Genomic DNA, 126,149 nt, shown 5'->3' with positions numbered 1-126,149 from the left:
TCTACTACTACTACTACAACAACTACTAATACTGTTACTATTGCTACTGCTGCTACTACTACTGCAGCTGCTGCTACTGCTGCTACTACGCTGCTACTGCTGCTGCTACTGCTACTATTACTTCTACTACTACTACTATTACAAATACTACTACCACTACTACCAGTCCCACTACCACTACTACCAGTCTCACTACCACTACCACTACTACCAGTCTCACTACCACTACCGCTACTATTATCACTACTACTACTACTACTACTACTACTACTTCTGCTGCTGCTATCTACTAATACTGATACTACTACAACAACTACTACTACCGCTACTGCTGGTGGTGCTGGTACTGCTTCTACACTGCTACTGCTACTATTACTACTCCTGATTCTGCTACTACTACAACTACTACTACCACTACCACCAGTCCCACTACCACTACCACTACTACCAGTATCACTAACACTACCGCTACTACTTCTACTACTACTGCAGCTACTACTACTACTATTACTTCTACTACTACTACTTGTACTACTACTACTACTATTACTACTACTACTACTACTGCTACTACTACTACGGCTACTACTACTACTACTTCTACTACTGCTGCTACTTCTGCTACTACTACTACTACTGCTACTCCTGCTACTGCTGCTACTGCTGTTACTTCTTCTACTGGTGATTCTGCTACTACTACTGCTGCTACTGCTGCTACTGCTACTGCTGCTGCTACTACTACTACTACTACTACTAATAATAATAATAATGCTGCTAATGCCGCTACTGCTGCTACTGCTGCTGCTGCTGCTACTGCTTCTACTGCAGCTAATACTACTACTACAACAACTAGTATTACCGCTACTGCTGGTTGTGTTGGTACTGCTACCACCCTGCTACTGCTACTATTACTATTCCTGATTCTGTTACTACTACAACTACTACTACCACTACCACCAGTCTCACTACCACTACCGCTACTACTACTACTACTACTACTACTATTACTACTACTACTACTACTACTACTACTACTACTACTACTACTACTACTACTACTACTACTACAACTACTACTATTACTACTACTACTACTACTACTACTACTATTACTACTACTACTACTACTATTACTTCTACTACTACTACAACTACTACTACAACTACTTCTTCTACTACTACTGCTTCTTCTACTAACTACTACTGCTGCTTCTTCTGCTACTGCTACTAATGCTGCTACTCCTACTGCTACTACTGCTGCTACTGCTGTACTCTTGCTACTGCAGCCACTACTACTACTGCTGCTACTGCTGCTACTGCTGTTGCTGCTACTGCTGTTGCTACTGCTGCTGCTGCTACTGATGCTGCTGCTACTGATGCTGCTGCTACTGATGCTGCTGCTAATGCTTCTACTACAGCTACTTCTACTACTACAACAACTACTAATACTGTTACTACTGCTGTTGCTGCTACTGCTGCTACTACTGCTGCAGCTGCATCTACTGCTGCTACTACGCTGCTACTGCTGCTGCTGCTGTTGCTACAGCTGCTGCTACTGCTGCTGCTGCTACTGTTGCTGCTGCTGTTATTGCTGCTACTAGATGCCGCTATTTTTGCTTAAGCTAAAAGTCACTTTAACACCTTGCTTGCAGATGGAAAAATTACTCCCACACCGGTCGACAAACGACATTCAAGCGACATTCTCTCGACGGTCTCTGGACGCGCGACAAATCAGTCGACAGTCAAGATTGCGCGACAAATCAGTCGACAGTCAATCTTGCCTGTCGACTGATTTGTCGCGCGTCGTATTGAGCGTCGAGAGAATGTCGTGTGTCGACCTAGTGACATTTTCGCAATATATCATATTGACTGTCGGCTGATTTGTCGCGCGTCGAGAGAATGTCGCGAGAATGTCGAGTGTCGCGTTCGTAGGTCGACACACAACATGCTCGCGACATTCTCGCGACATTCTCTCGACGCTCAATACGACGCGCGACAAATCAGTCGACAGTCAAGATTTTCTGCGATATTTTTTTCTAAAACTCAGCGCGATATGCGACACTCAAATATTGACTGTGGACTGATTTGTCGCGCGTCGAAAGAGCGTCGAGAGAATGTCGTGTGTTGAACTATGGGTTTTAAGGTCGACAAGCGACAATTGCGCGATATTGGCTCGATATATCGTATTTAGCGTCGAGTGAATGTCGTGCGTCGAGAGAATGTCGTGTGATTTTTAGGTCGACAGGCGACATTCTCGCGATGTATCATATTGACTGTCGACTGATTTGTCGTGCGTCGAGAGAATGTCGCGAGAATGTCGAGTTTCGCGCTCGAAGGACGACACACGACATTCTCGCGACATTCTCTCGACGCTCAATACGACGCGCGACAATTCAGTCACCAGTCAAGATTTTCTTTGATTTTTTTTTCTAAAACCCAGCGCGATATGCGACACTCAAATATTGATTGTCGCATGATTGTCGCGCGTCGTTTTGAGCGTCGAGAAAATGTCGCGAGAATGTCGTGTGTCTACCTCGAAGGTCGACAGGCAACACTCAACTTGACCCTATCCGGATTTCGTTCTATCCGGATTCCGCATCTAGGTCAACATGCGACATTTGCTCGACGCACGATACGACACTCGACACTATATCGGGCAAATATCGAGAGAATATCGCGCAAGTGTCGCATGTCGACCGCTGTGGGAGTAATATTTTACACCGCAAGCACGGTGTTATAGTAAATTTTTCAGCTACAAGTAAAAAATGGCTGAAAACGTTACTATAACAACGTGCTTGCAGTTTAAAATCAAAGTACTGACAGTACTGGTGTGACGATGCTTTTGAAGAGGATGGATATAAAACATCAATTTAAGTCTATCTATATCACCACAATTGTGTATGTTGATACAAACATTTGGGTACGATAAAAAATTTGGGTACGAAAATTTTGGGTACGAAAAAAAATTTGGTACGAAAAAAATTTGCGTACGAAACATTTTTGGTACGAAAAAAAGTTTAGGGGTACGGGGAAGTAGTACCCGTGGGTAACTTGACCCATTGAGCGAAACTGGGAGGCGGGTGACATTCTTGTTCATTAAGTATTGCAATACCTTCATGATGATTCTCGAAAGTAGGTATGAGCACAAAGCCGGACCATGTGAGCTCAATCGTATGAGCACTTGACTATCCGAGTTCGCCCACGAACATATGGATAAGTTAACTAATAGCGAAATGACCTTATACATGTATATGCTGAAATCTAACAATCGAACGAAATATCAAACATGGTATGTACACTTAGGTGGTTGTGTAATTTCTGTTAGAATATCGTATTCAATATGTAAATTTTAAATGATTGTGCCCGCACTTGAGTTTGTTGCCTTGTTTGAGTCTATACGCGCCTAGGCTGCACCCAGTCTGTGTATTTGTGTTTTTCCAAGGTAATGAGTTACCTCCGCGCTGAGGCTGTATAATGTTGGGACCCGGAGTGTGTCCAGCACTCCTACCTAATAAGATTAGATTGACGACAGTTGGGACGAATTTTGAATGATAGCTGCAATTTCCAGCTATTTGTTTTGTACTGAAATTCTTTTTAATTTTTATATGGTCAAATGCTGCGGGGGGGATGAGATTATCCGGAAAAAAACACCTGTCCGGAATGGTGACCACAAAACAGACAAAATATAACATTGCGCCGGGAGCGGGAATCGAACCGGTGTCGTAAAGGTGAAAAAGCGAATGTCCTTACCACTGCGTTAGCGGGACGGACAATTACGTAAAACAATGTTGTTATATTTATATATATCATAGCAGTGCAGCGTTTACAATTTGCAGGTTCGAAATTGTTCGCATTCTTTAGTTTTGTGATCACGTAAAAAGTTAATATTACATGTTTTATTCGCAATTTATTTACTAAATCGAGAACAAATATCAAACAAAATAGAGAAAATATATAGTTGTTTCATTGGTCCATAAAAATAAAATGGATGTAAAATTACTAATTTTAAATTAACGTTCTGATACACTTATTGAATCTGTTTCCTTAGGATATTCTGTTCTATTAATATTTACCTTTATCAACACGAACGACAACTCTGCTAGGAGAATGTTATCAATGAAAATCAACGAGCAATCTCCTAGGTTACGCATGCGCAATTAATTTCCTTCTATATTACATATAAAATAGTTGAAGTTCGATATCAATTTTTACCATGATCAAGCAATGACCCACTATATCATCATGCATCATTGGAAAGATAAATGCATAATCTTTTGAAAAAATGGATGTCATTAAATTCTATACATTGACACTCAAAATATTCACCTTAGAAGAGGCAAACCGGTTTTGACAGCTGTGCAGGCGACCATTTTGGGCTCAAATAGTATGACCTACTTTCAAAGCCGGGCACCATCAACAGAAAAAGTAGAGCACAAAAATGGCTTTTTTTCTTATTGCTTACAAAAAAACCTTCAAGTTGATACCAAAACATTCCATTTGCAATGTATTTTACAAATCATATGCAGCATGCACTGAACAATGTGTGCTAAGTATCAAACTGACTGCATGTAACCCTAAAAACAGGAGTTCCGGTTTGGGGTTATGTGACCTCCTACGCTGTGGCGAATGCCAAGGGAAGTAACTGAAAAATCGAGTTATCTCAATCGGACTGGCTCGGTCTTTTACATAGGTTCCCATTGTGAAGATTTTTTTTACTGGTTATCAAACCTTAGACGACGCTGTTCCAGCATCGTCAACAATAACTCTCACACCGGTCGACATGCAACATTTCGCGATATTTGCTCGATATAGTGTCGAGTGGCATATCGCATGTCGCGCGTCGTATTGTGCGTCGCTCAAAGGTCGAGTGTCGCGCTTGAAGGTCGACACACGACAATTGAAGTCGACATGCGAAGCGACACGCGACATTCATCGCGACGCACGATATGACAGTCGACAATTCAGTCGACAGTAAAGTTTTTCTGCAATATTTTTTTCTTAAACCCAGCGATTTATGCGACATTTAAATCTTGATTGTCGCATGTAGAATTCAAATGTCGAGTGTCATATTATTATTATACCAGATTTATATAGCGCCCTTTTCATGCAAGATTGCACGTTCAAAGACGCTAAATATCACGTCGTTTGTCATATCGTGCGTCGCTTGAATGTCGTGCGTCGACCTCGAAGGTCGACACGCGACAATCAACTTGACCCTATCCGGATTCCGTACTAAACGAATATTTAGGCATCGACCCGTTTTATGACGCCTTTCATAACACCTTTTGAATATTTAACTTTAATTTGTATTGTAAGTCATTGCCCATATCGACACGTGGCAACAAACAAATTATACGGGACGAAACGTGACCATAATTTATTTACGTGCCAATAGTTCTTATTATTAACATAATGTTATTTTCGTGCCAATAGTTCTTATTATAAACATAACTAACAAAGATAGTGAAATTCATCACCGAGCCGGTTTAGTTACATATTGACATACTCGTTTATCTCTTTCTACATTATATTCCTATTTTAATAATCATGTTTATGATGTTAACATTTAAATTTATACAATTCATTTGCAAGTTCATTTTTACGGCCGGGTTAAATTGAAGAACCAATGACAAAACATTTGATGGTCTTAAGCGTGCAGCATGCTTTTGCTGATGATATTTTGCGTAGAAGTACAAAGTCCAAGCATGACAACAATCTTCTAGCTTTGCTGGATAATGCACGAGATAACATATAGGTTTCAATCTTGCTATAATTAAAATTGACGTGAACAAATGGCGATTCTTCAACGCGTCATACAGACAAATTGTTGTACAGTTGCCAGTGAAAATGTCGAAGCCATTAATAACTTCTTTTCCATTACTTCTTTGCAGTACACGAACTCGAAGGAAGAACTATCTAGTAGCAGTTTTAACCGTATTTACGTACTTTCCTAAGGAAAGGCGTGGAATTCATATCCGCTCAGCTACAATTTAATAAAGGGCGTAGTGATGAAAAGCGTGCTTTCACAATAACAAACAGGTTACGCTTGAAAGCGAGCAAACATGTTGTTGACGAAACCATTTTGTTAGACGGCAAACCATTTGCTATTACAAGCAAGACATTCACATCTACAAAAAGCTCATAAGCAAGCACCGCATGTGAGATGGTTGAAATAGATTCTGGCTGTCAATGTCAATGTTTTAATATCTTGAGTTTTACGGCGTCGCCGACATTAAATTAGGACATATTGTAATAAAAATAAATGTTTCTTTCAGAAATGTTTTTATGTTTTAATCCGCCGGTTTAAAAAAAGCTATAATTTTAAATAATGCTTGTGATATAGTACGTGTTGTTGTTAACAGTGGACTCTTGTGGTGGTTCTTGTTGTGACCTACTGTGACATAATGATTCTGAAGTTTTTTTCTGAAATCAAGAAGACGTAGTCTTTTCGTAATATTTGATTTTAAGAACCATGTTAAATGCATACAAGTACATGGTGATAAAAGACTAGTGATGGTAACACATATTCTTATTTCGAACATAAATACTCGAATATCATTTTGCTGTTTGAATACTTCAGGTATTTCTTATTTTAGTTTTTAATAACCGTATCAATAAGTATAGTTTGTACCACTATTATCCCCTTAAAATCAACATTTGATATCAATGGTCATCGATCAAACAGTAAAGATGTTGAAAACGACCTTTTACCGTATTGATTTGTTGACAACAGCTGCTAATTTTTTATCCCAAAGTCTCAAACACTGTCCATTACAAAGCGTTTAATACACGGCGGAATTTTAATGATCAAACGGCGAAGCAGAAATAGATTTCGGCTGTCAATGTCAACGTTTGTCAATGGCAACCGTGTTGCCTGGTTGATCAGATTATATAAATGATAGAGAACACAGTTGCGGTTTCAATCGATTGCAGGGTAAAATAGTTATGCTTTTGATCAGGAAAACATCAGACTCTAAAATTATACTAAATCAGTTACTGACTATTAAAGATGCATTTAATACAACATTATAGTCAATAAATTTATTCAAATCTTTATCGGCAATTGTGTTATTTTTAACTTTCATTCCTACAGTCATTTCACAAAATTATGATACAATAAACCCTTTGAACTTTTATTTTCAATCATATTTTTTCACCAGAGTATTTACTTATTAAAACGATTCAATTACGCCTTTTTATCACAATTTGTCAAAACCACTTGTTTCTTACAAGTCGGTTATTAAATAATTCGAACAGCTTGTTTAGAATTTGGTAAGCTTTACTACTTAGTTCAATGGCTGATAAAATGTCCTTTGACCTGTTCAAACTTAATTATTTGTTAAGGACAAATCTTCATTGACATGTTGCAGATTTGTAAGACCTCCAAAACACAAACCATGTTAGTTCAGTGTAACCTTTATAGTATGCTCTTTAAAATGGAGGCTATTATGAGTTGGCAGAGGAATTGATAACTTTATTCTTCACCGTCTGATTGGATTAACACAACTGAAAGGTTGAAGTTTAAATTTGCGTTTCAATTATATTTTTTCTATGCCATTGTTCAGATGTGAACATTTTTGGTCGTTTCCAACGACACCCGGAAACAAATTGAGGTTTATTTCGGACAACGCATTTCGGATAAAATTTCTTCTTTTCAGAAATATGACTATTAAATTGACATTTTCTCACATTTTGCTTTACAGAATTGATTTATCAACACTAGTTCGGAAAGTTATAAGCCATGTTCAAGATTGAGTCCTACATAACCCCATTGTTGATGGGATATCTCGACAAGTATGTTAAACTGCGGCCGGAAGACTTCCAGCTATCCTTGTGGGGTGGTGATGCAGTGCTTTACAATCTAGACCTTCGACTTGACATAATTGAAAAGGCCATTGAGCTGCCAATTGTCTTCCAGAGCGGTCACATTCATGAACTTAGGCTGCATGTACCATGGACAAAACTGGGCTCCGATCCTGTGATTATAACCATCAATACAATAGAATGTGTTTTAAAGGTATACTTGGTATATAATTATCTGATATTATTTTTTATGAAAGCCTTGTTTGAGAAACAAAAATTTTTTTTGGGACAAATATCAAGAAATCAGAATTATCTCAGTGTGCCACATTTCATAGAAACAATATGGTCTGAAATTAAATGTCTAATAGTAATAACCCTTCAAACCAGCTGAACAGTCGAAATATTGTGTGATATATTACCATGCATTGCACAAATTTAAAACAAACACAATTTGCTTAAATCATGTGGCATTTGATGAATAATATTTTCTGATAATCTGTAATTGCAGGTTCGTGACACAGCCTACAGGGAAAGATCAGAAACACCAGGAAAGAGCAGCCAGAAGCAGAGAGTGAGAAAACAGGATCAAGACCTGCCTCCAGGTAGATTAAATATGAAACAATTATAGATATCAAAATACATGGCTCAAAATGCTATGTATTCCCATGGTATGGTGGCATATAGCAGTGTGACTTTCAGTCCGTCTGTCTGTCGGGCATTCCATTTTCCTTATTGTTTTCCTTAACGCTTTCAGATTATCATTTGCAGCTGATTTTTGGTGTGTGTATCTACTTACATGACTTACAGATCAAGTGTGATTTTCGTTGTAGTCCATTGATGTTTTGTGAAGTTATGGGCATTGGACTTTGGACATAGAAATTTTCTCTATAATAACCATTTTTTGGATTTTTTTAATGAAAGGCTTTCAGATATTCAGCTGATTTTTTAGATGTGATTCTACCAACATCCCTTACAGATGAAATGTGAGTTTCGTTCTGGTCCATTGATTTTTAGTAAAGTAAAGGGCCTTGGATAAAGGAATTTTCTCTTTAATAAACTTTTTTCAGAGGTTTTTTACAACACTCTTTCAGATATATAGCTGATTTTTGGTATGTGAGTCTACCAACATGACTTACAGATGAAGTGTTAGTTTCGTTCTGGTCCATTCATTTTTGGCAAAATTATGTTTTTTTGACATAAAATATTTCTCTAAAATGGCTGCTGTGCGGCTTCCAAGCCAAGTAGGGTTCATTGTGTTTCACAAACACATTAGTCTTAATTGTTCATTGTGTGAGTTAACCCATTAAAAAAAAAAAAAAAATCTGTAATAAGCTGGGTTTTTTAAACAGATCACTGATAACATTATTTATAAACCTGTAAGCATTTTACTATTTTATTTCATGTATCTTTAAACACATTCTTATTTCAGATCAATGAAATAATGCTCTTAGTTAACAGAAACTGCAGTGAAGCAATATTTTGAATTTCAGGATATCTGCAGAGTCTAATGAACAAGATAGTTAATAATGCAAACATCATCATCAATAACCTTATTGTGAAATTTGTGGAAGATGACATTGTATTATCACTGAATGTAAAATCTGCTGAAATCTACAGTGTTGACAAGAACTGGGATAGAGCATTTGTTGAAATACTGGCTCCAGACTTTGTGCTCCGACGAGCGATTAACTTTATTGACCTGACAGTGTGCCTTGACAAACGTGATGCAAGCGGGAAGATAGAAAACTACCAGGATCCAATTGCATACAGGTTCAGCATTTCCTGCAGATTGTTCACCCAGTTTGAGAACATGCATGCCAAATATTCCCTGGAGACCAAGCTTAACATCTATTGTGAACGAGCCGACCTGTCATTGACAGACACCCAGCTGCCAATGTTGATACGGTTGATAGAGCTTGCATTGGCCCTTTATTATGGAACTATGCAATTCAAGATGGAGACAGCGGAGTCTGAGCCTTCAGAGCAACAAGTGCCTAGAGAATCAAAGAGTGGTAAGAACATAAATAGAACACTAAAAATATAATAGATAATGTGATCCACATGACTTCTGTAAAATGCTTCATTTTGTCAACTAAAAGTCTGTATTATAATAATTGACTTAGAATTAGAATTTAAACCAGTTTAACACAAAAGAGCATACATGTAGACAACCTGTGATGGGATTGTTTTATTTGATGCCAATTGGTATTACATGTATTCACCATGTAAAAATACATTTAACATTAAGCTATGGTTTTTACATTCTGAACACTCGACTTTAAAGATTGTAAAAAAAGCAACCTGACACTTTAAGTAGGTCTGGATTTTGCATTTTTTAATAAGCTAATTATTGTAAAATTAAAGTATTTTTAGCGAGGCTGTTTTCGGAGAAAACCCGAGCTATTGTCATAGCCAGCTCATCCGCCGTCTGACGTCCGCTGTCTGCCGTAGGCGTCGTGCTAAAACCTTAACATAGGCTCTAAAATCAAAGTGCTTGCACCTACAACTTTGAAACTTCATATGTAGTTGCACCTTGATGAGTTCTACATGCCACACCCATTTTTGGGTCACTAGGTCAAAGGTCAAGATCACTGTGACCTCTAATATAAAACTTTAACAAAAACCTTAACATTGCCTCTAAAATCAAAGTACTTCCACCTACATCTTTGAAACTTCATATGTAGATGCACCTTGATGAGTTCTACACGCCATACTCATTTTGGGTCACTAGGTCAAAGGTCAAGGTCACTGTGACCTCTAAAAAATATAATCTGACAAGCTTTCGCAGCTGAGCGTGGCACCCGTTTTGCGGTGCTCTTGTTTAATCTTTGTCTCCTTTTCTTTAAATTAGAAAGCTTGTTAGGTGAGCCTCCACCAGATGGAAGTGAGGAGAGCATGGCATCCCAGGGTTGGGCCAGCTGGGCTTGGTCATACGTCCCTCAGATACTGCCCACTGAGGGGGAGGGGGAGGAGGAGGCACCAGTACGCCGCAGCAAACCACCACCCTCTGTGTTCTCATTTGGAATGTTTGCAAACAAATTAACCATTAAATTTAAGGTATTTATTTCAGTTACTTGTAAAACACACATTTTTATTGGTTGTTATATTGGAGTTCATGTATTGCAGGAGGATGTCTATTGTATTTTGATTTGCTGACAGTTAACAGAGTACATGAAAGAGAAGGCCCACTATGGACCCAGGAAGATTGTGTTCCGGCCATTCCTGTACCTGGAATCTGAGGGCTTGTCCTTTGAGATGTTGATGCAAGGGCTAGCTTTCTTCAATGCTCAAGTGGGCATTACCAACCTGTCCCTGTCTTCACAGGGTGTGTGCATATGTGGGGCAGAGGGAGAGGAAAATACAAGGGTAGGTCCATCCTCTGAAATGTGCTTGGTTGCTAGAAAAATGGATATCAGTAGATCTTTAAAGCCAATTTTGAAACATTTTAAATTGTCAAAGCAAAAAGTTCATAAGTTTTGTATTAAAATCATAGTGTTTTACTATTGATTTTAAAGTTTTCAAATGAAAATATGTTGATAGTTTGTTTACACAATATTCGCTAATGTACACAATTTATTTTTAAAATTAAATTTATACATTATAAATAACATCAGACCTTAAAAAGTATTGATATTGTATCCTTATGGAAAGTCTAACAAAGATGGAATCAGTTTAATGCAGGTGTTAAAGTCATTTTACATTTTCATTGTCCATGAAAAGTGTCATTCACATTCTTGTATCAGAACCATGTGCTGCTGTCAGGGGGGGACAACTTAGTCAACAAGATGAACAGCAACTACCTTTGTCAGTCACTGTTTGACCCTCAGAGTCCCGAGAACCTGGGCATTCCAATCTCAAAGATTCTTGACTTTGATGAACATAAGCAGGTACTGGGTTCTTCATCATTCTAAGACTGTTAACAGATCGCTCTATGCAATTTTATTTTAGTCATTACACTTGAGTTTGTATCATTAAATATATGGCTCGAGTTGTGAGAAAACTGGGCTTAGTGTGTGTGCGTAAAGTGTCCTCCCAGATAAGCCTGTTCAGTCTGCACAGGCTAATCAGGGACGACACTTTCCGCTTTTATAACATTTTTTGTTTAAATAAAGTCTCTTCTTAGCAAAAATTCAATTTATGCAGTAAGTGTTGTCCCAGATTAGCCTATGCGGACTGTACAGGCTAATCTGGGATGACACTTTACGCACATGCATTATGCCCAGTTTTCCTACAACACGACTCATATTGTTTGCATCCTTCAGGTGTTCACTGAGCAGTATGGCATGCAGAAGTTTGGGATTTTCTGGATGGACTATGTGTATGGCCTTGACCGCCCTGTGAACAGCCATTCTGGTGACACTAGTAAGTACTTAGAAAGCTCAGAACTTTTTATTGTAAACTGTTATTGGTAAAAGTTGAGAATGATTGAATGCCTTCTGGAGTAATAATTTGAATGCAATTGTAACATGGGATCAAAATAGAATCATGTCAAATGTAACTATAACCTTTTTAAAGGTTCACTTTTTTTAGTGCACACAAAACCCAGTGTAAAAATCTTGTGAATTACAGATTAAAGACGCGTACATTAATTAAAAGTGTGCAAAAGTTTTTCATACTGTAAATATCACAAATCTATTTTAAGGCTATGAATGAGGTATACTAAATAAAAAGTGCACTTTCCAAAGTGAGCATTAACCCTTTCAGTGCTGGAACCGAATTTTGAAGGCCTTTGTAAACAGTTTCGATCCAGATGAGATGCCACAGAACTTGGCATCTCATCAGGATCCTAATAGTTTGCTATTCTGATTGTATTCTTTGAAAAAAATCGAAGAAAATGCTAATTTTAGAAATTCAGCAGACGACATTTTAGCAGACAAAAAATTTCCCAGCATGCCAAGGGTTAAGGATTGCACAAGTCCAATCCTGCATATTTCCCTATGTCCTGACACTTCTATTTTCAACGCCTCTTTAAATCTCATTCAAACTTTCAAAGTTGAATGATCTTTATGCGTTAATTATCGTAAAGAGATGAAGTTTTGCTCTTACAAGTTTGGGCTGAATAATGGTCATTTGTCTGTATTTTGTTTGATATAGATTATGTAGTCCCACAATGTAGTGTTTTCAAATCTTCTTTAATTACTGGGTTGATGTTGCTCAAACTTCCAATGTTCTTTGTCTTTTTGTCCACTGTTTAATATTAAGTGGATTTGTTTTTGTCTAAACCAGTTTTGTAGGGGCATCAGTGTCTGTGACAGATCTCTAGTCACTAAATAAACACCATAAAACTTGCTTGTATATCCACAGTTTTGAATAAATAAACTACCACAGTATAATGATGTCTTAATTTGCTTATTTTTGTGATATCAATGTTTAAATTTGTTAAGCTTGGCTAAAAAACAACAACCTGTATGCTACATTAATCTGGAACATGTTTTCTGTATGAATAGGTAAAAACTCTTTCAACTATAGGTAGCAAGTCATCAGTGTCGAGTGTTGATGACTCACAGGTGTTTGTAAAGGAAAGCAGTCTCAACAGGTTCATAATTGGTCCCTGTCACATCAATGTCTCCAGCACCACGGTCCATCGCATACAGAAAGTTCTCGATGCAGCATACAAGTACGAATATGAGCCCTATACAAAACAGGAAGAAGGTTTGTTGATTTTCTTAATTTTTATGCCCCCGAAGGAAGGCATATAGTGATTGGACTGTCCGCCCGTCTTTCCGTCACACTTTGCGTTAAGGTTTCGAAAAATGCTCATAGCTTCTATGTCCCTTGAGATGTAACCTTAATATTTGGTATGCATGTGTATATGGACGAGGCTTTTCCATAAGCACACAAATTTGACCCCTGTGACCTTGACGTTGAACTTAGGGTCCGGGTTTAGGTTTCAAAAATGCTCATAACTTCTGTGTCCCTTAAGATATAGCCTTCATATTTGGTATGTATGTGTATATGGACAAGGCCTTGCCATACGCACACAAATTTTGACCCCTGTGACCTTGATCTTGAACTTAGGGTCTGCGTTTAGGTTTCGAAATCTGCGTTTATGTTTCGAAAAATGCTCATAACTTCTATATCCCTTGAGATATAACCTTCATATTTGGTATGCATGTGTATATGGACAAGGCTTTTCCATACGCACACAAATTTTGACCCCTGTGACCTTGACCTTTAACTAAGGGTCCGCGTTTAAGTTTCGAAATCTGCGTTAATGTTTCGATAAATGCTCATAACTTCTATGTCCTTTGAGATATAACCTTCATATTTGTCCATACGCACACAAATTTTGACCCCTGTGACCTTGAACTTAGGGTCCGCGTTTAGGTTTTGAAATCTGTGTTTAGGTTTCGAAAAATGCTCATAACTTCTATCAAAGCGTTTATAGGGGGCATATGTCATCCTATGGTGACAGCTCTTGTTTTTATACATTTTAAGTGGTGAAAGGTCAAGGTCATCCTTCAAGGTCAAAAGTCAAAAAATACAATCCAAGGGAAATAATAAGCTTTAAAGGGGAGATAATTTCTAAACCTGCCAAATGATATATTGAAATTTTATTTCAAAACGGCGCAATAGGTGGCACTGTGTTTCTGACAAACACATCTCTTGTTCTTTCATTTTTTTAATGGTGTAAACATTATTTTAATACTCTGCGACAATGACCAATATTTTTTTTAATTGCTAAAATATAGTCACAATCATGATTGTCTTTTTGCTGACACAGGTTGCAATAAATAGCTTAAAATAAGAAAACAACAGATACTTAATCCTGTGACAGTTGTGCTGGCTCTAGGTCAAGGTCACAAATAATCCTCAAAAGTTTAAGTCTTCACTTTTATGATTTTCTTTTAAATTCCCAGATGTGATGGTCATTGAGACCATGTGCACAAGGCATTGGTCAGAACCGCTGATATGAGGTCAAGGGCATACTAAGAGATTCAAATTTTGAGCTTTCATTTTTAGCTCGACTATTATATATGAAATATATATAGTGGAGCTATCCTACTCACCCCGGCGTTGGCGTAAGCGTGAGCGTGCAAATGTTAAAGTTTGCGTACCATCCCAAATATTTCCTATGTCCCTTGACATATTGCTTTCATATTTTGCATACTTCTTTACCAACATGACCCCAACCTATAAACAAGAGCAGACAACTGTATCAAGCATTTTGTAAGAATTATGGCCCTTTTCCACTTAGAATATGCATATTATTGATAACTCTATGTTTGCGTATCACCCCAAATATTTCCTATGTCCCTTGACATATTGCTTTCATATCTTGCAAACTTCTTTACCAACATGACCCCAATCTATAAACAAGAGCAGACAATTGTATCAAGCATTTTGTAAGGATTATTGCCCTTTTTTCACTTAGAATATGCATGTTATTGATAAATCTATGTCAAAGTTTGCGTACCACATCAAATATTTCCTATGTCCTTTGACATATTGCTTTTATATTTTGCATACTACTTTACCAATATGACCCCAATCTATAAACAAGAGCAGACAACTGTATCAAGCATTTTGACAGAATTATGGCCCCTTTTATACTTAGATAATTGAACATTTGGTTATGTTTTGTGTTTTGGTCCATTTTACTCCCAAAGTAACATAGCTATTGCTTTTCAGACTTGGAAAACTCGCTAACTATCATTTTTTGTCTTTGTAACTTTGAATATTTTCGTTAAATTTTGTGTTTAGATCCACTTTACTTCTAAAGAATCAATGCTATTGCTTTCAAACTTCAAATACTTTCTTATTACCATGATGTTACTGTACCTGGCAAGTTGAATTTGACATTGACCTTTGAATGACCTTGACTCTCAAGGCCGAATGAATAAATTTTGCTTAAATTACAATAACTTCTTTATTTTTGATGACATTTGATTCATACTTTGACAAAACAACACTTACCTGACATACCACAATGGACTCTACCCAAACTATCCCCCACGCCCCACCCCAGAACCCCCCCCCCCCCCAAAAAAAAATTCTTTTTTTTTTAAATATCTATTAAATGACCACACACCCACATTATACCCCCTCTCCATGATGGCTTACGTTATATTGTCAAGCACTCGAATAGTCAAGCGCGCTGTCCTCTGATAGCTCTTGTTATAGAAGGAGTTTCATTGAAAGTTAATAACATTGAGAAGATGCCTAGAAGTCATAAATACATTATGCTAGCTCAAGGTCACGACTTCAAGGTCGAAGAATCTCAGCAGGGGACAGGGCTGTTCTTGACCTCTATGTTAACCATGGCTATTTATGTAGTTCTTCTTGAATGCTCTGAGCTTTTATGAGTACATACGTACAGCTCAGACCCGGAGGGTCAATATGTGGGAGTTGGATTATTGCAACTAACTATTTATGATGGAAATAAAAGTTTCAGTATATTTTAAAGCCTTACGGATTAAGTATGTAAAATGCTGCAACAATCTGAAAAATGCTTAATAATAATCCTTACAGGTGATGAGGTATAGATCACGGAATGTCAGACCCCTCCACAGTGTAAAACAGCAGTGTATTGAACCACCATAAAATATAGATCGTTTTCTATCATCTTTTTTCTGAGCTTACTGAAAAATGGCTGACTGCACTCTTTTCTCTTCCTCGTTATTGATCACGGCTGATAAGTGTCTCCCCTCCTAAACCACAGTCTGTGCCCAAGGATATAATTCATAGCATTTGATAGGCGTAAGCTGGTAGGCTTTAACTCTGCCTTTAGACAGTAATATACTAATTTAGATATGTATTGGTGTAATACAGTTTCTTGCCCCTCTTCATAGAGCGTGTGGATGAGGGTCGACCCCACCCCACGGAGGGTCAGCTGGCCTCCTTGGAGGAGTTCATACCCATCCGCACCACCCACCTGACACTGCTCAACCCCGTGGTGACACTCATGAGTGCTGAGCATCCTTACTGTGATGTGGCCAATAGGACGTACAGAACACCCACACAGAAGGTGGGACTGTTTTTTCAAAATCTGTCTTTTTTCAGGGAAATTTGGATTAACATGTGTTGTTTTTTTAGGTCAAGTGTTTTATTCCTGAGATGTCAATAAATGAGTGATCCTAATATTTGAATGAAAATAAAGAGTGCATGTACACTCACTTAACAATTTCTGTGGTAAATAATAAATACACATAAAATGAACATCAGATGTGTGCTGGTAGATTTAAACAAACATTACATATCAATATCAGCAGAGAACCAGAATAGTACAAAAATAATCCAGTCATTTGAACACTAAACAAGATTTCATGGAAGGCTATTGGACTTTCAATCTTTATTAACATGGTCAAAACATTATTAATAACTACTAAATGCTTAAATGTACATTAATAAGAATACATGCAGTTGTTTTTTTAAGAAAGCTTAAAATTAAAACCTAATTTGATTCATAATTTCAGTATTTTATCTAGATTTGTTTCTAGGTAACTTTTTTATGCCCCCCTTCAAAGAAGAGGGGGTATATTGTTTTGCACATGTTGGTCGGTCCGTCCGTTTGGCCGTCCACCAGATGGTTTCCGGATGATAACTCAAGAATGCTTAAGGCCTAGGATCATGAAACATGAATCATAGGTACATTGATCACGACTGGCAGATGACCCCTATTGATTTTCAGGTCATTAGGTCAAAGGTCAAGGTCACAGTGACTTGAAATAGTAAAATGGTTTCCGGATGATAACTCAAGAATGCTTAGGCCTAGGATCATAAAACTTCATTGATACATTGATAATGACTGGTAGATGACCCCTATTGATTTTCAGGTCACTAGGTCAAAGGTCAAGATCACAGTGACTCGAGATAATAAAATGGTTTCCGGATGATGACTCAAGAATGCTTACGCCTAGGATCATGAAACTTCATAGGAACATTGATCATGACTGGCAGATGACCCCTATTGATTTTCAGATCACTAGGTCAAAGGTCAAGGTCACAGTGACAAAAAAGTATTCACACAATGGCTGCTACTACAACTGACAGTCCATATGGGGGCATGCATGTTTAACAAACAGCCCTTGTTACAGTTTTTAGCTCACCTGAGCAGAACGTGCTCATTGTGAGCTTTTGTGATCGCCTTTTGTCCTTCATCTGTTGTGCATTGTGCGACGTCAACATTTGCCTTGTTAACTCTCTAGAGGCCACATTTATTGTCCAATCTTCATGAAATTTTGTCAGAAGATTGGTTTCAATTATATCTTGGATGAGTTCGAAAATGGTTACGTTTGCTTGCAGATTATGGCTGCCAAGGGTGAGGGCATTTTTCCTTATATGGCTATAGTAAAATCTTGTAAACACTCTAGAGTCCACATTTATTGTCTGATCTTCATGAAACTTGCTCAGAAGATTTGTCCCAATGATATCTTGGATGAGTTCGAAAATGGTAACTTTTGCTTGAAAAACATGGCTGCCAAGGGGTGGGGCATTTTTCCTTAAATGGCTATATATGGCTATAGTAAAATCTTGTGAACACTCAAGAGGCCACATTTATTGTCCAATCTTCATGAAATTTGGTCCGAAGATTCATCCCAATAATATCTTGGACAAATTCGAAAATGATGCTGGTTGGTTGAAAAACATGGCAGCCATGGGGCGGGGCATTTTTCCTTATATGGCTATTATAAAACCTTGTTAGCACTCTAGAGGCCACATTTATTGTCCAATCTTCATGAAATTTGGTCAGAAGATTTGTCTTATTGATATCTTGGATAAGTTTAAAAATGGTTACGTTTGCTTGAAAAACATGGCTGCCATGGGTCGGGGCATTTTTCCTTATATGGCTTTATATGGCTTTAGTAAAGTCTTGTTAACACTCTAGAGGCCGCATTTATTGTCCAATCTTCATAAAACTTGGTCAGAAGAACCATCCCAATAATATCTTGGAAGAGTTAAAAAATGATGCCGGTTGGTTGAAAAACATGGCCACCACGGGGGAGGGGCATTTTTCCTTATATGGCTATAGTAAAACCTTGTTAACACTCTAGAGGTCACATTTATTTTCCGATCTTCATGAAACTTGGTCAGAAGATTCATCCTGATAATATATTGGACAAGTTCAAAAAGATGGCGGTTGGTTGAAAAACATGGCTGCCACAGCCGGGGCATTTTTCCTTATATGGCTATCGTAAAACCTTGTTAACAATCTAGAGGCCACATTTATTTTCCGATCTTCATGAAACTTGGTCAGAAGATTTGTCCCAATAATATCTTGTTATCTCAGGTGAGCGACTTTGGGCCTTTCAGGTCCTCTTGTATTCAACTAATTTTAAACAATTTGCATCAAATGAATTCATTGTGGATCATTGCAGCCAAGGCCAGGTCAGCCTGCGCCGACCCTTTACCCACTGTTTGCACTTCAACTGGGCAGTCAGAGGTTTGACCTTCAGACAACCTCGCCCATGTACCCGCGCAGGCTGGTGCAGCTTGTGAGCAAGATAGCAGGCCCACCCAGCAACCTTCTGCATCACTGCCACTCACACACACAACTCAAGGTGGGTAGTTAGTAGAATTTTACAGTTCAGTTGTTATTATGTGGATTCAGAACTGTGAGCCATCTTCCATTGAGCTGATTCCTTCTTTTTATGCCCCCGGTAGGGTGGCATATAGCAGTTGAACTGTCAGTTAGTCTGTCTGTCCGTGCGTCCGTCCGTCCGTCTGAAACCTTCAACATTGGCCATAACTTTTGCAATATTGAAGATAGCATCTTGATATTTGGCATGCATGTGTATCTCATTAAGCTGCACATTTTGAGTGGTGAAAGGTCACGGTCAAGGTCATCCTTCAATGTCAAATGTCAAACAAAAAAATCCTAGGGGAGTAACAAGCTTTAAAAGGAGATAATTTCTATTTATCATTTTGCAGGTACAGATCTTTTTTACAAGGAAGTACTATTTTTTAAAGGGATATAATAAAAAACAATAATAAATAAATCAAAGCGGCACAGTAGGGGGCATTGTGTTTCTAACAAACACATCTCTTGTTACTGCCAAGATTGCTGTATGTAATTAGTTCTAAACAGTACTTGATCTTTTGAACATGTACAGTTTTAAAGAGTAAGGGGGCAGTGTTGTTGCCTCTTCTGAAGTTACACTCCGTAAATTGGAATATAACATAATGACTGAGTACTTAGCATGAGTCTTGCAGTACCAGCTGGATGAGTTGCATATCCCCATCCCATCAAAGAGGAGTGGTATATTGGTTAACTTAAATCCTGTCTTTCTTTATCTCTTCGGTGGCTCTTATATAAATTTGGCATTTTTGTAGCTGTGATTGTACCACATGTTTTATCTGATGATAATGTCTATGATACTGTGTGTGGTCTTATAAATGTCAGGGCAAAGTTTAATCCTCAGCTTTGTCCAGTTGTTAAGTTCAGTGTAAGGTTGTAACACTTTTAACAATAATTATTGTGATGTGCTGCATACAACTAGAGTTCATTTTTCATTTAGTTATTTTTGCTTGCATATATTTTGTACCAACATTGTACATAAAAAATACATTATGGTTTGAATTCAATGATTTATTTACAGTTAATGCTTTAATATTATTTATCGGATTTATTGGGTTTTATGTTTAAAAAGTTTTAGCCAAATAAAATTGTCCTCAAGCCAAATTTAATATTTTGTAGCCATTGGCTAAATTGAAAAATGGAAGAGTAAGCCTTAGATAGCCACGTAGTGCATTATTTATTGTTTAATATTTCAGCTGTTTGGTCTTGAAGCAGGTCTCGTAAAGGTGGAAGTGACAGGAGTTCGCTCACCTGCCCTTACAGTGCTGCCCCCTACCAGTGGGGCCATGTACACGCGCAGACTACTTCTCAACATGTACTGGTATGTTTCAACAAACTGTTTAGTCTTTCCTATTGGGGTCTGGATAAAATTGTATGCCATGTACAACATTAATAAAAAACAATCAAATAGACATTATTTCTCTGTGAAATTTATTAACTTAAAGAAATTTAGTATGCCCTGAAGGAGAGTTTTAAAGTAACATTGAAGCATAACTTACAATGGGGCAAAGTACTTCAGTTCACATGTGTTTTCTCTAATTGTCATGTAAACAGTGATAATTTATAATTATTTTGCTTTTATCACTGGAAGCAATGTTTGGTTGGTACCATATTGCCTGAATTCAATGAAGTCATGAAATTGTTGTGATGCGATGTCTCTCCCTAGATACAAACTTGTCCATAGGCACTCTACACTATAATTACAAAAGTTATGCCTCTTTTCAACTAAGAAATATATAATTATTAAAACACTATCAATAATTTTGTTTAAAAATAATGTTTACAGTTCTTTAAGAACAAGGTCCATTTGGTATGTAACATTGTGTAGTGGTCTTCTGCTAAATTTCATTACTTCAGGGTTTGCGCACCACAGTGTCAGACAGTTTATATAAACTTGTATAGCAAAATACATTTTACAATCTAACCCTCTGACTCACCAATACCTTAAGATTTAGAATGATGACCCATGTCAATTTTTTGTTGTTACTGCTTAAAACATATAGCATGCAGGGTTTGGGGGTGGGTGGGTTAATCCCTAAAAAACAAGTTCTATATTTTCTACGAACATGTAATACCCCCAACCTGTAATTCATGTAGAGCAACTTGCAGTTACTGGCAGTTAACCAGCTAACACAAGAACAGTTTGAGTTGTTTATGAGGTTAGATGACTATAATGTTATGACTGAAATACTGCATTTCTTGAAATGTCTCTGTATTGTTTAAAATTGAAGGCTTATGTCAATGAATGTTGAATGTCATTTCAGGAACAATATCTACCTTCCAAAGTATGAAAGGATGTATGAACTACCACAGTTGACCATGACCTTGTCCAAGCCTGCCATTCATGTTGCCATGGCAATAGTGTCATCATGGAAACAGAACACCCCAAAACCAGCTGATATCCTCGCCAACTCTTTACTAGATGATATGTTTCCTTCCACAGGTTAGTGATTTCTCATCAGAATGCATCCAAATTATGATACCGTTTTATGTAAAATTAGTTATTTAATAGGTGCTCATTTGACTTGCATTTGTTTGTGCTGCAAAACTGTTTATTTGAAAAAGTAAACTCGTAATAAAAAATGACTTTTAAATAGAAACCTCAAAATTCAGGCAGTAACACACAACTTAGGTGATACTTGCTGGTATTTAAATCAGATAAATTGGATGTAAAGTCTTAATTCAGAACATCTTTATTTCGCTGTCTTCAGAAATAGACTCCAGGAGACATTCCCATTACCCGAGTCTGGAACTGCGAATAAGTGGATTGGAGATGAAACTATGCAGGACTGATGTTGTCACGTCTTGTTCTGGAACTCTCTCATCTGTGCACATACTTCTGTACAAAAACGGTAAACAGAATTTTGTTTAATCTATTTCAAACATGTTTTGTCCAGATAATAACAATAGAGAATTATAGTTACTTGGTTATTTGTTGTAAAGGGAGGTTTGTATGTTTGAAGGCAGGATTTTAAATATATGTATCAGTCAGTGTAATATCTGCTTTTGTTTATGTCATACTTTACTTTTGTATTTAATCATGCATGTTTGTGCTATGGGTATGTGGTCTAATCAATAGCATATCTTATATGAAAAGGTAACTTAAAGGTAACTTGCATTTGTAGAAAACGATTCAAAACTGAAAAAATAACTGTGCTTTGAAAAAAGATAATTGAAAATCATCTAAAAAACTGAGCGACACAGCTCTTGTTGTATTGAATGTGACATGCATACTTTACATGCTATCCTGCTCTGTTGCCAGGCCGAGGTGAGGGTAGGAGCTACATTCCTGTGTTTTCCTGCCCATGTGATACAGAAGGGTTGCACAATTCTGATTGGCTGATGAGTCCTGATTCCTCTCCAATCAGAGAGATCAAGAACGACTGCCTCACTTTCACATACCAGCTGCCAAAGGCATATGACAAGGTTCAAGGTAGGATGTAGACATGTATATATATGATCAGCATTAATGTCATAGAAAAAAGAAAACTATAATTATAAACATGTGATTACATTTGAAATTGTAAACTATTTGAAACACAAGTTTGACCTGTTTGAAAGAAGTTATATTCTTGTTAAATTGTAATTATTTATCACATATCTCCATTTAAGTAACTGATTCAAGTAGAAAGAATTATTAACATTAGCATTTTTACATTTTTTAAATTTTTCACTTGAGAAATTCCTTTTGGGTTGCCGATATATTTTCATATAATATTTATTATACCCCCGTTACCATTGGTAATGGGGGCTATATAGGAGTCACTTTGGCGGTCTGTCTGTCCCAAAAATTTCATCCGATCTTCACCAAACTGGGTCAGAAGTTGTATCTAGACGATGTCAAGATCAAGTTTGAATATGGGTCATGCTGGGTCAAAAACTAGGTCAGGGGGTATTTTAGTGCGTTTAAAACTGAAAGTTTGTCCGGACCATAACTATGTCATTTATCGTTAGATTTTAAAATGACATTTGTTCACCATCATGGGACGGTGTGTCATGTGAAAGAATCTCCAAGGTCAAGGTCACACTTGCAGTTCAAAGGTCAAATGCTTGTCCCGGCCATAACTTTGTCATTTATTGTGAGACTTTAAAATCATTTGGCACGGTGTATCACGCATTATATAATTACGTCGATATCTCCAAGGTCACACTTTGAGTTTAAAGGTTAAAAATGGCCATAAATGAGCTTGTCAGAGCCATAACTATGTCGTTCTTTGTAAGATTTTAAAATCATTTGGCACATTTGTTCACCATCAATGGAAGGTGTGTCATGCGAAAGAATTACGTCGATATCTCCAAGGTCAAGGTCACACTTTGAGTTTAAAGGCATAAATGAGCTTTTCCAGGCCATAACTATGTCATGCATTGTGAGATTTGAAAATTACTTGGTACATTTGTTCACAATCATTAGACGGTGTGTCATGTTAACGAATTACGTAGATATCTCCAAAGTCAATTTCACACTTTGAGTTCAAAGGTCAAAAATGGCCATAAATGATCTTGTCCGGGCCATAACTATGTCATTCATTGTAAGATTTTAAAATTACTCGATACATTTGTTCACAATCATTGGACAGTGTGTAATGCGAAAGAATTAGGTCATTATCTACAAGTTCAAAGTCACACTTGGAGTTCAAAAGTCAAAAATGGCCATAAATGAGCTTGTCTTGGCCATAACTATATCATTTATTGTGAGATTTTAAAATGACTCTGTACATTAATTTTTCTCACAGTCATTGGACAGTGTGTCATGCCAAAGAATCCAAGAGTTCAAAGGTCAAACTGGCCATAAATGATAATGCCATAATAATTCTTAAAAATCGCCATAAATTAGCTTCTCTTGTTTTGTGAAGACAGCATGCAAAATATTCTGTGTCAATGCAGCATGTGGGGGTATACGTCAAGTCTGTGACAAAGCTCTAGTTTGAAATGCTTTTGTTAAATCATTTTAGACAATCTACCTACATCTAGTTTGGGTATATTTTCAGCACAGAAAAACACATTTTTTATGATTTTGTAAGCTAAATGTCGTGATAACAATGGTTTGAAAATATTAAAGTCTAAATGAGAAATATTTTAAATACTGTAGAAAGCAGAGTTTTATTTTGGAATGTGTGAACAAAACAAATTTGGCTAAATTTAAGGCGAAATATATCAATACCACAATAACGATTATAGGAGAAGCATTTATAATTGCTTTAGATATTGACTTATGGAAAACATCTGCATCAAAACAATACCTGGCAAATTATTTTTTATTATTGTTTAAAAATAAGAGAAAAGTAATTTGCTTCCATAAATAAAAACAGGATTCTGATTAAAACAAACTACAATTACTTTTTTCAAATCTTATTCCTTATACCCCAGCTCCCGCAATTGTGCTGTTAAGCATAGGGGGTGCTTCATGCAGCTTGGAACCGGCTCTTGAAGACTGGTTCTCCTACACACCCACCTCTCGAGTCGTAAAATCGCGGGAACCAAGGGTGGAGTTAAACATGGAATTGGCAAAGGCTGCCTCACCCCTGCAGACAAACATGTCACAGGGTAGGACTTAGATTTATATAGACTCTATGAGTTTTGTGTTTTTGTGGATTTTTTTTAGAATTCTCCATTAAATAAAGAGCTAACCCAGGGTTAAAATGTCACATGGGGGACACTGTATCTGATACCATTGTTGCTCTTTATTTGCAGTTGTTGTAGTGTTATTTTACAAGTTATTATCACTTGATTGTTGTATATCAGATCCATGGATCTCGAACTTTTAATGTAAGGGTTGCATAGTTTCATTTTTTTTTGGTCTCAACATGAAAACTCTGAGCCATGTATTGTTTTCATATGGTATGTAAATCTACCTGTATTTGATAAACCATTCTGTTTCGCTATAAAAATGTATTTGAAAAAAATATTGAGTTTCAGGAAAAAAAAGCAGTTAATTTTATCTTTGTATGTGCATCTTCTTTTGATTACAACGTAATACAGTTGAAATAAATATTCCAAAAAAAAATGCAAAAAGGCAAGCCCAGTGATATTGACAGAAATACGGATTTTCAATATGGTTGACCTTTACAGTATCTCAGGCCTCTAGTGGGTCCAAGCGCCAGACCAGCATCAGTCTTACCCGCAGCCCCACTACGGGCGCCCAGTCTACTGTTCCCGCATCAGGGGTAGATAACCAACGGGCCAGCCAGAAGAAAGCGGGAGGGATTGGAGAGAAGCTGGCACAGTTACTGCCTTTGATCAGAGTTTTACAAGTGCAGGTTTGGGAGATATTGTTTCCCTTTTGCGTACAAAAAGAAATATTTTAAGTCCCTACCCTGTGTGATTGGAGGATAGTTTTTAACCTGTCCCAGACATGTCAAAAGACCGTCAATATTGACAGGCCAGACTGGCCTACAAATATAAAAATTGTACAGGCCAGTTGTTAATTTCACAGGCCTCAACTATAAATGTTCTACCAAGGAGGGCATAGAGACACGGCGAAGTATATTCCCAAAGGTAATTAAGGCATTGTTGATTTAAGAGAGGGCAAAAAATATCGTGAAAATCCAAATTTGGGGAAATAGATTAAGTGTCAGTTTGGGGAATATATTTTCACCTATAAACATATAAACTTGAGTTTTATTGATGTATTTAACTAAGAATAATTTATATACTATATGTTTACCCTTCAGTATCATCCATTTTACTAAAATGCCATTACTTTACACTTTATAAAGTGACAAACATAATAAAGCAGAATAAGCACATGAATCTGATTACATTCGAAACTGACCTAACGGCAACCTGAGAATAACGGTCACCTGCAGACAACGGTCAGTCTGGAATTCCCCTGACGAAAATCACTCTATATCACACTTGAGAATAATGGTCCCCTGTCCATAACGGCCAACAGCCACTATATTCCACTCCTAAATTCATGTTTGAGCTGAAAACAACAGTCACAAGTCAGTTGTTTCGAGTCGCGAAAATTAAGAACAACGCACATCATTAGTCCGTCGATTTTGCGGTTAAAGCGTCTGACAGCGGTAATTGCCTTTGATATTATTAAAGAGGCCCACTGCGAGTAAACAAATAATAGGGTGTTGATAAACGGTCAAAACAATGATCACGATCGCTGTTTGTGCATCCATCAATGGTAAGTAAAATTGTCTCGCCATTATTATTTAATTTGCATTTTGATTGTATGAAACAGGTGAAATTAACAATAACAATGTGTATTAATATCAATTATTGTCTGCGTCTTTTTCTTGGAATGAGAACGGTACAGTTACACCGTACTATCGGCTTATGACAGCGAATCCGCTTTAAGACTTGTTTGGACTTGATGTCAATGTCACTTGATAAGCTTTAATTACTGAATGAGCGAGATGCATGAGTAAACAGTTATACTAGCGACGTCTAGCGTTGATAAAGTCATCGATTTAGTTTAGCAATATTAAATTAAATCAATCTATAAGAAATTATTCTGTATTATTCAATGTAAGTTATTTCTGTTATAATGCTTAGCTATTGGGAATGAGCTTTTGTTTCACACTGTATGCAAACGACTGGGTGGGGTAACCAGGTAGTAATACTACCAACTGACCAACCATCTTAAAATTGTGATCCGAAAACAAGGGTCACCTGTGGACAACGGTCACTTTGGTCATTTCCCTTGACTGACCGCTGTTCTCAGGTTTGATTGTATACACAGATCCACTGACATAATTATAAATCAAACTATGTTTATATTTAACCATTTTCAAACAATTATCTTTGAAGATGTATTTTATTCGCAATTTGGAAAAAGTCAGTAAACTAAACTCAAATTTTCAATTACTTGTTCTGTGACATATTTAGAATGTGTTATTTTTATCTAAAACGTATTCTTAATTGTTGAATGACACTTGCTTTTCATTAATCAATACTAATTAAATGATGTTTGTCGTTAATTTGATTGTTATTTGTCATTTTCGCTGAGCATCGTTATTTCTTTTTATTGTCTGCCATCTTGTTCAACATTTGTGCAATGCAACATAAAATTGTATATGTTAAACTAGTTCCGCGAACCAATAGCTAATTACAGAAGTATTCAATTTACTTAATAAATTCTATTTTTGTAGGTTGATATGAAGAAAATCTGCGTGTTTCTACCCAGACACCATGTTGACCTTCATGATCCAAGTTTGAGCATAGTGTCAAATTACCAGCAGCTGGCAAGGTCAAGGTCACTTCCAGATACAGTGGTTGTAAGCCTGCCCAGGGTGCTAATGCAGAGTGCAGGTCTCAAGGCTTTGCCATATGTACAGGACCTGCCTATTACCACCGTGGAAGGATCACTAGTGGGTATGTCATACAGAGTGGATTCAGTTCATATCGATGATGTGAATTTTCATGGTTTGAAAACATTGGGTATAGTCATTGGATCTTTTGGATCTGAAATTTAAGGATGTTTTATTATGTCTGATATAATCGTTTCGACTTATATGGTTGTTAAACATTTGATGAAGTGATTATGAGGACCAATGAAAATCCACATAAAACATGACTCAAGTGTTAAAGGCCATTTTTTGAACACCTTAACACAAATGACCAGTACAGTTTTTATACGCCCGTTTTTTCAAAACGGGACGTAATATAGTTTCACCATTGGCGGGCGGCGTCCACAGCAGTGTCCGTTCTCTAATTCAAATAGTTTTCATCCGATCCTCACCAAACTTGGTCAGAAGTTGTATCTAAACAATATCTAGGTCAAGTTCCAATATTGGTCATGCCGGGTCGAAAACTAGGTTACGGGGTCACTTAGTGCATTTCAAGGATTTAGAATGGTGTCCGGTCTCTAATTATACCCCCACAAACGAAGTTTAGGGGGGTATATAGGAGTGAGCTTGTCTGTCGGTCGGTTGGTCTTCGTTTAGGGGGGTATATAGGAGTGAGCTTGTCTGTCGGTCTGTTGGTCGGTCCGTATTAAGTGTCCGCTCTCTTATTCAAGTTGTTTTCATGCGATCTTCACCAAACTTGGTCAGATGTTGTATCTAGATGATGTTTAGGTCAAGTTCGAATATGAGTCATGCCGGGTCAAAAATGAGGTCACAGGGTCACTTAGTGCGTTTTAAACATTGAGCATGGTGTCTGCTCTCTAATTCAAGTAGTTTTCATCAGAGCTTCACCAAACTTGGTCAGAAGTTGCATCTAGATGATGTGTAGGTCAAGTTCGAACATAAGCCATGCCGGGTCAAAAACTAGGTCACGGGGTCACTGCGTTTTAAACATTGAGCATGGTGTCCGCTCTCTAATTCAAGTAGTTTTCATCAGAGCTTCACCAAACTTGATCAGAAGTTGTATCTAGGTGATGTGTGGGTCAAGTTCGAACATGGGCCATGCCGGGTCAAAAACTAGGTCACGGGGTCACTTAGTGCGTTTTAAACATTAATCGTGGGGTCCGTTGTTTTTTGTGTAGACAACATGCAAAATATTCTGTGTCAATGTGGAATGTGGGGGTATTCGTCACGTCTGTGACAAAGCTCAAGTTGATGAAGTTTTCATCCGATCTTCACCAAATTTGGTCAGAAGTTGTGTCTAAATGATATCTAGGTCGAGATTAAATATGGGTCATGCTGGGTCAAAAACTAGGTCACATGGTCACTTAGTGCATTTCAAGGATTTAGCATAGTGTCCGCTCTCTAATTGAAGTAGTATTTATCGGATCTTCACCAAATTTGCTCAGAAGTTGTGTCTTAATGATATCTAGGTCGAGTTCAAATATGGGTCATGCCGGGTCAAAAACTAGGTCACAAGGTCACTTAGTGCATTTCAAGCATTTAGCATGGTTTCCAAAACCTTCAAACAGGCGTATCTTGTGACAGTTTGGCACTCTTGTTTAACGATTGTTATTACTTCAGGTGATAAAATACCATGGAATGTGAGCCTGCAGAACTGTGCTATTTATAGCTTGCATCAAAACAGCTCTGAGATTGACCTGCCCCTGAGAGTTCTTCATTTTCTGAAACCAGCAACAGTGTCTAGTACTGTAGGGGTTAGTTACAAGTTTATGCCCCCTACATCAGATGATGTGACTGCCCTTGGGTTGTGTCTGCACACAGACATGAGAACTGTTACCATGGCATCATCTGTTGAACAGGTAAACTATTGGAATTCAGATGTGTATTTATACCCCCCACACACGCACACACACGCACAAACATGATTATCATTGAAGGGTTAAGATTTAATAGTTCCAAATAAAAGTCCTGGTATTGGAGACATACATATAGTGCTTGCTCTGTCTGATTTTCCATCTTGATTTCAATGCAATTTTCATTTGACACTTAACCCTTTATCACTTAGGTACGTATTTTGATGCATATGTAGTCCCATAGAAAGTTAAATTTAATTAAAGACCTTTTTTACTAGATTCAAGTTCTAAAGGCTTCATTTCCAACCCTTTGATACTGATGAGCAGCAAACCGCATAAAATCTAAACAGACTGCGAGTTTCTTGCAGACAGTTCTGGTTTCATGCTGTTTGCACATAGCTATTTTCACTTTGCTTTTGAGTGGGAAAGGGTAAACTGTTTTGTACAGAACCAACTCTTGGATTATCAAACATTATATGAAAATTCCTGTTAGATCACACATAATAACCACTTTTTCGTATTTTTTTGTCAAAGTGATAGAGGACCTCCAATTTATTCTAAGTTTGTGTAGTATGTTTCTTGTGGTGAGCATTAAAGTGCAAAATGTATTCAAATGGCCTTCATTATAATGATGTATGGCTTAAAGAGAAAATACCTAGTACAAGCACTTTAACTCTCTCTTTCTCTCATCAGTATTTACAGAGTTATTGCTCTTTATTTAATTATAATGTTGGAGCATATATTCATAAGTATTTAAAGAAGTGAAATCAAACTTAAGATATTGGTAGAGGACATTGAGAGAAAAGACAGGGAATAAGAACAATAACTGTTTCTTTTAAATTTTTACAATTAATGCCCTGTGTATTTTTTTATTGGGTGGACCATATCTACTTACTGTTATTTTCTAATGTGAATCGTTACTCAAATTATTGTTATATATTCGTTATGTTCTTCAATAAATCAAGGTCCCTTTAAATTATTCCTCTTTTTCATCTTAGAAATTTATAACATGATTATTTTACAATTTTCTACATATTGGGGAGTCTTGTCTATTTGTCAATAATAATTTATTACAGGGTATTGTGTATTGTAAAAATATTCAAATAACTGACTAGTATTTAATTGTACAATGTTCACACTAAAGGTCAGATTGCTGATTAAGACAGCCTCAGCTTCACAGAAGACAATTCTATCGGGAATCAAGTTTCTTGGGGAAGTTACAAAATCATTGAAAGCAGAAGAAAGTTCAGAAAAGACTCAAAACTTGGAAGAACCCCGACAAAATGGTGGTGGGATTGCACAAATGCTCGGTGTTGCCTCAATTGCTGAAGAGAATGACCTTCCGTGCACTATGACCTCAGGTGACATTGCATCCATGGATACGACATTCAGCCGTGACACTGACCTTCAGGAGTATCCCACTGATGGCGTCAAATTGTCACTATGGTTACAATGGACACTGCCAAAATGCCAGCTTAAGATGTACCTGGCAGGCAAACAAGGTATTTTAATTTGAATGTATAATTTTATAATATTGTTAGCTGTTTTCGGAGAAAACCTGAGGTATTGTCATAGCCAGCTCGTCGTCCAGTGTCCACCGTCCGGCGTCTGCCATAATAAAACCTTTACATTGGCTCTCAAATCAAAGTGCTAGCACCTACAACTTTGAAACTTCATATATAGATTCTCCTTGATGAGTTCTTCACGCCACACCCATTTTTGGGTCACTAGGTCAAAGGTCAAGGTCACTGTGACCTCAAAAAAAATAAATCTGACAAGCTTTCATTTATTCAAAACTGCATCCGCAGCTGAGCGTTGGCACCGGTTATGCGGTGCTCTTGTATTAAAATTAGGAAGGGCCCTCAGCCATAAATTGAGCAATTAGTTGAAAGCAGTCATTTTAAAGCTACTTAAAATGATAAAATGTCACCTTAATGTGTACAATATATCAAGGGGAATATTTCTGACTTGTAAAATATGAACTTAATGAATGAGATATTTGGTTTCATAAATAACTTATCATGATATTATTCTATCTTTATGTATTCCCTGTCAAGCTTCTAAGGTGGTTGCGCTGGTAGAGGACATCACATTCTCGCTGGATGTACAAAACGTCTACTCCAAGGTCAAACTCAATGTGGGATCTACCAGCGTCACTCATTTCATGAAAACCAGGTAGCTTTTTGATCATTTATCTTACCAAATCCACTCCGGCTTTTTTAATTCCCCATGGTTGACTTGATATTTATTTGACCTGTAAACTATGTTATTTGTTACTTAATGCTTTTTTTTTATTATTAAAAGTATGAAAAAAACAATGGTGACTTTGTCCTAGAGCATATTCACTCTGTTTCCAAAAGTTAAAATCGCATCCATGAAACTTTGAGATGATATTTGTGAGAATAGTATCTTGGCCAAGTTCAATAACCAGCCAGACCTCTGACGCTCTTCTAAATTATAATGTTATTAATTAGTTGAATTCATATCGGCCTTGTTATTGAGCTGAAGACAGCCGTATTGGCCTGAGGCTGTAGAATAACTAATAAGTTATTAATTAACTTTGTAATATTATTCAGCAAGAAAAGCTTGAATTTCACTTTCAAATTACAGGTTTTTGTTAGTAAATGAAGTATGAAGTTTTGAAAAATAGCAACATTTATGTTCTATACAACTTTTTCCCTGTTTATATTCCCATGCAAAATGCTTTGAAAATGTTATGTACACCAAAATACCTTTTAAGAGATATCTTGTTAATATAAAATGAAAATTGAATATTGTTTCAAGAGGAACAATTTCACTCCAATTTCATAGTTGATATTTGTTGGATTCGGTGGATTATCGATTTTAATTCACGAGTGATCATAGAAAATAATATTTTCACGAGTGGCACAGCCACGAGTGAAAAAATATATTTTCTATGATCACGAGTGAATTAAAATCGATATTACACCGAATCCAACAAATTTTCTTTTTATTTTATGCCTTTTTTTCACAGTTAATATATATTGTTAAAGAGTTTAACTAAAGAATTTCGCTGGGATAATGACGTCATTTCGTCAAAAAATGACGTCATTTTACAGTAAACAGTGAAAATTATCAATAATTTTCACTTATAATGTTCATTGTTCGAAACTGTGAAATAATCAGTTTTAATTCACTGATATTTCTCTATAAACCACCGGAAAGTATAAAATAAAGAAAAATAATTATTATTTCATTAATATTATAATATGAAGGCAATATTACTGATAAAGCATAAGAACCATAGCATTTAAACTTATTATATGAGGAAAGATGTTTTCAAGACATTACATGATGCAGGAACACAATTTGACAGGTTGTAAAATTATGCAAAATCTACCTGAATAATTTTCCAGCCACACTGGATCCACTTCCGTTGTTTTAAATACAACTCAGAAAGACAATGAGGATTGCAAACTTACTTATTGCAATTAGGAATTGCATTTGTAATGTGTAAATTCTCCATGATTTCGAATAAGTATTGCTTTCGGCGCTCATTGTAGCTTGAAAATATTCAAAGTTGTTATTTATGTACATATACTCAAATATTGTACCTTACTGTTTGGTTACACTGCACTATTGTTATTGTCGAAATAGGGACCTGAATATATTAGGAGCTGAGTGCTTTAAGTAAACTGCAATATTATATTTTTAAAGATTTAAACGTTTGCACCAAAACTATGCATACAATTTCAAAATGGCGTCCAAAATTGTCGAAATTTTGTATTCTCATATAAGGCCGAGTTTTTCCTGGCTTCTGATTGGCTGAATCTGGTATTAGCTGACCTTTTTCAGTATTGGCCGTTTTTTTCCATATTGGCCGCCTTTTTCTCGTATAAGGCGAGTTTCGAGCTTTATTGGCGAGGCTCAACTAGTATGGGGCGAACGAATTGAACACATTCTCGTCGTATATTATAAAGTTAATTAATAATATATCAAATTGACCAAATTAACCGTGTCTGCTCTCTCTTACTCAAATACTTTTAATTGTATCATCATCAAACTTGGTAACATGTTTTTGGGCATAGTACATATCTTGACAAAGTTTTATATACAGTCAGATCTGAAGCACTCCTGAATTATGGACTTTGTCCACCTTCTTAATGAAATAGTTTTTATTGTATCAATATCAAACTTGATGATTATGTTTGTGGGAAAATTATCTGGAACAAGTTCCATGAATATGAAAACCCAGACCTTTTAACTGACGTGTTTTGTGACATGTTGGTACTCTTGTTGCACTATTTCTGATTAAATTAGAGTTGATTTTTATTTTTGTCCACCACAAAAATTGGTTCACAATTTTTCTAATTGATTATGCTTGATCAAGATATCTTTAACAAACATGTATTATTCACATAATTTACCTTGCCATTTATATGTGATTGTAAAATTATGCAGCGTGTAAAAATGACAGGGCAAAACATAAAACCAAAGAAGGTATGTGTTTTATTATTTTGTTAATGTGCTGATCTTAACTTTTGCCAATGTGTAGATGAGTTTCTGTATTTATCTTAATTGTTTCATTTATTTTTATTTCAGCCCATATGATGCCTGGCAAAGTGGGAGACACCAAGGAATACTGATGTGTTGCCGCGGAAACCTGTCCCATGATACTCACATATTGACATCCCATGCCTGGGTGACTGACCGTCTGCATTCCAGGTCCAATCTTTCAGGATCAGCGATAAATTCTAGCAACCCTGCTAGTCGAGAGATAGGTCACGGGTTTCTGAGCCTCACATTCACTAGAGCTCTCAGGAGGAATCTGAAAAAACGTCTGCAAAAGTTGAACATTGAAACACCCCCATGCGAACCTAATTCCTTGGGTGACACTTTTGGGAAGTTTTTTTATCACAAATATGTCAGTGAACTTTGTTTGACGATGGTTCCCTGTGATTTTATTTTCAACCTGGATCCTGTATCTAGTCTTCTGCAGAATATTTACACCTTAGAGTCTGAGAAATCCAAGCCGAAACACTTGAAATCCATACCTACTGTCTCTGACGAGAGTACAGCCATGCCATGGTTTACATCAAGCAACCTTCCGTTGATATACGCCGACATGGAATGCATTCGTTTATTTTTGCCAGGACCAGATAGGAGCAAAGTTGGACTGACAGGACAACAGGGCACTCTCTGGACAACTGCTGACCATGACATGCTACTATTCCAGGTATGGACACTGTCATTTTTGTTTGAAATATACACATTTTGCAGTGAATTGATTTGGGACAAGACCAAAATCTGTTTTAAAAAACGCATCTGGTTTTTAGTTTAGTGTCAAGTTGATTTCCCACATTGTGTTAACACTATGCAAACATTAATTTTTATTTATACTTATGTATGACTTGTATTGTTTGTAAAAAACATCTAATCTTTTTTTCAATATCAAGGCGATTTTCATCAACTAAAACAATAATTTAGAGATTACAATAAGCCACTAAGACATTCACAATTTAGTGGAAACATTTAGCCACTGAGACATGCAAAATTTAGAGTTTATGTAAAGCAACTAAGACATTCATAATTTAGAGGCAACATTAAGTCAAGAAATTCATAATTTAGGGGCAACATTCCCCCACTTAGACATTCACAATTTAAAGGCAACATTCAGCCACTAAGACATTCACAATTTAGAGGCAACATAAAGCCACAAGGACATGCAGCATTTAGACACTGAGACATGCACAGTTTAGAGGCAACTTTTAGCTACTAAAACATGCACAATATAAAGCCAACATTCACCCACTAAGTCATGAACAATTTAGAGGCAACATTAAGACACTAAGACATGCACCATTAACCCTTTCCAACATAAGAAGCAAAGTGAAAATGGCTTTTGCAACCAGCATAAAACCAGAACAGCCTGCGAGACACTTGCAGTCTGTTCAGGTTTTATGCTGTTTGCTGCTCACCAGTATCAAAGTGTTGGAAATAAAGCCTTTAAAACTTAAATTTAGTAAGAAAGGGGTTTAATGAAATTTAACTTTATATGGGACTACAAATGCATCAAAATACGTATCTAAGTGGTAAAGAGTCAAGAGGAAACATTAAGTCATTAAGACATACACAATTTAGTGTAAACATTCAGCAACTAAGACATGAACAATTAAGAGGCAACATTGAGGCACTAAGACATGTACAATTAAGAGGCAACATTCAGGCTCTAAGACATACCTTGTGTACCTTTACACATGGCTGGTTCTTGCAGCCCATTATTAAAGTGTGATTTAACATTTTCCCTGTTATTTTTAGCTCACCTGATTGCTCAGGTGAGCTTTTGTGACCGGTCTTTTTCCGTTGTATGTCCGTCCGTCCGTTAACATTTGCTCGTAAACACTCTAGAGGCCACATTTCTTGTCCCATCTTCATGAAACTTGGTCAAAAGCTTTGTCCCATTGAAATCTCGGCTGAGTTTGAAACTGGGTTGTGCCAGGTCAAAAACTAGGTCACTAGGTCAAAAAAAGAAAAACCTTGTAAACACTGTAGAAGTCACATTTCATGCCCAATCTTCATGTAACTTTGTCAAAATGTTTGTCTTAATGATATCTTGGTTGAGTTCAAAAGTGGTTCCGATCCGTTGAAAAACATGGCCGCCAGTGGGCGGGGCAGTTTTCCTTATTTGGCTATAGAGAAACCTTGTAAACACTCTAGAATTCACAATTTTTGTCTAATCATCATGAAAATTGGTCAAAACATTGGTTCAATTGATGTCTCGGACGAGTTTGAAAATGGTCGAGATCAGTGAAAAAACATGGCCGCCAGTGGGCGGGGCATTTTTCTCCATATGTACATGTATAAAGTGGCAGTTTTCCCTATTTGGCTATTGAGAAACCTTGTAAACACTCTAGAAGTGACAATTTTTGCCCAATCATCATGAAAGTTGGTCAAAACATTGGTTCAATTGATGTCTCGGACGAGTTCGAAAATGGTCGAGATCGGTGAAAAAACATGGCCGCCAGTGGGCGGGGCATTTTTCTCTATATGTATAAAGTGGCAGTTTTCCCTATTTGGCTATAGAGAAACCTTGTAAACACTCTAGAAGTGACAATTTTTGCCCAATCATCATGAAAGTTGGTCAAAACATTGGTTTTATTGATATCTCAGACGAGTTTGAAAATGGTGGGGATCGGTGAAAAAACATGGCTGCCAGTGGGCGGGGCATTTTTCTCTATATGTATATAGTGAAAACATGTGAACACAGTAGAAGTCACATTTTGGGCCCAATTTTCATGAAAATTGCTCAGAACATTTGTTTCCTTGATACGAGAGTTGAGTTCAAAAATGGTTCCGGTCAGTTGAATAACATGGCTGCTGGGAGGGGGGCAGTTTTCTCATTATGCCACCCCCCCCCCCTTCGAAGAAGAGGGGTATATTGTTTTGCTCATGTCGGTCCATCCGTCCACCAGATGGTTTCTGGATGATAACTCAAGAGCGCTTATGCCAAGGATCATGAAACTTTATAGGTACATTGATCATGACTCACAGATGACCCCTATTGATTTTCAGGTCACTAGGTTAAAGGTCAAGGTCACGGTGACCCAAAGCAGTAAAATGGTTTCCGGATGATAACTCAAGAACGCTTATGCCTAGGATCATGAAACTTCATAGATACATTGATCATGACTCGCAGATAACCCCTATCGATTTTCAGGTAACTAGGTCAAAGGTCAAGGTCACGATGACCCGAAATAGTAAAATGGTTTCCGGATGATGACTCAAGAACACTAAGGCCTAGGATCATGAAACTTCATATGTACATTGATCATAACTCACAGATGACCCCTATTGATTTTCAGGTCACTAGGTCAAAGGTCAAGGTCACGATGACCCGAAATAGTAAAATGGTTTCCGGATGATAATTCAAGAATGCTTAGGCCTAGGATCATGAAACTTCATAGGTACATTGATAATGACTCGCAGATGACCCCTATTGATTTTCAGGTCACTAGGTCAAAGGTCAAGGTCACGGTGACCTGAAATAGTAAAATGGTTTCTGGATGATAACTCAAGAACACTTATGCCTAGGATCATGAAACTTCATAGGTACAATGATCATGACTCGCAGATGACCCCTTTTGATTTTCAGGTCAGTAGGTCAAAGGTCAAGGTCACGGTGACCTGAAATAGTAAAATGGTTTCCGGATGATGACTCAAGAACGCTTATGCCTAGGTTCATGAAACTTCATAGGTATATTGATCATGACTCGCAGATGACCCCTATTGATTATCAGGTCACTAGGTCAAAGGTCAAGGTCACAGTGCCAAAAAACGTTTTCACACAATGGCTGTCAAGGTCACGGTGACTCAACTTAGAAAAATGGTTTCCGGATGATAACTCAAGAATGCTTACGCCTAGGATCATGAAACTTCATAGGTACATTAATCATGACTCGCAGATGAAATAATCAGGGTTTTACATTCATGTCAAATTTTAGGGGTCTCTAGGACTCTAGTTAATAATTTTCAGGGGTCCTGTCACTAAAAATGGGTGTCCAAATAAATATGCTGGCTGTGTCAAAGTCAATTAGTTAAAAGTATAGTAATCCATTATTTTTCTTAACAATAGTCGAGATTTATCACACACCTATACAATTAAAGATTGTATTTATTTTTATAGTTTGATATTGCTTGCCAGATAATAAGCTTTTGTAACCTTACTAAGCTTTTCTTTCATAGCGACATAAATAGCTCACATTTACGCAATGTAATCTCAATTCGGGACTTTGCAACTACCAACAGCAGGTGCACGATAACACTATTGGTCGATAAATCAACAAGCGAAACAACTCGTACATCCTTCTAGAAAATTACGTACTGCAGTTGACTTTCAGAGTTTCTTGTTGATATAACGTGAACCAATACTTCAAAATGATTGTGCGTCCCATGGAACGCAAATTAACAAATATGACGGGTGTTGACTGACTTTTTATGCGTATTTGACGCAGAATATCACGTCCCGTAAAACCATGAATAATGATGAAACTTGACCAGGATGTTTGTCTGGACAATATCTAGGTGAAGTTTGACATTTGGTAAAGATTGATTGAACCGACTCCTCTCAGGTGAGCTAACTAGGGCCATCTTGGCCCTCTTTTTTCAGATTCATAGTCTGACCGTTACCCCAAATGCTGACAACCCTCTGCCTCGCTACACCATAGACAAGGAGCTGTACCAAGAGGCTGTGCAGTTAGGAGTCACATCAGACTCAGGGGCTGCCCTTACTGACCGACAATACCAACTCGACTTCAAGGGGCTCAGTCTGTCCTCAGGTGAAGACTTAGCATTGATGCAGTTGGTTAATAATAATACAATAATACAAAGTGTTCAAAACAATACTAAATAGAAAATATTAAAGTGGCATCAACAGGACATGCACATGAGATTGGAAAACATGACTCTGTATTTTCTCTGCGTAAGTGCCAATATCTGTACATCATTTTTGGATGTATGCTTCTTTTCTGGGTCTGTGATTTGAACACCAAACTTGTCAAAAGTTTTTTTTGCCTTGAGTTTGTGTTTAGTGCCTCAAGAAAACCTGCCTGTAAGGTTATCTTCCTGTAGTTGCAATATACATGTATGTGACTATCACAGTTGATTGTTATGCCCCCTGTAGTTGCAATAAACATGTATGTGACTATCACAATTGATTGTTATGCTCCATGTAGTTGCAATATACATATTTGTAACTATCACAATTGGTTGTTATGCTCCCTGTAGTTGCAATATACATGTATGTGACTATCACAATTGATTGTTATGCTCCCTGTAGTTGCAATATGCATGTTTGTAACTATCACAATTGGTTGTAATGCCCCCTGTAGTTGCAATATATATGTATGTGACTATCACAATTGATTGTAATGCCCCCTGTAATTGCAATATACATGTTTGTGACTATCACAATTGATTGTTGTGCCCCTCTAGGTGCAATAAACATGTATGTGACTATCACAATTGATTGTTATGCCCCCTGTAGTTGCAATATATATGTTTGTGACTATCACAATTGATTGTTATGCCCCCTTCGAAGAAGATGGGTTATATTGTTTTGCTGGATGTTGGTAAACCAGTCGGTTTACGATCAATAACTCGTCAACAAAATGACTGATGGGCTTGATACTTCACATGTGCATTGGCCTTGGACAGTAGATGATCCCCATTGAAATTTGGGTCACTAAGTCAAAGGTTAAGGTCACAATAAGTTTTAAAGTCGTTTCCGATCAATAACTTGTCAACAAACTGACAGATTGGCTTGATTCTTCACATGTGCTTTGGCCTTGAGCAGTAGATGACCCCTGTTGAAATTGGGGTCACTAGTTCTAAGCCCTGTTTGGTATCATATGTCGCCGAACGCGGAACTCTTGTTTTTACATGTTCTGTTAAATAGCTATGTATGCTTGTCTTTATGTTTATTTGGTATTCTTAGATATCAAACACTGTTACATAACAGGTATGAAAATATATTTGTTATACTATTTATTACAAATAGATCATGACAGATCTGTTTAACAGAGAAATAATAAAGATGGTGCCTGATTTACCATATTTTAATAACTGTGGATAATAAAATATTTGGATGTGACAAATGGGCTATACATTTATAGAGGGAAATCTGCTGATTTTCAGGCTGTTGGTGGGACTTTGAGAGGCATATTCAGGTTGCAGGTGCCTGCTCTGTACGCACTCCAGCAAGCCAGGTACCAGCAGTGGAGTGGAACTCGCTGCCCATTAGGTGAACATTCTAGGATATGTTATTGAATGTTATTTACAGGATTTAATGATCTTTTTTTTTAAACTATAATTTTAAATTTTGTGCCTTTGATTATGAAGTTATGCTAAGATTTTTTGGAAGTTTCCAAGTGTTGTTCAACATAAACATGAATATTTAAGAAATTATATTTTTCTATCATGGTTTGTTGTCGAAAAACCCACAGTAAGGAGTATAGATGCGTAGGAATTAAATCACGAGTGCGAAGCACGAGTGATTTGATAACACGCATCAATACAACTTACTGTGGGTTATTCGACAACAAACCATCATATAAAAATATTATTTCGATTCTAACACGATTCTGATTGATTTGGTTCAAGCTTTAGGACGTGAACTATATTTTTCAATATCCCGCCCTTCTTAGTACTAAGTTCACTATTTAGTGACGTCATTGAATTGTACAAACATATGACGTCATTTTCATTCATAAATATTTTGCAAATGACGTCACTTTCATTGAAAACAACAATCGTAGAAACTTAATGACGTCACGTGTATTGATGCTACTGAAAAGCTGACATGCTATAAAAGTTTTCTGAATTACGTTTTTCTAACAAATCACATTCTTTGTAGACGTGGTTATGCCACTTATCACCAAATACACAATTTGTTGTTTTATTAGCTCATCTATTTTTTGAAAAAAAATTATGAGCTATTGTCATCACCTTGGCGTCTGCGTTGGCGTCTGCGTCGGCGTTGGCGTTGGCGTCCGGTTAAGTTTTGCGTTTAGGTCCACTTTTCTAAGAAAGTATCAATGCTATTGCATTCAAACTTGGTACACTTACTTACTATCATGAGGGGACTGGGCAGGCAAAGTAAGATAACTCTGGCGTGCAATTTGACAGAATTATGTGCCCTTTTTATACTTAGAAAATTGAAAATTTTGGTTAAGTTTTGCGTTTAGGTCCACTTTTCTCAGAAAGTATCAATGCTATTGCATTCAAACTTGGTACACTTACTTACTATCATGAGGGGACTGGGCAGGCAAAGTTAGATAACTCTGGCGTGCATTTTTACAGAATTATGTGCCCTTTTTATACTTAGAAAATAGAAAATTTTGGTTAAGTTTTGTGTTTAGGTCCATTTTATTCCGTAAGTATCAAAGCTATTGCTTTCATACTTGCAACACTTACTAACTATCATAAGGGGACTGTGCAGGCAAAGTAATGTAACTCTGACTGGCATTTTGACAGAATTATGGGCCCTTTTTATACTTAGAAAATTGAAAATTTGGTTAAGTTTTGTGTTTAGGTCCACTTTATTCCTACAGTATCAAAGCTATTGCTTTCATGCTTGCAACACTTATTAACTATCATAAGGGGACTGTGCAGGCAAAGTTATGTAACTCTGACTCGCATTTGGACGGAATTATGGGCCCTTTATACTTAGAAAATTGAAAATTTGGTTAAGTTTTGTGTTTTGGTCAACTTTACCCCTAAAGTATCATAGATATTGCTTTCATACTTGGAACACTCGCAAACTATCATAAGGGTACAGTAAAAGGACAAGTTGCATAACTCTGGTTGTCATTTTTACGGAATTATGGCCCTTTTTTGACTTAGTAACTTTGAATATATGGTTAAATTTTGTGTTTCGATCCACTTTACTTCTTAACTATCAAGGCTATTGCTTTCAAACTTCAAATACTTTCATGCTATCATGAGGTTACTGTACCTGGCAAGTTGAATTTTACCTTGACCTTTGAATGACCTTGACTCTCAAGGTCAAATTATTAAATTTTGCTAAAATTGCCATAACTTCTTTATTTATGATTAGATTTGATTGACAAAACTACTCTTACCTGACATACCACAATAGACTCCACCCAAACCATCCCCCGTGCCCTCCCCCCGAATCCCCCCCCCCCCCCCCCCCCCCACGAATCCCCCTCCTATTTTTTTTTTTTTTTTTTTTTTTTTTTTAAGATCATCTCACAAATGACCACCACACCCTCACACTATACCCCCCCCCACCCACCCCCCCCCCCCCCAAATGATTTTTTTTTGAAACGGTTAAAAAAACACAAATATTTATTTTTATTATTTATGTTTGAAATACCGTCATCCTTCGCACCCAAGAATTCCAACCCCCCCCCCTGCCCCCCACCCGAATCCCCCCCCCCCCCCCCCCCCTAATTTTTTTTTTTTTTTTTTTTTTTTTTTTAAGATCATCTCACAAATGACCACCACACCCTCACACTATACCCCCCCCCCCAAATTTCATTTTTTTTAAACGGTTAAAAAACACAAATATTTATTTTTATTATTTTATGTTTGAAATACCGTCCAACCATCGCACCCAAGAATCCCCCCCACCCCCATGTTTTTTTGTGTTTTTTTTGCATTTTTTTTCCGCATTTTTGGAAAATAATGTAATAAATGTCCACACCCCCACACTATACACCCCTCTTCACTCCACCCCTCCCTCCTTTGTGATTGAAAATGAGAGTCCCTTCACCTTTAAAAAGAAAATAGATGAGCGGTCTTCACCCGCAAGGCGGTGCTCTTGTTATTTTTATATACATGCTACATTTATTACATTTCTTTTAGAGCGGTTTTTAGCACGTGCATTTTACTGCAATATTTTCTTTATTTATTCGGAACTATTTTCGAAACATTAAGCTCCGCCCATAAGTTATTGCAGAATAACCCACACTTGATTTCCTTCTTTGTCTATAGAAAACAAGTCGCGTTCCATGTTAGAATAAAAGTTTCACAGCAGTAATAAATACATGCTGTATAGCTATATGTACAGTCCGCCGCTGTTTTTCTGCCCACAGTAGGTGAGCATTTATCAGTCACACTGTCCTTCCATCTGTCCATCCTTCCAGTATTTCGTTAAGTACTTTTTTCCTAGATGCTTTCAGATATTCATCTGATATTTGGTGTGTGAGTTTACCTGGATGACTGACAGATCAAGGTCGAGCTTCATTCTGGTTCATTGATGTAAATTTGTTTCTAGAATATCAGTTTTGTAGACTTTTACGTATACACTTGCAGATTTTGACCTGATTTTGGTGTGCGAGTCTACCTCCATAACTTACAGACCGTTTGAGTTTGGTTTTGGTTAAATTATATTTGGCAAAGTTACACTCCTTAGACTTTTTATGTTATATAAACACAGCTCTTGCTAAACTATTGTTCTCTTTTCCAAACCTACAGTTAACTTTTGAATACTTATAACTTCAAATGGGCAAGCATATTTAGAAAAAAAGTTTGGAAGCTTTTACTTCCAAGAATTTGATATTCAAAGTCTCAAGATTGTTAAAAACATAAACATACTTGTATTACTTCAATTTTATGTTGACAATAGTGAGAGTTAATTACTATTTAAGTATATGCAAGCCCTGTAGTTTTTGTTGTAAATATGTAAAAATGGACAGAAAATAAATTCCTTAAAACTAAACACTTAAATTTCTGCCTTTATTTTGAAAAAAATAATGCAATACTGAATTACAACATTGAACATAAAATTACCTGATGAAAATTATTCAGTTGCAGGTGTTGGCAATATTCGTCAGTATGTTATATATGAATTGTATCCCAGTTTATCTCAGGTCATGAACTTAAATAGAGCATTGTTTATAAAAAAAACTAACAACATCATCATGTTCAATTGTTATTATTTATCATTATTTAAGCCTTGTTCTGTAAAAATGGAGCCTAATGTAGTGTGTATAAAGTGTCGTTCCACATTAGCCAATGGTAGACTGCACAGGCTAATCTGGGACGACACTTACTGCACATGCATTAAGCCCAGTATTGCCCGAATGCCGCCTACATATGAATTTCCAGGAACGAACACTCTGAGATCCAGCTGTTTCCAGTTATCTCTCCTTGTGATATGAGGCTGGTTGTGGCCCCTGCAATAGTCAACTACATGCCCTCAGTATATGGACAATATCTGGTGAGTTGTAATAGTTGTTTTTATGCCCCCGGTAGGGTGGCATATAGCATTTGAACTGTCCGTCTGTCCGTCAGTCCGTTCAAAAACTTTAACATTGGCCATAACTTTTGCATTATTGAAGATAGCAACTTGATATTTGGCATACATGTGTATCTCATAGAGCTGCACATTTTGAGTGGTGAAAGGTCAAGGTCATTCTTCAAGGTCAAAAGTCAAAAAATACAATCCAAGGGAAGTAATTAGCTTAAAAAGGGTAATAATTTCTAAACCTGCCAAATGATATATTGAAATTTTATTTCAAAGCTTCGCAATAGGGGGCATTGTGTTTCTGACAAACACATCTCTTGTTAAATCAGGTTTTCACCTTACATTTAATTATTATTGGCACACTGTAGTTCGGTACTATTAAGAAGTTTGTAATTTTGAACACTTTTGTTTGTCAGGACATTTTGTTTGTTAGTATTCGCAGAGGATTTTATGTTTGGTTTGTTAGAAGAAATATTACATGTGGTTAATACATGTTATTATTAATGGAAGATACTACTACCTTTACTACATGTACGTATACAAGGAGCCTTTAACAATTATTGTAGACCAACCTTGTCTGTGGATATGGAATGGAGTTGAACATTGTGAGTGACCTTGACCTCACTGTGAGTACCAATCAGATTCAGTTAATCCAACACAAGGTCAAGGACATTTTGGGGTCAATGAACCCAAACAAAGGCAAATGTGATACTAGCACGGATGAGACAGAGTATGTACATGACAGTGGAGTTGGAAGTGAAATATCCAATTTGACAGTGACTAAACCACACTTGGAGAAGAAAACAGCAGACATATATAGTTACTGTGATACCATGACACCAGTTGACCTACTTTTGACTGCTGGTCGAATTTCATGCACACTTTACTCCCACAAAACTGTGGAAAAGGCAATTAAAGTAAATGCTCAGACATCAGCCTCATCCAGAAAGAAAAACAAGCCGAAGAAACAAGACTTAGAATGGAGGATTGATACAGATTCCACTGATAACCTTCAAATTAACGATGCATCACCGACTGTCCTTGACCCATACATGCTGCACATGTACACAACGGATTCTGCAGCTCAGGAGAGGATCATAGGGCAGGGGACAGTGTGCATTCGGCCCTTTTTGTTCGTCTACATCTCCCAGCCTCACACAGTGTTATCCTTACATCGAGAACAACAGAAGTTTGAGACATCCAGTTATGATGTGCTTGTAAAAGGGGCGACAGAGGACCTGCTTATTCCAGGTAGGAGAAAGGCGTGAATTAGGTGGTGAACCACAAACAATTTATAAGAAATTGCAGTTTCTTTAAACCTTGTTTATATAAGTTGACATATAAGAACATAAAACTATTCTCTATTTCACTGGGTTTCCCTTATGCGATAGTTTGGGGCTAAGTTGGCTGTTAAAAGCATTGATTTATAAGAGAAAGTGTAACTTTAATCTGTCAGTGACAGATGCAAGTATATATGTATTAAAGTTACTCATTGTGAAAAACAGGTTAATGCCTGATCTTTTTGTAATATATCAGAAAGGCTTTGAATAAAAGAACGGCAAGGTGGTACGAGCTGTTATTATGTTCATGCTGAGCGTGATATATTACAAATGATCAAGGAAAAGCGTGATATATTACAAATGATCAAGGCAAACTGGTTTTTCTGTCTATCATACCTCTACCACCCTATTTTTAAATAAAAAAATATCTACAGTGATGCATCATTAGTGGCAAAGGATATGATTTTTTAAATTAAATGATCTAATAATGATGTCATGGGCACTTAAGCTTTATACACTTAAATATAATTTTGCTGTTTTTGTTGCTTTTTAGCTCACCTGATTGCTCAGGTGAGCTTTTGTGACCGGTCTTTGTCCGGCGTATGTCCGTCCGTTAACATTTGCTCGTAAACACTCTTAGAGGCCACATTTCTTGTCCCATCTTCATGAAACTTGGTCAGAAGCTTTGTCCCAATGAAATCTCTGCCGAGTTCGAAACTGGGTTGTGCCGGGTCAAAAACTAGGTCACTAGGTCAAAAAAAAGAAAAACCTTGTAAACACTGTAGAAGTCGCATTTCATGCCCAATCTTCATGTAACTTTGTCAAAATGTTTGTCTTAATGATATCTTGGTTGAGTTCAAAAGTGGTTCCGATCCGTTGAAAAACATGGCCACCAGTGGGCGGGTCAGTTTTCCTTATTTGGCTTTAGAGAAACCTTGTAAACACTCTAGAAGTCACAATTTTTGTCCAATCATCATGAAAGTTGGTCAAAACATTGGTTCAATTGATGTCTCGGACGAGTTCGAAAATGGTCGAGATCGGTGAAAAAATATGGCCGCCAAAGGGCGAGGCATTTTTCTGTATATGTATATAGCGGCAGTTTTCCCTATTTGGCTATAGAGAAACCTTGTAAACACTCTAGAAGTGACAATTTTTGCCCAATTATCATGAAATTTTATTGATATCTCGTACGAGTTTGAAAATGGCTGGGATCGGTGAAAAAACATGGCCGCCAGTGGGCGGGTCATTTTTCTCTATATGTATATAGTGAAAACATGTGAACACAGTAGAAGTCACATTTTTGGCCCAATTTTCATGAAATTTGCTCAGAACATTTGTTTCCTTGATACGAGAGTTGAGTACAAAAATGGTTCCGGTCAGTTGAATAACATGGCTGCTGGGAGGGGGGCAGTTTTCTCATTATGCTCCCCCCCCCCCTTTCGAAGAAGAGGGGGTATAATATTTTGCTCATGTTGGTCCGTCCGTCCACCAGATGGTTTCCGGATGATAACTCAAGAGCGCTTATGCCAAGGATCATGAAACTTCATAGGTACATTGATCATGACTCGCAGATGACTCCTATTGATTTTCAGGTCACTAGGTCAAAGGTCAAGGTCACGATGACCCAAAATAGTAAAATAGTTTCCGGATGATAACCCAAAGAAAACTTATGCCTAGGATCAGGAAACTTCATAGATACATTGATCATGACTCGCAGATGACCCCTATTTATTTTCAGGTCACTAGGTCAAATGTCAAGGTCACGGTGACCAGAAATAGTAAAATGGTTTCCAGATGATAACTCAAGAACACTTATGCCTAGGATCATGAAACTTCATAGGTACATTGATCATGACTCAAAGATGAACCCTATAGATTTTCAGGTCACTAGGTCAAAGATCAAGGTCACGGTGACCTGAAATAGTAAAATGGTTTCTGAATGATAACTCAAAAACGCTTATGCCTAGGATCATGAAACTTCATAGGTACAATGATCATGACTCGCAGATGACCCCTATTGATTTTCAGGTCACTAGGTCAACAGTCAAGGTCACGGTGACCTGAAATAGTAAAATGGTTTCTGGATGATAACTCAAGAACGCTTATGCCTAGGTTCATGAAACTTAATAGGTATATTGATCATGACTCGCAGATGACCACTTTTGATTAACAGGTCACTAGGTCAAAGGTCAAGGTCACAGTGCCAAAAAAGGTATTCACACAATGGCTGTCAAGGTCACGGTGACTCAACTTAGAAAAATGGTTTCCGGATGATAACTCAAGAATGCTTACGCCTAGGATCATGAAACTTCATATGTACATTGATCATGACTCGCAGATGAAATAATGATGAAACTTGACCAGGATATTTGTCTGGACAATATCTAGGTCAAGTTTGACATTTGGTAAAGATTGAATGAACCGACTCCTCTCAGGTGAGCGAACTAGGGCCATCTTGGCCCTCTTGTGTAGAAAAACGTGATATCAAATTATATGTTTTGTTGAATCTGACTCAATTTTTCCAAAAATGATGACTATGTACTGTATTTTTTTGACTGATGCGACTGTGTGTACTGTATTTCAGTGTAATATGTAACTGTATGTACTGTATATCAGTGACAGATGCAACTGTTTATACTCTTTCTAGTGACAGATGCAACTGTATGTACTGTATACCAGTGACAAATGCAACTGTTTGTACTGTATTCCAGTGACAGATGCAACTTTTTGTACTGTATACCAGTGACTGATGCAACTGTTTGTACTGTATACCAGTGACTGATGCAACTGTTTATACTGTATACCAGTGACTGATGCAACTGTTTGTGCTTTAATCCAGTGACTGATGCAACTGTTTGTACTGTATACCAGTGACTGATGCAACTGCTTGTGCTTTAATCCAGTGACAGATGCAAGGTTGCTGCCAGACTGTTCTGACTTCTCTGTGTACTGGCTGGAGAGCAGGGCAGGGCGCCCCCACCCCCAGACTGGTATTCCACCCAGCCTTTATACTCTTGGGCTCTCTGACTTCATGACTGGGCAAGGTATGCTATCAAGACAAATTGATTTATCTATGTTTTAATTCACTGTCTTTTTTTATTTATGTGTATAAGCATTTTAATGTCATAAATACTGACCTGTTATCGTATGCTTATACTTTCCAAGGGGAAATAACTCATCTGGAATTTTAACTGGGAATCCGCCACCGCAATACCGTAATACAGGCCAGGTTAAACATAGTGCAATGCAACCTAGCCAAAAATCGGTAACCAACCCTCAATATTCTTTCCGGATCAACCAGGTGTATACGTGTCTTTTACGGCTCTGAATTAAAATATTGTTTTTTCACTTGGTTGATTGGGGTTTTGAATAGATAAATTGTGTTATTTATCTTTTTATTTCTCATTCGGATTAATTTGTGTGGATTTAATGGATTTTTTTTCGTTTGTAAAAGGTAAGCCATGCTTGTTTTTATATGGATTCCACCATTTTTCGGTCTTTAACTGATAACGTCACCGGTCATATAATGACTGGTCCGTTCACCTGGCTACAGTTACCGGTCATTGACCGGTCCGGTTCCGTCACCAGTTACCAATTACCGGTATTCCACTGTGTTTTCATCGGTCAATTTTTAATATCACGGGTATCGTCTACATTACCTAGTTGTATACCCCTGGCTATGATTGTATTGAATTCTATATTTTATGGATTCAACAATCTACATGACTTTTTGTGTTTTTCAATACTGATGTTCTACTGGCGACGGTTACCAAATCATGCTATATCTGTTATTTGTACTTCTATCTCAACCGACTACATGCAGACTACTGGTCTTGCAGATAGATCGGCTGAAGTGGGCCCGGAGACTAGCATTGAGGTCGAACATTACTATTTGACCTCTATTAATTTATGTTCGAGACCCGAAGGATGAATTGTTTTAACCGCCTTTACCTATCGGCTACAGACTTTGCAGTCAGTGTCACGGAACAGTTGGGACACATTAATGACGCTAGCAGGATTAGCAAGACGACATTTTGTATCGACTTCTGCTTTTCTACTGCTCCTACGACAGTGCATATTTTCAAGCTACTGGAATCAACAAGAGTTCTGATACATAGGATTGCCTATCAGATTGACCGCATAGCGGCTACAGTCTTGTAGATGGCTTAGGACCTATTTAACTCAGATCTTATATCCTAGGAATTGGAGGGACCTCATCTTAAAGTTATTCTTCTATTACACTTCTGGCCATAACAGGCCGTCTTCCTATAACTGGTTGTATTCCTTTTAGGAATTCGTCCCGGTTAGAAGTCTTGAAGTAAATGGATTAATCAAGTCAGAATTTAAGACTTCCATGCATTCTACCGGCAAGCGTGGACCCGCTTAAGGTTACTCCTAGGGTTTTCACCTTTTTCTGCCATCACACCTCCGATTCCGGAGGTACCACTGTCAATCATATTTCCGTACTTCGCAAATCGATGACTTCGCGACCTGTATTATCCAGGATTTTAAAGGTGCCTGTTATTGGTTCAAGAAGAGGCTATATTCTGTAGATAGGTCATAAACTTATAAGTGTTAAACACTGTCCTATTCTACCAATTTTAGTGTTAAACACTGTCCTATTCTACCAATTTTCAAGTGTGTTTGGAGTGGGAAAGTTCGGCTTGCCGTGGTTTCTTTGCCCACCCATCCTTGACAAATGGTTCCGGTCACCGGTCGGTATTTACCGGTCCGGTCACCGGTCCTTCTGCTGAGACGTCTTTTCTTACGTCCGTTTCAGCTTATTTTTAAGATAATTGTATTAATCTCGGGATTATTCAATGACACAGATTTCCATCTTTTTGTCATTATTTACCACTATTCAGTGGTGTCTAGACTAGAAGATTATCTTGGCAAGAATATAGTTTATTCTACCACAACCTTCCTTACATCTTATACAGATGTGAGCAGAGAAGGTTATGGATGATCACATAGAACAACGTATCTTGATTTTCTCAATTATGTGGTATCCTAATGAATATCACCTGCACATTACATCTTGAAAAGCGAAAATTCTTTTTAGCTGTTTTTCATTTACAACACATTTTCACGATTCCTTTGTGATGGTTTCAACTATCACATATCGGTCGTGGTTTACTTACAGACACTGTAACTGGAAATCAGGAACTTATTCGTTCTTTGCAAGAACAACAAATTTTCTCTATCGTCTTACTCATACCAGGTCGTCTCAACGCCCTGTTGGACGTTTTGTCCTGCAGTTCTTTCTTTCGAATTATTTTTCCGTTGGGTTCAAATAATGTATTTGCGCATGCGCGGCAGTTAAGTTGCATGGTGTACATAGTATATCAAAGAATGTTGTTTATTATCAAACGCTAGTAATTAGCGTTATGCGATCGTATATCGCAGTGTTTACCGGTATGCTGAACAACGTCAATAATGCAGTTTACAGAAATCGATCCAGCAGGGTGTGCGATTGTTATACATTCGTCCATTGACATAAACTGGAATAATCTTGCCTTCTTGGTGAGTTTTTGCAATAACTGAGTTTTTGCCATAATTTCATGCAATATACTTGATGAACCATGGGATTATGGTTCTACGACCTTTTAAGTCTCCTGTACAATTATTTTCAGGAAACTTCTTCACAGGTCAAATATCATATCTCAGAGAGAAATATTTTTACTGATCCAAACATGTGCCACTACATGTCTGGCCATTATTAACTTTTAGTTATCTCTACAGAAGAACGTTTTTCTGTTAGAGTTTCAATCCTTGTTACTTGTGCAAGGATAATTCCATCAGAACTGTATAAAGGTTCTATGGAAATTCATTTTTTACTGGGTATTTCGAGAGCATAGTTATTACCTTAATCACTCTGCTAGATACATAGAGGTTTTTCTCATCTTTTTCTTGATGATAAGAAATTTGTTCTTTTCTTCATCAAAGGATAGAGATTATGCTTTCGTATACCTTGTTTTGTGTAAGTCATCGCAACTCTGTGCTGTCTTACCTGTTTTGGAACTGATCCAAACTATGGAACGTCAACACTATGTTTTTCGTTCCTTTACCTTCTTAAGCGGTTTTGACTTGTGTTACATGTTGGGATGCTTAATGAGCTCCCTATGAACCTTTTTCATCAGGCTTATTAACAGTTCCAATATAATTTTAAGACGGTTTTCCTTCTTATTATGGCTTTTACCATACGGAGAAGTGAAATTCACGCTTTTTCTGTTGAATGCGACCAATTCCAGTTGGATCTATTGTCGTTTTCACTTTGTTGTGTCAGCCAGGATTCCTTGCTTAATATCAAGTCCTCTATATGGCTTCTACCTTCAAGTTTCCAAGTTTTTCTTAAACTGGTAGTCATGAAGATGAGGATAAACTTCTTTGGGCAATCAGGGCTTTGAAGTTCTATCTCAGCAGTGTTAGTCGGAAGTCCATTCGAGGTTCTCAAAAGACACTCTTCATTTCCCCAAAAAAGGGGGGGAGATGTGTCTGCGGCTTCTATTTCTTGGGGTTAGACCTCGACTAAGGAAAGTTACTCTTATCCTATCTAAGGATTCATTCCTTTTTAGGATCTGACCGCATGAATTTAGAGCTCTGTCTGTTTTGTGGGCATATATTAATCACACCCCACTTTTTGACGTGCTCTAAGCTGTTTACTGGTGGAATCCGACCACCTTTGTTATCTTTTTATCTTCGTTTTCTGAAGTGCCAACAATACAATTTGTATATGTTTGGGCTTGTTGTGGTTTCACTAACGGTAGTGTCTTCTTTACGACATAGACATATTACTCTGTCCGAGAAGTCATAATTAATACCGTTTTAACGAAGATTACTTGATATCATTAGCTGATAACCCTGTTTATGGGTTCTACTGTGTTGGGAAAATATATACGAACCTTCCCACCGCAGCTGCAAGATCAGCATACGATAACAGGTCAGTATTTATGACATTAAAACAAATTTTTTAAATAAAATTCATTTTAATTATTAAATACTTACCTGTTATCGGTAAGTCCCACCTCCCACCCCGCTATTCGATTAATATTTTTGTATATATATTGAAAGAATATTGAGGGTTGGTTACCGATTTTTGGCTAGGTTGCATTGCACTATGTTTAACCTGGCCTGTATTACGGTATTGAGGTGGCAGATTCCCAGTTAAAATTCCGGATGAGTTATTTCCCCTTGGAAAGTATAAGCATACGATAACAGGTAAGTATTTAATAATTAAAATGAATTTTATTTAAAAAATTTGTGTTTATATTGCTAAGGTTATTTATTTATGAAATAATTATAAAGATTTACATCCTGATGTAATCTCATAAATTCTCGTTCAAAAATCTTTTTTTAGCAATTACAGTTCCTATGTACAAATGTTATTCTTCTGAGAATACAAAATATGAAAGATTCTCTTCTTATATCATGTTGTTGTTTGTTATGTTTTAAAAGTTGTTTTCACACTCGTGGTTTTCAGATATTATCTTGTGCAGACCGTCTTATATCAATGCCACATGACTGATGCCTTATGAACCACCTTTCTCATCACTATTTGTTTATGTGAAATTTTGCAAATAAAGAACAGGTAAATGTGTTGTTTTTTCAGCAAATGTTTATTTACAACTTGAGCGACCCCTTCGTACAAAGCTGTCTTTTCCCAAAGTGAAACAAGTGATGCAGTTCATGGATGAGGTTTTGCCAAGGTCAAAGGTCGACACAGGAGAAAGGTCATCAACAAAGCCACACACAGAAGACTCAGAAATGGCTAAAGTAAAGCAACTTGGTAAGAAATTAGTCTTTATTAGGAATTAATCCACAAGCTTATTGACTATTTTCAATATTTTTAATACATGTGTGTATGTATGTATGTGTATTTTAATTTGTAGTTAGTGAGGTCCTTCTGTACCAAAGGAGGCATTATTTGAGGACCCTGACTCATAACGTTTTGGGACGAATTTTTGTATAAAGCTGAAATTTTAGGCTTTTTTAATTTGTGCTAAAAGGCATTCATTTTGTGTTGGTTTTGTGCTTTAAGTATGTCAGCAATGTGTATGGAACAGGTTATAATTGTTAGCTCACCTGTCACGAAGTGACATGGTGAGCTTATGTGACCGTGTGATGTCCGGCATCCGTTGTGTGTGCGTGTGTGGTTGCGTCCGTCAACAATTTGTTTGTGTAGACAGTAGAGGTCACAGTTTTCATCCAATCTGTATGAAATTTGGTCAGAATGTTTATCTTGATGAAATCTGGGTTGGGATTGTATTTGGGTCATCTGGGGTCAAAAACTAGGTCACTAGGTCAAAAAATAGTTCACATAATAGGTCAAATAATAGAAAAACCTTGTGTAGACAATAGAGATCGCAGTTTTCATCCAATCTTTATGAAATTTGGTTAGAATGTTAATCTTGATGAAATCTGGGTTGGGATTGTATTTGGGTCATCTTGGGTCAAAAACTAGGTCACAAGGTCAAAAACTAGGCCAAATAATTGAAAAACCTTGTGTAGACAATAGAGGTCGCAGTTTTCATCCAATCTTTATGAAATTTGGTACGAATGTTTATCTTGATGAAATCTGGCTTGGGAATGTATTTGGGTCATCTGGGGTCACAAAATAGGTCACTAGGTCAAAAACTAGGCGAAATAATAAAAAAAAACTTGTGTAGACAAAAGAGGTCGCAGTTTTCATCCAATCTTTATGAACTTTGGTCAGAATGTTTATCTTGATAAAATCTGGCTTGGGATTGTTTTTGGGTCATCTGAGGTAAAAAACTAGGTCACTAGGTCAAATAATAGAAAAACCGTCAACAATTTGTTTGTGTAGACAGTAGAGGTCACAGTTTTTATCCAATCTGTATGAAATTTGGTCAGAATGTTAATCTTGATGAAATCTGAGTTGGGATGGAATTTGGGTCATCTGGGGTCAAAAACTAGGTCACTAGGTCAAAAACTAGGTCACTAGGTGAAATAATAGAAAAACCTTGTATAGACAATAGAGGTCGCAGTTTTCATCCAATCTTTATGAAATTTGGTCAGAATGTTTATCTTGATGAACTCTCGGTTGGGATTGTATTTGGGTCATCTTGGGTCAAAAACTAGGTCACTAGGTCAAATAATAGAAAAACCTTGTGTAGATAATAGAGGTCACAGTTTTCATCCAATCTTCATGAAATTTGGTCAGAATGTTTGTCTTGATGAAATCTGGGTTGGGATTGTATTTGGGTCACCTGGGGTCAAAAACTAGGTCAATAGGTCAAATATTAGAAAAACCTTGTGTAGACAACAGAGGTCACAGTTTTCATCCAATCTTTATGAAATTTGGTCAGAATGTTTATCTTGATGAAAACTGGGTTGGGATTGTATTTGGTTAGTCAGGTGATCGATTCAGGGCCATCATGGCCCTCTTGTTTTTAATTTGTGTTGCCCCTAAGCAAACACATTTTAAGAGGAGGGTTAATTGGAGTAACTCCGTCAGTTTCTAAAATGAATAGTCTTTTGATTAGATTGTCCTCATTGATTTGTATATGTGTGTTGAGTAAACTACTTCCACTTTTCTCAAGTTATTTAATTGAAACTTTAAAGATGTAATCTGATTGTGACAATATATAGTGAACATTTGCAAGACAATCAAAATGACCCACTCATTCCTGAGTTGTATTCCCTTAATTTCGAAATTGTCATGTCAGTAGCATAAATTGTTATAAGCTTGTGAAGCAATCTGCTTCTAAATTTTTCATCAAATTAAAAATTGTATAAGTCATCAGCATGAAGTAAAGGATAAAAGTATTAAGACATTTTTTCACACCATGCATTCAGTAAATTCCTGAGATATTTGCTCTTGAACAAACCTGGCAGTAGTCGCTTAAATTACAAAGCTGTAGTTTCAAAAGATAGCTTTTGTTAGTCCCCTACCGGTTTCACTGGATGGGACTTATGGTTTGCGCTCTGTGTGTCTGTCAGTCTGTCTGTCACACTTTTCTGGATCCTGCGATAACTTTAAAAGTTCTTAATATTTTTTCATGAAACTTGAAACATGGATAGATGGCAATAAGGACATTATGCACGTCATTTCATTTTGTTCCTACGTCAAAAATTCTGGTTTCTATGGCAACAACAACAAAAAATAAAAAATTTCTGACAATGGTGGAGCCGGTAGGGGACTTATATTGCTTGGCAATAGTCTTGTTTTCAATATTTTGTATTAAGACACATTTTAATGATGATGCTGAAGAATCTTAGAAATAAAGTATGAAATAATTTCTTGCCAAAGATCACCTGTTAGGGTATAATTTTATTTTAAAATGCCCTATTTATTCACATGTTAAATAATGTTGCGTTGTTACATTTGCAGACATTCTTAGACATGTGAGCTCAGTTGTATTGCAAACTGAACAGATTGTTGTTTCCATGGAAACCAAGCCATGTGATGAGCAGCCAGAAGTGAGCTCATCATTCAGCAATCTTCAGATGCAGATTGGTTTTACCCATGGAGTGACAGGTATGTGCAGATTGGTTTTACCCATGGAGTGACATGTATGTGCAGATTTTGTTTGATCCTGCGATTACTTTAAAAGTTCTTCATATTTTTTCATGAAACTTAAAACATGGCTAGATGGCAATATGGACATTATGCACGTCATTTCGTTTTGTTCCTACGTAAAAAATTATGGTTGCTATGGAAACAAATGATTTTTTTTTTAATTATGACAGTCATTGTTGGAATTTCTGACAATCGTGATGCCAGTAGGGGACATATATTGCTTGGCAATAGTCTTGTTTTAATTACAAATTTAAAATGAAAACATTGTTTGGAATTTGGATATATAATTTGTGAGCTTAAGTTAATCATGATAGTGAGACAGACTTAAAAACGTTCAAGAAATCTGAGCCAGGTCAACTTAATTGTAGCCAATAAATTCAAAAAATATTATTACCGGTAAACTTGGTGCTGATTAAGATAAAGCAGTAAGCTATTGCTTGTATTGTTTATTTTGTTTTTATGCCCCTGGTAGGGTGGTGTATAGCAGTTGAACTGTCTGTCTGTCCGAAAACTTTAACATTGGCCATAACTTTTGCAATATTGAAGATAGCAACTTGATATTTGGCATGCATGTATATCTTATGAAGCTGCACATTTTGAGTGGTGAAAGGTCAAGGTCATCCTTCAAGGTCAAAAGTTAAAAAAAAATACAATTCAAGGGAAGTAATAAGCTTTAAAAGGGAGACAATTTCTAACCTGCCATATGATATATTGAAATTTTATTTCAAAGCGGCGCAAAAGGGGGTTTCTGACAAACACATCTCTTGTTCTGTGGATGTTTTAAATTATATAAACCATTTCTTCATTTGATTTAAGTCTTATTTATAAAGAATTTTTCAAAAAATGTTAACTTTTATTTGAATCCCACGCAGCATTTTGCCCATATTACAACAATTATGAAGAAGTGTCTCAATGTATGCCAGGCAACTATACCCTTAGCTATGTATAGGTGAAGTCACTGGCATAGCAATGAATGCCTACATGCGTGACTGCATGTTGAAGACAACTCTCAACAATCGGCAGCTGCCTTTGCTGGGTCCGTGCTCCCTTAAAGCAGATGCCACATTCACCATAATTTCTCATGGCAACACCAACTTCCTGTCCCAGACAATTGTTACCATAGCAACTGGCATGGTGACGGTGAATCTAGGACAGGAGCATGTGCTGTGCTTGCAGATGGTGTTAGATCACATCACAGAATTCTCAAAGGTAATAGACTAGATCAAATAATCTGCATGGTATACCAGGGGTTCTATATGCGATCTCAAGGTCATTCGTTTACTAGGTCTTGAATAGGATTTATTTATTAAACATTGTTCGATTGTGCTCTTATTTACCTCTTTGTATTTCTTCTGTTCTGTTTATAAACAAAATAGTTTTATACTCTATATAATCCTTTAAACAAATTGCATTTTTAATTATAACATTATTATGAACCATATGATAAATATTTTGAATTAAACTACATTAACACATCAGTGTTGTTGTTTATTACATAGGTGATATTCAAGTCAAAGGATGACCTATCGAAATCAAAGGCAGGAAGTAACAATAAAGTGCCACCTATTTCAACTGGGTCACTGCAGTTTGTGGTTCACAGTTCATCTGATGACCTTCGAAGTGGGCAGTACCAGTACAGAATGAGTGACGGTAAAATATTACCTAAAGCTTGTAATCTTATTGTTCATATATATTAAAAAGGAGTAAACTTGTATAGTTTTGCTTTAGTGTACACATATCATACTTTCATAAAATAATATTGCATATCATCAACATTTTCTCATTTGTATGGTTGACTGTTTTCATTCTGGGGACACGCAATAAAAGAGAAAGCATATAACATTTATGTTAAAACAAAAAAAAATATTGTCAACCTAAGGAGTAATTTAATTTTACATGTCTATAACCTGAGCTGTTTCACTTTTTGCCTACAAGTTCATGAGCAATCTCTGGGCTTTATTTATGAGTGTACAATATGCAATCTGCTGGACTTTATTTATGAGTGTACAATATGCAATCTGCTGGGCTTTATTTATGAGTGTAAAATATGCAATCTGCACTGGCTAAGCTGAGGCAACACTTTCCATCAAACATGTTTTTGATTTGTAAGAGACTTCCTTAGTCTGGGCAGGCTAATCTGGATATTTACTTTACACAATGAATTAAGCCTGGTTTTCCCAGAATATGGTTTAATAATGTTAATTACAATGTGTATCAGTTACCTGTATGCTTATATGTTGGGATAACTTTTTATCTGCAGATGATACTGACCTGGTACCTAATCTTGGAGAAATAGTGTTTTGTAACCAGGATAGGAGTGGTAACTCAACCATGACCTGGGGTTACAGCACACCAAGAGTTATATCTAGCCTCACTTCTACACCAGTTCCCTTTAACACACAAAATATCATAGAACCACCAATCACTGTGAGTACTTTGCTATACTTTGTCCCCTTCACATATTGATTCTGATTACTAGTATTTTTAAAACATTTGTATTACTTACATCTCTTGTATTTGTATACAGTTGTTACTTTGTAGCATTCATTATTCAGTCTTTCCCCGCAGCATATCTATGACCTTGACTTAATCTGAATATAATCATGCAAGTGTGCTTTTTAGCACTTTTTGGGTGACTTTTGTGCTCATCATAGGACTTCTTTATGATTCTATAATTATTTATACAACTCTGAAGATTAGATTATCATGTCCTTAAGACAAAGTTTATAACAACAAAAGTTTCTCAGAAACATATTAAGCAATTCATGTTTGAAGTAACATTTGTGTATATGTGTTACATAAAAGACCAAATAAATATAAGGATCTTTCATTGTATATATTATGTTATCACTTTGAAAGGTATGAATGACATCTTAACTAGACGTTTAGTGAAATCTTAGTCTTCAATGTTGCAGGTTGCATGTCGTCTGCAATACTGGGAGGGTCTCATTCAGCAGTTTGTTGACTATGCTGAAATGAGCCTGTCAGAGAATGATGTCTCAGAAATGGTTCTTCCCGAGGTGCGCCATGCAGACTCTCGAGACCTTGCCGCAGCCCAAATATGGAGGCTGAACATTCCAAACCCAGAGGGGTGAGGTCACAGCAGAAGCAAAAATAGGAATCTTACCAACAAAATTGTTTGATTAATACATCATAAGTTTAACCAAATGACTTTTGAGTTAAAATTTGTAAGTTTGATAACATTTTAAGTGTTAGGCTTACACAGATAGTTCTTTTAGAGTCTGTTTTCATTGTAGAGCTAGGACTGGATACTGTTTTCATTGTAGAGCTAGGACTGGATACTGTTTTCATTGTAGAGCTAGGACTGGATACTGTTTTCATTGTAGAGCTAGGACTGGATACTGTTTTCATTGTAGAGCTAGGACTGGATACTGTTTTCATTGTAGAGCTCGGACCTGATACTGTTTTCATTGTAGAGCTAGTACTGGATACTGTTTTCATTGTAGAGCTAGGGCTGGATACTGTTTTCATTGTAGAGCTAGGACTGGATACTGTTTTCACTGTAGAGCTAGGACTAGATACTGTTTTCATTGTAGAGCTAGGACTGGATAATTTGTGGCATTATGGCACTGCAAATAGTAGAATAAGATTCTTTTTGCTATTGTAAATATAAACAATTTCACATATTCAATCATCCAAAAAGAATCTCTCCTAAATTATTAAATGATTGCTACTTTCAAAACTGGGCCTTCTTGATCAGTTTTCAGTGCGGTCTCAGTCACATAACTTCTGAGGGTATTGGTCATACAATTATTTCTACGGCTTTTCTCACCCTGCCTCTGATTCAGATGTCAGTTATTGGCATAACTATGTTCAAAAACCAGCTGGAGTTGGAGAAGTGTGGGAAGGGTACCTCTTTATCATGATACGCTTCTGATTAAAAAAAAAGGAAAACAACTACAAACAGACAAACAGCTGCTTAAATACATGCATTTGGCTTTAGTTGTGTTAGTAATTTTATTATTAAAACCTAATAATTATCAGTTAAACTATGCAAGGAGATGTGGCTTTTAAGTAGCTTTATGTATTGCTGTTATGTTTTTTTAAATTTCATACATAAACCCAAGTTTTCACAACATGATTTGTTTGCATCAATGCTTATACAATAATGAATATGTATCAGTTACCTTGATTGACATTGAGTCAAGTCAGCATGACCTGCACTGGTACAATTTGAACTGGGATTGCTCAGACAAATTTTTGTTTTTTTGTCCCCTACCGGTTTCACCGGAGGGGACTTATGGTTTGCGCTCCCTCTGTCAGTCCGTCTGTCAGTCCATCCATCCGTCACACTTTTCTGGATCATGCGATAACTTTCAAAGTTCTTAACATTTTTTCATGAAACTTCAAACATGGATAGATGGCAATATTGTCATTATGCACGTCATTTCATTTTGTGCCTACGTCAAAAATTCTGGTTGCTATGGCAACAAATAGACTAGAAATACTGCTGAAAATGGTGGTTTTCTGGATCCTGCAATAACTTTAAAAGTTCTTAATATTTTTTCATGAAACTTGCAACATGGATAGATGGCAATATGGACATTATGCACGTCATTTCATTTCGTTCCTACGTCAAAAATTGTGGTTGCTATGGCAACCAAAAAATAATAATTCTGAAAATGGTGGAATTTCTGACAATGGTGGAGCCGGTAGGGGACAATATTGCTTGACAATAGCCTTGTTATTCATGGGCTTGAACAAAAATTTGTTGGTCCTAACTCTTAAACAAGTTTATAGGATTTGAATCTTGAGATCGATTGTACTGCTATTTGAAAGACTGTACAATGTATTTTGTTGGTTTCACAGATCAGAAGTATTGGTCCCGCCAGCCTCCCTTGCTGCCTCTGTGAAGGTTGACTCGTGTTTTGTGCCATGCCTGATCCCTGGACTGCAGCTGGGAGTCACATTGGAGAGCCTGGAATTACACCTGACCAATCACCTGCACTGTCTTGGAAGAGGTGGATATTACTTTAAACTTGACTAATGATATGTTATTTTATGGAGTTGAATTAAATAGGCATTCATTTATACACTAATGATTTCCGTATTTTCTAAGTTCTGTTCTTACCTCCATGCATTTAATGCATTGTATGCCCCAAAAAAGCCAAGATTTGACACGTAATGAGCAATTGTGGACGGTAATTACATTCTTAATTACTAAAAACTGTGCGTTGTTGCAATATTATTATTATTGTTTTGGCGTTGTCCATCCCTCTTTCCGTCTCTCCATTCTTCTGTTCGTCCGGCACTTTTGTGTCCAAAACCATATCTTGGAAGTGCTTTTGCAGATTTCATTGAAACTTGGTATGAGTATATATACCAATAAGAGGATGATGCACGCCAAATGGCATTGTACACCATGTGTTAAGAACGGAGTTATGGCCCTGTGTATCTTGGAAAAATGCTTTTTTGTGTGCGGAGCCATATCTTGGAAGTGCTTTGGCGGATTTCATTGAAACTTGGTATGAGTATATATATATTGATAAAAGCATGATGCACGCCAAACAGCATTGCACACCATCGGATAATAACAGAGTTATGGCCGTTTGTATTTTGAAAAAATGCTTTTTTGTGTGTCCGAGGGCATATGTTGGAAGTGCTTTGAAAGATTTTATTGAAACTTGGTATGAGTATATATATATGTATATATATATATATATATATATATATATATATATATATATATATATATATATATATATATATATATATATATGGATAAGAGGATGATGCATATTGGCGTTGTTCATCCCTCCAGAAAACTTTTGTTTCCAGAAGTATATTGGCGGGGGATATCCATATTTGTTTTACGGGAAATTTTTCAAAAAAATTGAGTCGGGGGGGGGGGGATAAATAAAAATAAAAATAAAATCATGAAAAGTGAGCAGTCTACCAAAAATATAAAAATAAAACTGTCTAAACTGATTTTTATTTTTTATTTTTTTAAATTTAAAACTAAGTCAATTTAACCTTATGTATACTTGCATTAACCTTTAAGTGTTTTATATATCTTATTACACTGTTGTAGAAGCTTTTTATAATAATAGTAAACATATTTTTATATATATTTATATGTAAAAGCACCTTTCGCATGTATTATACTATATTTTTCAATAGAGACCATTAACCACGCCAGGTGTGTAGTGTATTATAGTGATCGTTAAACTTTTGTTGAGTGTTAATCATATGGATGTTTATAACAAATATAGCATGCATTTGACTTAAATAAAAAAGAATTGAAAACTTTTAAAATTGTTTAATAGCTTTAAATAACAACCAACTTTGTAACTTTCATCCATGGGTGGAATATGCACACTAAAAAATACTATTTAATATACAACATACTTGCTTTATATCATGATAATTTGTATCAATCATGAGAAAAAATGAGCCACATAACAGGAAATTGGACCTTAAGGCGATTGCGACCATTTTGGCTCTAAAAGAGCCGTCTGATCAGGATCCAAACTGTTCAACATTATTGTCATTCAGTCAGTACTTCTTAAGATGTTAAGCAAACGCTTTGGATCCTGATCAGACTGCGCTTGAATTGATCTTGATCCAAACTTTGTGTAGTGAAAGTTCTAGTACATAAAATGTGAATATTTTATTTAAGAAACCGTGAGTTATAGACTTTTAAAAACATGTGCTGCATTTCATTTTATATTCAGAGAGAGTTATAGTGTTTATATATGTAAAGTGAACACAAGAGGCATGACTACAATATTTGGCGTGTAACATCGTTATGAGGTTCTCTTTGAAGTTTGTTCAAATCATGCAGAGAATTTGCCCTCCCTAGGGGTAACTGTTTTGCTTATAAATATAAATAATACAGTATAATCATTCTCTGAAACCGCAAGGCCCTTTGGTTTGTTGCGTTGCATGCCAACCATATAGTGGTTCTTTGTTAAGTTTCCTCAAAGCATGTCTCCGTGGTCAAAACTGTTTGCGCTTCAGGGGTTAACTGATTTATATAGATTAATGTCTTTGATAATTCCTATCAACACAGACACCGCAAGGGTCAGGGGTTCAATATTTGGTGTGTAACATGTAAGTGTTTTCTTCTTCTAGGTGTGATCAAATCATACATTTGGAGTTAAAAATAACCAGTCCTTGTTTCACATGCTTAATATTTACTTATATAATAAAGAGTTAAACAATATTATTCTCTCAAAACACATGGATTAGGTGATAATTATTTTGTATGTGACATTGTATGGCGGTAATCTTCGTAGGTTTTGTATCATGTCCATTGGCTTCACATTAGCCCCAACAAAATATTGATGTTAAAGACACAGAAAGCCGTATAAAGAATTAAATAGCACATGTAGCAAGGATTTAAATTGTTCTAGTAGAATTACTCTGCTGACTGTATATAACTTACTCGCAAGATTAATTATATATAGAACACAACTTTTGAACTATGTAATTGTATATTTTAAAATAGTATTTTATTTTAAAAATTTCGTAAAAGAGTCACAGTATGGTCAAAATAAAATGGTGTAAACTTTTGCACATATTATTTTGTTCCTCTCTTATTCACAGTTTAAGTTCAAATGAAAATTTCTATGGAATGTGTTGTCTGTATTATTTTTATGAGAAACAGCAATAACATGTTTTAGATATATAATAAACAGAGAGAGCTATATAAATGTGAAGATAATAATAACCCTTGGAACAAATACATAGAGCCGATTGAGCACAAGGGCCCTTGCTACACTTTGGGGGATTGGGGCCGGGGCCCTTAGAGGGGGGAATTTCACGTCCTTTTTGGCGGAAAGGGGAATTTTACAAGATCTTTTCACCAATGATTCAACACTTAATATTGCTCTAGTTTAATGTAATTTACATAAATATACATTTAATCAAAGGTTTATAGCAAGATTCCAGCTGGCAACATAGGTATAAAAGTAAAAAATAAATATTTTTTTTGGTTTTGGAGGGGGGAATTTTTAGGTGAAATAGGGGAAAAAAGTATACTATTTTAAGGTGGGAAAATGGGGCCGAATTTCGGCCCCAAAAATGGCCAAAAGAGGGCCCTGAGCACATTTATCAACAGAGCCTGAGGTGTGATATTTATTTGCATTCCTTGCAGTACAAATCTTGCAGTATGAAAACATTATTTACAGTTGATAGAACATCATATTTTGGCTAAATAATAACTCATTTTTGAAAAATAATGTCAAGAAAAATAAATAAAACTTTCTTGTGACTTTGACAGACATACGAACATCGGGACCCAATGTTATTTTCTTCAGAAGCTGTGTTGCATACTTTTTTTTCTAAATAAAGAATATATATATGGGTGGGTGGGGAATGGGATTATTGATGCAAGTACCTGTGGTTCAGTCCTCATGTTTATTATTAAGAAACGTAAAGTAGTACTTCTTGGACATTTTCGGGATGTTGATTTTTATCTATAAAAATATTACAGGATATGCATTTTAATAAATACGCATATTTATTAAACCTACCCAAAACTTTTTAACACACCGAAAGTTATTGATAGTGACACCTCTGCATCATCTGCAAAAACTCATTATTATTTTGAATTTCGTATCACATAATTTGGGCATGATGTCAACAATGGTGTTCTGAAGATTATCTTTTCTAATTGAAATTGTTTCTGCTCCATTTTTAATTAATTTGATTTTAAAATATGCTACATTTGTCTCGTTGATGTTAATGTCCGCCATTTCGGAAATGCAATATTAAAATCATTTGTTAAATACTCACCAATTGGCTAATAGCGTGTGGTATTGGCTGCAATAGCCAATGAAAATCGCTGACGCTTTACAAGTCAAATTGGCACAACGAAACAACCCGTATTATAAACAAATTTTGAACAACACTTTTGGCAATCTGCGCAATTTTTTTTTCTAGTTTTGGATAAAATACTATGTCGGCGGGTGAAATGTAAATTAAAAAAAAGAAAGTGACTTTCGTTTTTATTTGTATTTGTCGAAAAATAGGGTCGGTCGCTCCCGTAAAACAGATAATAAAAAAATGCTGGCCTTAATGCCTAAAAGCAAACCATCATTGGCATATGAATTTTCTGATTTTTCTACTTTGCATATTCTTTTAACAGAATGAAAACAGAATGTGTAATACTATACTATATAATGCTGCTTCAACTAATTACAGTGGTACCCACGAAGCTGCAGCCTTTCTATCTTTGCCCAAGTTTCCAGCCTGCAGGGGAGTTTGCAGTGGTAACCCTTGACAACCTGCTGCTAGCTGCCTCTCACTGGGCAGGCAGCCTAAATAAGTCAAACATTCAGGTCTGTATGAGCTTTAAGAAAAGATATTTTTTAAATTACCTGTAAATATGGCTTGTTTATGTGAACATGTTGATAACAATTAATTGTTAAACCCAAATACCTTCAAACAGAGAACGTTTAGCATCCAGTTTCTGTAGGGATTGCTCTTGTTTATTCATAATTATGAGTATAGAAATAGTTTTGTTAGGCCCTTTTCTTGTTACTTGTCTATTAAGGGGTGTGATATCTCTTCCTACTTAGTTCATTTGAATCTTTTTCTCAAGATTTCTTCACATACATGGTTCATTACTTGACAGGATCTATTTCAATTGAAGAGTTTTGGTGAAACCAGTAAGCAGGATATTTATTTTCCAAATTATAGGTTTCAAAATTCACATCACTTTATATCACACATCTGACCTAGCATCACTGTTCATGCTTTAATTGAAGGGCTCCACAAGTCTGGGTGTTGACATTCTGGAGTATAAGACGTTGACAATGGACCGAGTAGTCTCTACTTTGGAGATATCGGGCACTGTGTCCTTACAGACACACTCTCAGGTATGTCCTTACAGACAGGCTGTCGGGTATGTCCTTACAGACAGGCTTTCGGGTATGTCCTTACAGACACACTCTCAGGAATGCTCTTACAGACAGGCTGTCGGGTTGAGTGATGTATACTGTAATAGTACTTAACCCACTTACTAAAAACAAGTATAGTAGTTTTTGTAGAGTTTTGCTGTTAATAGTGCAGCTTTGCTTTGGTTTAAAACATAATAGATTGTCTTCTTGATTTATGTATGTTAATGAGCTGATTTCTTGACATGTAAAATGAACAGTTGTCATTTGCTTTGCTGATAACTGCCTGTGAATTATATGCAATTAATTGCCATGAATATGACAACCTGTAGTCAGGTCCAACATGTTATCTCTTACACCCTCTTCCTAGACCACACCAGTCCGGACTGTAGATGTTGACATAGCCTGTGACCCGGTGACCTTGACCTTTGGTCAGGGGGTTGTACACAGTCTAACATGTGCTGCTCAGGCCTGGACACAGATTGGCACAGGTAACCTTATAATGTCTCTTTTGATACCCCAAACCAGTTGAATGTTGGGCATTTCTTGAAACATTGTTGTCTTTTACTTTGATTGTTGCATTATTCTTCTGTAAAAATACTTAGTTACTATAAGTACTAAGTAAATGCCATTCTATTTGAAAAACACACACATACAAACAGCTTCAGCCTAATTTTATTTTAGGCAGATATTTGTTTAGTTTGCTTCATTCATGTACACCTGATGTTAGCCAAGCAGACTGCATAATTTTTGCACACTACTTTAAATGTATGCTATTTAACAGCTGCTCTGAGACAAGCAGTATGGTATTTGCAAATTTTGTTTTCATTTAATTAGAACAAGTGATACATAATTATTGTTTTTACTATCCCAAAGAACAGTGATATTTCCTCAATATGTGATATGTGTGGTACAGCTGATCCAAGTCAAGAGGAAAGTGAGATATTTGCTCACTATGTATTATGTTACTTTACAGATGATTTAAGGCTAGACAACAGTGTGATATGAGCTAGCTGTGTGATATGTCACTTAACAGCTGATCCAGGCCAAGAGAACAACATGGTATTTGCTGACTACGTGATATTTTACTTTACAGCTGATCCAAGCCAAGAGGACAGTGTGATATTTGCTCACTATGTGATATTTTACTTTACAGCTGATCCAAGCCAAGAGGACAGTGTGATATTTGCTCACTATGTGATATGTTTCTTTACAGCTGATCCAAGCCAAGAGGACAGTGATATATTCACTCACTGTGTGATATGTTTTTTAACAGCTGATCCAAGCCAAGAGGACAGTGTGATATTTGCTCACTATGTGATATGTAACAACACCCAGCAGACCCTGCGCCTTGGTCAGGTGGGCACAGACGAGAATCTTGTGCTGCAGCCCCGAGAAATGCACCAGTATTCCTGGCGGTCTCACACCATGAAACAGGTAAAGCAAATATTTGGAGCAGTTTTTTTTCCAGACAGACAGATAGACAGATGAGATGACACGAGACTATACAGAGAGATTGTGATTGTCACCTGTTAATAAGATATTTTTTGGCAAACTATTCGTGTTTTTTAATATTTTAATTATATTTTTTTAATCTTACTTATAATTCCAACATTCTCTCTTTAGAACAGTTTGCGAATTACATAGGCATCAATCTTATTTTGTCCAATATCTTATTCTGAAGTATGTCTTCTAAGATCTTACTCTGCTCTTTACTTCCAAATCTAAGACTTGGTTGGTGAATAGCGGCAAATGACTTGCGGGCTTGTTCTCATTTTGATCACTGTTTAAAAGAATACCATTTCTTAATGATTAGTTTTTCATTGCTAGGAGCTGCACATCTGTTTGGATGGTGCCATATGGAAGTGGTGCGATGCTGTCAAACTGGGCACACCAGGGGCGGCAGTGAGGAAGGTGTCTTGTCATGAACAGCAATACACATTGGTCATTAACACCAGGCAGATCTCCAATGTCCAGTGTCAGGTATGTATGCATCTAGTAGATGTTTATAGAGTGGACTGAGATTGGTCCCATTTAGTCATGCCCTTCAGAGAACTTGTGAGGTGAGTAACAGGGAATAGTGCAAGATAAAGGGAACAACCCAGTTATAGGGATACTTTAGTTTTATTTATCCCCCACCAGGATGAACTGATATCGGGATGCATATACCAATTGTCTAGTCTGTTACTTTCTTTGTTAATTTTCTTCTGTCTTAAGTATTTTAAACCAAACTGACACATTTCCTATCACATCATTAAGACTTCCTCCATAGCTTTGATGCTTGATTGAATGTTTCTATGACCACATAAATACGTTACCTGTTATCTCTAGCTTACCCCTTTCCAAGGGAGTTATTTCATCCGGAAAATATTCAAGCGCTGGGAATCGTCCACCTCTATAAGAATCCAAATCAGGTTAAACATAGTACAATGCAACCTAACAGGAAATCAAGAACCACAACTCATCTTTCCTTTCCGGATAAAACCATGTGCACGCCTATTTTAGGCTCAGGACTTATGTGTTCTTTTCACTATGTTTTTGTCGGACTTTAAAAGGATAAAGTTTATTTATCTTTTATTTGTATCATTCGGTTTATATTTCTATACTTTTTGTTGCAGTAATTGTCATATTTCTGCTTTTGCTGGGTTTCTTTGTTTGTATCGTCGCTCATGTACATGACGTCATGAGCACGTGAACCACGAGGAATTCGTGCCTATTCCCCAATAAGTAATTGAGGTCAATTGGACAGCGTTCTTTGTGTTTACTTTTTGTGGTTTAACTTTTTATTTGAATTTATAATCATTAATTTGTCTTTTGTAGGTTCTTTCTGTTTCTTTTATTTCAGAATGAACTTACAGGATAGAGGTTCTTGTGGTCATATCAAGGCAAGGTGGGATTCCCACGATACTTGCCTGGCATGTACCGGTTGCACATTTAATAACAAATGTGCGGTTTGCGATTTGTGGGCTTACGACGTATGGACAAAAGCAGGTCGCCGGCCGACGTCGATTAGCCGCAAACGCAACGAACCTCCATCCGACGTTGATTACCCGGTGACTCCACTGGTCAAGGATGACCAGCGGTTTTGTCAGTCACTGGGTACCGGGCAAGATGGTGTTGTTGTCAGTCGATCGTCATCAGATCTTATGACTCACACCATGCATACCGGCGACATTGATCATGGAAAGACTGGATCAATGTCAGACCACATGGCAGCCGCCATTCTACGGTCTTTGTCCGGTGACGTAACTGGTCATAATATGACCGGCCGGTCACCGGTCCGGTCCGGTTACCGGTCATGTCACCGGTCCGGTCCGGTCACCGGTCCGGTCCGGTCATTGATCACCGGTCCGGTCACCGGTCCGGTCCGGTCACCGGTCAACAGTCATCAGTTAGGCCTGCCACCGATAACATCAATCGCCGGTCAAGAAGAACTCGGTCTTCATCATCGGCTTATTCTTCTACATCCGATTCGTCGTCGAATACATCGTCTTCATCAAGGAGTGGACATCGGACACGCTCTTCTTCGTCGAGCAGTTATCATCGTCGTGGCGCTCATAAGCGATCACGTCGTCACTCACGGAGACGGTATTCCAAAAAATCTCGATCTCATCGCAGCCGATCCACATCTCGACAGCGCAGCCGATCCAGATCTCGACATTGCAGGAAACGAGGACGTCGGCAACGTTCACATAGACAGCATCGGACCTACCATTCGTAGACAGCATCGGACCTACCATTCGTATAGTCGTTCACCATCGTATTCCGTTATGGAATCGCATGTTTCCATGCCAAATGTGTCGGTTCCAACGTTGACTGCCACACGTATTGCATCATCAGGAGCTCATCTCACCACTACGGCGTCAGTGTCAACACCACGGGTATCATCTACCGTATCTAGTCGTGTACCCCCTACAGCTACCCTGTCAAATCCTGATACACTATGGATACAGAATTCGGCGGGACATTTTGTACCGGTCAATTCTGATAATTTACCATCTTCCGGTTTACATTATCAGTTTACAGAAGTCGGGGATGATCACTCGCTGTTACCAGACAATTACAATCCGGTACAAGATATTCTCACTTCTGTTCCTGCTGATTCTATATAAACCGCTGGTGTTGTAGAGAGTGAGGCTGATTCAGATGCAGAATCTTATGTTGAGACGGATCAATATTTAGCTCCGATTGGTCAGATCTATGAACTGATGTTTCGTACTCTTGGTGAAGATTACTGTCCAAGACCTGCTGAACTGTCTTCAAATGCGACGATTTCTGTGACAGAACAACTTTTTTGTACATTTGATCCCAACAGGGTTATTAAGTCGATGGCTCGTCCTGACCTGCGACTTCCCATTGGTTCTACTGTTCTATCTGTTCTTCAATCATTGGAATCAGCTAATAAGACTATTCCAAAACGAGGAGAAACATGGAAAATTCCTAAGGAACTAGCTGATCCAAAACACCAGGAAGGTAGTAAAAGTTACAAACCTCCTGTACCACATGCAACATCTGGGTTGGATTTGTCAAAACTTCCGGTTCCAGATCCGGACATTAGCAAGCTATCTCTTGTAATGCCAAGTGGTTCCAATTCAGTTTCTGTTCCGTTTTCAATGTTGGAAACTTGGGAAATGAGGGAACGTAGATCATTAGGTTTGACTTACCAAATTGACTTTATGCTAGCGACAATTTTACAAATAGTGTGTGATTGGTCGGAATCTGTTCCGGAGGAACTCCGTGATTTGTTAATTCATCTCTCACGGACCACACTGGCCTTCTCTCACACTTCTGCTTCTTCAATGTCCGAGATGCTAAGGATTCGTAGAGATCTTATCCTTACTTCTTTACCTAAAGATTTTCTGTTGGAACCTGATATGAACTCGCTCAGAACAGCTCCTCTCACATCAGGGTTCCTTTTTGGTGGAAGGATACAAGAAGCAATCACAGCTGACAAGGATGACCAACTTCATGCTTCTTTAGCTAGAAACAACTCTGGACAACGCCAAGGGGTCTTTAAACATCCTGCTTCTAGGCCACCAGCAGTTCCAGCATTCAAGACGGCTAAGAGAAATAACCTTTTCTCTAAAAAGCCTTCTTTTAATCCACGGTCAGGTCCTAATAGGCAGTCTTCCTATAACAGACCTTCTATGTCACACAAGTCTTCTAATAAAGATTCTGGGAAAAAGGGGAAAAACCCAAGCCGGGACAGAGGAATTTCAAACCTTCTACCGGCAGGGGCGCACCTCCTGCTTATCAGCCCTAGGTCCCTTCCCTTTCTACCGCCACAACCTCCGATGCCGGAAATACCAGTCGGGGCCAGACTTTTCCAATTCTCAAATCGATTGCTTCAAATTACTTCAGACGCATGGGTTCATTCTCTTGTGACAAAAGGCCTGACTTTTCAATTCGAAAAAGGCCTTCACTTTCTCGCGTCCCTATAGAGCTGGTATCTCGGCATCCACATATTCCAGAGTCCATTCTCGGGCTCTTGGAAAAACAGGCGGTAGAAAGGGTTCAAGATCCTTATTCTCCAGGATTTTACAGTCGTCTTTTTCTTGTTCAAAAGGAAAATGGTTCCTGGAGACCAGTAATAGATTTAAAAGTGTTCAACATGTATCTCATCAAACCAACTTTCAAAATGGAGACTCCTTTCATACGGGAATCCATCAAACCCCTGCACTGGGGGGTGTCTTTGGATCTGGAAGATGCTTACTTCCATGTTCCTATACATCCCAACTACGGGACGTACTTGCGATTCGCCTTTCAAGGCCAAGTCTACCAGTTCCGGTCTATGCCTTTCGGGTTGGCGACAGCCCCACGAGTTTTTACCAAACTAATGTCGGCAGTCGGATCGCACCTCAGAGTTCACGGGATTATTCTTCTTCAGTATTTCGACGACTGGCTCTTACACCAGCTCGATCGTCAATTGCTTCTGTTCAACCTAGAATTCTCTTGGAAGGAACTCCTCTCGTTAGGGCTCCTTCTCAATGCAGACAAATCAGACCTCATTCCTTCACAGGACTTTACGTTTGTGGGAATGAATTTCTTGACCCACATCAATCGGGTCAGAGTGTCTATTCAACGTATATCAGACCTTCTGATGAAGGTCAACTGGGTTTTGTCCCAATCTCATATAACAGCTCAAGAATTCCTTTCTCTCAACGGTATCCTGAGCTCAGTAGCAGACTTTGTGCAGTTGGGACGTCTCTTCCTACGTCCTCTTCAGCACTATCTCTCAGCTTGTTGGAAATGGTCTCCAGGCAATCTATTAACACAGATTCCAATCCTTCCCTCCTTAAGGTCTCATCTTCAGTGGTGGCTAGACGAGGAGACTCTGTTGGCAGGAGTACCTCTTCTTCCTCCGCAACCGTCATTATATCTAATAACGGATGCGAGCAAGGAAGGGTGGGGTGCTCACCTGGAACCTCTCAGTCTGATAATTTCAGGGTTGTGGTCTGTCTCATCAGGAATCTCACCTAAATATCAACAATCTTGAAATGCGAGCAGTATTTCTAGCTGTATCTCATTTCCAATCACATGTTCGAGACTCTTGTGTGATGGTGTCAACAGACAACACATCGGTGGTGGCTTACATCCAGGCACAGGGGGGAACACATTCTCAATCCCTGTATCTGGAAACCAGAAAATTACTTGTTCTTTGCAAAACACTCAACATTCATCTGCTGGCAAAATATATACCAGGTCGCCTCAACGCCCTGGCGGATGGTTTGTCACGCAAACACCAGTTACTTCCATCGGAGTGGACACTTCATCAAGAAGTGACCAACCAGATCTTTTTCAAGTTCGGTTATCCCCTGGTCGATCTATATGCGACCAGACACAATCACAGACTTCCTCTGTATGTGAGTCCAGTTTACGATCCAGCAGCGTGGGCAATCGACGCGCTTTCGTTCGCGTGGGACCAACTGGACGCTTACGCCTATCCCCCACCCATTCTAATTCCCCAAATATTGGGGAAAATCAGGATGAGCTCTTGCAGGATACTCCTGATTGCCCCTTGGTGGCCCAGAAGATCTTGGTTCAACGATCTTCTCAGTCTCCTGTACGATTATCCCAGGATTCTTCCTCACAGGTCAGATCTTCTGTCTCAAAGCGGCAGACTACATGCGGACCCAAAAATGTTCCACTTACACGTCTGGCCGTTATCAGGCAATCTTTGCAGAAGAAATGTTTTTCTGTCAGGGCTTCAACCCTTGTTGCGTCGGCAAGGAGAAAATCCACCAGAGCAGTCTATGATGCTCGTTAGAAACTCTTCTCCAATTGGTGTTTTCGAGGGAAAATTTATCCCCTCAATCCCTCTGCTAGACGAATAGCGGATTTTCTCATTTATCTTTATGATGATTAGAAAATTTCTCTTAGTTCCATCAAAGGATACAGATCTATGATTTCGCATACATTGGCTTTCACTAAGTCTTCACAAGTCTGTGCTGATCCAGCTATTTCAGAACCTGTTCGAGCTATGGAACTTAGTCGTCCTGTATCTCGTACACTTGCTCCTTAATGGGATTTAGCTTGTGTGCTAGGTTCGCTTATTAAGGCTCCCTATGAACCTCTTGATCAGGCTTCATTACAATTCCTAACATGGAAGACCGTTTTCCTTCTTACTATGGCTTCAGCCAAACGGAGAAGTGAAATTCATGCTCTTTCTATCGAGGATAGTCATCTTCGTTTTGACTCTTCTTGGTTCCGTTACATTGTTATGTCAGTCAGGATTCCTTTCTAAAAATCAACTCCCCTCTATGGCTTCCAAACCCTTCAAAGTTCCAAGTCTATCTAGAACTTGTGGACATGAAGATGATGATAGACTCCTTTGCCCGGTCAGGGCTTTGAAGTTCTACCTTAAAAAGGTAAAGTCTATTCGAGGTTCTCGCAAGAGACTTTTCATTCCATTAAAAGGGGGGGGGGGGGGCGATGTGTCTGCGGCTTCTATTTCTCATTGGATAGCCTCGACTATAAGGAAAGCTTATTCTTCTCTTTCTACGAGGGATTTATCCCTGTTTAAGATAAGACCGCATTAATTAAGAGCTCTTTCGGCTTCGTGGGCTTATATTAATCAGACCCCACTATCTGAAGTGCTTCAAGCTGCTTTCTGGAGGAATCCGACCACCTTCTCCTCTTTTTATCTTCGTTCTCTTGAGTGCCAACAAGACAATTTGTATAAGTTGGGTCCTCTTGTAGTGGCTCAAACTGTAGTTTCTTCTATGGCGTAAGTACACTGGTGCCATCCGAGAATTAAGTACTATACTGTACTAACAAAGATTATAAGAGGACGTGATTCTACTATCTCTGGCTGTAAACCCTCTATATGGGTTCTGCTGTGATGGGAAAAAATATGCGAACCTTCCCGCCGCAGCTGCAAAATCAGCTAGAGATAACAGGTAACGTATTTATGATATTAAAACAAATTTTCTTAAGTAAAATTCATTTTATTGTAGAGGCCAAGAACTAAACCCAAACTGCCACCTAGCATTACATGGGCAAGCCTATATGAAAACTCCGATGAATAACCCTTTTCACACAGTAAATATAAACTCAACTAAATTTTTACTTTTTATTAAAGGACCTTATAACATAAAAACATAAAAAATGGTTCTGGCATATAATGTCTCGACTCCAAGCAGCAAGGGCCACCTGCGAACATGGCAAGCCCAAACTAACTGCAAATAACTAACTGCACAAATAAATTGTATATGAGTGCTGACTCCGGGTGACGGCCATCAGCACTCCCAACAAAATCATATATATTTTCCCCAAAAAATGTGCCAGGTAAAAAGCGTCCATCCGGCACTGATTGCCAAGGAACTGTTAACTTCAAGCGACTGTCGACGAACCCGAGGTGTCCGAACTGCCCCATCGGAAGTGGAGTCGTGACCGACCTGTATCCGACGTTTGGTACTCTGCGTCTACACGGCAAACTGAAAAACGCAACTCAAACCAGCAGAATATGTAATATACTAAAACCAAATCTAGTACGGAAAACAATCAGTTTCCCCTTATGTTATTAAGATTAATGTGGACAGGCAAATAAAACTTAAAATAAATCTATATTTACCCTAAGCCTGACCAAATTTTTAAATATATAACGGACGCAGTAAAGTGTGACAGAACAACCCTGTGTAAAAAAAAAACTACATGGGTTGGGTGGGAGGGGAGAAAATTTACAACCTTTAGTTTGTGTAGATAACAATGAGAAAGAAATTTTAAATCTGTAAAATTCGCTACTTCGGTTAAAAAACACCAACAATAAGAAAACTGAAAAACCAGCCCAGCTGTGGCCCAACAATAAACAGGTCTATTATTTAGTAATAGACCATATTATTGTAGAGGCCAAGAACTAAACCCAAACTGCCACCTAGCATTACATGGGCAAGCCTATATGAAAACTCCGATGAATAACCCTTTTCACACAGTAAATATAAACTCAACTAAATTTTTACTTTTTATTAAAGGACCTTATAACATAAAAACATAAAAAATGGTTCTGGCATATAATGTCTCGACTCCAAGCAGCAAGGGCCACCTGCGAACATGGCAAGCCCAAACTAACTGCAAATAACTAACTGCACAAATAAATTGTATATGAGTGCTGACTCCGGGTGACGGCCATCAGCACTCCCAACAAAATCATATATATTTTCCCCAAAAAATGTGCCAGGTAAAAAGCGTCCATCCGGCACTGATTGCCATATGGCCACCCAACAACGCTGACCCAGCGGTCCAAATGCCCCAACCTCGAAACCAGCTGGGCCAGAGATGACGGGTGGCCACTGCCAAAGAACTTTGGCTGCAGGGCGGATGGACGCATGCTTGGAGTCGGAAGCAGTAAACTGTAAACACAAGGCAAAGATATGAATAAAAACTAGCAGCAAAAATGCATAAAACCCAGCAGAAAAAAAAATGCATAAAAACTAGCAGCAAAAAATTGCATAAAAATTAGCAGCAAAAAACTTTCTTTTTTCTTTTTTCATACATATGAGTAAGAAAAATATGCATACAAACTAACTGCAAATATCTATTTTTGGACTCAATAGCAACACCAACATACATAATGTTTGGGATTTAAAATTGTAAGAACCCCCAAATTTGTGCATCTAGAACTTCAGTAATGGATTGGTGTATTATGCTTTATAAATTTTTCAAGCCCTGCAGACATATTAGAAAGAAAAATATCTGTACCCAGAGTTGACAAGTGGACTCCGTCCTTCTCAAACAAATGTTCCTCAAATTTTCCAAAGTCAGAGTTGGCCAAGTAATGCCCTCCACATGCCAAAGCCCTAGATGAACCTTGACTATTAAGGCGCTTTCTTGCTTTGTCCATAGCAACTTTATTATCAGAATATCTCCAATTTGACCTTGGAAGCACTGCAGACCATACAATCTTAACACTTGGAAATATAGACAGTATAGTCCTGAATAGCTCGACAATCAATTTTCGAAGGTCCACCAGTGACCGACGACCAAGATCATTACCACCTAAATGTAACACAATATAGTCTGGAGAATTACCCACATTGGCAAGCGAAAGAAATTTTTTCTTTGATTCTGCAAGTGTTAACCCACTGTACCCTTGCCACCAGATGATGTTGGGTTCAAGGCAGAGGTTGGCCCCTTCAGGTCGTAATCTTGCTGCTATGAAGGCTTGCTTGATTATTGATGAACCCAGTATCCAGATGGTTTTCCCTAAATACAACTTGGTTTTTGTTAGTCACATGAATCTAACTATATGAACCATACCTTTTTAATGGGGGTTGTTTATTAGGCTGGGCATGACAACAGGAACAGGACGAACATATGTTTGGTAGGCATTGGAAGCCCATCTGCCTGCCTGTTTAATGATCTCCACTGAATAGCCTAGTTGGGAAGCTGCAGTTGCTGCTCCAATTCTGAAGGAGTGGGATTTGTAAGACCCATAATTTAGACCCAAAAGAGAAACCGTTTTCTTAAGAATAGCAGAAAATTGGTAACGAGTAATTGGTTGTTTGTTAAAGTGCAAAAACAAGGGACCAGGCCCTTGAGGACGAACATGAAGATACTGGTTAAGACACACAACTGGGCAAAATTCACTGTTTGACCTAGTAATTTTGAGCGCTACCCCTTTGCCCAACTGATCAGTTTTTGAATGCCGGATTGAAATGATTACCCCATTGTGATCAAATTGTAAATCTTCTATTGCCAACACCGCTGCCTGTAAAATACTATCACCTTTTTTAGGAACAGCTATTTCGCCCACTCTTAGAAAACCGAAAAACACTAGCATAAAAGCTGCAGTGAACAGTTTTGCTTCGTAGACACTGGAACACACAATATTAAGTTTGCTTACTATCCCTTGCAGTAACGAGAGGGTAATTGGAAGCCTATAATCGTGTGTTTTCTTATCTTTTTGCATTCCTTGCACCATTTTTGAAACAATGAACTTTTTGGTAGGGTCAACAACATCAAGCAGCTTGCAATGAAAAGCTATAGAGCTTAAGTATGATTTTGCTGTTTTGTGGGATAGTTTCTGTAGGGATAGCCATGCTACAAATCGAACCACCTGTTCAACTGTAGGCGGCCAGGCATCTGACAAGCCGTATTGCCTTTTAAACTCAGAGAATCTCTCTAACCCAACGATGTATGCCTTTTTTGTATTAGCAGCAAGGGAATTGTCTAGCAATCTATTAGCCTCTTGTTGCAGATCATCAGTAAAAACTCCGGCGGGACTGATTCTGGACTCGCTTGTGCCTCTGGTGCTAACTGTTGTAACCTGTGAAACTGTTTACGAGAAATTGCATCAGCAATGTAATTGGACTTTGATGAAATATGTACTGCTTTAAACACCACCGAGTATTTCATAACTAACAACACAAATGTTCTAACCAGAAACATCAAACGTTTCGACTTTGAAGACTGTTTGTTGATCACTTCTACCAAACCTAAATTATCAATATGAAACTTAATCTTCCTGTCCCTCAAAAAGACCCCCCAGAGCCATATTGCCAACAAAACAGGGACCATCTCTAAAAATGTTATATCTGATAAAATAGGTTGGCCTTGCCATTGAACAGGCCATGGGCAATAGGCCCAACTACCTCCAAAATAACAACCACAGCCAAGAGTAGCACCACCTGCACTATCAGTGTAAAGATGAATGACAGAGTTATCCAACCATACTTTATTTGGAATATGTACAACGCCATTAAAATCTTCAATAAATTGAATCCACATCAGGATGTCTTCTCTCATTTCACCATTAACTCTTATCTTATAATAGGACTTTTTTAAGCCACACATAGCATCATAAAATCGGCGCAAGAATGCCCTACTTGCTCTTACTGCTTGACTACAAAAACTCAACTTCCCAGTCAAAGACTGCAATTCTTTTAACGTAAGTCTCTTTTTTACTAGACAATTTTGCAAAAGCTTCAAAAGTTCTTCCACTTTTTTAGCAGGTACTCTAACAGTCATTTGCACAGTATCTAATTCCAGGCCTAAAAATGTCAGTACTGTTGTTGGGCCGACCGACTTTTCCACCGCAACTGGGACTCCCATTTCGGTGCATACTTCCTCGAAAGTAGAAACTAGCATGTTACAATTATTTGACCCAGCTGCACTTCCAAAAATAAAGTCGTCCAAATAATGATCTAAAGTTTGAATCCCAGTTTTGAAACTTACTAGCCAATGTATAAAAGTGGAGAATGATTCGAATAAAGCCGGAGCAATAGATAAACCCATTGGTAAGCATTTGTCAACATAATGCAGCTGGACAGGCTGTTGGTTGGGAGGCAGCTGGACAGGCTGTTGGTTGGGAGGCAGCTGATCGGGCATTTGGGTGGAAGGCAGCTGACGGGGTTGTTGGCTGGTGCCAGGTAGGTTTTGGCTGGGATGCTGGTGTAGTTTGACCGACGGACGGCGCCTTTTCCGGTTTCGCGTTTCCATGTGTGCAATAAAATAAACAATAAAGATAATAAGTAAATACCGAAAAAAAGCCATATTTGGCTTATAGCTAACCCACTATAATAATTAACAAACCATTTAGAGATTTATTGCATATGAACTAAAACGTGACTCAACAAACTGTCTTGGTAATTATAAATAAATGCGCCATAAGACCACCTCTTAACTGCAGTAAGTACCGACTATTGCCGCATTGCCACAATTAAGTTCCTTTTACTATTGCTACATAAAAACCAACAGTCATTTAAAGTGTTTATGATAAACCTGAACATAGTGCCCGCCCTAATTGAATCTGAAGCAACCCACTCTCCAGAAATTGAATAATAACGCTAAATATATTTTGACATTTTTGTGCTGACCAAAAGTAATATGTTTGTTTAACACGCCACGGGAATTCCTTTATTTTCAGAAAATAAGTATAACATGGTTATTTCACTGAATACACGAATGCATATCAACTACGTTTTCCCATAAAGCTTGAAATTGTTTTTGCTCTTACTACAATTGCTTAGATCAGACGCCATGTGACCGATCCACTTTTTCCCCACCACTGTACAGAAATCCGTAAACTACAGCCCGTAAACTCAGCATCCATCATAAATATCACAAGAATTGCTAAGAAACACCTTTTAACTACCGGCTTCTAACTTTATTTTACATATTTAATAAACGTTTACTAGAATAGATTAGAAATAATTAAAGGAGAAAATTTACAACCTTTAGTTTGTGTAGATAACAATGAGAAAGAAATTTTAAATCTGTAAAATTCGCTACTTCGGTTAAAAAACACCAACAATAAGAAAACTGAAAAACCAGCCCAGCTGTGGCCCAACAATAAACAGGTCTATTATTTAGTAATAGACCATATTAATTATTAAATACTTACCTGTTATCGGTAAGTCCCACCTCCCACCCCGCTCATCGCCTTTTTATGTTTGCGTAAAGGAAGGATGAGTTGTGGTTCTTGATTTCCTGTTAGGTTGCATTGTACTATGTTTAACCTGATATGGATTCTTATAGTGGTGGACGATTCCCAGCGCTTGAATATTTTCCGGATGAAATAACTCCCTTGGAAAGGGGTAAGCTAGAGATAACAGGTAAGTATTTAATAATTAAAATGAATTTTACTTAAGAAAATTTGTTTTGAAACACCTACACCTAACCTGAGCTCACTTTGACACGACATTGACCTAATTTTTCACTGAGACTCATTCAAATGGGCCAATTAATTATCGACAGGGCTTTTACCAGGGGCCTCATCATTTCTTGAATGCAGTGTCTTGTTGTACCTGGTGTGAAGAATCTATTAAACTGCACCTTTTCCTTATTGTGTAAAAGACTTGTTGAAAATTACAGCCATATGAAAGGTTTGGTCTGGATGGAGCAGGTCATTAAACATTAGATCACTCAGTTTTGGTGACAGTGTGTTATCACTAGACTATGGTATGCTGGTACAAGTATTTCTTTATCTTGAATGCACAGGTCCAATTAGTTCAGAATATATTGGGAAAACTTTATTGCTGGTAGAACCATGGTGAATTTTGTTTTATAAAGTAATTAATTTTAATGTTGATAATAGGTTTAAGCACGGCAGTTAATCACGCGCGCCACCTCTTTTGTGCGATGCATTAATAAATGAGCCAATGCTACTTCCGAGGTGGCGCTTATGACCGGATTCTTTCAAATTTTATGGATAATTGTACAAGGTGAGTAGGATTTATATGTTTTGTCAACATATTTTGCATTATTTTAAAAATCAGACAATGTAGTGCGATTCAGCGAAGATTTATTCATCCACAAATGTTCAGAAACATACAATCACAACCCATTTGAAAACTTGAGGACCTTTATAAGTTGATGCATGGTGACGTTTTAAAAAAAAGAAGATGTATTTTGCATGTGTAACGAGCAAAATGTGTATCCAAAGATATCTCTAATGTCATTAAACAATTGCTGTGAACATGTACAATTTGTTGCATGCACAAACACACTGACTTCTTGCCGATCTATTACATAATTTTGCAATATTTAAAAAGAGATGGATCCAATGCCAAGGAGGTTGCGCTCAGTACAGGAGGTGCCGCCAATGCACATTTTTAGCCATTTTAAAATGACCTATTTTATGCAACAGTTTTTGTGTCTAGGACTGAAAGTGAATGTTCGTAAAATAAAAGCAACTAACAGGCGATTTTTAATGAGTACGGTAAATATGTTCGTGTTCTTATTTGATGTTTTTCATTCACTGTTGTTATTGTATTATTTCTAATTTCACGAATGGTTTTAATAAAGAAACGTGTTTTTGATCAATATTAAAAACTACTTACCTTATGTTCCAGCTTCATTAGTAAATAACGCTAAGCTATAATGTTCGATATATAATTTATTGTGTCACTGGTGATTAATATTTTCCTCTTTTTACAGATGGGAGTTTTTAAGAGAAGGAAACGGAAAGGCTTGGTCCTTGCTTCACGGAAAAGATACAGTCTTGGTTAAAAGAGAAAGCTGCCTGAATTTCAACAAAGAACATCTGAAAGAAAGCCGGGTATGAAACGCGTTTTCACGAGTGCTCCATGTAAGACAACACATAATAGAAGTATTACCATTTTCAACTCTCAGCTAAATTAAAGAGCCAGATTGATGTCACCAATTGTACGACAACGCGGTTCCTTTTTTTCCAAACATAAAGCCGTCAAGAAAATTAGACTTTATGTCAGAAAGATATGACAGTTTTGGAAGAGAAAATACTAATTCTTCATTAGATGAGACGTACCTTTACTCAAAAAACAGCTTTGGAAACTCGCATTTAATGACGTCTTTTGCGGAAGGTGATGCAACCTCTGAAACGGGTGGCATATCGGTCATTGAAAGGGATAATACTTGTGAGGAATTCACGGCAGATTACACTACGTACATATTATTTAATGACGCCATGAAGATCCTCCTTGAAGAAAGTGTCGATGGGTAAATGGTGTCGTTTTTAAATTTAGTATCAAGTGGACGATTTCCGTTAGACAATTTTGCAGTTCAACTGTTTTAGATGTTGTCAAATGGTTTGACTGCGAAGTGGTAAGAACAAACCATGCGCTATATTGACACAACAATGCAGTTTTTTCTGGTTGGGAAAGCGCTTGTTTGGGGGACTGCATCCTAGTTCGTCAACAATAAACTTTGCATATCCAAGTACATGTAAAAGTGTGTTGTCACAGTTTAATCCACTTGGCTTTGAATTAAATTGCGACATGAGCACCGGCTTATACAAAACTCATTTAGGTACAAATCTCAGGAAAGCTTTATGCTTAGACAATATATTGGGTATTTCAGTAAACGCATGGACATACGTTTCTAAGACTAAACCCTAAGCATTATGAGGGGTGAGCAACCCATGCAAGCACAATACGGATACAAAGTTAACGAGGCAAACATGTTGCCTTCTATACGTATTGGCATCCATGTATATCATGTTGTTTATTGTGACTTTGACAGCAATGCCTAAGTGCTAAGCAAATGAAAAGTAATTACTGAGATACGTGTTATGAGCATTGTATGTAGCGCATAATTCATCAAATAGAAAACTGTTGTTCACTTCAGCATTTTTGAATGAACTTTAAGCTGTATATAATATATTTAATAATTGTGTCAGGTGTACAAATTTGAAGTTCCTGCTAAAACTGTTTTGTTTGTTGTTTTTATGCCCCCCGGTAGGGTTGCATATAGCAGTTGAACTGTCCATCAGTCAGTATGTCAGTATGTCAGTCTGTCCATCTGTCCGAAAAAAACTTTAACATTGGCCATAACTTTTAAAATATTGAAGATAGCACCTTGATATTTAGCATGCATGTGTATTTCATGCACATTTTGAGTGGTAAAATTTCAAGGTGAACATCATCCTTCAAGGTCTAGGGTCGAAAAAACAAAGTCAAGGGAAGTAATAAGCTTTAAATGGACATAGTTATCTGACCTGCCCACGTATATATTTTTGTTAAATAAATCAAAGCGGCGCAGTAGGTGGCATTGTGTTTCTGACAAACATATTGTGGTAAAAGGTCAAGGTCATCCTTTACGGTCTACAGTAAAAAATACAGTAATAAGCTTTAAAAAGGGAGAAAATATTGAACATAGCCACTTTATAGATTTGGCATGCATGTGTATCTCATGGAGCTGCACATTTTGAGTGGTGAATCTACAGTCACGGTAGTGGCTTTTAATTCTTTGCTACTAAAAATAGAGATTTGTTACAGAAAATTATTTTTGAAGGGAAGTAATTTATATAATTATAAATCTCATATTATATATTTCCTTACCAAGAATTGAAGTTCTTTTCACAGATACTGTACAGATTTATTATTTTGATTATTTATAACCCAAATGATTGATTTTTCAAAGTTTTTTTTGAAATAATATAATTATAATTTCTTTGATGCTCATTACATACCTGTGGACTTATGTCCATAGATACATGATCAACTCTGGCTATGATCTCTTTTAAACCACAGGCCTTGGTTGTCAGTGATGTCTGACATGGTCATAATTGACTGTGAGACCCCCCCCCCCTGTAGGATTGGACAAAATTCAAGGGAAGTAATAACCTTTAAAGGGAGATGATTTCTATACCTGCCAAATGATAACAAGCAATTTTATTTCAATGCCGCGCAGTAGGGGGCATTGTGTTTCTGACAAACACATCTCTTGTTTGGTGTTTTTATTGTTTTTGTAGGTTTGTGCCGTTTTATAAAGTAAAACAGATTTATCACGACAGTCAGTTTGGTTTTCCTTTGGTCGTTGATGGCTCAGATACTACTTGAGTTAACCCAGGTAGTCTTGAGTATACTACAATGGATCCCGGATACAGCTATATTCCGGGGTAGCTTTAAGATTATTTTCGGTACTCCGGATACTCTGTTGTATACTTGATGTAAATGGAATACTCTTAAAGTAGTTACTGAGCTGCCAATCACCAATTGCGGTTGTCTCGCTTGGTTGTTGTTGGCCCAGCGACTATTTAAAAGTACCGCGGGTACTCTTAAGTATACTAATATGTACACCGGGAACAGAAAATACGCTTACAGGCACCGGGTCATACCCTGGGATACTTTTTAGTATATTTTCCGTAAACCGAGTTATTTGTAGTATACTTAACGTATCCAGGGTACTTTAATGTAGTACCTGAGCCGGAAATGACTTATCAAGCGTCAGTTATCATACGCCACTCTTTACCTGGGTTTACCAGTACTAAGTGCTCTTACTTTTGCCGTGACAAACAACTGCCCAACTTATATCAGGGATAGAATAAATGAAGAATTAATTGCATGACCAAGCACCACAAGTTACGTTTCGGGGCCGGTATGCAAACCACCGATCCTTGGTTTTCTAGCCCAATGCTCTATTACTGGGCAAACCGCACATTCTAACAAAACAATTACATCTCGCCAGGTTTTACTACACAGGCCCGTATTCACCAAAACATTCATATATAAATATTAAATAGTGTGCTATAAACTGTTTTGTCTCTGAAGTTTGAGTACAAAACGGGTAGTATTGTAATCAAATACTTCATAGTAAACGCCTTACATTTTTTCCGCCTCAGTTTATTCTTAAGTCTCCAATATAAAAATGGGCTGGTGAAAATGTATTTTGATTGTTAATATGCAGAAAAGTATGTTTATACTTTATTTCAGTAACGAAAACAATATTGAGTTACACGTCGCTGCCTAGCAACAATTTGATATCGTACGTAAAAATGGTAACGATGAAGACTTGTTTCAATTAACATACAATATTAACCATGCAAACGTTATCAATTAAATCAACTACTTTTTCGATTCAGTTCAGCGATATGAATGAGCAAACTTAAATAATGGGATATTCAGATCTTTACATAATCAATAACTGAAAGGAAACAAACTTATCAAAGCCATAAAAGGATATGCAAGAAAATATCAAAATATAAAGATGCTTCTCTGACTCTTTTATAAAATATACAGCTGTAATAACAGCTTGATGCAATCATTGTCACTGTGGAAAATAATTCCATACTTAGGGCAAAAAAACATAACATAAATAAACAAATCAACAACTCTAGCAAATTGCTCCTATTAAAAAGTTAATCCTTGTGCACATTTTTCAAGTGCCGAGAAAGTGAGTATTCCTTCTCAAACTTTTTTCCCGCAAATCTGGCAAATGCAAATGTTCCCCAAGTGTTTAACTCTGGTGTGCTTATATAGGGCTCGTTTGGATCTATACATTTTTTGACAAACATCACATGTATGCGTTTTCTTATGACCCTCACCGCAATGCTGTGCGTGGCGTTTTAGGTTTCGGATATAGCCGAATTCTGCATGGCAAAGTTCACATTTCAGTTCCTCCCTGCCGTGATACTGACGACAATGATTACCCAAATCCCCTTTCGTTAAAAATCGTTTCACACATTTACCCGCGTGTATATATTTCTGGTGCACTGGGTGTACTTTTAAGTTGTACATGGAACTAAACCGACGGTTGCATACCAATCACATTACCGTTTTTACGTGGAAATTCAGCCTTTGTGGTGTATGACTTGTTACAAGATTTGCACACATATCTTTTTTTAGTTCCTTTATTCATGTCCGTGCTGAAATTAAAAAAGCGTCATTATTTTATGAGAATCAAACGAGCTCTAAACAACGTTGGTGTAATAGAAAAGCAATTGTTCAAAATGATTTAACGTGAAAGTGAATATATGAACAACTTTCATGACAACATCATACGACTGTTAAATCATATCGTGCAGTAGCGCCACCTTCTTTCCTTAGCGCCACCTCCTTTGCATTGGCTCCACCTCTTTTGAAAAATTGCAAACAAATATATTATATCTACAAAATGCCATTGTGCATGCAGGAACTAGTATATGTTAGACTCAGTCGTTTGATGTCGTTAACTAGTTAATCGGATGGATTTGCTCGTAGCATAGGCAAAAGACATCGATTTGATTTTAAAACCCCAATCATGTCAAAACTTATAAAAGTCCTTACGTTTACAAATGGGTTGTGTTTGTATGTTTCTGTACATTTTTGGATGAATAAATCTTCGCTGAATCGCACTACATTGCCTGATATTTTAAATAATGTGAATTATGTTGAAAAAACATATAAAACCTACTCACCTTGTACACTTATCCGTAAAATTTGAAAACATCCGGTCATTAGCGCGTGATTAACCGTCGTATTTAAAGTTTTGGGTTAATCCAAAACATTTTTGAAAGATTAATGTAACCTCTGTCATTTCAACTTTAATTGAAAATATTTTACGTCCATATTATTTATTTAATGAAATTGCCATATACATGTATTGCAGTGATGTAGTGGTAATTTTGCTCTATGTTTGTTCAGCATAAAGAAGTTTCACCTGTCATATTTCTGTTGCAAGGTCATCATCTCAGGCTTGCTGTCTGTTTCTAACCGACTGTCCCATCACTGTGAGGTCAAGGTCGTTGCTCTGGACAACAACCAGGAAGTGGAGCACAGGGCTGTTGCTGGATCCCAGCTTACTGTCCCTTCATATGTGCTTGATCCAGATCAAGTGCTGGGCATAAAATTCAGACCATGGGGCTCCAATGGTGCCTGGTCAAATAGCGTTTCTGTGGCAAGCGCAGCGAGGAAAGACAACACTTTAGTGAAGGTACCTTTATTGCATAAGTAAAATACATACTTTCAACAACATTTTGAGGTATTTTGTTGAATACAGCTAGTGTGGTAATAGTAAAAATTATTTAAGTGCGATCCAAGCTTTTTCATAGGAGCTTAATTTATTTTTCTTCTTCTAAATTAAGCAATGAAGGTATTCGAATGTACTTGTATTTAGTTGAAATGTTGCAGTCTTATTTTAAAATGGATTTGAAACTTAAGGTAGCAGCAATCCTATAATAACAGTCATATTGTGTTTCTCATCTGGAACTTGCCTTGTTCATTATAAACAATACTAAAATTCTATGAACTTCTATTATTGTTCTACTTTCTTTGATTCAATATTCATAAGTTATTTACTAAACTGAATTGCCAAACACATGGGCCATATCCACCAATCCGTTCTTAGACTTAAGTATAAAGAAAAGACTTAAAGGGTCCTTTTCAGGCTTTGGTAAATTGACAAAATTGAAAAAAATTGTTTCAGATTCGCAAATTTTCCTTGAAGTTATGATATTTGTGAGGAAACAGTAATACTGAACATTTACCATGCTCTAAAATAGCATTTATGTGCATCTTTTGACGATTTAAGAACCTGAAAATTATAAAGCGTTGCAACGCGAAACAATTGAATAATTTGGAGAATTCTGTTGTTGTATTTTTTTGATACACCGAGGATTGCATATATAAAGTGATAAAATTAAATAAATCGTACAAACACGTCACTGTTTATTTAAATGTTTCTGGTACTAAACATGTTTCGGCATATATAAAGTGAAAAATACATTGATTATGTTATGAAAGCGGATGGTCTAGTGGATAGAGCGATAGACTTTTGCTCCATGGCTCCAGGGGGTCAGTGGTTCGAGCCCCGTTGAGGGTTACTTTTTTAAAATTCTTTATTTGTATTCTTGTTTTTTTTTACTGGAGATTTTTAGACCCAATGTTAACATTTATCAATATAAAGCATTTAATGACAAACCTTAAAGCATGCCAATATCTGTGAAAAGGCCCCTTTAACCCATTACCACTCAGAGGCAAAGTAAGAATGGCTATGTGCAAACAGCATAAAACCAGAACAGCCTGTGAGTCACTCACAGTCTGTCCAGGTTTTATGCTGTTTGCTGCTCATCAGTATCTAAGGGTTGAAAATGAAGCCTTTAAAACTTGAATCTAGTAAGAAAGGACTTTATTTAAATTCAACTTTCTGAGGGACTACAAATGAGTAAAAATGCATATCTAAGTGGTAAAGACTTAAACCCAATATACATTGTATCTTACTTCAGAGTATGAACAGATGCATGTTATAAATGATGCTTTTGTCATAAGCACACTGTTCTTCATGAAGATTTGTGCATGTTTACCAGTCCAATGTCGAGTTAGACTCAACAATAAATACTATTTAGGGGTGGTATTCCAGAAACATCTTAAGTCATTTCTTAAATAATTTCACATTAGTTCAAAATTACAATCTTTTGTATTTCGTTACTAAATAAGGAAACACATGTTTTTTTGGTATTCCTTAAATAACATTGGCATAATGATGTTATTTAAATGTATATCTTGATGCCAATCTATTGCAATATGAAATGAAACACTTAAGAAAATTTCCCAATTAAAGGATAAGAATAAAATTTAACTTGAGATGCTTTTGGAATACGACCCCTGAACATTATAGTTTTAAGAATATTGTTTTAAGAATATTCTTTATTCTTAGAATTGTTTGGGGAATAGGCCCTGGTTTTCAATGAACCCTTTACCACTTAGATACGTATTTTGACGCATTTGTAGTCCCTTAGAAAGATGCATTTATTAAAGACCTTTCTTACTAAATTTAAGTTTTAAACGCTTTATTTCCAAACCTTAGTTACTGATGAGCAGGAAACAGATTAAAACCTGAGCAGACTATGAGTTACTCGCAGGCTGTTCTGCTTTTATGCTGGTTGCAAAAGCCATTTATACTTCGCTTCTTATGGGGAAAAGGGTTAAATCTCATTGTGGTAAAAAATGAAAAATGCTAAACATGAGCTTGAGTTCAGTGTTAACACCAGTATGTTTGTGTACCTCACAGCTGATCCAGGATGACAGGTTCTACCATGTCTGGTGCAGGCTGTTTACCCACATTGTGCATGGAGTCACACGGGTCTTTGTAAGTAAAATCTTTCTTTATATCCTTGTACAATTTTATCCAGTACCTTATTGATAATATAACAAGCAATTTATACACCTGTGATTTATTTGATTGCAACAGATATGAAGGTTTTAGTGTGACAATATTGTATCTGCTTAAAATGTCAATACTTTATAAAAATTGTTTCCCATTGCCCCACAGGTTGCAATCTAATTTATTTAGCTTCAAACAAACACCATTATACAAATTGCATTAATTTGTTAATTTAAATGTGTTCCAAAATGAGCAAATATTCTCTTTTATCCCTCCAGGTTGTGCTCTGCCCGCTGTATATGGTGCGATCTCACCTCCCGTTTCCGCTCTACATTAACATCGACACAAGCAGGCTGGGGCTACATGACCAGATCTCCACTCCAGGGCGGGGTCACGATCTCCAATTGCAGTGCCCAGGAGGGGACCTCTATCAGTCACTGACTTTTCAGTTTGAGTAGGGAATAAAAATTGTTTCATTTGAAGTAAAATAAATTATGCTAGAGTGGTTATGATGATTATAAGTTATAATTTATAACTATACTAAGACTTACTTTTACATAAATTAAAATGCAGTTCCATTTCTTATGGTGTTCACACATGTATAAGAATGTATATTTCTGTTCTTCATTGAAAGCATTTTTGGCAGAATAACAAATACCATGTTGCATATGAAACAGATATTTCTTAGAAAAACATTTCGTAAAATTGAAGCCTTACTGGAAAATTGCATGCATAAGATACAAGAGAAAAACATGTTCCAACAAGTTATAAGTAAATACAGGAATAATAAACCATACAGGAATAAAATTAGCCAATATTATTGAATTATTATTACAATAAACTTATCTTTTATTTTAGTCAAGTGACCTATAAAATACGGGACTAAAAATAAAACACAAGATTAAACAACTATAGGTCTTAATTTTTGTGAAAGTTTAAATTCTGCGTTTATCTTCAAGCAATAAATGCCACCAAACTGAAGTATTTGTTGTCATTTCAGTGCCCATTCTGGGAAGTCCAGCACAAGTGTGACCCTGTCTACAGGTCTGATAGAGCAGCTGAAGCGAGCCCCCCAGGGCAAGTTTGACCCCGCCACTTTGACCTCCTTCACCTCTGACCAGTGCTGGTACAATTGGCCATATATCCAGGAGGACAAATATGAGTAGGGGATTTATGGTTCATATGTGATAGTATTGCATATTTTCAAAATCTTCATACCCACTGCTTTTCATTTTTAGGCAAAAACCAATAATGTGTTGTTATACAATTCTTCAGGTACTCTTTTCTAGATGTACTGATAACTTCTTGCAGTGTTTTATCTTATTAACTTCATGTTCATTTGATCCATGTTTTAATACCTTTCTCATGAGGAAATTGCTGAAAAAAATTGCTTCATTTAATCATTTTGGTAAAATAGAACATTAACTGAAATTTTATTTAATAATAATTGAATTTAATTTTGAATAATTGCTTGCCTGAAAGCTAGGATAACAATTCATGTCATTTTAGGAAAGTTACCAAACCCATAGGTGCCATTTTTAACTTTCTTCTATTTATTTTTAATTACAAATATCTTTCATATAGTAAAAAAAAAGTTCATTCTCTTGTTAGGGAGGTTATGATACCAGATCTTCAGAACACAGTGATCCCAGAAATAACCATGGGGAACCAGCCGACCATTGATCTCAATGTCAGTCTCTCAGAATTCTGGGCTGGGTACCAGACTGTGCTAGTGGACATTGCCCCTAGCTACCTGGTTACCAATGGATGTGACCTTGATCTAGTTTTCATGGGGTCAGAGGACATTCAGTATGACCTTTCAAAAGGTCAGACTATTTGTCCGCCCAAACTGGAGGTAAGGCAATTAGATGCAAGAATTAGTAAAGTATTGTCTGTTTGAATGATTGTCTTTGCACCCATTTGGATGTATAGAAAATTAAAAATTAATAACATAAAGATTTTTCTCTACAAATTGTTGTTTAATTTGTTAAAAAACATTATTATACTACTTATTTAAATGTCATAAATACGATACCTGCTATCTATTAGCTACTAGCTTCCGTAGGTCAAGTATGTTAATGATTTGTGTTTATGACTGTTGTGCTAGAGTTTAATTTAGGAAAGTATTTGGAGTCATTTATTGCCCGTCAATAGTTCCCTTGTCATTGCTTGTAGAGATCATTTCACATCGGAGCCAAGCTAGGAGATGCTGTGTTCATGTCTGAACCAGTGCCTGTGTCCAATGAGGAGTTGATGACTCAGCGGTACAGGCCAGACGCTGGGCATACCCTCTACATGGACCACTGGGTACACGTGCACTTACTGGGGCATTTTAATGGGACAGAACAGGTTAGACTTTCACCTTTAAACTGTCTTATGAAGACTTGAGAGTGAGGAAAACAGCTAATACTGGGTGATTGACATTTTGAAAAGCTTGGTATTTTCTTATGTCTGTTTAATCATCAACATAAAGTTTTACTTTTTTGACTAAACAACAATACAATGAAAACATCATATTCTAATAAACAGAAGTACATATTGTTGAAACAGATATTTTTCTATTATTGTTCATATATTTTTCCTAAATAATTTGTTATTAATTAAAAAACACATTTTACTAAAAGTGCAACATATGTATACAAATATATAATAATTATCATGTGTCGTAAACCTGTTGCTTGGTCAGAGTTAACTGGGTTCTAAGGGCGTTAATCGTCAGGTTGCGGACACCACTGGCTTTTTTAAGTCGGTTAGCCAGGAACCTTCATTTTCTTCAACTAACAACAAATCACAGTTAATTTTTCCTTTCCATTTATTAATTCTTCTTTCCATTTATTAATTCTTCTTAAATATAGTACAGTTCACCTCTCTCAAATAAAAGTCTGCCAGCCTTGAGTTTAGAAATTGAAAATAGCCTTGCAGGTTAATGTAAGATAGCTTTGTTCCCAATAGTTAAAGTACACATAAAACTGATCCAGATTGAAACTGTTCCAAAAATTGCTAAGTTAAATAGCAAGTTGAGAATCTTCTTCATCTCTGTACATTTAATAAACTATCTTAGATGTTGGTAAATTACCAGATGTCCATTTCTAGAAACTATCTTCAATGTCCAAAATATTTATTACCAGTACGCCCTGTGCAGCTTGTTTTATACACCCTCAGGCTAGAAAGACATTGGCCAATAGTTAACATCAAATAATATGCTTCAATAATCTTTTCTGGGCTTATCTCAATTTTAATTGGCTGTTGCCTACCGTAATTACTCTATGTTTTCGGACACTTAAAAATAATTATTTTTTTTAGTGTCCGAAAACTTAGACACGAAAAATATTCACAAATTACAGATGTCCAAAAACTTAGAGTCGAAAAATTGAAGTGTTCGAAAATATCGTCAATTGTAACAACGACTACCAGTAATAGAACGTGCTTGTAAAATACCATGTCATATACCCCGGTAGTATAAATTACATTTATATACCGGTATGTTTGCACTGCAATTTAAATAATTTTAAGCACGTGCTTAATTTATTTTACAGAAAGTTACTATAAGGTTGTACTTTGACCAACGAGTTCAAAGATGAGCATGTGATGTACCGATACTCGCTAGTATGAACCTGTAACTAACGCAATAAAAACAGCTATGAATTCTTTGTGTGTTCATTTCCGATAGTTGTTGTTTTGAAATAATATGGAACAAAGATATAAACCCGGTAACATGAAACATACTGCTTCTTTAATACGGCACCAATTCAAATGCTATCGGGCGAAACCATTCTTGAAAAGCAGTTAACAAGGTTATTTACAAAATAACTTAAATGTAATGGTCCATTGCCCTCAGGCATGCACCTGCCTGGTTTTATGATGTTAATCTGGTTGTAAAACCCCATGATCAAAGTGTCATTAGATATCGAAAACACGACCGAAATTTGGTAAAATAGCGCTGTAAAATATACTGTCCGAAAACTTAGAGACATTAATTATTGACGAAAACTCGTGTGTCCGAAAATTAAGAGTCACGAAAAATAATTATTTTAGCTAAAATCAGGGGTGTCCGAAAACTTCGAGTGTCCGAAAACATAGAGTAATTACGGTAATCTAAGAGGAGTGTTGAGATTTTGATTGACAAATAAGGATCTAAGACAATGCATTTCAGCCCCTCCCTCTGTGACTCCTCAGCTTAGACAAAGGAAACATGACAATTAACTAAAATTCATGTATAAAATAAGAGTCAAAATAATGCAAAACAACAAATAGCATATTCATGTTCCTCTAACAAAATGCTTCATTTTGAGTATAAACATGAGATATATTGGTTATCAGATGACAGACTTGTGTTATTAATTTGTTACTGGCAGTTGAGATATTAAACATAATCTAAACACTAGTCAGAAAGAAATGAATTACAGTATGAACACAAACAAAGTATATACACATGTAAATGCAAAATAATGACACCCTATAGTGAAAAAGATGTATGAAAATGATCAGCATTACGTCACCTTTATGGATGGTCATTATCTACTGCACCAAATATGTACAGGTAAACCAGTGCATTTTACAGAAGTCAAGGTTGCCATGGAACCAGTTTTCTTGCAAAGTAGACTGCTGAGATTATTGATTTTCCCAATCCAATTGATCTTAGAAGATGTTCAATCAATACACCAAAACACAGTAGGTTAACTTGGCTTATCATTAAAGATCAACGATAAGGCTCTACAGTGCATTAGTACATGTACAGTTATTTTGTGACAGAAACAATAGGTTAATTAATTTGCATGCAAACTACAGTCTTTATGTACACCACATTTAATGAAGAAAGTCCCAGGTTTATAACATCATTATTTACTGAAAACCATGTTTAACCCTCAAGGCTTTGTTATATATATGTAGTTACATTTCTAGGTATGCCGGTGAGATGAAAACAGGCCTTTTTTATTTTGTTTTTTTAGGTATGTTTTCTAACTGTGACATCAAGCCTGAAGAACAATATCCGTGTTATCCATGTGAGGGAACGTTACAACCTAACCAACCTTACCAAGTTCACACTAGCTCTGTGTCCATTCAGCATTCCAGAATCCAGTAAAAAGGTGGGCTTTTTGTTGGAAATAGTATGAAGTTAAAAAGGTGGAAGATGGTTTATGCCCCCTGTAGGGTGGCATATAGAGAAGTCACACTGTCCGTCTGTCTCTCCGTCCGGCAGTCTTTTTTCCGAAGGTTCTTACGCAAAGCTTTAAGATATTGCTCTGATTTTTGGTATGTGAGTCAACATACATGATATACAGATAAAGTGTAAAAATCGTTCTGGTCTTTTGATTTTTATGAAGATACGAGCCTTTTACTGATCTAAGGGAAGTAATAAGCTTCAAAGGGAGATAATTTGTTAATATCATTTGGCAGGTACAGGTCATTTTGACAATGTAAGTAATATTTGTCCTTTTTCTGAATGTTTTTATGCAAAGCTTTCAGATATTGAGCTGATTTTTGGTATGCTAGTCAACCTACATGCCCAACAGACGAATAGTTAAATTCTTGCTGATCTGTTGATTTTCAGCTCGGCTGTTTTCTGAGAAAACCCGAGGTATTGTCATAGCCAGCTCGTTGTGTCGTGTCGTCAGCGTCGTGCTTAAACCAGAACATTTTGTCAAGGTTTTGAACATTAGCTCTAACATCAAAGTGCTTCAACCTACAACTTTGAAACTTCATATGAAGCTGCACCTTGATGAGTTCTACATGCCACACCCATTTTTGGGTCACTAGGTCAAGGTCAAGGTCACTGACCTCTAAAGAAAAAAAATCTGACAAACTTTCATTTATTCAAAACTTCACCCGCAGCTGAGCGTGGCACGCGTTATTTGGTGCTCTTGTTGGTGTAGTTATGGGTCTTGGATTTATACTTTTTATACGCCCGTATAAAATACGGGACGTATTATGTGAAACCCCTTGGCGGGCGGGCGGGCGGCGGGCGGGCGGCGGGCGGAAGGCATCACTTTGTCCGGACTCTAATTCAAATTGTATTTATCCGATCTTCACCAAACTTGGTCAGCAGTTGCATCTAGTTGATATCTAGGCCAAGTTCGAATATGGGTCATGCCGGGTCAAAAACTAGGTCATAGGGTCAATAAGTGCATTTTCAAAGGGGCCACTTTGTCCGGACTCTATTTCAAATTGTATTCATCTGATCTTCACCAAACTTGGTCAGCAGTTGCATCTAGTTGATATATAGGCCAAGTTCGAATATGGGTCATGCCGGGTCAAAAACTAGGTCATAGGGTCAATTAGTGCATTTTCAACGGCGCCACTTTGTCCGGACTCTAATTCAAATTGTATTCATCCGATCTTCACCAAACTTGGTCAGTAGTTGCATCTAGTTGATATCTAGGTCAAGTCCGAATATGGGTCATGCTGGGTCAAAAACTAGGTCAAAGGGTCAATTAGTGCATTTTACTTTGTCCGGACTCTAATTCAAATTGTATAAATCTTATCTTCACCAAACTTGGTCAGTAGTTGCATCTAGTTGATATCTAGGCCAAGTTCGAATATGGGTCATGCCAGGTAAAAAACTAGGTCATAGGGTCAATTAGTCCATTTTCAACAGCGCCACTTTGTCCGGACTCTTATTCAAATTGTATTCATCCGATCTTTACCAAACTTGGTCAGTAGTTGCATCTAGTTGATATCTAGGTCAAGTTCGAATATGGGTCATGTCGGGTCAAGAACTAGGTCATAGGGTCAATTAGTGCATTTTCAACGGCGCCACTTTGTCCGGACTCTAATTCAAATTGTATTCATCCGAAACTTTTAAACAACTTTTTATCCTGCGTCAAAGTGGTATGGGGGTCTAAACAATTATGATTTAAATATTGTGTTTTAGAGAACAAATGAGACTAAGTGTACACTTATTGATATCAATGCATATATATGAATATATCAGTTATATAAGTTGTTGTTGTTTTTTTTTGCTTATTTCCAAAACAAATACATCAATCATCAATGTATCATCTCCAATGGCACACGAATCGGGCGTATATTGCTCCGTCATGCGGCGCTCTTGTTCACTTTAATAACCGTTTTCCAGATGTATTTTACATACAGCTTTAAGATATTTAGCTGATTTTTGGAATGTAAGTCAACCTACACGACCAACTGATGAAGTGTGAAATTCTTTCCGGTCCATTGATTTTCTTGCAAAGTTATGGGCCTTGGACTTAAATATTTAATATAATAAATGTTTTCCAGTGTTTTTTTGGCATAGTTATGGGCCTTGATTTCTCAAAAATAGCTCTTGTGGGACTTCAAAGAGCAATGAGGGCATTGTGTTTCACAAACATAGCTCTTGTTGTAAATTATTAAAAGCAGAAATACCATCTGTTCGTGCACATAAAACATTGATAGTCATAATATTTTAAGGGCAATGAAAGGAACTGTTTATGTATAATATGTCCAATAAATTAATGGTTCACATTTTTAAATTACATTGAAGTGCTCTTTGACATAAATATGAGCCTGTTAAGACGTTAATGTTTGTTTATTTCTTCAAGCCTCATGTATTCTATTGTAAGCTATAGTTGATGCTTAATCATACTATCCTTACCTTAGGTTCAGCCATCAGCATCTGTGAGCAACATAGTTCCCAGCCATATTGGTTGCCATAGAGACAAAAGTGACCTTGCCCCCGTGACTTTTCATCCCTTGGCAATGCTGTTTAGCAACGATAAGAAGGCAGATATAGACAGCAGCACCAAATTTGTAAACTATTTGTCAATTGCTCATGTGCAATCTATTTATTCAAGTCAAACATTAAAACATATTCTACATTTTGACTGGTCATATCCTGTAAGATTGTCAGCCAATGAGAGTGGAGTTAGAATGACTCTGTCTTTGGTTGTTAAAAAATCAAATTTAAACAGTGTTCAGTCCTGTCATCAAAATGATACAGGTGAAAAAAACTTTGGAGCAGATGCAACGAACAGTTCAGACCAGGGTTTGATAAAATTTGAAAATGTGATTGATCAACCAAGTGGGAACACTAATGTTGAGTGTGTTACTGAAGAGGAAATTGTAAATATAGAGGCGTTGTGTGTGACTGCCCAAGAAGAACGCGGGGTTACGTATCTGACTGTTAAAATAGATAATGCCCCTACTTGCTTCATTCAGAACCACTGCAACTTCCCACTCTACATTGGCCAGGCCATGATGAACTTGACCCTGAAAGGTAATAATTTATTCTTATAAGTGTTAATATTAAACATGTTCAATGTTGCTTGATTGAATTGAAAGTTGATTTCATATTCAGACACTCTGAACTAATTTCGTAGGAAGAAATAGTACCGTAATTACTCTATGTTTTGCCGAAACTTAAAAATAATATTTTTTTCCTGTCCGAAAACTTAGATACAAAAAATATTCACAAAATACAGGTGTCCAAAAATTAAGAGTCGAAAATAGCGTCAATTGTATCAACAACTACCGGTAATAGCACGAGCTTGTAAAATACCATGCTGTATAGTATAAATTACAGTTATATATGTTTATACTGCATTTTAAATTATTTTAAATGCTTAATTTATTTGACAGAAAGTTCTACAAGGTTGTACTTTGACCAACGAGTTCAAAGATGAGCATGTGATGTACCAATACTCGCTAGTATGAACCTGTAATTAATGCAATAAAAAAAGCAAACTATGAACTTTTTGTTTGTTCATTTCTGATAGTTGTTGCCTAACACCTTCCACTGTTCATAAAACTTGCAATAGGGTGCATCACACTTTGAAGCGTTTAGTATTTGTCACAGTTATTTTACTGAGAGGGGTAGTACCATTGCGGTACTGTTAATTGGCACTACCCCTGGTAATTGTTATAACGCATGTGCCATCGGGCGAAACCATTGTTTAATACCGGTATACAAGGTTATTTACCCAATAATGCAAATGTAATGGTCCGTTGCCCTCAGGCATGCACCTGCCATGTTTTATGATGTTAATCTGGTTGTAAAACCTCATGATCGAAGTGTCATTATATATCGAAAACAGGACCGAAATTTGGTAAAATAGCGCTATAAAATATACTGTCCGAAAACTTAGAGACATTAATTATGAACGAAAACTCGTGTGTCCGAAAATTATCAGTCACAAAAATTATTTTTTTTGCTAAAAAAGGGGGTGTCCGAAAACATAGAGTAATTATGGTAATTGGTGTCTTTTGAAAGGTCTTGAGAATGCTTCTTGAGTATGGATCCAAAAGGGGACCTCAAGTGTTCGCAAGGTTGACTATGTACATCTCTTTACTTGTTGTTTACATGTATGTTACAGCTTGAAGTGGATAATTATACTTAAATTTTGAAAGGATTATTTCATTCAAAGAGGCCAAATGAACTTGATTATTTACCTGGGTAATGGAAAGATATGCCTTTAATCATAGGCAATCATAATCAATTTAATAGAAGTTGATATATAATAGAATAGTCTATTATTGTTTTAAGAATAACACAAAATAGAAACAATCTTAAAAGCATGAACAATATATATTGTTATATACATAATAACAATATCAACAAAATGACATAATTCTAAAAGTTTGGAAAAGCAGCTTTGAACTTAATCCAACATTGTATTGTACCCTGAATTCTGATTTGTTAATATGTTTCTGTATGTTTTATCATCATGGTTTATGATGTTTACATTTCAGGGACCACAGTGCAAGAGGAGACTGAGCTTGTTGACATTCTGCCCTGCATTCCTGTTGGGGGAAGTCGATACTACACACCCCCTTTTCTAAACACAACATTCCCTCAAATATTGGACAACAGAGTCATTCCAAAACTGCACATATCTGGCAAGATGCCAAGTTCAATGGACCAATCAGACTTAAGCAATTTGAAATGGAGCGATCCAATAGATTTGCTTGTTGCTGCAGATAATTTTGTCTCTATACCAGGACTGGCGGATGTAAAAGTACATGTCATTAAGGTTGCGATGGTAACAAATGTAACAATTTCTCCGATAAGTAAGGCTGATGTTTCTGCTAAGGAGATAAGAAGTCGGCTAAAGGGGAAAGAGCGAACTATTACTGTAACACCTCAGATTAAATTTAATGAGGAAAGTACTCCCAAGGAAGCTGCGTTGGAAGTATCAAGAGCTACTGACTCAAAGAAAACAGAATCTTCTAAACCAAAATCATCTCTTTTGAAAATTTCAGTGGGTGTTTTAGCTAAACATGTGTCCATTGTTATGTTAGATGAAGTCTCTTCTGCCACATTAAAGCAGGAATTGATATGTTTTACGTTGGATGACCTATTCATTGCGACCTACCCAGCTAGTGACCTTTTGGAGATGCCGAATTACCATAGAAACTGCATAGTGATGAGTTGTGGAAATGTGCAGTTGGACAACCAGAAATATCAAACTGAAAACTTTGATTTCCCAGTAGTTTTGGTCAGAAAAGATTTTGATAAACCCTGGAAAGGGTGTGATGTTGAACATCTTACACAGTTAAATGTGCTTGAAAAGCAGGCTGTTTTGAAATCCAGTAGTATAATGCATATCCAGATAGTGTATGGCACTGTAAGTGGACGCAATTCTGTGATCGAAAAAATTGAATGCTCAATTAAGCCAGTGAATTGTTACATTGACGACAAGTTTGTGCTCCACTGCATAAAGCAAGTTGGCACTTTCTTGCCTGTACCATTATCAATACCTGAACCATTACCAATGACAACTCTCAAACTCCCTAAAAGCGTGAAAACTGTAGCTCAATCACTCAGCTCTCCAGTGCAAATAGGCCACCTCCTGATTCATCCAGTCTCCGCAATGTTCAGTGTTCATGCTTCCATGAAGCTGTTCATAGCATCGGACGAGACACCACTGCAGTTTGGCAAGTTTGAGAAGTTAGACCTCAGCACCACAAGTTACCAGCTGACCAGGGCACTAGCCATGCATTATGCATTTGGTGCATTGTTTAGAGCTGGTATGTGTCTGAATAATGCTAGTGTACATGTAACACGTAAAATCTTTATTTTCAGAATATTCATTTTTTTTTACAAATTGTAAAGTTTTTGATACTGTTAAACATTAATATGGACAATATAAACAGTAGTTACAAAAATGAAACCCAATAATTCCAGTTTAAATTCTAGAAATGTTACAGAGACTTAAATGTGAATCGGTCATTTCCATAGAAGTATTTGTCTAGATCATACACTTTTTATGTGTGTCTGGATATGCCCTGAAAATTGTGTCAGTTCCCAGTATGAAGTTAGTTTCCATGATAGGACTTTGGTTGCTATTGACAGGTGCTGTGGTTGGTTCTCTGGAGATATTAGGTAACCCTACTGGCCTGGTGAGAAGTATTGGAACCGGTGTAGCTGATTTCTTCAGGATGCCCTATAGGGGCCTCACAAAGGGGCCGGGGGCATTTGTTGTGGGGGTTTCCCAGGGCACATCATCCATGGTGAAACACGTGACCGCAGGTAAGAGGAATGGAAACATAATATATGATTGATTGTCTTTTGATGGTAGCATGAAAGACTTGGTAACACAATTTATGAAAAGGATTTTCTTTATTTATTTGATATCAATTTGCCATTTTGCGCTCTGTTATTTTATTTCCGGAGACTATGGCAATAATTGTTTTATTGAAAAAAGCCCATAAACACTCGAAATAAACGAATATTTGGTACAATATTTAGAGAAATAAAGTTAACACATACACGAATCAATGTTCCTTTTAGCAGTAGCCAAAATTTCAATGCTGGATGTGGTCTGGTAACATATTTAACGCAATACAAAATTGTTGTTTTTGTTTTTTTTGTCAATATTCCATGTGAATTTTCGGCTACGATATCCCAAATATTTAGGAGCGACCACAAGTATGACCTCAGGCAGCTTTAAAAGCACGTCGTAGTTCTCATGAATACGTCGTTCTTCCGATGCTGCCCGAAGGGTCAAGGTCATTGTAGAAAAATATATAAAAAGGTTTCTGCTCAATAAATGGATTTGGATGAATATATTGATCTGTATTTTTTGGCCTATGTAGCTTAGATGCAGGCATTGCTATCAAATTAAATTAAATAAATTGCAAACAAGTTGAAAATCTTATTTCCTGGCATGGTCATATTTCTTGTTTTAATTTATAAATTGCCACCTTTAAGTTGACATAAACTATATAACTTACTACATGTTATTAACATCAAAATATCTTGTTGATCAATTATATATTAAGTGACTTACAGAAATTATGCATAATACTATCAAAGTGGAAGAAAGTGCTCAGTCTCGAACATCTAATATTTATGGTACTTCTTACAAATATATAATGTATTCAAGGCATGTTGAAGTCAGTGACCAACTTTGCTTCGAGTGTGTCACGTAACATGGACCGCCTGTCCCTTGACGGAGGCCACATCAGACGCCAGGAGGAGAGCAGACGACACCGGCCTGACGGGGTCTCAGAGGGTCTCAAACAGGGGCTCACAGGGCTTGGAATCAGTGTTCTGGGTAAGAGAGGCTCGTGGTTCTTTTTAGAAACCTTGAAAGGCGCCCAAATAAGGGCATGTGACAATGGACTCATCTGATATTTGCCACAAAAAGTGTTATGTCCTCACCAGCATTTTAAAATGAGAAATTTTACATTAATAAACAAGAGATGTGTTTGTCAGAAACACAATGCCCCCTTATTGCGCCGCTTTGATTTTTAGCTCGGCTGTTTTCGGAGAAAACCCAAGGTATTGTCATAGCCAGCTCGTCGTCCGCCGTAGGCGTAGTGCTAAAACCTTAACATTGGCTCTAAAATCAAAGTGCTTCCACCTACAACTTTGAAACTTCATATGTAGATGCACCTTGATGAGTTCTACATGCCACACCCATTTTTGGGTCACTAGGTCAAAGGTCAAGGTCACTGTGACCTCAAATATAAAACTTTAACATTGGCTCTAAAGTCAAAGTGCTTCCACCTACAACTTTGAAACTTCATATGTAGATGCACCTTGATGAGTTCTACACGCCACACTCTTTTTTGGGTCACAAGGTCAAGGTCACTGTGACCTCTAATATACAACTTAAACATAGGCTCTAAAATCAAAGTGCTTCCACCTACAACTTTGAAACTTCATATGTAGATACACCTTGATGAGCTCTACACGCCACACCCATTTTTGGGTCACTAGGTCAAAGGTCAAAGTCACTGTGACCTCTAAAAAAAAAAAAAAAATCTGACAAGCTTTCGCAGCCGAGCGTGGCACCCGTTATGCGGTGCTCTTGTTGTTTGGTCTTTGACCTTGAAGGATGACCTTGACCTTTCACCACTCAAAATGTGCAGCTCCATGAGATACACATGCATGCCAAATATCAAGTTGCTATCATCAATATTGCAAAAGTTAAATTTTTGGGACACACACAATGACTGATCTCGAATACAATGATCTTTGACCTTGAAGGTGTACCTTGACCTTTCAGCACTAAAAATGTGCAGCTGCACGAGAAGTAAGTAAGAGATTGAATTGAGAAATGAATTTTTTTAAATTATTATTTTGACCTTTTACCTTGAAGGATGACCTTGACCTTTCACCACTCAAAATGTGCAGCTCCACGAAATACACCTGCATGCCAAATATGAAGTTGCTGTGTTCAATATAAAAAAGTTATAATAAAACTTAAACGATGGTTAAAGTTATAGGAAAGAAAAATACAATGATATTTGACCTTTGACCTTGAAGGTTGACCTTGACCTTTCACCACTAATAATATGTAGCTGCATGAGAAGTAAGTAAGAGATTGAATGGAGAAATGAATTTTTTTTTTTTACCTTTGACCTTGAAGGATGACCTTGACCTTTCACCACTTCAAATGTGCAGCTCCACGAGATACACGCATGCCAAATATGAAGATGTTGTGTTCAATATTAAAAAAGTCATGATAAAACTTTAACAAAGGTTAAAGTTTTAGGAAAGAAAAATACAATGATATTTGACCTTTGACCTTGAAGGATGACCATTGACCTTGACTTTTCACCACTCAAAATGAGCAGGTACATAAGATACACATGCATGGTAAATATCAAGTTGGTATGTTCAATATTGCAAAAGTTATCAAACTTCAACCAAGGTTAAAGTTTTGGGACAGAATGACAGACAGACAGACAGGACTAAAACAATATACCCCCGATCTATGGATCCAGGGGCATAAAAATGAGGTAATGTGACAATGGATCCATTCATATATCAATGGATTTTCTTGATTTGACATTCTGGTACTGAATATAACTAGCAATTCAACTTAGATTTGTTCATCTGGATTTGATTGTATTAAAACGATAGCCATACACTGGCCAAGAAAACAAGCATTGAATCAATGAATGTGATTAGATTTTTGAAACATTTCACTAAAGTGTTAAGTGAACTGTACATAGTAACTCAGGATTGCCCACTAAATTCTGTAATGTATACCTAATAGGGTGATTACTGGATACAACATTCATGTTATAAAAATTAAATTACAAATAAGTATATTTCTGTTCAACATTCTGTTGAGGACAGGTGCTGTAGCAGGGCTAGCAGACCACCCCATTCAGAGCCTTCTTAGCTCGGGTCAAGGTGACCAGGAAGGTGAAGGTCATCAGGGGTCAACTGCCACAGCAACTGGACTGGTGACAGGCATGGGCAAGGGGTTGGTGGGTGTGTTCACGAAGCCAATAGGTGGTGCGGCAGAGTTTGTGTCACAGACAGGCCAAGGTTGGTAATTTTTGGGTGAAAACAGAAAAACAAGTAATCACTGCTTGCCAATTAAAAGACTAATGAGAAGAACTTATTCAAAAAAAGTGACATCATAAAGATCAATCAGAGAATCTGAAAACAAAAATATTCTGTTTTAACATTAACACATGCCCTTAGAATGCCGGACAAAACCCCTCCCGGATAAAAACCCTCCCGTCAGTTTTATAGGGGCCGGACGAAAACCCTCCCATGAATAAACGGGGACGGACAAAAACCCTCCCATTAAAAAAACGGGTGAGGACAAAAACCCTCCCATTAAAAAAAGGGACCGGACAAAAACCCTCCCGTGAAATCTGAGCCACGAATTCAACTATCAACAATTATTTATGAATTTTTAATCCGAAATCGGTCATTTCCGAAATTTGTATTTGTTGTCGGTTATCCGAGATATTTTTTTTGTAATAGTGACTTCACTTCAGAAGGTAACATTACACTATATATTGACTAATTAAAATATTTCCGAATTGAAATGTTGTTATTTTACACCCATTTGACGTCAATTTTATATGTTTGAACTAAGATTTGTATTATAACTTAGTATGATAAGAACTACGATATTCACGATTACTTAGTATGAATAACAAGTAGGGTGTTTATATAAAATATCAAATTGTGCGCCGGCCAGTGCATTAAAAACATCAAAGTCGTGTTTCTTTTTAAGTCATCATCGCAAAAATAACAGAGGCGGACACAGGCTTCCCAAGACATTCTTTATTTCGTTTTATAACAAGTATTATGAAGTCTAGACAGTATAATGTTACATACATTGACAAATAAGAATAATCAATTGATAAACAAAAACCAAAACTGTAGACACTTGTGTGCCTTTACACAAACAAATTTGCAGATTCACAGTATGATATTTTGAACAAATGTCAGCATTTAGTGATTTTTTCGGATTAATGAATGCAACATTGTGTGAAGCAAATACATTTCATTTGTCGGCGTTTAATTGCTTTTAATTGATTCTGTGATTAAACTTCTTAAAAACTCAAAGTAGTTGCAGATTCACAGTTTTCTATTTTGAGTAAATTTTGCGGATTAGTGAATGCAACAATGTGTGAAGCAATTGCATTTGTCGGTGTTTAATTGCTTTCACGGGAGGGCTTTTGTCCGCAGTTGCAGATTCACAGTTTGCTATTTTGATACATATTATTGTATGCCATTAACTAGTTAATTGTTATGATTAGCTGATTAGTGGGCCTAAATAACTGAATCATTGACATATTTGACAATACAGTATGCTTTATATATTGTCTGCAAAAATGCAATTGAAAACGTTACAGTCAAAGCTAAATTAAATAAGTAATTAAGACAAATTAGTTACATGCTAACGAATTGTTAGTTGTTAACAGAATTTTACTTTCATTTTCGCAAAGTTTTCAGAAACTTTCCGGAAAGCACGTTTTTTGCATGAATGAGCATATGACGCGATTAATCGCTGCACTGTATCGTATTGCAATCAATCTAAATTTAAATCCACTCGTCTATAAATGGCCTCATTTTATGTTTTAATTGATGTTGTTATTATATTGGATTATCGGATATATATGCACATTAGAAAACGTTATGTTTACATTTAGTGGATACACATTTTCTTTCAATTTCATACCCCTGAAAACACAATACACACAATGGGTAATTTTATCGGATTAATGAATGCAACACTAAGTGCTTCTTTTACGGGAGGGTTTTTGTCCGGTCCCGTTTTTTTCACGGGAGTGTTTTTGTTCTCCCCCGTTTTTTTCATGGGAGGGTTTTTGTTAGCCCATGTTTATTCATGGGAGGGTTTTCGTCCGCCCTCTATGAAAATGACGGGAGGGTTTTTATCCGGGAGGGGTTTTGTCCGTATTCCATGCCCTTAAGATAAATTGTAATCTTTGCCATCTAAAGTATACATAAACACGACAATATTAATAATTATATACATTTTTTAACATAATGCAAGATCGTATGTTTGCCAGGTATTTTGCATGGCACAGGCCTATGTCGTCTCCCCACTGTCAGACATTCACCAGTGGAACATTGCCTTGAGGAGTCAGTGTGTGGGCAGGTCAAATACGCGCTGTAAGTTTAATGTAACAAGTTAACATTACATTTCTGATGAAATATTTCTCTCTTGTTGATAGCTTTTGGAAAAGGTACAGTGCTTAACACATCGTATTCGATACTTTCTATGTAGCAAATTACAAATAGCCTATGACACGTCTTAATGTTCTGTGCACAGGAAGTTGCTGCAGACTCTGCCCTCCAGTGACATCCTGTGCTGTGTGGAGGCGGGGCATGTGGACCTGACAGAGCGAGAGGTGCCTGTCACACTGGTCCTCACACCTGAGATACTCTTTGTGGTATGTACCATAAAAACCCACTCGTAAGTCAAGATTTTTTACCTTCAAAAATCTTTCATTAAAATTAGGGTCTCAACTTATGAGGTGCTTTATGAAAAAAATGAAATTCCAGAAAGATTGATCGTTGGGGCATCACCGTAATGGTTGTAGTTGATTATGTTGTAGAAAAGAACACAACACAAAATTTCGTCTTTTAACTGACACCAATTTATATAATAAGAGCTTAAAATCCCCTCTTGTTTTTATTTTGATAATTTAATCTAAAGTTACAGTACATGGGCTCGAGTGTACTGGTCTTAATGAATCTCCTGCAGGCAGGGGTATATTGGAATCACTCTGTTGGTCAGTTCATCAGTCTGTTTGCATTAAACATAGGTTTGTGGAGCATCCTTCCAGATTTGACATATTATTGATTTGAATTTTCATGCATGTCATCACCCTGAAGTGTCGACACACTTCCTCATCAGTTATCCACACTTTCTTGGGGTATTTTCCTTAAAAACTATATCTGGTGAAAAAAATGCGTCTGTGTTAGTAATGATTTTGCAAAAGCTAAAGTCTTTTATAAAAAACAAAACAAACAACTATTAATCTGCTGCAGATGAACCATGAAGAAGACAGTCAGCAGCAGTCATTCTCGCTGCTGGAGCTAGAGTGCGGTGTTACCCTCGGTGAACAGCCCACCCTTTCCATCATATGGAGGGACACCCAGGTCTACAAAGAGGACCAGGTAGGGCTTCAGGCATAATGCTTCGTAGGAGAAGTCTTGATTTAGGATTCTAACGACCTTTGTATGTAAAATCCTTAAATTTTAAGTTTTTCCCATCAAAAATTGATCTTCGTTAAAGTTGGTAAAGTTTGTATATTATTTGTATACTTTGGAACAAAAGACAAACCAATGATTAAGTTCTAATTCTTATTTGTTTATGATTCATGTATTATGTGGACACTATACAATTGTTGAAAAACTTACTAAAAAATGCATAATGCCAATGTGACAACATTGCAGGTTGGAATGTCGAATGCTGAAAGGGTTTCAGCCTTCATAGACAGTACAACCAAATACATGCAAGAACCTTTTAGACCTTTGGATGTGAATTATATGGACCTGTCTCTGCCCCTCCCAAACCATGCACAATCACAGATTATTGGCACATCTACACCTGAGCTCAGCGAGTCAACACAGTCGCCCAAAGTCTTTCCAAATTTGGCTGCAGATCAAGATTCCAAGGGGAGGCAATCTGGGTCCTACAATGGGGAAGGGAGACAACTCTCTGATTCTCAGTCAGACTCAAGCATTGAAAATACGGAATCCAACATGGCAACATTGCCCCAGTATGACTTTAAGATGAATGCTACGAAAATTGCTGCTTTCTTAGCAGTGTTCAATATTACAAAACAAAAGTTGCAAGGAAGTGGGTTTCGTGTGTAAAAGTTATATTTTATTCTTCAATTATTTTAGATGGCTTTGGTTGTTCATATTTCATGATTTCTGTGTTGAACATGATTTCACTTATTATGCAGGCTATTGTTATAAAGTGCATTAAATCATGAAATAAAAGTTTGGTTCATTGGGATTACAAGTGCTATTGATATTTATGTGGGACTTCTGATTCAAGTGTTTATTTTATATATATTAATGCTTATTTATTTATTGACATGTATTAAATATGTGTTTATACGGCGTCTTATATATAATGTAAATACACAAATTATTTTCTATTAATATTGATTTTATTGATCAATAAAAATCAATTTTGGGTTGTTTTCCATAGGATTATAAAACTATAAGGGTAAGAACATGAATCCGACTGACAAGGTGTTGTTCATTGACCAAGAAAGAATAATAGTACAAAAGCTGTCTTTATTCTATTATGATTTGATAAAAATGTATTTGATTGAGAACTATATTTTGCTATGGTGTATTTGGTTTCAGGACTTCTTTTACATTTTTAGCTCGCCTGATTGCTCAGGTGAGTTTTTGTGACCCGTCTTCGTCCGTAAACACTCTAGAGGCCACATTTTTTGTCCCATCATCATGAAACTTGGTCAGAAGCTTTGTCCCAATAAAATCTTGGTGGAGTTCGAAAATGGGTCATGCCTGGTCAAAAACTAGGTCAAAAAAAAGAAAAACCTTGTAAACACTGTAGAAGACACATTTCATGCCCAATCTTCACGTTACTCTGTCAAAATGTTTGTCTTAATGATATCTTAGTTAAGTTCAAAAGTGGTTCCGGTCTGTTGAAAAACATGGCCACCAGTGGGCGGGGCAGTTTTCCTTATTTGGCTATAGAGAAACCTTGTAAACACTCTGGAAGTCACGATTTTTGCCCAATCATCATGAAAGTTGGTCAAAACATTGGTTTTATTTATTTCTTGGACGAGTTCAAAAATGGTCCAGATCTGTGAAAAAACATGGCCGCCAGTGGGCGGGGCATTTTTCTCTATATGTATATAGTGAAAACATGTCAACACTAGAAGTCACATTTTTGGCCCAATTTTCATGAAATTTTGTCAGAACTTTTGTTCTCCTAGATACGTGAGTTAAGTTTGAAAATTGTTCGGTCTGTTGAAAAACATGGTTGCCAGGGGGATGGGGCAGTTTTCCTTATATTTATATTGTAAAAAGGCTTGCAAACAATCATGATTTAAGGTCATGTAACATGTGAGACAACTCTTCTAAATATTACATTTAAGTTTACAGTAGTTACTCCCCTTTGATTATTCATGTTTTCATAATAATACACTGTAGTTGTGTTTCATTTAAGTGTTAAATGTTATTCGAGGTTGGATGTTTTTATGCCCCCTTTCGAGGAAAAGGGGGCATATAATGATCGGACTGTCCGTCCGTCCATCCGTCCGTCCGTCTTTCCGTCACACTTTGCATTTGGGTTTCCAAAAATGCTCATAACTTCTATGTCCCTCGAGATATAAACTTCATATTTGGTATGCATGTGTATATAGACAAGACCTTTCCATACGCACAATTTTTTTAGCCCTGTGACCTTGACCTTGAAGTTAGGGTCCGCGTTTAGGTTTTGAAATCTGCGTTTAGGTTTCGAAAAATGCTAATAACTTCTATGTCCCTTGAGAAACATGTATAACCTTCATATTTGGTCTGCATGTGAATATGGACAAGGATTTTCCCTACGCTTAAAATTTTTTTTACCCCTGTGACCTTGACCTTGAACTTAGGGTCCGCGTTTAGTTTTTGAAATCTGCGTTTTATAGGTTTTAAAAAATGCTCATTACTTCTATGTCCCTTGAGATATAACCTTCATATTTGGTATGCATGTGTATATGGACAAGGCCTTTCCTTATGCACAAAATTTTTAACCCCTGTGACCTTGACCTTGAACTTAGGGTCCGCGTTAAGGTTTCAAAATCTGTGTTTAGGTTTCGAAAAATGCTCATAACTTCTATGTCACTTGAGATATAACCTTCATATTTGGTATGCATGTGTATATGGACAAGGCATTTCCATACGCACAAAGTTTTTTTCCCCTGTGACCTTGACCTAGAACTTAGGGTCTGCGTTTAGGTTTCGAAATCTGCGTTTAGGTTTTGATAAATGCTCATAACTTCTATGTCCCTTGAGATATAACCTTCATATTTGGTATGCCTGTGTATATGGACAAGGCCTTTCCATACGCACACAATTTTTTACCCCTGTGACCTTGACCTTGAACTTAGGGTCCGAGTTTAGGTTTCGAAATCTGCGTTTAGGTTTCGAAAAATGCTCATAACTTCTATGTCCCTTGAGATATAACCTTCATATTTGGTATGCATGTGTATATGGACAAGGCCTTTCCATATGCACACAGTTTTTTACCTCTGTGACCTTTACCTTGAAGTTAGGGTCCTCGTTAAGGTTTCGAAATCTGCATTTAGGTTTCAAAAAATGCTCATAACTTCTATGTCCCTTGAGATATAACCTTCATATTGGTATGCATGTTTATATGGACAAGGCCTTTCCATACGCACACAAATTTTGACCCCTTGACCTTGAACTTATGGTCCGCGTTTAGGTTTCGAAATCTGCGTTTAGGTTTTGAAAAATGCTCATTACTTCTATGTCCCTTTAGATATAACCTTCATATTTGGTATGCATGTGTATATGGACAAGGCCTTTCCATACGTTTCCATATGTTTCGAAAAATGCTATAACTTCTTTCAAAGCGTTTATAGGGTTCATATGTCATCCTATGGTGACAGCTCTTGTTTTTAGCTCACCTGATTGCTCAGGTGAGCTTTTGTGACTGGTCTTTGTCCGTCGTCCGTCCACATTTGTTCGTTAACATTCTAGAGGCCACATTTACTGTCCAATCTTCATGAAACTTGGTCAGAAGATTTGTCCCAATGATATCTCGATCGAGTTTGAAACTGGGTCATGCTGGGTCAAAAACTAGGTCACTAGGTCATAAAAAAAGAAAAAGCTTGTAAACACTGTACAAGTCACATTTAATGCCCTATCTTCATGTAACTTTGTCTTTATGTCTGTCTAAATGATATGTTGGTTGAGTTCAAAAGTGGTTCCGGTCCATTGAAAATGGTTGCCAGTGGGCGGGGCAGTTTTCCTTATATGGCTATAAAGAAACCTTGTAAACACTCGAGAATTCTCAATTTTTGCCCAATCATCATGAAAGTTAATCAAAACATTGCTTTTATTGATATGTAGAACGAGTTTGGAAATAGTCCAGATCGGTGAAAAAACATGACCGCCAGTGGGCAGGGCATTTTTCTCTATATGTATAAAGTGAAAACATGTGAACACTATAGAAGTCACATTTTTTGCCCAATTTTCATGAAATTTGGTCAGAACATTTGTTTCCTTGAAACGAGAGTTGAGAAATGGTTCCGGTCAGTTGAATAACATGGCTGCCAGGGGGGGGGGAGTTTTCTTTATATAGTAAAAAAAAAAAGCTTGTGAACACTAGAAGTCACATATTTTGCCCAATCATCATGAAACTTGGTGAATAGATTTGTTTTGTATATATCTCAGATGAGTTTGCAAATGGTCCCGATGGGTCAATAAACATGGCTGCCAGGGGGGTGGGGCAGTTTTCCTTATGTGACTATATAGAGAGAGACCTTGTGATCGAACACTATAGAAGTCACAAATTTATGCCTTATCATCGTGAAATTTAGTCAATACATTGGTTTTATTGATTTCTTGGACAAGTTGGAAAAAGGCTCAGATCGGTGAAACACACTTTTTAGCTCACCTGATTGCTCAGGTGAGGTTTTAGGATTGGTCTTTGTCCGCTGTCCGTCCGTCCACATTTGGTTTGTAAACACTCTAGCATTCACATATCTCAAGCATTCTTTATCAAAGTTGCTGAAGGATCTCAGCCAAGTTTGTAATGAGCAAAATCACATAATTAATGCCATAATTATTGCCCTTAGATTGTCCAAATTTTCATTATATTATACAAAATCCTTGTAAGCAAAGTTTGATGTTTGGTAAGGGGGGTCAACTCAAAATATAGGTCACCATTTCAAATCTTACAAAAAGAAAACCACTCTTTACGCAAGAGTTTTGGTTCAATAATGATGAAACTTGACCAGGTTGTTTGTCTGGTCAATATCTAGGTCAAGTTTGACATTAGGTAAAGATTGAATGAACCGACTCCTCTCAGGTGAGGGAACTAGGGCCATCTTGGCCCTCTTGTTTCGTATTTGATTTTTGTTAAGTAAAGATTCTGAAAGTTTTGTTGTTTTATATGTTTTCTTTCTTTAACACAAAAAGCAAGCTAATTTGAATGTTTACTCTGATATTAAATTATAAATGATGTGGTTATTATTATATTTTATTTGGGTTTATTATTTATAAATGGTTATTTTGATCCACAAATTTATAAAATGTTGAGAGAGATAAATAAAAGGTGTATAAATGTATGTATTTTGTTAAAGTTTTTACAGTATTTAATAATTGCTGGTCACTTTAGGGGTTCAGTTTAGATGTGACTATTATATGTGCTGATATAGCCTTTGAAATGTCTTTTGTTTTAGCCCAGAACTAGCTTAAAAATTAAATAAATCTTTTATGATTGGTGCGTTATGGGTTACAATGACAATATCAATGATTTCCTAAGAGGAACATCATTGTTTGAGGATCAATTAAAATCTACCTTGAATAGATTGTCATATTAAAACATGCTGTTACTGAAAGGAAACTGTGGCTCAGTTAGCCCAAAGACCTTGTATTCTATAGGTCTTTGGTTAGCCCTGTGCAAGGTGCCAGGTTTTAGTTCTTAGCACTGGTTAACTGGCGTTCCCAGGAAAAGTGTGAGCTGGTTAACTTACCAACGTGATATGACTGAAATACTATTGAATCAAAACCAAAACAAATACCAAATGTGTTGGAAAAGTTGATGAACTTCATACTTAGCATTCAATGAAAGTGCTGACTTTCTATGTTTTGCAGAATAATCATTCATGTCATTGATTTTTAGTAGAAGATAACACATTTTAAATAGGCATTTAACGTTGAACATGGCTTAAATTTGTTTGCATGTTAATCTGCAGGGCATGACATAATTGACTTGTCGCTAAAAACGTGTACGAGTTGACTACAAAACTGACGTGTTGATTAAGGTATGAGTTGACTTAGGAACGAAATGCCTGACACCCGCTCATCCCACCTATTCACGTGACCATCAGATATAAGAATATTTTTTACAAACGGAAGCAAACACACGGTGTAGATGCATATCAGTGGCCTTTCTGTCAAAATGCAGCCTCTCTGTTCATTCTTGGCTGCCTCTCTGTCATAAGCAAGAAAATGGATGATCGACATTCACAAAACAGGTAAGCAAATCTAAATGTAAAACCCGTTAACACATTTGTGAATAAAAAGATGTGGTCCATGAGTTGAAGCATATATCAAGCTACAGGTTCACAGTACTCCGCAGGCCCAAACACTTATCACAAACTCTATCGAAGATGGAATGATGACGTGCTTGGTGGAACAATCGTGCATACATGCCACTTTGATGACTTTTTAACATGGCTTTTCCCTACTATGTCAAATATCTAGTGTCATTGATATCATTTTTATGATCAAATCCTTACGTTCAATGTACGCTATATAGCAATTTTCATCATTTTACTTAAAATGGCTACTTTCGCTTTCGTTGTTTCACGGAAAGCCTGTCGATCGGCTCACTTTTCTGGCACGGGAAGCCTAGTCGTCGATAGATACTAAGGCTGGTATTCCATCTATTCGCATCCGTATCCGCATCCGTATCCGCAAAATCATAATACGGACGCTATATTCCATTTATCCGCATACGTCGAACGTATCTTTCTTTTTGGGGAAAAAACAAATATATGGATAAAACTGAAAATTATAATTGAGATACTTATTATGAAGGACAAGCGTTAATTTAAGTAGATATAAGGTACAAATCATTATTCTGCCTGTAAAAGAATACAAATGGTAAATACCTGAAACATCTTCTTCTAGTGCCTTGGCTATGCTTTCCCAAACATTTGAAGTATAATCAGAGTCCCGATATGCGGAACTGCATTGGTTGTATAACTCCGGGTAATTTTCCACGAATTCGATAAGTTTTTCAGTTGATTTTTGAGATTACAGCTTCCCTCATCGTGGTGCTAAATGCCGTCCGTATCTTGTCCGCATCCGCATTAGAATGCTCACTTGAGCGTTCTTTTGCTGACGCCTTTTGCGCGTGCGGATATGCGGATGCGGATGAATGGAATAAGCGCAGTGCATTTCAACCGGTTCTATTTTTTGCGGATGCGGATATGCGGATGCGGATACGGGCAGATGGAATAGTAGCCTTAACTGGCAGGGGAACACTCTCTATCATGATTTCTGTGTTGAACATGATTTCACTAATTATGCAGGCTTTTGTTATAAAGTACATTACAACAAATACCCGACGTACAACGTCAAACTAATTTCTCAGATTGTGATGTTTTTGCAATTGCAAATCTTACTGTAGTATTATACAACAATTATGATGTAGATTTTTGTTTCAAGTATCAGATATGATATACCAAATTTGATAGCACATTTGTTATAATGTATTAATAAAAACCATTTTACAACATTTCCAAAAATAGGAAAAATGCCGTGTAAAGTAGCAAAAAGTTGTTCCATTAAGATTTTTTGCACTTGTAAGTTACCTGATATGGTTGGTGATATGGTGCAATGTGACAATATATCATGCAAATTGAAAAGATGGTTTCACATAAGATGTGTTGGATACAAAATGAAAAACCAATTTAAAAATGCTTTTGTCCATACTGCACATGGTAATTTGAGATGAGCAAGCACTGAGATAAATTTATGCGATTTTGGTACAACAATAATGTCTTAATGTTTAGATAATTAATGATATCCTCCATTACAATTACTTTTGAAGTTTCATTTTTGTAATTAAAAAAAATAATTTATCTCGTAAAATGAAATGAAATTCATGCCTTTGGCATCCAGCTTTAACAAATCGTCATTGATTTCATTGGTGGAAGGTCAGATTGGGACGTTTCATATTTTAATTGGTCATTTGTATTTTCTGGGAGGAGCTTTCGTTATGCCAGAATTAGAACTTCAATTTTTTTATTGGGTCGCCATTTTGTGGGGCGGAGCCGTTTGTCAAATCTCGTCAAATATACATGATTACTACCGCGTCTGTACAAGCAAGAGCAATATCGAGAAAAGCGTTTTTCACAAAGAGTATCGGTACACGTGTGAATATACGTCGGAGGTGGCAACCAAGCGTGAAACTGGTGATTAATCGGCCACTTGCACATTCAATATAGCTCGGCTTAAGCTGGGATCAAGTGTGATCCGCTTGCACAGAATATTTTTACTCGATGAAAACATAAGCGCACATAAGCTGAGTTCATTTTCAGTTGGCTTGCAGATTCAAACTTTGAAGGAATATTTGTCCGTGAAAGATCAATCATTTTATCAAACCTGGTATGCAGGTGGATTATTTGATACACTGATATAACTTGTATGTTTAAGTTTATTTCATGATCCTGATTGTAAGATGCGCCGGATGTTTGAGAATAGGAAATGTCAAAAAAAGAAACAAGATGTGTTTGTGAAACACAATGTCCCCATATAAAACCTTTGACCTTGAAGGCTGACCTTGACCTTTCACCACTCAAAATGTGCAGCTCCATGAGATACACATGCATATCAAATATCTAGTTGCTATCTTCAATATTGCAAAAGTTATGGCCAATATTAAAGTTTGACGCAAACAAACCAACAGACCGGGCAAAAACAATATGTCCAACAGTATAGACTGGTGGACATAGAAAATGTGTATTGATAATGTTGAGTTACAACATTTCCGATTTGTAGCGACGATGCAGAAATAGGCCGCACTCTATAGCCTCATCTTTCAAATGCTGATGGGATTTATAAGAAAACAAGTATTCTCTATATCAAGGTGTTGAATAAAATGCAACAAAACCAACAACAATGGACTATTTGATTGCAATGCGCATTGTACTATAAAATACTACGGACCAGCTTAATTTTATTTATTAAACATTTTGGTATCCTTAGTGTGGGAGCATAATCTTGACCCCGTTAATGCGTTTAAAGACGTCGCATTAACGGAACCATGCCACATTTTTGCGGCGACGCGCGAATGAATGCGGCGTCACATAGAAGTATGTAGGCCAGTTTGAAGAACGCCGTGCGCTCACAAAAAGTTAAAATAAAAAGTGTATATGGTGTAAATAGAATGATTATATATTAGCGTTACCGATCGCGATAATCGCCAATGGCGATTGAATTGCTGGATGGCGATCAAACTTTAAAAACGGAATGACTTTAGCGATTCAGAATAAACAACGCAAAAAAGTCTACTTTTATATTTCCTTCCTCGTTTGTGTGTGTTGTTAAGAATGAAGTTCCGTCTGTAGTCAAATGGCCGCTTGCAGATTTGATCCTAGCTTATTCGATGTGCAACGGATCAATCAAGTCGAGCTTATTTATGAAATGAGCGGAGGATTAGCTGGCTTGCAGATTTAAATTTGATGCTAGGATCAATCAAGCCCGACTGACGGCGATGTTCGCGGTGTATTTGATGCAAATGATATGCTTTTTCACTTGATATACTAGTAAGCACTTATAAAACAAAGCCATTATACACGGTGTTTCTAAACTTGCTTCCGAAGTTGAGATTGTGTAAAATTCAGTAGAGATCAAAGTGGTTATAAAAGTAGTATTGTTAAACCGACCTTTATCATTATAATATTGCTTTAAAAGGGATTTAATGACGTTCCTAAAATATACAAAAGTAATATGTTTTAAATATCAGATATACGCTGTAATTTTATACGTCCGAAGATAGTATAAGTAGTAGTACTAGTCGCTTTCAATATTGCAAACGTATTACTTTTGCATACTTTTGGAGCGTCGTAAAATCCCCTTTACAGCAGTATTATTTAAATGAAGGTCCGTTGAAAAATATTACTTTTATGACCCCTTTTATATTCCCCATATTTTTGGTAAACATAATTGGGCATCAGCAATCATAGAACTCATACTAACTATGGACGCTAACAATAGTGGTAATCTAATACTGTAAAACAATAATGTTGCATATTTTAAAAACCTAAGAGGATCCTCTTTACAACGTTACCCTAATATCGAATTGATAATGATTTTAAAGTCACTTTTATCATATCCGGGTTTTACTGGAAACACAGCTTGTCATTATAAAGAAGATAAAAATATACACCAACTTCGGTCGCAATTAGCAGGAATAATATGCTGTTCTCGCAATATATTTTTACACATTTTGAAACGGTGGATGAATACAATTACAACGATATCAAATAATGTATGGTCGGTTGGAAAAATGTTGCTTTTATAACCCCTTTGATCTTTTCTGGGTTTTCCTCAATGCATTGTTTTGTGTATAAAAAAATCATAACAAAAGGCCGACTTTTGCCTCGATTCAAAACCCGAATCTGATACCGACAAACACTATTTTTACATCGTTAGAAACCTTAAAGGATCTTCTTTACAACGGTAACATTTAATTAATATCGAATTAATAATAATGTTTTTATAACTACTTTTACCTTGTCCGGGTTTTCCTATGGGCATTTTTTGTGTTAAAAAACCCTTAAAATTGGTCGACTTTGACCGCGATTTACAGGCTGACTCTGACCCTGCCATACAATATTTTGACATTGTTAGATACTTTGGAGGTTCTTCTTTACAACGGTACCATTATAATTAATATCGGACGTTCGCAAATAACTTATTTCAAATCTATTATCAATCGAATCAATGTAAATAGTCTCCAATAAATTCTTACAATCGATATAGACTGTTTTTCTTTGGTAAATCTTCAGCCATATAATTGTACATTTGGTTATCTTTGGTAGGCATAACGTGTCTAGTTTAACCTGATTGTCTCCCCTGTGGACTCTTACGTTGCTAGGACGCGCCTTACTTCCGATGTAAACAATAATATTCATGCATTGAAATCTCTTTCAAATCATTTATATTTAATAATTTATAGCCTCAAACATGAGTATTTTAAACCAAGGCAGGAATGAAATTAGATTTAATAATTCAGAAGGGAAATGCTTGCTTGAAAACTGGGTTGAAGAGGTAAGTTTGAACTTAGTTGCAATAATCCAACTCCCAGCTAATGACCCTCCGGGTCCTGGGATGTACGTATGTACTCATAAAAGCTCAGAGCATTCAAGAGGAACTAAGTTTGAACTAACGTATAATGTTATTTTTGGGAAACAACCTTGATTACCTGTCTGGTATGATGACCACCAACACAACTCACATGGGTCGAGACCAGATATTGAACTTCACTTACTGCTAACCTGAAAGCCCAATAAGTGTATTATTTGGCAGCATTTAAATGTACCCTATGCCCCATGGTCAAGTTGCAAAGTTTTCAGCCTATGTTAATCATTATAAAAATTACAAAATTGTACGATTTTCTATGCATTATTAGAGACAAACACAGAAATACGACACAATTAATGATGACAAGTGCGAGAGCAAGGCTCAGCTGTTCAGAGATGGACATGTTGGAGTTCTAACAATCAATGTTGATTCTAAGCTGGAGTCAGAGACCACAGTGAGGGCATCATATAAGAAACCGGTCCACCCTGGAATTCCACTGGAAGGTAAACACATAGTTATGCCATATATTAAATTTTTTTTTTTCACGTTCTTACTTGCAGACACTCAAATTTTGTTAAAGCTTTTACACATTTAAGGTGCCTCTGCAGACGCTTCTGACGAAGGATGGTATACTATCCAAAATAACAAAACAAGAGCTGTCTCCATCGGATGACACATGCCCCCGAAAAAAGCTTTGATAGAAGTTATGAGCATTTTTCGAAAAACCTAAGCGCAGATTTAGAAACCTACACGCGGACCCTAAGTTTAAGGTCAAGGTCAAAGAGGTCAAAATTTGTGTGCGTATGGAAAGGCCTTGTCCATATACACACATGCATACAAATATGAAGATTACATTTGAAGCGACATAGAAGTTATGAACATTTTTCGAAAACTAAACGCAAAGTGTGACGTACAGACAGACGTACGGACAAACAGACAAAGGGAGAGTGCAATCACTATATGCCCTCCTTCGGGGGGCCATACAAATATTTATCTTGTCAAATAAAAATACACCAAATAGATAATGCACTTGATAGATTTGTTTGTAGTACAGTATTATACTAAATATAACATCCAAATGATGAAATGAAATGTACATGTATTTAATTGATTAGGCCACAAATCTGGGTATTACCAGCATGAAAATATATATAAACACACACAAATCTAATAAACGGATTAAAGACTTACACAAATCTAACTAAATATAGGATGCTATTTGTATTATCAGGTATTTAGTTGTGATCAAAACAAATTTGTATGTCATTCAATCATTATTTAATAAAAATACTATTAAATATGTATATTTGTCAGATTTGTGAAGTTTTATTTTCACATTTGTAAAGCATAACATATTAAGGCTTGTTATGTAGCCTTTAACTCACCATGGCAATAATTAATAAAGACACAAATGAACATCTATGAACAGAGATAGATATAAGTTTCACAATTATTACTCACCATAGCTGTGTTGACTGCTTTTAGGTTTTCTAGAATCAAATGTCAGTTAAATAAAATAAAATTGTATCATACTATTTTTTTTTATTGATGAGGCCTTAACAAATTGTTTGTTTCCATGAATTAAGTGATCCTAAATTTTGGTCTTGGTCCTAATTTGTTTAGGTATTGCCATATTTGCCAAATTAACTCTGACAATGAAAGTAAGGTATGGTGTGTCAGGACAGAGACATAGATAACATGATATCTATTTCTCTGGTCAGGAAGAGCTTTTTGAATTTTTTGTCATTTAATATCCATATAAAAATTAGAAATACCATGTGTTTTGTTAAAGGGATCTTTTCACGCTTTGGTAAATTGACAAAATTGAAAAAAGTTGTTTCAGATTCGCAAATTTTCGTTTTAGTTATGATATTTGTGAGGAAACAGTAATACTGAACATTTACCATGGTCTAATATAGCCATTATATGCATCTTTTGATGATTTTAAAACCTAAAAATTATAAAGCGTTGCAACGCGAAACGATTGAATAATTTGGAGAGTTCTGTTTTTGTCGTTAAATTCTTTGAAACTACGAAGATTGCTTATATAAGGGATAAAATACGTCAAGTAAGTGTACTCGGCGGAATAGCTCAGTAGGTTAAAGCGTTTTTACTTCAGGACTCTGGCAGGACTCGAGGGGTCACTGGTTCGAAACCTGGTCCGGGCAACGTTCTTTTCCTTTTTTATATTTTATTCTTGATTTTTTACTGGAGCTTTTACGATCCAATGTTTACATTTATCGATATAAAGCATTTAATGAATAAGTTAAAAAATGCCAAAATCTGTGAAAAGGCACCTTTAAAAGAAATAATACAAAAACAAGGCTGTACCATAATTTAGGGGATAATTTTCATTACTGCTTCATTGATGAAAATTAACTTCTGTGTTTGTGTTTCTATCAGCACACTTTTCACCAATCAAATCAAGTATCTTCAACATATTTATGAACATTATTATTTCTTTTTTTCTAGGCAAAAAGAATGACCTTATGAGACAGATGTATATGGAACAAGCAATGTAAGTAACCCAGTAATGTTAATCTTATTTATAACAAATACAGCCTTTTTAAAATAATAATAAAACAATAATTTTAATTTCACCTTGATCTGTAGATATAAATATTGCAATTCAAATTGTGTTTATATTTTATCTATATAATTATGATAAATTCTGCATTAGAAATCAATTAAAAAATCAACACTAAATGCTGACATCAATACCATGTTTAACGCAAACCACATATCTTGTTAGTAAAACGATTTTTGTACTGTGTAATATCATTGAAAACCAGATAAATTGATTTTAAGATTGAGAAGTTACCATATGGTTCAAATAATGATTTCATGTTTTTGACTACTGTGTCATGGCTTCCTTGCAGTCAAGATGTATTTAAAGATGACATCAACGTCCCACAGCCTGAACCTTTAGATTACAAGTCTGTCACTGCCAAAGACTTCAATAAAGATGACTTTGTACATGTACCACCAAAACCAACCAAGGTACCTACTGCAAATTTATACTTAATAACATGGGCAATTGTCAAGTCGGACACTCTTACGTTTAAGATCCAAAATTGACCCAAGTGTGTTTTTTACTTCTTTATATGATATAGAGAGCTATGTTAGTTTAGCTTGTTTGGATTTATTGCTTAGTTAAGTTTAATATGGGCATTGAAATGCATGACATAGGGCCTTTTAGCAGTTTCCATTTTCTCAGTCAAACAGTATCCAAGACTTACCAAACTTTGTTAAAGTGTGTGTCAAATACTTTATTTATTAGACTAAGTCAATAAGCAGTTCGATCATTCCCCACAGTCTTGGATTGATGAGTTATGGCTCTTGAATTTTCTAAAGTAGGTCTTTTAAAGCCAGTTCTGCTTTATTTAGATTTTATCTACATACCTTACACATGTTTGCTTGAGATAGTTTTGTTTTAGCCAAGGTTTATAAATAAAAAAATACAGAGTTATGGCTCTCGCTCTTGATTTATAGAAAATTGATATTTTTTAATGGGACTTGCACAGTTTGGTACAATAACGTTTTGAAAAATAATTGTGATGTGAAAAATGTATGCATGATGTTTAAAAAAGCATAATAACACACATGGCTAAGACATTGTTTGAAATATTGGTTCACTATTAAATGGATAATTATTTGAAATAGGTAAAATAATACACCATGTGTACCACTTTCCTCCATAATTTAGAAAATGCATTGTTGTTAAATAACCTGTACAAAATGTTCCGCCCGGAATTGAGACAGAATTTTATTGACAGTTCCGCCGGGAAAATTGTTGATTCCTCCCAGAATATAGTGGTTACAAGAAAGAATTTTTCCAGGCGGAAAGGAGGTGGAAACAGGGTGGAAATGAGGTGGAAACGGGGCGGAATTTGGGTGAAATATGCTAATGAGGCAGAAAAGATTCCCGGGCGAAAATTATTTTTGCATGTTGACACGGGGCGGATTTTGGGGCGGAAAATGCTAATGAGGCGGAAAATATTTCCGGGCGTAAATTAGACTGGGATGGAAATTTCCGGGCGGAAATAACAGGAGAATATGTGAATGATTCCGAGGGGGGGGTGGGTATTATTAACTACTCCGGTATATAGCTTCTTAAGCTGCTTATGGATTGACGGACATTGAGTGGTCACAAAAGCTAAAAATCACAAAAACAACATGTCCCCTTCAATCTTTTTCCAGATACAGTCAGTCATAAAACAAACATTTTTTTTCAGATGACACAACATACTTCATTGATGGAACAATTAACTCATTCACTGCTTTAATAAATGCAATTCAATACTTTAGTGAAATATCTGGCTTAAAACTAAAAACCCAAAAATCAACAGTTATGCGTGTTGGTTCACTGAAACATTCACTAATTAAATTTAAGGAATACAAAAACTTTATCTGGACCTCTAATGGAGCTTATAAACACTTGGTTTCTATTTCACAAATGACAAAAATCTTGATTATATGGCAAAAACCATTCAATAAGATATAGACACCTTTGATTGCTTTAAATGTCTTTTATAAAATGTGAAATTACTGCAAAGATTATAAATTTGCTTGAGCATTCATGTTAAATTTTATAGGTAAACCACCTGCCAAAACAGATATTACTGTAAAACAATATAACTATAATAAACACAGCATGATATAAGAAACCAATACAAAGTAAATATTCTAAGAAACAAACCTGTTTAGTAGTTTGGAGCATTTAAAAAAAGTTCCATCATAACTCACTGAAATTACTGCTAAGATTATAAACTTGCTTGAGCATTCATGTTAAATGTTATAGGTAAACCACCTGCCAACACAGATATTACTGTAAAACAATATAACTATATTAAACACATCATGATATAAGAAACCAATACAAAGTAAATATTCTAAGAAACAAACCTGTTTAGTAGTTTGGAGCATTTAAAAAAGTTCCATCATAACTCACTGAATCACTCTTTTCAGCCTTTTATACACACTGAATGTTGACTTCCACATTTTACTTAATTATTTCAGAAGGTTCATCAAAGTTAGATTAATTCATCATATTATTAAAACTTCAATTTAAAAAAGCCCAATGATTGCTTTGAAACTGCATTTCAAATTTTCAAGCCAGTCAACAGGTCTTGCAAACACTGGGCTGTTATTTTCAAATTTCTGACTCACACTCAGAACAAGAGTATGTCTTATCTGGCTGTGGCATCATATTACCCCATATTACCCATGCATTCTTTGTTTACAATTAACTGGGGGAATACAAAGAGCCACCAAATTGACATCTTAAAACAAAACACTACTGATAAACAGGGATAAATGTACTGCATTTCACAACAATTTTCAACTTGCATACAGCCCTTAATCAAATTTGCTCTAGGACCCTTAATTCAAAGACATTTTAAATACATAGTAGATTTACATGTACTTTAAATGTTGTTATAGGTAAATTATCATAATAAAGTGACTTAATAATAAGGTCTTATAAAAATAAGCCTGAGCCAAAATATATATAAATTTCATCCAGGACAGTATTTATCTTAGTTAATTATTTTCCTCTAAATTTTAAGGAGTGAAAACTTGCAGCTGAATTTGTGGATTAGTCCTATTTTTTCAGAATCATTCCAGCCTTAAATTTGTGTTATTTCAAGCTCATTTCAGCCTTTTTTGCATGGGTTAACTATTGTTTGAACTGAATATAAATGTTGTTTACCTTGTGTATGGCAAATGTTTCCTACAATAACCATTTAAAAACTAAAATCAGAACTTAGTTTTTTAATTATCTTAAAGTCCCATTTTGAAATTCTTTATCAATACATTCTGCCCCAGAGAAATGTATAAGTATGAAATTCCGCCCGAGTTAATTTCCTAAGTCAGAAAATCCGCCCCAGAGAAATGTATAAGTATGAACTTCCACCCCGAGTCTTATTTCCGCCCGGAATTGCAAATGAGTTCCGCTTGGAAAAAAATCAAGAGACATGGTCTTTTTGGAGCGGAAATCAATTTCCGCCTCTATTCCGCCCGGAAACAATAGTTTCCGTCCCCATTCCGACTCATTGCCGTCCCATTTCCGCCCCAAAATTTCGTACAGGAATGTTAAAATTTTTCTAAGTAAACTAATGCCTGCATGGTGCAGTGAGAGTGCACTAACTGTTGCTTCCAATGTGTCCTGGGTTCGAATTCCGTGGACGGCAATATTTGTTTTTGCTGCTATCATAAGTTACGACCTTTAAACAAATAATTTAGTAAACATATTCAATGACATTACAAAAATATGTGAGCGAGTCATTTTAAACAGCCACAGGTTCCACTGTCAAGTTGTTATCATCCAATCTTTACGAAAATAACTTGAAGTTAATCTTGATCATAGCTGGGATGTAGAAGCACTTTCAATGCAAACAAAATCCAAGCATTGTTAATCCAAACTTTCTATAATTCGACTTATCCTTTGAAAGAAATTAAATGAAAGGCGTCCGTCATTTAAGGGTACTTATTTGAATGATATAAACACATGATTTTCCTTCAGTGTTCTCCCCATGCGTTAGCATGTGTTCTGTATTAAGTAAAACACGATGTAAAGAATAAATTTTCTCATTTCCCTTTCACTCTCTTGCATTCTTAATATACCCTCTTTACGTTTCCTTTATAAGTATTATGTGTATAATTAAAAACTGTGCTGTAAATTTCAGAACCACAACTACAGAACCGAACAGCCTGTTTCATTTTGGAGTGAACACAAAGACCGAATCACGGTGAGTATTACTAAATCTGCATTTTCTTGTACAGGCAATTTATACTTGTTTACCTGTCTGCATAATTGAATATACTTCTCTTGCGTTTAACCATAAATCATCATCCCAGCCATTTAATCATCATTAACCAGGTTTTCCGAAGGAAAAAAAACTGGTAATTAAATTGGCGAATGTCGGCGGGCGGGCGGGCTGGCGGGCGCGCGAAACAAGCTTGTCCGGGCCATAACTTTGTCGTTCATCGTGAGATTTTAAAATCATTCGGCACATTTGTTCACCATTATTGGACGGTGTGTCGCGCGAAAGAATTACGTCAATATCTCCAAGGTCAAGGTCACACTTTGAGTTCAAATGTCAAAAATGACCATAAATGAGCTTGTCCGGGCCATTACTATGTCGTTCATTGTGAGATTTTAAAATCATTTGTCACATTTGTTCACCATCATTGGATGGTGTGTCGCGCGAAAGAATTACGTCGATATCTCCAACGTCAAGGTCGCCACGACTAAAAATAGATTGATTTTGAAACAAGGTGGTTAACTATGAACATTATCAGTAACAATGCACATTTTGAGTTTGAGTTGTCTCCTTTTATCAGACTTTTTTCAAATTGAAATCAAGGTTGCCACGAGTAAAACTATATTGAATTTGAAACAAGGGGGGGATAATGCGCATTTTGAATTGTCTCCCTTTATCAGACGGTTTTTTAAATTGAAAACCAGGTTTTGTGACAAATTTTTTCCTTTGTTTTTTTTTTTTGGAAAACTCTTTTCCATGCAAATTATACCTGCATACATTACGCTTGAAACGATCTAAAAACATTATTAAAAAACACATTGATTTTTTTTTATTTATTATGATTTTTTATGTCGGAGGCAACATGCCTCCCTAAAAAGGGTGTTTATAGTTTTACACCTGTCGGTCACAGTTGACCATTCGTTCCCGCATGCTATCTTGGCAATGTTTTGGCCTTTCGACCATGTAAATGGGTGTAATGGTTACTTTGAAGGAAAAAAAGATACCGATTCATTGTGAGGTCAACAATTGTTAACCCAATGTCATAGGTGGGGCTCAAAATATGATATTCGTTTCCACTCAATTTTTGCGAACATTACATAGAGGCTACATGGGCGGAAAGTTAGACTCCTTTTCATGTTGAGCTCTACAGGTCAAATTCTAAACTACAGTGACATCTATCATGAAATTGGTTTCCACACACTATCTAGAAAACACTAACGAATATCATAAAAATGGTTCCTGCACCACAAAAAGATTGCTTTGACATACTATAAATTTAAATTGTCGAGCTGTTTACTTGGGTGGAAAGCAAGACACCTAATGTTTATTAGGTCACCTGTTAAAAGGTCAAAGTAACAAGACCCAGGGCTTTTTAATGAAATTTGTTTAAGGAAAATACATTGAAATGCAATGGACGAACTGGCTACATTCAAAGTGTATGATTTAAAAAATATCTCAAGTTCCAGGTTAGTGAAAGCTAGATTTGTTGCGTCATATTGGCGTTAAATTTGCCAAACTTATCGTCACGACCGTTAATTGATGGCGTTCGTAAGTTTAAAAAGCGGCGGAGACACTTGCGTAGGATATATTTCTTATGATTTTATTCTCCCGGTAGGGTTGCATATAGCTGTCGGACTGTTCGTCCGTCCGTCTGTCCGGCTGGAATACCGGAAAATATTCCCAATAATAACTCTTTTCTGGAGGGTTTGTACGAAACACTTAAAGATATTGGGCTGAATTTTTGGTATGCGAGTCTTTCTATATGACTAACACATGAAGTGTGAGTTGCTTTCCGATCCATTGATTTTTGGCGAAGTCATGGGTATTGGACTTAAACATTTTCGCTCAAATATCTTCTGTAGGGTTTCAAAGCGCAGTAGCGGGAGGGGACGGAGAATTGTGTTTCACAAACGCAGGTCTTGTTTCAACATATTTTGCTTCAGTTTAAAAATCGGACAATGTACAAAATGTACCGTATCATACAATCACAACCAATTT

At 36.8% G+C, this 126,149-nt stretch overlaps 2 protein-coding genes and 1 long non-coding RNA gene across 3 annotated transcripts in view; all 3 read left to right on the top strand.

Moving 5' to 3' along the window:
- The first annotated feature begins 7,415 nt into the window (after nucleotides 1-7,415).
- LOC127879316 (intermembrane lipid transfer protein VPS13B-like) lies at nucleotides 7,416-111,635 on the top strand. The gene is made up of 55 exons (XM_052426085.1): nucleotides 7,416-7,513; nucleotides 7,704-8,017; nucleotides 8,312-8,405; nucleotides 9,294-9,815; nucleotides 10,655-10,860; nucleotides 10,963-11,169; nucleotides 11,547-11,690; nucleotides 12,066-12,165; nucleotides 13,273-13,455; nucleotides 16,596-16,771; nucleotides 19,122-19,304; nucleotides 20,518-20,642; nucleotides 21,586-21,764; nucleotides 22,033-22,173; nucleotides 22,584-22,754; nucleotides 24,689-24,865; nucleotides 25,391-25,578; nucleotides 27,424-27,646; nucleotides 29,203-29,441; nucleotides 30,580-30,937; nucleotides 31,493-31,610; nucleotides 33,999-34,632; nucleotides 38,563-38,731; nucleotides 40,089-40,194; nucleotides 44,028-44,139; nucleotides 44,733-45,417; nucleotides 48,350-48,490; nucleotides 53,056-53,232; nucleotides 55,798-55,944; nucleotides 56,936-57,195; nucleotides 57,486-57,636; nucleotides 58,247-58,413; nucleotides 58,902-59,077; nucleotides 60,817-60,968; nucleotides 65,155-65,291; nucleotides 65,721-65,831; nucleotides 66,220-66,340; nucleotides 67,126-67,286; nucleotides 67,680-67,832; nucleotides 86,205-86,456; nucleotides 88,533-88,610; nucleotides 88,904-89,079; nucleotides 89,626-89,787; nucleotides 90,237-90,480; nucleotides 90,801-90,974; nucleotides 93,575-93,712; nucleotides 96,222-96,837; nucleotides 98,310-99,587; nucleotides 99,913-100,089; nucleotides 100,946-101,116; nucleotides 103,153-103,347; nucleotides 105,354-105,456; nucleotides 105,617-105,737; nucleotides 106,339-106,467; nucleotides 106,747-111,635. The coding sequence occupies exons 2-55, from the start codon at nucleotides 7,742-7,744 to the stop codon at nucleotides 107,167-107,169; spliced, it is 12,207 nt and encodes a 4,068-aa protein (XP_052282045.1). The 5' UTR covers nucleotides 7,416-7,513; nucleotides 7,704-7,741; the 3' UTR covers nucleotides 107,170-111,635.
- On the top strand, nucleotides 94,608-95,564 carry LOC127879330 (uncharacterized). The gene is made up of 2 exons (XR_008049019.1): nucleotides 94,608-94,731; nucleotides 94,888-95,564. It is a non-coding gene; the product is annotated as an uncharacterized LOC127879330 (long non-coding RNA).
- Nucleotides 111,636-117,157: 5,522 nt separating the features above from the next.
- LOC127879328 (sperm-associated antigen 8-like) overlaps nucleotides 117,158-126,149 on the top strand; it is an 11,631-nt gene continuing 2,639 nt past the window's right edge. Inside the window, exons 1-5 of the mRNA XM_052426107.1 lie at nucleotides 117,158-117,354; nucleotides 117,716-117,890; nucleotides 119,860-119,905; nucleotides 120,267-120,387; nucleotides 124,074-124,136. Of these exons, the coding sequence (XP_052282067.1) occupies nucleotides 117,271-117,354; nucleotides 117,716-117,890; nucleotides 119,860-119,905; nucleotides 120,267-120,387; nucleotides 124,074-124,136 (489 nt within the window). The 5' untranslated portion in view covers nucleotides 117,158-117,270. The remainder of the gene's footprint in view (nucleotides 117,355-117,715; nucleotides 117,891-119,859; nucleotides 119,906-120,266; nucleotides 120,388-124,073; nucleotides 124,137-126,149) is intronic.

Source organism: Dreissena polymorpha, chromosome 4 (genome assembly GCF_020536995.1).
Source record: "Dreissena polymorpha isolate Duluth1 chromosome 4, UMN_Dpol_1.0, whole genome shotgun sequence".
NCBI lineage: Eukaryota > Metazoa > Mollusca > Bivalvia > Myida > Dreissenidae > Dreissena > Dreissena polymorpha.
This window is presented reverse-complemented; position numbering and strand designations above follow the sequence as displayed.

Excerpts from the sequence above, each read along its gene's own strand:
- LOC127879316 (XM_052426085.1), top strand. The coding sequence starts at position 7,742 with ATGTTCAAGATTGAGTCCTACATAACCCCATTGTTGATGGGATATCTC. Across the intron at positions 38,732-40,088 it reads GGGGCTCAGTCTGTCCTCAG|GCTGTTGGTGGGACTTTGAG; the intron begins GTGAAGACTTAG and ends GCTGATTTTCAG. Across the intron at positions 65,832-66,219 it reads CCTTACAGACACACTCTCAG|ACCACACCAGTCCGGACTGT; the intron begins GTATGTCCTTAC and ends CCCTCTTCCTAG.